This window comes from Amphiprion ocellaris, chromosome 6 (assembly GCF_022539595.1).
Source record: "Amphiprion ocellaris isolate individual 3 ecotype Okinawa chromosome 6, ASM2253959v1, whole genome shotgun sequence".
NCBI lineage: Eukaryota > Metazoa > Chordata > Actinopteri > Pomacentridae > Amphiprion > Amphiprion ocellaris.
Window position 1 is genome coordinate 16529963 of NC_072771.1, and position 121201 is coordinate 16651163.

General features: G+C 38.4%; 6 protein-coding genes across 14 annotated transcripts; 4 read left to right on the forward strand and 2 right to left on the reverse strand.

Moving 5' to 3' along the window:
* Positions 1–23024: 23024 nt before the first annotated feature.
* On the reverse strand, positions 23025–23896 carry LOC111571064 (progonadoliberin-1). Its single transcript, XM_023274125.3, has 4 exons — positions 23642–23896; positions 23410–23548; positions 23223–23321; positions 23025–23114 (listed from the first exon to the last, which is right to left on the reverse strand). Exons 1-4 carry the CDS (start codon positions 23650–23652, stop codon positions 23067–23069), a joined length of 297 nt encoding a protein of 98 aa, XP_023129893.1. The 5' UTR covers positions 23653–23896; the 3' UTR covers positions 23025–23066.
* A 101-nt stretch (positions 23897–23997) lies between these two features.
* Positions 23998–29593, reverse strand: kctd9a (potassium channel tetramerization domain containing 9a). The gene is made up of 12 exons (XM_023274122.3): positions 29411–29593; positions 28986–29107; positions 28435–28478; positions 28236–28332; positions 28061–28119; positions 27842–27970; positions 27642–27709; positions 27452–27547; positions 27216–27365; positions 26685–26790; positions 26470–26603; positions 23998–25603 (listed from the first exon to the last, which is right to left on the reverse strand). The coding sequence occupies exons 1-12, from the start codon at positions 29456–29458 to the stop codon at positions 25487–25489; spliced, it is 1170 nt and encodes a 389-aa protein (XP_023129890.1). The 5' UTR covers positions 29459–29593; the 3' UTR covers positions 23998–25486.
* A 304-nt stretch (positions 29594–29897) lies between these two features.
* Positions 29898–32916, forward strand: ankrd39 (ankyrin repeat domain 39). Of its 2 annotated transcripts, XM_023274132.3 has the most exons (4): positions 29898–30237; positions 30440–30543; positions 31449–31652; positions 31757–32916. In XM_023274132.3, the coding sequence occupies exons 1-4, from the start codon at positions 30147–30149 to the stop codon at positions 31901–31903; spliced, it is 546 nt and encodes a 181-aa protein (XP_023129900.1). In that variant the 5' UTR covers positions 29898–30146; the 3' UTR covers positions 31904–32916. The 2 variants fall into 2 exon arrangements, with proteins under 2 accessions (XP_023129900.1, XP_054867434.1); XM_055011459.1 differs by lacking the exon at positions 29898–30237 and having other exon boundaries at positions 30250–30543.
* A 13664-nt stretch (positions 32917–46580) lies between these two features.
* On the forward strand, positions 46581–75181 carry fgfr1a (fibroblast growth factor receptor 1a). 5 transcript variants are annotated; one of them, XM_023274126.3, is made up of 18 exons: positions 46581–47209; positions 51483–51663; positions 59209–59451; positions 60117–60206; positions 60908–61080; positions 62988–63111; positions 64060–64250; positions 65083–65233; positions 69453–69649; positions 70034–70179; positions 70426–70547; positions 71056–71166; positions 71900–72090; positions 72250–72372; positions 72457–72527; positions 72634–72771; positions 73544–73649; positions 73748–75181. In XM_023274126.3, exons 2-18 carry the CDS (start codon positions 51510–51512, stop codon positions 73922–73924), a joined length of 2508 nt encoding a protein of 835 aa, XP_023129894.1. In that variant the 5' UTR covers positions 46581–47209; positions 51483–51509; the 3' UTR covers positions 73925–75181. The 5 variants fall into 5 exon arrangements, with proteins under 5 accessions (XP_023129894.1, XP_023129898.1, XP_054867432.1 ...); XM_023274130.3 differs by having other exon boundaries at positions 69453–69643; XM_055011457.1 differs by having other exon boundaries at positions 46581–47204.
* A 12626-nt stretch (positions 75182–87807) lies between these two features.
* lgi3 (leucine-rich repeat LGI family, member 3) lies at positions 87808–95650 on the forward strand. Of its 3 annotated transcripts, none has more exons than XM_023274118.3 (10): positions 87808–87871; positions 87976–88531; positions 89383–89454; positions 90067–90138; positions 91820–91891; positions 91987–92058; positions 92280–92449; positions 92538–92702; positions 92796–92886; positions 93993–95650. In XM_023274118.3, the coding sequence occupies exons 2-10, from the start codon at positions 88329–88331 to the stop codon at positions 94720–94722; spliced, it is 1647 nt and encodes a 548-aa protein (XP_023129886.1). In that variant the 5' UTR covers positions 87808–87871; positions 87976–88328; the 3' UTR covers positions 94723–95650. The 3 variants fall into 3 exon arrangements, with proteins under 3 accessions (XP_023129886.1, XP_035805811.1, XP_035805810.1); XM_035949918.2 differs by having other exon boundaries at positions 87834–87871; positions 88207–88531; XM_035949917.2 differs by lacking the exon at positions 87808–87871 and having other exon boundaries at positions 87932–88531.
* A 392-nt stretch (positions 95651–96042) lies between these two features.
* On the forward strand, positions 96043–103796 carry chmp7 (charged multivesicular body protein 7). Of its 2 annotated transcripts, XM_023274124.3 has the most exons (11): positions 96043–96598; positions 96674–96845; positions 99421–99606; positions 99703–99836; positions 101296–101344; positions 101442–101561; positions 101642–101740; positions 101836–101893; positions 102809–103024; positions 103106–103205; positions 103386–103796. In XM_023274124.3, exons 1-10 carry the CDS (start codon positions 96342–96344, stop codon positions 103159–103161), a joined length of 1347 nt encoding a protein of 448 aa, XP_023129892.1. In that variant the 5' UTR covers positions 96043–96341; the 3' UTR covers positions 103162–103205; positions 103386–103796. The 2 variants fall into 2 exon arrangements, with proteins under 2 accessions (XP_023129892.1, XP_023129891.1); XM_023274123.3 differs by having other exon boundaries at positions 103106–103796.
* The last annotated feature ends 17405 nt before the right edge of the window (positions 103797–121201 follow it).

A 121201-nucleotide genomic window follows, 5' to 3' on the forward strand; every position in this document is an offset into this window, starting at 1 on the left:
TTTATGTGAATAACCCAAACATATTTTGTAGTGTTTATGACACTATCCATAACACTTAAACGAGCTGCATACAATTTGCAATTCTCCCCCACTTTGTAACCTGACCAAATACGTTCACACAGGAATGTAATATTCTAATGTAGCACACCACAGTCAAGTGACACACTGAAGGTAATGTCTCCATAAGGAAGGCAACACATCTGTCATTTGTCACGGAGTTTGTCTGCTCAGCTGACCTCAGGTCAAATAGTGAGGAGAGAACAGTCTGTCATGTCCTTGTTGTAGGCCCTGCCCGCACTGTGTGCATACTGTGGGGTCTATGGGACACTTCCATGAGAAAACATGTACATTTGAAATACAAATAGAAAAAAAAACCACAACAATACTACCACTGGGTGAAGTTTTGACCTGTGAGTGGGTCTTTAGTCACTGTAACTGTAGGTTGGACCGTCAAATTCTGAACTGTCCAGTTGTCACTGCAAACCCAACTCAGTGCTAGAAACAGTCACAAATTTCTCGCACCATAAAAAACGATTTAATGTCAGTGAAGAAACCCAAATGTCAAATTTGACACAAGAGACAACTTAGTCTTTCGCCTCCGAGGTCTTTTCCATAAAGGTCGTATATGTGAAAATCGGTTTTTTTGTGTGTGTTTTGTATGCCTTGATAACTTAAATAACTTAAATAGTAAAATAAAAGCTTTAAAGGTATTAGCATGTTTATTAAGCCATTCCTCTAACCTGGCCTCAATTACATGGCCTCTCTGTGAGGGAGACTGAGGTGTGGAGAATTAAGAAGATGACCAGAAGTTCAACATCTTACATCTATCTTGAAAGGGTGGAGAGGGAAAGAAAAGAATATAAAAATATAGAGGGTGAAGAGATAAAATAAAAAAACAAGAATAAAAATGATGCGAAGGTAAAGGAAAGAATATAAAACTGAAAACTGAAGACAAAAGAATATTATTCTTTTTTTATTTATTGAATTATATTTATGTAGAACCAATTCACAACATATGATATCTTAAGGCACTTCACGTAGTAAAGTGAACACCTTACATAGTTGTACAGAAAATCCCAACAAATCCTGTTTCCTTAGGATTCCCTTTGAGCAAGCACTTGGCGACAGTGGGGAGGAAAAAACTCCCTGTTAACAGGAAGAAAACTCCAGCAGAACCAGGCTCAGGGAGGGTGGCCATCTGCCTCGACCAGTTGGGGGGAGGGTAAAGGGGAGAGAGAACAGGACAGCAGATAGAAAACAAAGAAACAATGCAGAGGTTGGTGAGAACAGTAACAGCAGATCCCAAAAGTGTAGCTCTCCAGCCAGAGATACCTGCAGAAGGACAAAACACAAAATGCAAGAAACAAGACGACACAAAGCCAGTGACATGCACTTGTTGCATATAAATGTATGGAGAGAGAGAGAGAGAGAGAGAGAGAGAGGGGAGAGGAGAGGAGAGGAGAGGAGAGGAGAGGAGAGGAGAGGAGAGGAGCTGAACTATAACTTTTATCAAAGAGTAAAGTTTTAGGCATTATATCAAAAGTAAAGCATGTGTCTGCCTTCTGAACACAATCTGGGAGCTGACTACACGTGTCAGCTTTTCAGCATCACTCTGAGACAGGATGTTATTGATCTTGGCCAAAATAGCAAAGTGAAAGAAGGCCATTCTAGAGACTTGTTTTATGTGTGAGATAAAGGACACATCGGGGAGGGGGGTGATCCTCCCTCAAAAAAAAACATAAGTGGAAGAAGAGGCAAATTAAACAATAAGGGGACAGAAAAATATAAAAGGCAGACAAGAAAAGGAAATAAATGTAAAGAACATAAAACAAGGTTGACCAGGTAACAAAGAATTAAAAAAGAACATAAAAATAACAGGTGGAGAAAAAAATATGAGAATAATAAGAATAAAAAGGGCAGAGAGGTATAGTGAAAAAAGATATAAAAGGGTGGAGAGGTACACAATATACAAAAAACAAAACTGGAATAAAACAATAAAGAACCTAAAAATAACAAGAGTGGAGAGGTAAAGAACAGAAAAATAACATGAGTGGAGAGGTAAACAACACACAAAAACAGTATGGAGAGAAAAAAGAATAAAAGATTAAACAGGATGGAGTAGAAAGCAAATGAGAGCAAAAAGGGTGGTTAAGTAAAGAAGAAAAGAGAGGAGAACTTGAAAATGATGGAGAGGTAGAGAAAAAAGACTATAAAATGGTGGACAGGTAAAGTACAAAAGAACAAAAAAGGACGGAGAAGTAAAGCAAATAAGAACAAGAAAAGCACTCAGAGAACGCAGTACTCCGCCAAGGCTGCTCTATCGACATATCATTTCAAAGAAGACAAGAATAAAATGGTGGAGAGGTAAAGTAGATAAAAAAAGAATATAAGAGGGTGAAGAGGCAAGAAAATAAGAATAACAAAGGTGGACAGGGAAAGAAAAAGTCACAAAAAGAGTGGAGGGGTAAACAAAAGAATAAAGGAACAAAAACTGATAGTGGAGAGGCAAAGAACATAAGAATATCAATGGTGGAGAGGTAAAGTATAAAAGAATACAAAAGTATACAAAAATATTAAGAATAAAAAGGGCAGAGAGGTACAGTGAAAAAAGATATAAAAGGGTGGAAAGGTACATAAAGAATAAAAAATTAAAAGAGTGGCGAGGTAAAGAACATACACAGATCAAACCTGGTAAAGAAAAAAAATTAAACTCTATGGAGGAAAGGTAAAGAACACTGAAAAACAAAGGTGAAAAAATAAAGAACCTAAAAATAACAAGAGTGGAGAAGAAAAGAACATGAGAATAACAACGGTGGAGAAGAAAAAAAACATACAATTTAACAGTTGACGGAATAAGAAGAATAAAAAGGCAGTGGGTTATTGGAAAGAAAAAGGGATTTAAAGGTTGGAGATTTAAAAAACACAAATAATAAGGGAGGAAAGGTAAAGGAAAGACTTCAGTAATAAACCAGCTGGAAATGGAAAGGAAGTATATGACAACAAAAAGGATGGAGAGGGAAAAACGACAATAAAAAGAGTGGAGAAGGAAAGAACCTAAGAATTACAAGAGCAGAGAGGTAAACAAGCGACTAAAGAATTAAAAGGGTGGAGGGGTAAAATAAAGAAAAAGTGAATAAAATGGATGAAAAAGTAAAGAACTAAAATAAACAAGGGTGAAAAGAGAGAGAACATAAAAGTAACACAAGTGGTGGAAAAAGAACATAAAAATAACATGAGATAAACAAACATTCAAAATATTTTGAATAAAAAGGGCAAAGAGGTACAGTAAAAAGTAAGATATAAAATAGAGATGTGTATAAAGAATCATATAAACTAAAAGTGTGGAGAGGTAAAGAACATGATAATAACAAAACTGTAGAGGAAAAGAAAATTAAAAACCTAAGGGTGGAACAGTAAAGCCGAAGTGGTTGAGAGGGAAAAAATGTGCATTAAAAGAGTGGAGAGGTAAAGAACAGACAAAAACAGTGTGGAAAGAAAAAGTAAAGAATAAAAGATTAAACAGGGTGGAGTAAAAGGTACATGAGAACAAAAAGGGTGGATAAGTAAAAAATAAACGGGCAGAGAGACAAAAAACAGAAGAATAAAAATGGTGGAGAGGTAAAGTAGAGAAAAAAGAATACAAAAGGGTAGAGAAATAAAGAAAATTAGAACAAAGATGGAGAGGGAAAGAAAAAGTAATAAAAGGGTGGAGAGGTAAATAAAACAATAGAAACAGGGGATGGAGAGGGAAAGACATATAAAAGACAGACAAGTAAAGGAAATAAAGGTAAAGAATATAAAACAAGGTTGAAGAGGTAATGTAAAGAATAAAAAAGGTAGAAAGGAAGAATAGAAAAATAACAAGTGTCCAAAAAAAATACATAAACAAGAATAAAAAGGGCAGAGAGGTATAGCGAAAAAAGATATAAAAGGGTGGAGAGGTAAACAACATACAAACAACAAAAGTGGAAAGGAAAAAAAAATTAAAAACCTTAGGGTGGAAAGGTAAAGAACACTGAAAAACAAAAGTGAAAAAATAAAGAACCTGAAAATAACAAGAGTGGAAAGGAAAAGAACATAAGAATAACAACGAAAAAACAGAACAGTTGACGAGATAAGAATAAAAAAGGCAGTGGGGTATAGGAAAGAAACAGGAATTTAAAGGTTGGAGACGTAAAAAACACAAATAAATAATAAGAGAGGAGAGGTGAAGGAAAGGCTTCAGTAATAAAAAAAGCTAAAGATGGAAAGAAAGTATATGACAACAACAAGGGTGGAGAGAAAAAATGACAATAGAAAGAGTGGAGAAGGAAAGAACATAAGAATTACAAGGGCAGAGTGTTACAGTAGAGACTAAAAAAATAAAAAGGGTAGAGGGGTAAAGTAAACAAAAAGAGAATAAAATGGATGAAGAGGTAAAGAACTGAGATAAAGGTGGAGTTGCAAAATACATAAGAAAAACAAGGGTGGAGAAAAACAAAAACATACAAAATAAGTATCAAGAGGAGAGGTGCAGTAAAAAAGTAAGATATGAAATAGAGGAGATGTATATAAAGAATCATATAAATCAAAAGTGTGGAGAGGTAAAGAACATGATAATAACAAAACTGGAGAGGAAAAGAAAATTAAAAACCTAAAGGTGGAAAAGCAAGAAGCCTAAGAATAACAAGTGTGGAGAAAAAAAACACAATAAAGACAGTGGACAGAATATGAGTATAAAAACAGAGGCAGCGAAGAATGAAGATTTAAAAGTTGGGGAAGTGGAGCGGCAAAGGACAGCTTTTAGTAATAAAAGCTGGAAATGGACAGAAAGGAGATCAAAAAGGGTTGAGAGGAAAAAAAGAATTAAAAGAGTGGAGAGGCGAAGAACATGAAAACAACATGGATGGAGAGGTAAAGAACACACGAAAACAGCATGGAGAGAAAAACAAAAGAATAAAAGAGTGTGTAGAGGTAACGAACATAAAATAAAAAAGGTTGTAGTGGTAATGTAAAAATGAAAGAAAATGTGAGAGGGAAAAAACTAAAAATAAGAGTGGAAAGTAAAGAATAACAGGCAAGTGAAGGTAAAGTAAAGAATGGACCAAAAAAAAGAAACAGTGAGGATGACTAAAATTCTAAGAATTAGAAAGGGCACAGAGATAAAGGAAAAACAGAGTAATGGTTTAGTTGGAAAGAAAAAAGGTGGAGATGGAATCAAGATAAACAGCAGAGGAAAAAACAAGAAAAACAAGAGTAGAGAGAAAGAACAAGAATGAAAAGGGTGGACAGGCAAAAAGAGGAATAACATAAAAAGCAGTGGAAATGTAAAGAAAAGCTGGTGATTGAATGAAAGGATATGGAAACAAAAAATACAACAACGCTAAAGGGATGACAAGATTATGAAGAGTGGAGAAGGAAAGAAAAGTACACAAGCAAAATGCAAGAGAATAAAAAGAGTGAAATAAAGAAAGAATATGGGGGAGATGTAAAAGAAAATAATGTAAAATGAATAAAGGTGGAAAAGTAAAGAGGGGTGGGGTGGAAAAGAACAAAACTATAAAAAAGGGTTGAGATGAAAAGTATAAAAACAAAAAAAGGCTTCAAAAGTTTGGAAAGGGAGAACATAAAAGTAGCACAAGAGGAGGACAAAGAACATAAAAACAACATGGTTGGAGAGAAAAACGAACATACAAAACAATAAGATTAAAAAGTGCAGAGAGGTATTGTAAAAAAATCAGATATAAAATAGAGGAGACGTATATAAAGAATCATATAAACAAAAAGGTTGGAGAGATAAAGAACATGATAATAACAAGATTGGCGAGGAAAAGAAATTGAAAAACCTAAGGGTGGAAAAGTAAGAAGCCATAGAATAACAAGTTTAGAGAAGAAAAAAACAGTGAGAGAGTGCGAAGAATAAAAACGAAGAGTTAGTAAAGAATGAAGGATTTAAAAGTAAGAGAAGTAAGAGAAGTAAGAAAACACATAATACATGTGGAGCGGCAAAGGAAAAATTTTAGAAATAAAAAGCTGGAAATGGAAAGAAAGTATATAAGATCAAAATCTATTGACTAAGATCTATCTAAAATCAAGATCTATTGATTTTAATTAACTTTTGTTTTATCTTATTGTATTTTATGTACAGCGTCTTTGAGTTATTGGAAAAGCGCTTTATAAATAAAATTTATTATTATTATTATTATTATTATTATTATTATTATTATTATTATTATTATTATTATTATTATAATAAAAAGGGTTGAGAGGAAAAAATGAGAATTAAAAGAGTGGAGAGGTGAAGAACATGAAAATAACATGGGTGGAGAGGTAAAGAACAAATGAAAACAGCGTGGAGAGAAAAAGAAAAGAATAAAAGATTAAACAGGGTGGACAAGAAAGTAAATGAGAACAAAAAGGGTGGATAAGTAAAGAAGAATAAAAATGGTGGAGAGGTAAAGTAGAGAAAAAAGAATATTAAAGGGTAGAGAAATAAAGAAAATAAGAACAAAAATGGAGAGGGAAAGAAAGTAATAAAAAGGGTGGAGAGGTCAATGAAACAATAGAAACAGAGGATGGAGAGAGAAAGACATAAAAAACAGACAAGCAAAGGAAATAAAGGTAAAGAATATAAAACAAGGTTGAAGAGGTAACGTAAAGAATAAAAAAGGTAGAAAGAGAACAGAAAAATAACACGGGGACAAAAATATAGAAAAATATTAAGAATAAAAAGGGCAGAGAGGTATTGTGAAAAAAGATATAAAAGGGTGGAGAGGTAAAGAACATACAAATAACAAAAGTGGAAAGGAAAAACAATTTAAAACCTTAGGATGGAAAGGTAAAGAACATACAAATAACAAAAGTGGAAAGCGAAAAAAGTAAACCTTAGGGTGGAAAGGAAAAGAACACAATAAAATAGTTGACGGGATAAGAAGAATAAAAAGGCAGTGGGGTATTGGAAAGAAAAAGGGATTTAAAGGTTGGAGATGTAAAAAAAAACACAAATAATAAGAGAGGAGAAGTAAAGGAAAGATTTCAGGAATAAAAAAGCTGGAAATGGAAAGAAAGTATATGACAGCAAAAAGGGGGGAGAGGGGAAAAATGACAATAAAAAGAGTGGAGAAGGAAAGAACCTAAGAATTACAAGAGCAGAGAGGTAAAGTAGAGACTAAAAAAAATAAAAAGAGTAGAGGGGTAAAGTAAAGAAAAAGAGAATAAAACAGATGAAGAGGTAAAGAACTGAGATAAACAAAGGTGGAAAGAAGGAGAACATAAAAGTAGCACAAGTGGTGGGAAAAGAACAAACATAACATGGAGAGAAAAAAGAACATACAAAATAACAGAAATAAAAAAGGCAGAGATGTACAGCAAAAAACTAAGACAGAAAATAGAGGAGAGGTATATAAAGAATCATATAAACGAAAAGTGTGGAGAGGTAAAGAATATGATAATAACAAAACTGGAGAGGAAAAGAAAATTAAAAGCCTAAGGGTTGAAAAGCAAAGAAAGTATATACGAATAAAAAGGGAAACAAAAGAGAATTAAAATAGTTGAGAGGTAAAAAATATAAAAATAACATGGGTGGAGAGGTAAAGGACACAAAAACAGCATGGAGAGAAAAAGAAAAGCATGAAAGATTAAACAGGGTGGAGTAGAAAGTAAATGAGAACAAAAAGGGTGGATAAGTAAAGAATAAAAGAGTGGAGAGGCAAAGAACATAAGAATACACAAGGGTGGAGAGATAAGAAAATAAGAATAAGGGTGGAGAAAAAAACAACATAATATACCACAGTGGAGAGAAAAAGAACATACAAAACAAGAATAAAAAGGTCAGAAAGGTGTGGGATAAAAGTAAGCTATAAAATAGAGGATATGTATATAAAGAATCATAAAAACAAAAAGGGTGGAGATACCATAGTTGAGAGAAAAAGAACATAAGTTGGAAAAGCAAAAAACACAAAAATACATGTGAAGCAGTAAAGGAAACATTTTAGTCATAAAAAGCTGGAAATTGACAGAAAGTATATGAGAGTAAAACAGGTGGAGAGGTAAAGAGCATAAAAATAACAAGTGTGGAGAGGTACAGAAAAAAGCACAGAGTAAAAGGAGAGAACCTAAGTATATAATGAGTGTAAAAGTAACATAAGAATACCAAGGGTGGACATGAAAACAATATAACAATAAAAAAAAAAAAAAAAACAGGGAGGGATAGGAAAAAATAAAATTTAAAGGAGGGAGAAGTAAAGAATTCAAGCAACAAACTGTTGGAGATGTGAAGACCAGAAGAATAAAATGGGTAGAGAAGAAAAGTAGAGAAAAAAAGAACAATAAAGTGCAGAGAGGTAAAGAACAGAAAAAACAGGTGGAAAGAGGGACAACATAAGGATCTAACAGTAATGTGAAAAGGTGAAAGGTGAGGAGGAATAAAAATGAAAAATAAGGGTGGAAAAGTAAAGAATAACAGCCAAGCGAAGGTAAAGTAAAGAATAAAATAATAAAATTCATAAGAATTTGAGAGAGCAGAAAGATAAAGGAAAAACTGAATAAGGGTTTAACTGGAAAAAAAGGATGGAGAAGTAACAAACATAAGATAAACATCAGCAGAGAGGAAAAAACAAGAATAACAAGGGTAGAGTGGTAAAAAAAGCAAGAATAAAAAGGTGAGAAAGAAAAAGAACAGGAATAAAAAGGGTGGAGAGGTGAAGGAAAGAATAACATAGAAATGGATGGAAATGTACAGAGAGAAAATGGAGCAAAGGGGAAAAAACAACATTAACAGGAGTGGAGAGAGAAAGAAAAGTACTCAAGAACAAAAGGGGTGGAGGGGTACAACAGAGAAAAATAAAATTAGATAGGAAAAGTAAAGATTTTAAATATATAAAGTGTAAAGATGTAATGAACAGAAGAATAACAAGGGTGAAGAGGAAAAGGACAATTAAGAAAGAGGAAAAAAACATAAGAATAATAAATGTGGCAATGTAGAGGTTAAGAGTTATGGTAGAAAATATAAGAATTAAAAGGGTGGAGAAGTAAAGGAAATAACATTTTAAAAATTAAAGAATTTAAGATGAAAAGGATGAATAGGAAAGTATAAGACAAAAACGGTGGGGCGGTTGATAACACAAGATAAACAATAATGGAAAGGGAAAGAAAAGAAAAATTAGAATAACAAGGACACAAACACAAAAGTAAAGGAAGGTAGAGATGAAAAGTTCACAATAAAATTAGAGAAAAGGGTGGATAGGAAAGTGTATGATGACAGAAAAGGTGGAGAGGTATAGAACACGACAATAAAAACGGTGGAGATGAAAGGAAAGAATAAAAGAGAAAACAGGTGGAGAAAGAAAATAAAGAAAAATGAATAGAAAAGGCAGACAGGTAAAGTGTGCAGATATACAGGATGGAGAGGTAAAAACATAAAGGGAAGAGAGAAAAAACACAATTTAGGAAGGTAAGTGAATAACAACAAAAACAGTGGGGAGGTCCAAAACATAAAAAACAAAAGTGGAGAGGAACAGAAAAGAACAACAGATGCGGAGAGGTAAAGAACACAAGAGTAAGAACATTACTAGAACAAAAGTCATTTTCAAAAGGCACAGATATAGAAAAGAAAGATTTGAAAAGATGGAGGATAAAGGAAAGAATTGTTTCTTTAAAAAGAGTAAAACGAGTAAAGAAAGAGTGGAGAGGTAAAGAACAATAGAAAAACAAGGATAAGGAGGTAAACATAACAAAAATGATATAGAGGAAATGCGAAGAATTCAATAAATAAAAGGGTGGACAGGCTAAGGAAAGAAAATGAGATTTTACACACAAACATAAAAATAACAAATATGGAGGGGTAATGAAAAGAATGAGAATTTTCAAAAGGAGGGTGGAGAAAAAGAAGAAAAAGAAGAGTGTAAAGAAGAAAAAATAGGAATAAAAGGATATAGTGGTAAAGAATGTAAGAATAAAAAGGGTGAAGAGACAAAAGAAAAAACTTAGCAAGTGGAAATGGGGCTAGGGTTAGGGTATGAATAGTTCAAGAAAAACAACCGAAAACAACAGAAAAATAAAACAGGGGAAATGTAAAGTATAAAAGAAATAAGGGAGGACAAGGAGAGGAAAAAAACTGTCATTAACAGAGAGAAAAAAACGTGCACAGGTAAAGAATACAAAACAGTTGGAGGGTGGAGAGAAAAAGAACATAAAAACAAGAGATTTGGAGATTTTAGGAAGATTAAAATAACAGAACTAGAAAGGGCAAAGAGATAAAGGAAAGACAAAGAATGAAAAAAGGTGGAGATGAAAATAAAAGAAGAATGAAAATAGTGGCAAGGTACGGTAAAAATGTAAGATTTAAAAGGGTAAAGATGTAAAGAATAGAAGAATAAAAAGGAGTGGATAAGGAAAGAAAAGAAGAAGAATAAGAATGTAGAGGTAAAGTTAAATATATCAAATTAAATATATACACTACCAGTCAAAAGTTTGGACACGCTTTCTCATTCAATACTGATGTCTTCAATATTAATCTACAATGTACAAAGATAATTAAATAAAAAGCATTCAATGAGATGGTGTGTCCAAACTTCTGGCAGGTAGAATATACAAGGGAAAGAAACTGAATCTAAAAACAATGTAGAGGTAGAGAAAATTATGTGAGAAAAAAGGATGGAGAGGTGAAGAACATTTGACCAACAAGAGAGGAGAGCTTAAGAACAGTACAGTAACAGGTGGAGATGAAAAAATAAACATAAAATTAGAAAAAAAAGGGGCAGAGAGGTAAAGGAATTTAAGATTAAAAGGGGTGGAGAGGGAAAATGTTAAGTAAAGAAGGAGGTGGACACGGAAACATAAGAATATAAAGAGTAGCTAAATGGAACTTAGGCTCAAAACATTCAAGTGTGGAGAGGTAAGGAACATAGAATTAAAAAGTGTGGAGAGAAAAAGAACCTAAAAATAACAAGGGTGAAGGTGTAACAAACACAACAACAGCAAGGGGCAAGAAAACTGAAGAATAAAATTAGAAAAAAGGGTACATAGGGAAAGTAAAGAATTTAAAAATTAAATGCATGAATAAGACGACAAAAATGGTGGGGCGGTTAGCAACACAAGAATGAAGAAGAAGACAAGAATGTAAAGGAAAATAAAATAAAAATTAGAATAACAAGGATGGACACAGAAAATAAGTAAAGGAGAGTGGAGATGAAAAGTTAACAAAAAAATTCGAGAAAAGGGTGGATAGGAAAGTGTATGACGACAGAAAAGGTGGAGAGGTATAGAACACGACAAATAAAAGAGAAAACAGGTGGAGAAAGAAAATAAAGAAAAAAGAATAGAAAAGGTAGAAGAAAACAGAGTGGAGAAGAAAGGATTAGAGAGTGTGTAGAGGCACAGCAAATAAGAGTGATAAAAATAAGTGGAGATAAAAATGTAAGAATTAGAATGGGCAGAGAGATAAAGAAAAGCTATGTAATTTCAAAAAGGTGCAGATGTAAAGAAAAGTACCATCATGGGTCCGTTTCACAAAGCAGGTTCAACAAACAAGAATATGACAACAAAAAGAGAGACTAAAAGAATAAAAAGGGCAGAGGGGTAAAGAAAAAAGGATAAAATTGGTGAAGAGGTAAAGAACTAAAATTAACAATGGTGGAGATGTAAAAAACATAAGAACAACAAGGGTGGAGAAAAACAACATATATAATAACAAGAATAAAAATGGTAGAGAGGTGTAGTAAAAAGGTAAGCGATAAAATAGGAAACGTATATAAAGAATCATATCAACGAAAAGGGTGGAGAGGTAAAGAACATGATAAAATGAAAGAGGAAAGGAATATTTAAAACCTAAGAGTGGGAAAACTAAAGAGCCTCACAATAACAAGTGTGGAAAAGACAAAAACACAGAATAAGAACAGTGGAGAGAGTATGAGAATAAAAAGGAAGAGGTAGCAAAGAATAAAGGATTTGAAAGTTGAAGAAGTGAAAAAACACCAATAATACATGTGGAGCGGCAAAGGAAAGACTTGATAATAGTAATAAAAAGCTGGAAATGGAAAGAAAGTATAAGACATCGAAAGGGCTGAAAAGAAAAAATGAGAACTAAAAGAGTTGAGAGGTAAAGAACATAAAAATAACATTGGTGGAGAGGGAAAGAAAAAGTAATAAAAGGGTGGAGAGGTAAATAAAACAATAGGAACAGGGGATGGAGAGGGAAAGACAAATACAAAAGACAGACAAGTAAAGGAAATAAAGGTAAAGATATGAAACAAGGTTGAAGAGGTAACAAAGACTAAAAAGGTAGAAAGGAAGAACATAAAAATAACGCAAGTGGACAAAAAAATATAAAAATATTAAGATCAAAAAAGGACAGAGATGTACAGTGAAAAAAGGAATGAAAGGGTAGAGAGGTAAAGAACATACAAATACAACTGGAAAAGAAAAAGAACCTAAAAATAACAAGAGTGAAGAGGAAAAGAACATAAGAACAACAAGAGTGGAGAAGGAAAAAACACAATAAAACAGTTGATAAGAAGATGGATAGAAGATGGAAACTGAGGATGGAGAGGGAAAGACAAATATAAAAAAACAAATAAAGGAAATAAAGGTAAAGAACATAAAACAAGGCTGAAGAAGAAATGTAAAGAATAAAAAAGGTAGAAAGGAAGAATATAAAAATAACACAGGTGGAATAAAAATACAAAAATATTGAGAATAAATAAGGCAGAGAGGTATAGTGACAAAAGATACAAAAGGGTGTGGAGATAAAGAAGACACAAATATGAAACTGGAAAGGAAAAAAAAACCTTAGTTTGGAAAGATAAAGAAAACTGAAAAACAAAGGTGAAAAAATAAAGAACTTAAAAATAACAAGAGTGGAGAGGAAAAGAACATAAGAACAACGGTAGAAAAGAAAAAAGAAAAAAACAATAAAACAGTTGACAGGATAAGAAGAATAAAAAGGCAGTGGGGTATAGGAAAGAAAAGGGGATTTAAAGGTCGGAGATGTAAATAAAGCAAATAATGCAAAGGAGAAAGGAAGGAAACAAGATTATAAAGGGTAGAGATAGAAAGAAAGGTACACAAGAACGAAAAAGGTGGAGAGGTAAAAGAAAAGATTGTCACAATGAATAAAGGTGGAGAGGTAAAGAATATAAAACTAATAAGAGTGTAAGAATAAAAAGGTAGTGAGGTATAGGAAAGAAAAGGGGATTTAAAGGTCGGAGATGTTAAAAAAAACAAATAATGCAAAGGAGAAAGGAAGGAAACAAGATTATAAAGGGTAGAGATAGAAAGAAAGGTACACAAGAACGAAAAAGGTGGAGAGGTAAAAGAAAAGATTGTCACAATGAATAAAGGTGGAGAGGTAAAGAATATAAAACTAATAAGAGTGTAAGAATAAAAAGGCAGTGGGGTATAGGAAAGAAAAGGGGATTTAAAGGTTGAAGACACAAAAAACACAAATAATAAGAGAGGAGAGGTAAAGGAAAGACATCAGTAATAAAAACGCTGGAAATGGAAAGAAAGTATATGGCAACAAAAAAAGGTGGAGAAAGAAAAAATTACAATAAAAACAGTGGAGAGATAAAGAACATAAGAATTACAAGACAGGTAGAGAGTAAAAGAATAAAAAGGGTAGAGGGGTAAAGAAAAAGAATAAAATGGATGAAGAGGGAAAGAACTGAAATAAGCAAAGGTGGAGATGTAAAAAACTGAAAAAAACAAGGGTGGAGGAAAAATAACATAAAATACCATAGTGGAGACAAAAGACCATACAAAATAACAAGAAAAGGACACAGAGGTGTAGGAAAGAAGTAAGATATGAAATAGAGGAGACGTATATAAAGAATCATATAATTGAAAAGGGTGGAGAGGTAAAGAACATGACAACAACAAAACTGGAGAGGAAAAGAAAACTAAAAACCTAAAGGTGGAAAAGTAAGAAGCCTAAGAATAACAAGTGTGGAGAAGAAAAAAAACAATAAGAACAGTGGAGAGAGCATTAGAATAAAAAGGCAGAGCTAGTAAAGAATAAAAGACTTAAAAATTGAAGAAGTAAAAGAAGTATTACATGAATAGAAAGGCAGTGTATAGGAAATAGGGATTTAAATTTACAGCGAAGCGGGGAAAAAACAAGAAAAACAAGGCTAGAGAGAAAAAGAACAGGAATATAAGTGGTGGACAGGTAAAGGAAAGAATAACATAAAAAGGGATGGAAATGTAAAGGTGGCGATTGAAAGTATATGAAAACAAAAAATACAATAATGCAAAAGGGAAATAATATAATACAAGATTATAAAGAGTGGAGAGAGAAAGAAAAGTACACAAGCAAAATGCAAAAGAGTGAAATAAAGGAAGAAAAAGGGGAGATGTAAAAGAAAAGGATGTAACAATGAATAAAGGTGGCGGGGTAAAGAGGGTTGAGATGAAAAGCAAAGAATAAAAGATTAAAGAGGGTGGAGTAGAAAGTAAATGAGAACAAAAAGGGTGGATAAGTAAAGAATAAAAGAGTGGAGAGACAAAGAACAAGAATAAAAATGGTGGAGAGGTACAACAGAGAAAAAAGAATATAAAAGGGTGGAGAGGTAAGAAAATAAGAATAACAAAGGTGGTCAGGGAAGGAAAAAAATCACAAAAGGACAAGAAAGGTAAACAAAAGAATAAAGGACCAAAAAGAGATGGTGGAGAGGCAAAGACCATGAGACAAATTTGAAAGACAGATAAGTAAAGGAAATAAAGGTAAAGAACATAAACCAAGGTTGAAGATGTAATGTAAAGAATAAAAAGGTAGCAAGTAAAAAACAAAAATAACACAGGTGGACAAAAACACATGAAAAAATAAGAATAAAAAGGGCAGAGAGGAATAGTGAAAAGATGAAAGGTGAGGAGGAATAAAAATGAAAAATAAGGGTGGAAAAGTAAAGAATAACAGGCAAGCGAAGGTAAAGAATAAAATAATAAAATTCATAAGAATTTGAGAGAGCAGAAAGATAAAGGAAAAACTGAATAAGGGTTTAACTGGAAAAAAAGGATGGAGAAGTAACAAACAAAAGATAAACATCAGCAGAGAGGAAAAAACAAGAATAACAAGGGTAGAGTGGTAAAAAAAAGCAAGAATAAAAAGGTGAGAAAGAAAAAGAACAGGAATAAAAAGGGTGGAGAGGTGAAGGAAAGAATAACAGAAATGGATGGAAATGTACAGAGAGAAAATGGAGCAAAGGGGAAAAAACAACATTAACAGGAGTGGAGAGAGAAAGAAAAGCACTCAAGAACAAAAGGGGTGGAGAAAAATAAAATTAGATAGGAAAAGTAAAGATTTTAAATATATAAAGTGTAAAGATGTAATGAACAGAAGAATAACAAGGGTGAAGAGGAAAAGGACAATTAAGAAAGAGGAAAAAACATAAGAATAATAAATGTGGCAATGTAGAGGTTAAGAGTTATGGTAGAAAATATAAGAATTAAAAGGGTGGAGAAGTAAAGGAAATAATATTTTAAAAATTAAAGAATTTAAGATGAAAAGGATGAATAGGAAAGTATAAGACAACAAAAATGGTGGGGCGGTTGATAACACAAGATAAACAATAATGGAAAGGAAAAGAAAAATTAGAATAACAAGGACACAAACACAAAATAAGTAAAGGAGGGTAGAGATGAAAAGTTCACAATAAAATTAGAGAAAAGGGTGGATAGGAAAGTGTATGACGACAGAAAAGGTGGAGAGGTATAGAACACGACAATAAAAACGGTGGAGATGAAAGGAAAGAATACAAGAAAAAACAGGTGGAGAAAGAAAATAAAGAAAAATGAATAGAAAAGGCAGACAGGTAAAGTGTGCAGATATACAGGATGGAGAGGTAAAAACATAAAGGGAAGAGAGAAAAAACACAATTTAGGAAGGTAAGTGAATAACAACAAAAACAGTGGGGAGGTCCAAAACATAAAAAACAAAAGTGGAGAGGAACAGAAAAGAACAACAGATGTGGAGAGGTAAAGAACACAAGAGTAAGAACATTACTAGAACAAAAGTCATTTTCAAAAGGCACAGATATAGAAAAGAAAGATTTGAAAAGATGGAGGATAAAGGAAAGAATTGTTTCTTTAAAAAGAGTAAAACGAGTAAAGAAAGAGTGGAGAGGTAAAGAACAATAGAAAAACAAGGATAAGGAGGTAAACATAACAAAAATGATATAGAGGAAATGCGAAGAATTCAATAAATAAAAGGGTGGACAGGCTAAGGAAAGAAAATGAGATTTTACACACAAACATAAAAATAACAAATATGGAGGGGTAATGAAAAGAATGAGAATTTTCAAAAGGAGGGTGGAGAAAAAGAAGAAAAAGAAGAGTGTAAAGAAGAAAAAATAGGAATAAAAGGATATAGAGGTAAAGAATGTAAGAATAAAAAGGGTGAAGAGACAAAGGAAAAAACTTAGCAAGTGGAAATGGTAAGAAAAGTATATAAGAACAAAAACAAAAGGGTGCTGGAAGAAAGAACGTAAGATAAACAAGAGTAAGGAGGAATAGTTCAAGAAAAACAACCGAAAACAACAGAAAAATAAAACAGGGGAAATGTAAAGTATAAAAGAAATAAGGGAGGACAAGGAGAGGAAAAAAAACTGTCAACACAGAGAAAAAAACGTGCACAGGTAAAGAATACAAAACAGTTGGAGGGTGGAGAGAAAAAGAACATAAAAACAAGAGATTTGGAGATTTTAGGAAGATTAAAATAACAGAATTAGAAAGGGCAAAGAGATAAAGGAAAGACAAAGAATGAAAAAAGGTGGAGATGAAAATAAAAGAAGAATGAAAATAGTGGCGAGGTACGGTAAAAATCTAAGATTTAAAAGGGTAAAGATGTAAAGAATAGAAGAATAAAAGGGGTGGATAAGGAAAGAAAAGAAGAAGAATAAGGATGCAGAGGTAAAGTTAAATATATCAAATTAAATATATACACTACCATGAATGTAAAACTAGAGATGCTGGAGAGGTAAAGAACACAGAAACAACAAGGGTGGAGGTAAAGGAACCTAAGAACAAAAGAAAAAAGTGTTGAGAGTGAAAGAATAAAAAATAAAAACAAGGTGATAAGGAAAAGAATATTAGAACAACAATGGTTCAGAAGTAAGGGGCATATGAATATAAAAATAGCTGGAAGTAAGGAAACAGGATGGAGAGAAAAAGAAAAAAGAATAAAAAGAATGGAGAGGGACGGAATGAATGGAAACAAAAACAGTGAATAGGGAAAAAAACTGAATAGGGAAAAGAAGTAAATAACATAAGAATAACACAGGTGGAGAGGAACCAAATGTAAGAATAAAAATGGTAGAGAGGTAAAGACCATAAGAATAAAAAGGGTGAGGGGTAGAGAACATAAAAACAACAACAGTGGAGAGGAAATGCGAAAAATGTGAAGAGTGACAAGCTTAAGGAAAGAATATTAAAATAAAAAGAAAGGGCAGAGAGGTAAAGAACATAAGAACAAAAAGGGAATAAAATGGTGCTTCCAAAAATAAAAAATATAAGGTAAATAATCTATGTTTAAAAAGTTTGGAGAGGTAAAGATTTTAAGAATAAGAAAAAGAGTGGAGAGGTAAAGCAAACATAACAAAAAAGGATGAAAAAAGGGTGGTGAGGTCAAGAATTTAAGAATAGAAAAGGGTCAAGAGGTGAGGCTGTGTCCAGATATCACTGCAACTGCTTCAAGGCAGTGCATTTATGCTTGCTTTTATCTTTAGCTTATTTTCACTAAGTCACAGGATGCTCTGAGTGATGCTGAGAAGAAAATGTTCCAGAACAGCTCTGGTCATGTGAACAAGTTTACAAGGTGGGGACGAGCTTCATAGCTAAACTGATGGATTATGTAATTCTCATGGTGACAGTTTGTATTTTTTTAATGAAAAGCCATGGGTTAATAAATCTATCCGCATTGCTCTTAACGCGCGCAACACTTCCTACAACTCAGTCCTTATCATTGGCTGTCTGGACAAATACAAAGTGTCACCATTCAGACTGAAATGAGCAGTAAAGGATGCCAAGTGGAGATACAATGATAAAGCGAAATCACAATTTCAACGAGTGACCACAGAAGGAAGATAACAGAGGTAAAAGTCAAAGGGTGAAGGAGGGAGATGAAGGAAAAGAGAGGAAAATAAGAAAATGTCTCTCATCTGTTTTCCAGTGGAGCCACTCCAACAGCAGAAGAGTCGTGTTCCTTTCAGTCATCCTCTAACTTCTACATGAGGCTCCCGAAAGGCAGAAACATGCATGAGGTGGTTATGCTAAAAGGAAACAAATAAAATAAATAAATACATATAGACATATATTGGAGAATCTTTAAGCAGTAGCTAAATTTTAGTATTTATCTGATCATGTGCCAGTGTCAGCCAAAAGGCTAATCTTCAACTTGGTCAGATGTTGGATACACAACTGAAACAATGCAACATTAGTAGAGGAGAGCACAAAACAAAAAAGGGGGAAAAAAAGCATAAAGCGATAATCCTGACAAAAGTTTTAGGTTTCCAGCAAACAGTTCCAGTTGTAGTTTTCATAGGCAAATTGAGTCATTTCATCTCAAATCATCAGGGGTCGTCTGCTCGGCCATCTCTGACTAGCTTGAAACTTTTTTACTGTAAACTATGGCTATTTAAAATGGTATCTGTGGAAATTTAGATTGACATATAAAGTATTTAGTTTTTTTTTTGTTTTTTTTTTTTTAAAGAAACTCTGTACCAACTTTGAGTACATTTTTTGCACATTAAATATTAAGGCTTTGTTTGAATCACAATGTATCAACAACTATTAAAGACAAAAGCCTGAAATTTTACCTGCTATTTCTGATTGTGCCACTGATTCAAAATGTACAATATTACAATAACAGGAGATCAAAGAATCTCTGATTAAGGATGAGCTAAAACACAAAAAACTGAAGCCTTAATGATAGGTCCCATGTCTGAGTACACATAAAATAAATTGATAATGCAGATGTCAACTAGTAATATTTTAAGTGGGTAGATACACAATTTTAATTTTTTTTAATTTCACACATAACATAAAAGTTATTGAGGAAAGTTTTTGAAATATCAATCTAAAATTTGTAAAATATCTTTAAAATATTGGTATTTTATTCCACAAAAAAAAAAAATCAGAAAAATTAGAGATGAGCGGAATTGTTGAGCAGGAATTGTTTTTCTTCTCCAAAACAGCAACAACTTTGAGTCCAACAAATTTCTGTGAGGGTATACCACAGCCTTCTTTCTGTATTTTAGAGATTTAAAAATATCACATAACAAGTAAAAGTTCTGTATTCATTTAGAGGAAACTGCATTACGAGCAAAATGTAGACCAAAGTATGAAAAGTAAAAGTACTCACAATGCCTGCAGAAGGTCTCTGTCATTGTTGTATTATCATATATATTGTTATTACTGATGTTGGAACACCAATCATTTTAACATTGTTGTTGCTGTTCAAGTAGCAGCCAATTTCATTGCTTTTTGTTAACCAGTTAATCAATTGTACCACATATGATACTTAATATCGTTTAAATGTATACAAATAAAACAGTACATTTCCTTTCAATTACAGTGTAGTAGAAGCAAAACATAGCAGACAAACTTAATGTACCTTTCAATTACAGTACAGTACTTTAAACAACTTTGCACCACTGAAGTTATCTTTCAAAACAAAACACTGCACGTAATAAATAACCTACAGTTTTTCAACAGATTGACTTTTAACACCATTAAAAAAATAATGTAAGTCTGTTGGTACCTAAATCTGAGTAAAGTACACACTACTTTCACACATGTACTGGATGTAAATATAAATTTCAGCTACTTGTACTTAATGTTTTCTTTGCATGACACTTTAAAATGTGAAACATTCACTAATCATCTGTATGAACATTAGTTTAGAGAAAAACAAGATTTCTTTCCTTTGGTCAAACTCAAGACAAAATATCAAGAAATTAAACAATAAGTTCAGTTGTTTCAATGTTTGTATGGTCAAATGCAGAAAATCTTACCTTGCTTCTTCTTCTGTGTCTGTTCTCCATGTCTGCTGAACAAACAGGTTGGAACCTATGAAGAGACAGACGACTGTTCAGTGGTTGATTGTAAACTTCCACCGAAGATGAGTGTTTCAAGGTCCAGTCTCTGAGTTAAAGTGAGTGATCTGTGAAGTGGCTACTGCTTCTAAAAAGTAAAAGTTAGTTCTAGAATTTACATCACAATCATCACAGTGAGGCTCCATATAAAGCTTGAAAATTTATCTCTGACTCCACATAAACTACCACTCAAACGTTTGGGGTCAGCCAGACAATTTCTGTTTTCCATGAAAACTCACAGTTTTATTCATGTGCTAACATAATTTCACAAGGGATTTCTAATCATCAATTAGCCTTTCAACACTATTAGCTAACACAATGTACCATTAGAACACAGGAGTGATGGTTGCTGGAAATGGGCCTCTGTACCCCATATAGATATTCCATTAAAAATTGGCCGTTTCCAGCTAGATTGGTCATTTACCACAGTCACAATGTCTAGACTGGATTTCTGATTAATTCGATGCGATCTTCACTGAAAAAAAATGTTTTTCTTACAAAAATAAGGCCATTTCTAAGTGACTCCAAACTTTTGAATGGTAGCGTACATACAATACTTATATACTGTATACTTATTTGTATTTCATCAGTTGTATTCAACAGTCTCATCATTTCTGAAAACTAACATACTGTATACTTATTTGTATTTTATCATTTGTATTCAACAGTCTCATCATTTCTGAAAACTAACAAGAATATGTGTCTTACATTGCTCTCTGCCAATGGCGCCTGGTAGAAGATGCCACATATAATCAATTTCGACTCGCACATTGCTACTTTGTAGTTAAATATAAAAATATTTAATTCAAACATGAAATAAAGCAGAAAATCACAGTCATCATCAAAGCATATTTGGACATATGGTTATCTGCACTGGTGATTTTAGTGTATTACAAAACATGTAACAGACCATGTTTGTGCACTGAAAATACTGTTGGAAGTGAGCAACCCATTGTTGCAGCAACAGTTAATCGTTAAGGAGCAAATACGGGTATTTACCTGGTTGTAAACCTGCTGTAAAGATCTGAAGAAATGCTTTACCTTGGACAGCTTGAACAGCATATCCAGAAAGCACCTTAGTCAGGCATCCTCACAAAGCCGTCTGTCTCTTGAAGTCTCTGCTAGTCTGGAAATAATGCAGAGGGTCATCTTCTCTTTCCTACAGTGTTTAAAGTGGGACATTGGGCGTCCCTCCGTGTTGTAGAGGCTCTGGACGTCTGTGTAACTACTGGTCAAATCACGGTGGTTAGTTTGAGTGACCGTTACAACAATATGTCCTCCTGTGGTCGTCCACCTGCTCTGCAAAATTGACTGTTCACTAAAAATACTAGGTCAACAAAAATTGTTTCCTTACTTTCTGTGACAAGTAACTTCAGAAGCTGCTCACGCTGAATCTGTCCCGTTGTTTTAAAACGCCAGCACAGAAAGCCGAGAAAGACGTTAGCATGACTGCCTTCAGCTAGCTAGGCCTTTCCGGTTTACCAGCTCCTGCCTCCCCTTTAGGATAGTGAGGTCAGGTTGATCTAGGACGAGCTATTTCAATTCTCAACCGACGTTCTTCGCTGAAAACAATCTTGTAAGAGAGAGCTTACTGAGTTAGGGTTGGGCCTGTCAGTCTCCTCGTACACTATCACGTAGTTAAAATGGCGTCCGAAGAGTTGCGTTCTGACCGCAGCGGTTGCTCCCCTGGTGCGATAAAATAAACGTCATTTTAGGTCAGAGTTGAGGACGCTGATTGGTTAGATTATATGTCATATCATATCTTGAATCAGCAATTGGCTAAATTGATATACAAACCCGCCTTCTGTGGACGATTTTGCCAACGTCCAGAGTTGAACTTGAGACACACAGACAAGTGGAGGGAAGATATGAGAAAAGCACGTATTTTGTGCTTTGTATGTAGGATTTTTCACACATATTACTGCGTAAATTTGTGTATTTTCCATTATTGCTATTGTTTTCAAGGAGGACAGGATTGGTATTTAATAAGCAAGGCTTGTGCTTAATGCTAATCTTGAGTCCAGGGCACTGAAAATGAAAACGAAGGACTAGAGTATTACTGTAATCATCAATGAGGATCTAAATTTCAAAGGCCCAAAGTATTATGTATGAGCCTCTGAGTGGTCCGGGCCCAAATATATAAGAGATATGTTTACTGAAGCTTGTTAGTGGAGCCCAAAATTCAGAACAGACAAGATGTAATAGTGTTTAGTCATTATGCTGCTGGACTCAGTACGCCTGAGAACTTGGACTTGCCTCAGCTGTAGCCATTTTTAAAATATGAAGATGCCTTTGAATTATTCCTTTTTGTTTATAAAATCTGGTGGAAATTACTTGTATTTTTACTCACTTCATTTGTTTTGTTTTATCTTTCAGATTATTTTTCTTTTTCGCGTCTCTTTCCTGTCTGTTCTGTTTTTGTCACTTAGTTTGAATTATTCTGTAAAACGTGTGAACTTTATTCATTTTGTCTGTACTGGTTTTGTTTTTGGTGGTGGTTGTGGTTATTAATTGTAATATTTTACTCCGTTGTGGATTTTATTTTTCTACCTTTACCTGTAAAAACATTTTGAATAACCGCTGTGTAAGATAAGGCGATGAATAAATAAACCCTCTTGCTTGCTTCTGTGGTTCATTCTGTATTCACATCGCTCACATCTGCTAACATCATCACCTGTGAGTCTCGACCAAACTCAGCCACAAGTAATTCTGGTTTCGAATTATACACCAGATACAGCAATATGGATATTTTCTTGTTTAGTGACAGTATTACTTATGCAAATGTGCTGTATGCCATCAGGAATTTTGAAAATGCTGGGAATGTAAATATTTAGAGAACTACAATTAAGGCATAAAAAAAAAAACCAAGACATTCCAAAGACATTTAGTGAAAGTGGAAAACCTTCACTGAAGTAAGAATGCGGTGCATTTGTGCATGTCATGGAATAATCACAACAATCATGACATGCTAATACAATAATTTATTGTAGAATCCAATATTCATCATTTTTTGTATGTTCGGTGTCCATTTTCCTTGTTGGTTACACTCCCCTAAAAAACACAAGATTAAATCAGTGAGAATCAACTCTGGCCCTCTGACAGTAATGACAGTATGCATTAAGAAAAATAAACACAAAGTAATAAATGAGCAAAACTTACAAGAAGCCCTTTCATTCGAAAAAATTTGGCAAAAGGTGACTCCTCTGTACAACCAAAAGCACTGAAGGGTGCGTCCATGTGTGGAAAACCTTCAGCTATCTGTTGAAGGAAAAAGAACATCACAATGAACATGTGGAAAACCAAAGAGGAGCAGACAAGATTTACAGAAAGTGAGAGAAATGCTTACGTTGCACAGTGTGTCAGAAAAGCTGTCCAGTTCCCTCTTCCCTCCTGGGCTCAGTCCATACGACCAGTGCTGACAGCTGCCCGGCAGCAAAACTGTCCCCACAAGCAGCAGCCACAGTGCCAGGGTTTTTGCAGCCATTCTGAGGAAAAAATCATAGCTTCAGATTGCACACACAACATATTTATGATCTATTTTTTTCTTTAGGTTAACCCCAAACAGCAGTACTTTTTACCTCCTGTGCATAAGGCGGGGAACTTCTCAGATTTATTCTCGTCTGCTGTCCTCTGTGAATCCTGCTGCATTCTATTTTCTGAGGTTTATATAAGCCTATGCCGCTTCATTTCCTCCACCACTTCACTACAGGGGGCCACAAAGTGGGATTAAGCAACACTTGGCAACACTGGAAACCCACAGAGCTGTTTAAAAGCTTACAGCTGGTGTGTGACTTCTACAAAGCAACTAGCTGCACAGTGTTCTACAAAATATCAGCCACTTTCAGCTACTTCCAGTCATATTCTGTCTGATGCATTCTAAATGTACATTCGTTCATAACAGAGGCACAAAATGAAAAAAAATGATGACAAAGTCTTTTTCTACTTCTTCATAGCAGTTTATTTATAACAGTCATTTATGGAAACATATTTCCATGGTCGAGTGCAATAATCATAGACAGGGACAGCTACACCGCTCCCTGTCTCAAACACAAATCAACCTCTGCCCCATATTGCAATCAGTGAGATGTATTAAAATAAATAATCATAGCTCCTCATTGATTTTCACACTCAATGTGAAATACACAATATGATTGCCTTCATCGTTCATTCTCACAGGCTGAGTACCTACTATTTAACTGAGTGAATGCTATTGCATCGGAGCAGCTTTGAGCTACAGCCAGAGAAATTTCACCAGTCAAAGACAAGCATAGCTCTTCACACATGCAAACATACACTGTCTAATAGAAACCGAAGAGACATCCTTTACAAAACAGCTGACAACACCTGCCTACTCTAACAACTACTTTCTTGGGGAAATTTTGGAAGCACTGGATTTGATTTACATAGGACTACAAGCACCAAACAGTTTTGGTGAAAGGGTATACCATGTTACAAGTGAACATATACTTGTGCAAATAGGTTCAAAGCATGATTATGGGATATACATAGATACACAGAGCATGTTTTTTTTTCCAGGAAATCCCACTTTAACAACATCAACACATAAAAAATGGCTTTCTGGCTGGATTATTTCCTTATAATGGGAATCTGCAGAATAACATACATAAACGTTACAGTAAGCCGTGCCACATTCAAATGCATGCAACTGTGGATCACTCACACACCAGATTAATAAAAGAGGTAGATTCACAAACAAAGGATAGCTTAAGAAAGCAATATTTTAAAGTAGGAAAGGAGAAACCTCACAGCTCAAAATCACGTATTGCATAACCAAGCTGTGTTTAAAACTAGCCCGTCGCATAGTTTATGGTGCACTAACAGCACTTTTAGCCTTTTAGACTGTGCTATCATATGGCTTTGGCTTGCATTGCTTTCTTTATAGTGTTATATCCAGCAAAATTAAGTTTCATATTTAACGAGGAATATATATTGACACAGTTATAGGTAAGTAACCACTTCTGTTTCTGCTACAGCAGCAACTAGTGAAGCTCAATGCTCCGAGCTTCACTGCTCACAGGTAATCTGATTTTGACTCCTATTAACATGTCAAGTAACATGACGTAAATCTAAATTATGCAAAACATAAAACAAGTATGGATTGGATCCAAATACATCTATACACACGAGTAACGTTTCTTTGTTTTGGTGATATATGCAGCTGAACATTTAAAAACATCCTACCATACAAACACACATAGACAACCCTGGGTAAATTCTAGTGCAAGATATTTAAAGCTAACATAATATTGGTGGAATGCCAGGGATGTGCATACAAACACCTGCACCGCATACAGGTAAAGAGAGATTGAAAGAAGAGGAATATACTGTACGAGAGGCTGGAGGAAAAGAGCAAAAAAAGAAGCCAGTTGTGGCCCACGCTGGATGTGCAGGTGTGTGTTGAGTTATCTGACACTCTGTGACATGTGCAGAGGGGTCAGCATCTCTTCAAAAATGGCTCCTTTCACATTGGAGCCTCTCAGGTTGGCTTCTTGTAGATCACAGCCGGACAGGTCACAGTTCTGGACAGGATGATTAAACGGGTTAGCCGAAAAGCCTCCAATGTAACAGGACCGTTGCACCGTTAACGTTATGTGGAAGCAGGTTGGAAAGCATTAATATCATTTCATCCCTGTCAAAGAATTATGTCAGGCAATAGCTCACAATTCTTATTACCAAATACCTTTAAACCCAAAACTCCACCAACAGATTTTATAGGAACATGTTGTTTAAAAAAAGAAAAATCACCAAAATGACACCATTTATCAATAGATTGTATGGCTAGTATAGCTACTACTTGATGAGTAGTCATTTTAATTTATAAAGTATCTGAAAAATATGACAAACGACTATCAAATGGAATATCTTTGGGGTTTAGACTTGGTTGGACAAAACAAGCAATTAAAGTGAAATTACAGTGGACTGTCGTTTTACTTGCATTACTTGTTTTGTCCAACCAACAGTCTAAACCCCAAAGATATTCAGTAAACAGTCTTAAAAACAAAGAAAACGCTAATAAATTTGATATACTGATAATCACACACCAGAGCTTTGGAAAGCTAGTCCTCTTCTTCAAACATAAGGCAAAGTACACCCAAACTTTATTTACTGCATCCACTGCATTAACTGCTTATATATTTACAGGAAGATACAAATTTGGTTTAGCATAAAATCTGGGTCCTGGATCAGGATACAGCCACTGGATACAGCCACTATAGCAAAACTACATGCAAAATACATAGTATATTAACACTAACTTACAATGGAATTTTAATCATATTTACAATGTTTCATTATTTTTGGCCATGGAGTGTTGTATAAATCTGCCATCTGAGTCAACTTTAATAAGTGGTTTTGTAGATAATCCCTTCTGAAGGCCTTAACTTACCTCAAGATCCGTCCCTGCTAAAGTGGCTCCCCGCAGGTTGCAGTTCTTCAGCTTTGCGTTTTTGAGAGTGGCCACACGCAGGTTGATACCGGTCATCTGGCTTCCTTCCATGTCAACTCCTTTCAGATTTGCACCTGATAACAGAAATATTGTGTTAAAATGGGAACATAAATGCGGGACCATATGTTCTTTGATGACGAACTGTGACAGACTACCTTCCAGGTTGGCCTTCAGTCCAGATGGATCTTCAAAATTGCATCCTTTGAGAGAAGCCCCTTCGGCATTGGAACACAGCATCTTCACCCCTTGTAAGTTGGCACCCTTTAAACAACAAAAGTATTCACAATATACTTGGGTTCATACTGAGCTGCGTCCAACAAAAATGTCTGTAAAGTTTCCAGCCTGTGGAAACATAGTGTGCTTGTTGTTTTTCAATAAAGTGAATGTGAGAGGAGGTGTGTGCCATTGGCAAACATGTTAAAGAACAGAATGGCCCTTCCTCCAGCAACTGAGGGGGTAGCAGGTGTGAAGTGACCAAAAATTATAAGCCAAGTCCATTGTTCACTAACAGGAAAGTCAACAATTAAAACACAAAAATTAGCAAACTTTGAAGAAAGAAACATTTGCTACCCCACAGAGAGACAATTTTAAGTGCGTTCTTCACTTACCACGTGTCTGCTGATACTGAATATGCAACTAACACATTAATTGCCACCAAGGACAGAGTTTCACAGTTTCACACTTACATCCAGGTTGGCTCCAGAAAGATCAGCCCGCTCCAGATTGGAGCAGCACAGGTTGGCGTGTGTCAGATTACAGCGGCTGAGATTTGCCATCTTGAAATTGATATAACGCAGGTCGAGTCGGGACAGATCAGCACCACTGAAATTAAGTCCCTAAAACATTAAGAGTCATAATGTCAAATATTAGCCTGATATAGTGCCCTGATGAGGAGAAGTAACACATTTTCACTCAGCTATACCTGACAGCGGAGCTCTGACTTGGTTGGTGTTGCCAAAAGAAAGCGAACAAACTCTTTGCGGGAAATTGGAGAGTGGTCCTCAGGGGGCTGTGAGTTCTGTTTTGGAGGCAATCATTTGGTAAGTCACAATGCATTCAAAGGAGTGATTACTTTTTTATGTAAACAATTAATCTTCCATATTTCATGCTACCTTGATTGCTACTTCCAGCTGTTCGGCAAGCTGCTCAATTCCAAAGAACCGAGCCTCCTCAAGGACACCTAGAAGACATTTGTCACGATGACACCAATATCCACTCATTTATTCAAGATGGTGCTGAGAATTTTATTTCATAGCCCTCGTCATAGTGGCTTAGGTAGATTTCATCATTTAGGCCTCTTCAAAAAGCTTACCCCGTATATTAATGCCTTCATTGATAATGAGCTGACCGTGTCTCAAGTAGTTGAGAATAGGCTCAAAGTATTCAGGGCTGCGGTCAATCAGGTAAGCTCCATGCTCGTCCTGCTTGTTTCCCCACACATCTGAGGTAAACACAGAGGGCGATAAATCCCATTAAAGATGCCTCACATATACCAAAAATGAAATGCTCATTGATCAATTATTCCTAGTACCTTTCTCCCGGAACATGTGGGCAAGCATGCTCTCTGGCTCTTTGCTGACCAGGGTGCTCCTGAACACAAAACACAGACATTCAGCAAATAGGAAACAGACAAAAATGAACAGTATAGGAAAAATCATTTGAAATGTGATTACTGCTTGTGAAAACAGTGTTTAAACCATAGATACCTGGTGGTGGTGAAGAGACGCCCACCAATATTAAGAGTTAGCCAGTCTGTGTGTGCTCCGTGCGGATCAGATGTAGCCTTGGCTTCATTCTGAGGATCTGTGATCATAACGAAAGGAAACAAAAGAAAGTTGCTGAAACCATGTGGACACTTTTAATGACGGTGGATGAGACTCCTGCAGACGACATGATAGCACTCACCAATAAATGGATCTCCTTCAGACACATACAGCACATCGTCATCTCTGTTAAAAGCAGACAGACAGATGAAACACACAATGAGGCGTCCATTATTGATTGAGCAACATACAGACAGATGACCAGTTAAAGGAAAAACCAACATAAAGTGTCTTTGTAAGATGCTAGGTCACTATGAGGCCCCGGAACAGCTAGCGTGCCTTGACATTAATTCTTCAAGTCTCTGGAACTCCATCCTCATTTGGTGTTTAATCAGCATGTAGGTCTACAATTTCCCACAGGTGTTAAATTGGGCTGGGATCTTATGCCTTTGATTCACATCAATTTCATGCTCATTAAAGCATTCAGTGATCTCGTGTGCCCCATAGATGAGAGTATTGTCATCCTTTGTACTGTTTTGAAGTGACCCTTCCCCCTGAGGGTACAACCATGGCAGTAAAATGCCCCCCACAGCAAAACAAAACCACCAGATATCCTGAATGTGGGGTTGAAGGGTTCAGGTTTTACCTTTAATTTGTCACCTGTCTGAATTTGTTGTCATCCAACGAGCTTACCTGATGAGAGCAATGTCATCTATGAGACCGCCCTTTCCATTGTATAAACAGGAGGCTTTGATTCCCAACTTATTGCTAGCTACAGATAGTAGGTCGGACAAGGTCCCGTAAACTGCTACAACCTAAAAAGAAAAGACAAAAATCGACGAGTTGTTGGGGATTTTACACAAAATAAGTCCCTCCAGTCTCATACAAGGTTAATGAGTCGCAGCTGGCAATGTAAACAGAGGTTAATGTAACAGTTTAAGAAAGGGAGGAATGCCAGAAAAGCTAACAGAAACCACGACTTTACATAACTACGTTGAAACACGAAGCAGCTTCAGTGTGAGGTTAGCGTCAGTTATCCAGTTATCACCAACACCTCTGTTCGGTGGAAAAAGCCAGTCATTCTGCGGCCCGAGCTGCCTCACTGAGTTTTCACCCACCTTGCCATTTTTTGATGTCCCGTTAACAAATAAGGTGACTCTTCTCATTCTTTATGCGCTTTGGTTATAAGAACTTTGTTTTAATTTTTCAAAAAATAACGTAGCTTTTCACCAGCTAACTACTTGGTCGCCGAAACAAATGAGGTTAGTTAGCTAGCTGCATCAGACAACAACACGGGACAAAAAGTTGCATTCACATACATCGGGAAAAGATGGTATTATGGAGTGAATAATGTCAGTCATAGCGGCGATTGATAACCTGTAAGTTTTTAGTGATACGTAGATATAAACAGTTGAGTTAGTTATATCACTACAATAGTGCATATTTTATAATTACTACGCCACCATAGCACAAAGTTAAGTGTTACTGTTTATTTGTCTTAACGAATGCTGGAAGACAATCCAAACAAATCAGAGTACCCTTGAAGGCATCATTTCTTTGCTGCGCTGTAATTGGTCAGCGAGTTTAGACGTAAGCACGTTGCTTACGTCTGGGGGTCCGGTGTCAACGCTTAGCCAACCTCAAGTTTTTCGTGATTTTCTTCTGAAAAACAGCCGCTGACTGCGTTTTTTGAGCTTGAATATGAATTCTAAGATGACATATCTTCTAGCCTCGTCTTGAATGAAGCATTTATTGGGTCACTGAGTTATTATTTGAGCTCGTTGTTTGGAAGCTAGTCCTGTTAGTGAGGGTATAGCAGCACAAAGTTGTCGAGCACCGTTGCCATTTAACACAATGTCTGACAGACAGCAGTGCTCGTGTTGCTCCCATCCAGTCTCCTCTCCCAGCGTTTGCCAGACGCTGAATGAAATGGACTTTGAACGAGGTTTGCATTCATGTGTCAGCCATGCGGTGCCCGAGTTAAATAGTGGTAACGACAGAGAGAGAATAGGGTTAATGCTAAATGTCAGTGTTTTATCTCATGGAATGTGTTGCATCTACCATAAAGTGGCATGGACAAACCACGTATTTTATCTCTGATTTGATGGATTTGTCAGTCCTGTGTTCTGTATCACCCCTCTGTGCAGGTATCTGGTCTGCTGCAATGGATGGAGACTTGGAGAGAGTAAAATCCTTGGTCCAGAAGGGGACAGACGTTAACCTCAGAGATTCAGCAGGATACACAGCTCTTGTGAGTTTGCTGTGTGGACAAGGGCTGAACAACTAATGGATTTGTCATCAAAATCACAGTTTGAAACAATACAATCAGCAAATTGCAAAGACTTGTCATTTAAGATACATGTTTACAGTGCGTCTGATCCAAGGTTTAAACTGACATGTAGGTGGTTTTCTAAATTCATACTGTCGTCCTGGTGTGTCATGTGGTAATACCCCCGTCACATGTTTTAAATCTACACCGATCAGCCACAACATTATGACCACTGACAGGTGAAGTGAATAACATCGATCATCTTGTTGTAATGCAACGTTCTGCTGGGAAACCTTGAGTCCTGACATTCATGTGGATGTGTCACATGTGCCACCCATCTAAACATTGTAGGTCAAGAAAGCCCCCGACCTCCACAGAAACAGCGCTCCTTGATGTCAGTTGCCACCCTCAGCAAGACAATGCACCCCAACACACCACAAAAACTCCTTGAGAACCTGGGGAACATGACAGAACTAAGGTGTTCACCTGGGTACTACACTACCCAGATCCAAATCTTCTTGAGCATCTGTGGGATGTCCCAGGATAAGCCTGATCTAGGTAGGTCCCACCCTGCAACCCACAGGACCCACAGAATTCACTGCCACCATGCCATACTGCCATAGGACATCCTCAGAGGTCCTGTGTTCATGCCCCACTGGGTCAGAGGAGTTTTAGCAGCATAAAGCGGACCAACACAATATTAGGCAGGTGGTCATAATGTTTTCCTGATCGGTGTATTACACAGTGAATATTGAACTGTTCTCTGAAAATATCATCAATCAAACTCACAATTAGATATTTTCCCTCATTCATTCAGCTCTAGTATGGTCTGCTCATGTTTCTAATTTTAGCATTCATTATCACTGTTTTCATGTTTTTTTTTGTAGCACTATGGCAGTCGCAGTGGTCATCTTGCTGTATGCAGATTTCTTCTTGAGAATGGTGCCTGTGCATCTCCACAGACACCAGGAGGTGCCACACCCCTCCACCGATCAGCTTACTGCGGTCATCTGGACGTAGTTCGACTCCTTCTGCAGCACAGAGCTGATCCAGCGCTGTGTGACGACGACGGTGCATCCCCTTTACATAAGGTACGCAATGCCCAGCAGTAACATAATTAAACCATTTCACAGAGACGGTTTGATGATCATTTAACCGGAGTCTGTATTTGTTGCTCTGCTAAACACTCGAGCAGGCTGCAGAACAGGGGCATGAAGAGGTGTGTCAGCTGCTTCTTGAGCGATGTCCAGCACTCTGCAGCCAGGTGAACAAGAGGATGCAGCTTCCCTACCAGCTGGCACAGCAGGGAGGCCTACAGGAGCTCTTAAAACCCCCTCGATGATGACAGACACACTGCAATAGGGGCATGCTGTGTTTCTAAGATCACAAAAATGACACACACTGAAAAGATGCTAGGTGATGTCTGTTTAAGTCAGGATTACACTCATCTTGACCTGGATTCACCACATGGGGGCAGGAAGAGCCACTAAATGTAACAAAGTAAACATGACGTTGCTTTTTCTGGCTTCATTTGATTAACACCATCATGTTTTAGTTTTCCAGTATACCGCTTTTGTAATAATTACATCTCGTAAGCTACAGAAAAGTGTAGTTTTTGATACTGCTGTCACATAACACCAGTGTGCAACAGCTGTCAATGCTGCGCTCCTGTTAGGGAACAAATGACTAATAATTTAGATAAATGAGTCAGTGATGGAAACTCTTCGCACATCTACCTTTGTGTTATGGGAAGGTACAAATGAGATGTTGGAATTGGGTGCTGACTGTTGACAAGCGATAAAGAAGTGGACAGATGTGACTAATCAGCAGGAACAATCACATGAATGTTTTCACCTCATCATGTGATGTGACTGAATACTCAGGTATTGATAATTTGAAGGTGTACTAGACTTAAATGTGAATTTGTTGATAATTTCATTGTGGTAAAATTCCTTTAATACAAGAGTAGAGCGTGCATACGATTTAACTACTGACACAGGCAGACAGGGACAGCATTTGAGTTTAAAAGGCTGATGTTTCTCTGAAATGGTTGCACTCAAAGGCACTATGTGAAGAATTTGAAATAAGCTGACATTAAAAGAGCAGGAAGCAAAAACAATAATGCCATCACAATGCTGTGAAAGACGCAATCATGACATATAAATTTTGCACAAAGTGCAACATTTTGAGTCAGAAAGCTCCTAGTGCATCTTAGAAGCTCTGTTTAAGTGGTGCAGGGTGATGGGTTGGAGGCACATACTGAATTTATGCCCTGCACTGCAGCATTAATGGTTGTTTTCTCTGAACATGTGATATGTTTGATACGACAGTTTGTATTAAAGCTGGAGGCCAGCATCTTACTGGTGGTGGGTTATTTGTTAAACTCAATCAAATTGACATCAATTAGCCACAACATTTAACCACTGACAGGTGAATAAAATCAATCATCTTGTTATAATTCGGTGTTCTGCTGAAAAACACTGAGTCCTGACATTTATGTGGATGTTACTTTATTATGTACCGTCCTCCTAAACTATTTCAGACCAAGCACACCCCACATGCTAATCGACCTACACTACAGGTGGTTTAATGTTGTGGCAGACCAGTGTGTGTGAAATGGTCCTTTAAACCTCTGACAGTAGGGGGAGCTATTGCCCTAGAGGAAACATGCATTCTTTTCCAGCGCACTATGTGAATTAGATGGCAGCCAGCACAGTGACCTCATTGGATCCTCCCAGCATGCTGTTGGAAAACTAAACAGCGTAACTGTTAGAGAGACAAGCATCAGTGTGAGTGTTCCAGCTGATAGCTGCTGATAGACATCATGGATGAACACCGGTCTCCTGCCAGTTTATGTTTATGCAACCATACTGGGTTATTCACTGTGCTTTAATGAAACTATCAATCACTGAAACACTCCACAAGATTCTTGATTTTTTTTCTTCTAAACTGAGGATGGAAATTGTTAACACACTGATCTCCTTAGACTTGTTTTTAAATTTGACCTTGACTTCATGAACACACATTTTGCTTGTGACCTAGTGCTAGCGGCGTGTCTCATCTGCTTCTGTTGCACCAGTTTTATGTCAGTGAGTGTTTTTGCAAATATGTGGGATCTACTGTTTCTGGTGAAAAGCATTTACGCTCTTGTATGCTGAGAGCAGATGCTGATGGTTGATAGCCTTTGTATTTTTTTGTGAAGTAATTCAAACCACACATGTCCAACAGGCTGGAAACTCTTAGTTTCACTGTCACATTGTTTTTATAGGCCTATCTAAAGAATACTGTTGTCTTGGAATATTTTTTTTCAACTTTTATTTACAGCAGTAGCAGCTATTACCTTTAATCTTGTCACTCTTGCTGCAGAGACTCGCCAATTCTTAAGTCATTAAAGTCAAGGCACATGACTAATGCCTGTTTAAGCTGTGTTTATATGCAAAGGGAACAAAGAATGGATGCCTGGAGGTGAATAACGTATGTTGATATTTCCTTATCGAGTGAAACAGATGGAAATACTTTAACTATTGTCTCACACACTTACTCAAAGCATGTTCAATAAGTAACACACGCACATACAAGGGGCAGATACCCTCTTCCTTTCAGCCTTCCACAGATGTGTACTGCACTTCTTCTATGTTCCAGCCGTCCTCACAAATATGAACCCGCGACAGAAACGTCTCGCTGCAGTCTGAGGAACTTTCATTGGGTCCACTGGTGGGTGGTGTTTCCAAACTACCTTCAAACCACATCCATGCCGTGGCTGGAGGGGTGCCAGGCCACATCTGGAGCTCATTGCAGCTGACGCCACACAGCACAAGGAGATGGGGTGTTTGGGGGGTAGATGGAGTGGGGATGGGGGGTATTTCGGCTCAGAGAACTAAGCCAAGAGAGCTGTTTATGCTCAGTGACAAGTCCCTGCTTCCACACAGCTGAGGAGCTGTAACTGGGATCACCCTTTTTGATTGCCACATGTCGGTGATTGCAGAGGTTTGCTCAGCTTCTTTTGTCGCCGTCTTCTAAGTGGCATGAAAAAGAAAAGGCGCATTATGCTATTTGAACGAGACCAGTAATTTTGACCATCAGACCCGCCCACAGAAACCCTGTGATTGTTCCCTTGCCAGGTTCTATGTAACGGAATCAAAGTTGATGTCTTAGATTTGCTCACAGCGAGTGAGGTAATGAAAACCCTCTGTGTCACTCGGTAAAACTGGAGGAATGTTCAAGGGCCTCACTCTTTTTTTGATAATTTTTCATGAACTGGTTTGAATTTGAGGGCTACTTTGCCCCTTTATGTGGAAACAATCAATCTGGAAATGAACAACTTTGTTAGAAAAGACCCTTTTCTACACTTTTTTTCCCTTTTTGTCGCTCTCTAAAGCAACTGTGCAACCTATCTCGGTTTTATTGTTACAAATGCTACAGTGAGAGATATGTAGAAGGACAAGATGTAATTTTTATGTCTGGCTTTTAGGGCTTTCATGTAATGTGAGGACTTAGGAAGGACTCCACAAGATGAGGAATTTGGACTACAGCTCTGTTTAGCGAGGTTTATTTGGAAAGCAATGAAACTTCCTGGCCCTGGAACCCACTTCCACCATAATGAGCACAAGTTAAACCAGGACTGGATGTTATTTTCCTCAGAAATAGACGGTGGTCTGTGTGCCATGCTTGTGTGGAGGATTTGAAGTCAGCACTTGAGACTTTATTTTAAACAGCGCTTTAGTCTGGGAGTGAATGATGAGAACAGTTTGTCCTTTGTGTACTTCTACAGATTGTGAATTTAATTAAAGCAGTAAAATTAGGACTTTCTGTGGGTAGAAAAAGAAAGCGTAAATACAACATAAATATAGTGTATTTAATCATGCCATTTCCTCTGTTTTGATTTTATTTCAACCCCTGTTTTCACAGATAAAAAGGCTCATCTGGTCCTTATCTTTTCTGTGTCCACCTGCACTAAACTAAAGCCATCCTCCAGCCTCCCAGCTGCCCTGGCAGAGCCGGACCTGTCTGAGCTTTCCTGAAGTAATCAGGTAAATGGCTGGCAGATGGGCACACATTAAGAAGTGGAATACCAGACTCTGGCATGGAGGAGCGCTCCATGTCGTCTGCGTCAGGGAGGCAGGGGTGTGGGTGCTGGGTGCAGGGGGTGTGTGTAATCAAATATATGGGAGCTGCTCCTCAGAGATGCTGCATAATCCAATTTGGGTCCACTCCCACTTCAAAGACGCATCTTGTCTGCTGCTTGATGTGATGTTGCAGATCTTGCGCTCCCACTCTCCAGGTCAGAGGGTGATGAGATCCATGAGTCCAGAGGCTGCAGCTCAGCTCCTCCAGACAATCAGCACTGTGGCTTTATGGGAAATGTCGGGGTTGTCAGGTGATCCAGCCAAATACAAATGGGACTGCCTGATACACATTGAACTGGTTTTCATATTTTTATCTGCAAGGCAGTTTTTGGAAATGGTAGTCTTGGACTAAATGCAACTCACACATCTGTTCAATGTCAACATGTCCCAAAGAGAAATCATAATCATGCAAAAGTTTGTACGTGTAATTATGCTCAGTGAACATGTTGTGACTGTTATTGTGGGTAAATCTGAGGGGGAAGGTTTATTTTCCCAGAAGGTTTTATTCAGACTTTGGAATGGATGGTTAAGTTTCATTTTATTGATTATGGAGATGTAATCTCCTCAAAAGCATGGCCAAAGAAACAACCCATAAGCTGTTCCATATGAGTCAGAGGACAATTAATGGAGCTTTTGCGATCATATATCTTGGTCCCATCAAAGCAGACTGTTGTTTGAAATCGTACTGTAATGTATCTTCTGCCAAATCTGCAATCTGCAAGTCTAGTGTGTATATACACTCCTTGGTCAGTGCATTTGAGCATTTACAGTGTGTTGCTCGTGTGCACAGGTTGGTTTGTTGTCGGTGTAGTGGAATTTTTAATTTGGATGCCTATTTTTCATGTATTCTGTGTATTGTTGTAGTTTAGGCTGATGGCTTGGGAATTGATTGTTGTTTATTAAATTCACAAGTTAAAGAGAGTATATCTCTCAGCAAAGGCACAGACTTCAGGTGGGACACAGGGATATGCCTCCCTCAAGATTTACCAGCCCCCAATAAAAACATGAAAGATGCAGAAAACCTTTATCTTGAAAAAAAAAAACTAACTGATAAAAACACTAACCTTAGTAGGACACAACAATTCCTCTCATAGGGGCAATTATTTGTTCTTTTTCTTCAGCACTGCTCCTTTTTTTATTATGATAAACGTGACTATAAATGATATATTCACCATAAATTGACATAGAAAAGACACAGAAATACACCAGAATGCAGGAAATGATGTGTTTCAAGCTCACAGACCTCCAGCATGATGTGTCCCTTCCAGTATTCAAATGAAATCTACACCCATATTTCTTAGGCCTGTATTCATTAACAGCATGTGGTCAATAATGCATGAGGATTTTAAATGCTCCTTGAGACGAAATAAACCAAATCAGTCAGCTAATGTCATTCTTTCAGCGCCTCTGTAATAAAACACTTGCAGTATTTTCAGGTTCAGATATACTAATGTGGGTTTGTGCTCCATTAACTCCACCATTACTGGCTTTCCAACATATTTTTGTCATTAGGCTCTACTGTTTTTTTCACTATTAAAGCAAACAAACATACAAAAAACAATTCAGAATTATTCTCATTATTCTGTATATGTCACATAAGACCGAACAACAGTTTTAATTTGGCTTTTTTTTCCCACCATGACATCATACACAATCAGCTAATTGATGCTGAGCATTAACCCTTTAGGTCTAGACTGTTTTTTGAAACTTCCACCTGAAAAACATCCAAAAAATTCATTCAGTAACAGCTGCAACACTGAGAGGCCAAAGCAACTTTGGGCTCTATGGATAAGAGACACTTGGGAGAATTTTGGAATTTGATATTGTCACCAGTTCAGAGTGAGATTTGAAAAACTGTAGCAAACATTTATATTGTTGTCCAAACAAAAACTGCACCAAACAGAGTGAACATTCTTTTAACGGTGAGTCACTAAACACTGATGTTATTGAACCCTTTTGATAAACTTTCAACTGCAACAATAGGAAATCTGATGCAATAGAAATGAAGCACAACAACTGTTACATCCGTTTTTCTCTTTCAGTTACAAAGCAGCCTCTTAAGTGAATAAGTCATGATTGCCCAACTTTAAAAACTAGAACCAGTTGTGTTTTTATGACAGATGTGGCCTGATTCTGATGCAGCTTTCTCTGTCATGGAAGTTACACACATCATCAATATATACTTCATGTTGTGAAGTACAATGGAGGAAATTAAAGTATCTTTACTTCAATATACACTATATTACTGTTCAAAAGTTTGGGGTCACCCAGACAATTTTCCATAAAAACTCAGATTTTTATTCATGTTCTAACATAATTGCACAAGGGTTTTCTAATCATCAATTAACCTTTCAACACCATTAGCTAACACAATGTAGCATTAGAACACGGGAATGATGTATGCTGGAAATGTTCCTCTGTACCCCCAAAGAAACAAAGGCCCATTAAGTCAAGTCAAGTCAAGAAGTCAAGAATCTTTATTGTCATTATGAAAATAGTTTTCACCAGTCACGTAACGAAATTTGTTGGTAGTTAAAAGCCAGCATTAAAAGATGTGGACAGTAAAACATGGAGTGTATTAAAAAAATAGTAAAAATATATTAAAAGTTAGAAAATCTATATGCAACAGACTGATTAAAGTGCAGCAGGTGCAGTTTCAGTTCCATCTTCCATCATTAAACAGCTGATTCCATTAAAAATCAATCGTTTCCAGCTAGAATAGTCATTTCCCACATGAACAAGGTCTAGATTGTACTTCTGATAAATTCAGTGTTATCTTCCTTAAAAAAAAACGATTTTCTTTCAAAAATAGGGACATTTCTAAGTGATCCCAAACTTTTGAATGATAGTGTACCCAATATTTACATTTTATCCAAATGTATATTTACATTTCAGAGGAAAGTATAACACTTTTTTGTTTACTACATTCATCTGCCTGCAATTGTAACTCGTTCTTAAAAGTTTAAATCAGAAAGTATATGACAATCTCATAAAACCTACGTAACTCTCAATTAAGAAGTTGACAATAGCTCCACCTCGATCAATTAAAGCTTTACTAATACATGAATGTGACAGTAACATTAATCAAATCTCATATACACAGCAACATTTTCTCCAATACGACTGCTTTTCTTTTTTTATTTCAACATTTTTCTTGTAATACTTTTATTTTGTTAAAATACTCCTATGAACATTATGCATGTCAGTGTAGCGTTGCTGCTTTTACTGAGATAAAGAATCTGAATCTTTCAATATCTTCCACTACTGGTGAAGTAAAAAGAAGGAATGAAGAAAAAACAGATGAACTGAATTAGTCAGATTTATTTACACAAAGACCAGATCCTGCAGAGCCTCTTTTTTTTATACAAATCAGACCGGACAGACTCTAAATTGCCTTCATACTTCAAGAAAATGTTGGTTATGTAGAAGAGCAGAAGCAAATGAGTGCATTTAGAGGAGGCCAATCAGTCACAACTAAAGCGGTGGAGCTGGCACCTCATTCATTCAGAACTCCTCTACGATATTAAACCACAAAATACTCACAATGGCGGTGACAATACTCTCATTCAGCGTGAATGAGCAGGGAACGCAACACCGAGCTGCACGTGTAATTGAACAAGATGGTTATGCTGATGAACTAAGACTCATAGAGGCACGCCGCTCCTCTGTCAGCAGGTGCGCGGCACACACTGGCCCATTCATATGCGCATTCCTGTCTCTCTGCTCGCAGCCCAGCAGGTTCCTCCCGGCCACTCAGGACAGGGGCTGACACACACAAAGGGTCTTCAATCTGCCTCAGACAACAGCCAACATAAAGGCCCGGAAAGCAACAACAGCATTATGTCAAAGAGCTGGCTGGGGGTGGTGAGCAGAGCTTGGGGGGCCCTGTGTAGAACAGGGGCGCCGCTGATGGATGGATGAGGGCCGGACGCAGGCAGTGCAGTGGAAGGCCTCACTGAGGTTTTTGTGCATAAAGGAGGATATTTGTACTTGCCCGGTAACAATGGAATGCAAACACAAAAAGCGAGGATAATAAACCACCACTTTGGGGCAATGAAGAAGCTGCTAGGGAAATCATCATGCAAAGCGACGATATTGTTCACTCTGAGGATTGCATGACTGCGTGTTTGCTCTCATGCCAATGTGTGGCTTAGCCTGCCTTCAGTTTGCTTTTGCATAAGGTATTCCTGACTTTAACAGTGTCCGGCACATTTCCTTACGCTGAAAGGAAATGAGGAGTGATCAGAAATGCCCCACCTCACCTTGAAACAGACTGTGTTCAACCTGAGCTTTTGTCAGCTGTCAACCGACTCTAAAGCCTACATGGACCTGGCCCTATCTCACATAATGACTCATTTACATTATCTGTTCCTTTGAAAACAGGATCGCAGCATTTCCTCACAGGCAAAGAAAATAAAAATAACTGGACTGTGTAATTATTAATAAAAAAAATCATAAACTTTATGCCTTCATTTTATAGCCTTTCTGTTTAGTCTGGTTGGCAAGCTGCTTCAGCTACCACGGTATGTACACATCCCAGAGTCAGGTTAATGATTGATGAGCCTTTTTTCAAGGAAGCTCCACATAAGATGAGCTTTTATTCTCTCATGTGGAGTAGTGAACCATTATAGAAACAGTTTGTCTAAAAACAAGCATCTTTTATTACTCTGCAATTACCTTCTTTATTTTCTCTCATCTGTTTTGCACAAATTTTACCACCCTGAGCTGCCTCTGCTCAGACCGGAGTCCAGATTTCCAGAGGTTCTGACATCCCACTCGTCTCCTATCATGCGTGGAAAACAATAAACAACCGAATGAATTAACAATCACCATATGTTGTGAGTTCTGCCAGGACTTTCAAGTCCTGCGCAGAACAGTTTTTTTTTAAATATTATTAACAGCTTTGTGTACATCTCAAGGGAATTCTTCATCAGTGACACAAAAAGAAAAAGAAACATCTATAAAATATATGGTTCCAAACTGCTGTTGCATCAAAGATCTTCTCAGTCGTGTGTGGATACTTAAATCCTAAGATGTGGCTGATGGCGGCACATGCACCTCCAACTCTCACTGTTAGTGACTCTAATAAACATGCTCGGTTTTTCTCTGGTATGAATGCGGTTGTCAGACGCACACTCCGTCTGCTACATCGTCAGCTGCTCTGTTTGAAGTTGAAAGTTAATTTGGGCTCAAAGTGTGTTTGACAAAGAGACAGTTTAGAAATGTTAAAACTAAGAGTGTCTTGTTTGGCATCAAAGTTAGTCGCTGTTATTTACAGGAAGAGCTGACATTCTGGGAGATATATGTGTTTATTTCTTGCCAAGAGTTTAATTAGAAGATGGATGGTGGTGGAGGAAATATTCAAAACCTATACTTAAGATAAAATACCAATACAGCAAATTAAAAGTACTCCATTTGAAGTAAAAGTTAGGTATGAAAAGTCCTTAAAATTACTGGTTCAGTCTCACTGACACTGAAGAAGCTATTATACACGGCATTAAGAGATTATGAATAGTAAAGCATCAGTACTTCAAAATTTCAAGTACAATATTTAAACCGGAGTAAATATACTTAGTTACTGTCCACCACTGTTCAGAGGGGAAAGCTCTGTTTGGTGCGAACATTAATGCCAGTTTTATTTAATGTCATTTAATGAAGTAGTATTCCAGGCTTCCTCACATTGTGGTATAATTTTACATTTAGACTGATTTAAGCAGTAAACAGAGGTTTTTGAGCAAATGGATGAGACTAAAGACTTCTTAAAGGGCTGGTGAAGCTCTATCAGGTAAATAGGATGTCATCTGCATAGAGGTGAATGTTGTGGTGAAAATGTTTAGCTTGTGTACCTGTAATAGAAATGTTCTACTAAATGACAGCTGCAAGGGATTCAATGACAATAAAAAACAGTAATGGAAAGTGTGGACATGGTTGTTTTGTGCTTTGAGAGGTGGGATTATTAGTTCTAATGCAGTTGGTGAGTTGTAAAAATCCCCTATATCCAAATTTCTTGTTGGCTTTTTCTACATCTAATGATGTAATCGTGGAGTCAAAGTGGTTGGATGATGTGGTTGAATAGATGGTGCATATTGATGAATGAATGTCTGTCTTTAATGAATCCTGCTTTGTCTGAATGGATTCTGTTTCTAATCTGTTGGCTACTGCTAACTACTAATTATGTTTTTGGTCACAGTTGATAAGGCTTATAGATCTTGAAGTGAGCCTTCATACTTATAATACCGGCACAGAAGTGATATCAGTGTTCTCAGCCCATTCTACAAGAAAATTCATAAATCTAATTCCAAAATGTTGAATTTTTCTTGAAAAAAACCTAAAACATAACACTTATCCAATCTGCCACTACACTCCTGCACTGTAAAAAAGAATGGTTTTTAATGCTTATTAGCTGTGATGTTTTGGACAATTTACTGTTATTGTGTTTTAATAAATAACAGATAAGAACTTGTAAAATTACAGAAAAAATGTCATAATTTACATGTCAACCAGATAAGAAGCAAACCTAAACTGTAAATAACATCCTCACTAAAAAAATTGTGTTTTTATGAGGGGGAATTCATTACTTTACAACATTTGACCGTAAAATTACACTATTTTTCACTACATTTGAATCAGCCAAAAATATAGCTATTTCACAGATATTTGCTTATATTTGAAAAAAGAAAAATATATATTTATATATATTGACTATTGAAAAATGGTACATAATTTGAAAACATTTTAACATCAAGTCCCTGTGTTTTTTCTTACCAATGACAATTTGCTTATGTATATATATATATATATATATATATATATATATATATATATATATATATATATATATATATATATATATATATATATATATATATATATATATATATATATATATATATATATATATATATATATATATGTTTTTTACATTGTACAACAGTGTCATTATTGACAGTTTTTAAAAAGTAGTGCAGCTTTTTTGATTCCACATATTGTTCTTCTTTACGACCACCGTTTAGTTACAGATCCAGATGCATTATACTAGTAACTGCAGCCAAGGCTACTAAAAATTGCGAAGCTCACTTCTTTTTAATGTCATCTCCCAGATTTTTTCAAACTTTTCTAACCCAAATGATACTGAAGTCTAATAAATCGCCTCAACTGCTGCCCTTGAGGCAGTTCATCAGACTTCATGCAGATCCCCGTGGAGACACAAACCCTGCATACAACTGCTGCACATATGGATTAGTACTCCTCAAATCCTATGAACAGACTTTGATGTGTAAAATCAATCACAGAGTCTCCCTTTAAGAAAAGTTATTGAAACTGAAAATAGTGTAACAGGACTTTAATACATACAGCTAAAAACTGCAGATTGCTGTAAAGCGTATCTAAATACTCTCCTTTAACTGAGTGACTGAGCATTGAAAAGACTCATAACATAAGATATGTGTGTTTTCCAGTTTGTCATTCTATATACAGTGTTGCTTATTTACATATACTAAAAAGTCATTGTTGTGATCTCTTCTTGTACTTTCAGTTCACTAACATTTGTATTGTAGGTGGAACCGCACCAATGAAGAAGTCACATCCTATAACAGGCTGCCAACATCCTCCTGTGTTTGCTGATAGTAGATCAATTTGGAGCCTGTGTTACAGTCAATATACCTGCAATCAGACAATGTTTGCTTTCTCAGAAGAGAACAGGCAGTAAAATTATGTAGCTTCTGGAAATGCAGAGCAGAAGTATTTTCATATGAGGCTGTTTGTCTGGATATAGGACACTCCAGTGCTGACCGGAAAAGCAGACTTTGGTTGTCAAATAAAGCCCAGCTAATAAGAAAGTCACGGTATTTTAGAAATGTTCTTAACCCCACGCAAGGTTAACGTTGCATGGAAGATAAAAGGCCAACACATGTTGAAACACAGCAATTTCCTTTGCCATCTCTCACTTTAATCTAACTAAGAAGCTGGGCTTCATGTGTCTCTGCAGCTTCAGTCGTCAATCATTTGTCAGTCGTGACATGAAATCAAAGACCATATGAGCTCCTCAGATATGAACTATGTGTTTGATCAGGCACAGCAAAACTTTGTATTTGTGCTGAGCAGGCAGACACATTAGAAATTCTAATGCTCTTTGAAATTCTGCCAAAGCATATGATCCATATGCTGGCACAGTAAAGCTGTTTTATAGGCAGCCTTGAACAAGAAGTTGATGAAAGTGTTTAGTTTCTGTCAATGAATTAGTATTCAAGTCCATATATTCGGTCACAAAACATCTCTACTCTGGTTAACGTTTGTCTGTCAGTGATTCTGACTGAACTGGTTCGTAAAACTTCAACAGAAGTAACCTGGCTGCCTTAAAAAGTTCAGTTAATTCAATACAATGCTTAGTTGAGACAACTTTAATTATTACGCTTGTACAACCCCATATTACAGATCAGTTCAACAAACTACTGAGTGTTATTACAACTACAGATATGAATAGAAGCTTGTCAGTTTTATTCTCCATTCTATGTTGCTTCAATTAGGAATTAGGATTGTACAACCTGAAATTTCCTTGTTGGTATGACAAAAAAAGGACTTGTTGATTCAACTTCAAATATGAGTTGATGGAAGTATCTATGCAAACAACTAAAAGCTCCTAACTTGCCTAATATAACTCTAGATTTTAAGGAACTGATGTTGGAAATTATTTTAAGTTGCATGTTTATTTTTACAGTATGGCAGATGGTTGAGCAGAGGTGTCAAATATGCGGCCCGTGGGCCAAAACCAGCCCTCCAGAGGGTCCAGTCTGGCCCCTGGGACGGTTTTGTAAAGAGTGAAATGTACAGAGAAGACTAATTAACTGCAGATTGTAAATTATTAAAACTATAAATTTAAAATAATTTCTAGACAAGTTGTTTTGATCATAAAGTAAAATACTACATTGCTCATTGTTCTTTAGTGGCTTTGTGTCTCATTTTTGTAATATTTTGTCTTGTTTTTGTTGTTTTTTTGTCTTTTTTGTCTGACTTTCGTTGTTTGTCTCATGTTTTTGTCATTTCTGTTTACTTTTTGTCTTATTTTTCTCATTTTGTGTTCCGCTTCATTCATTGATTTGTGTATGGTTTTGTGTTTTTCTGTCTCGCTTGTGTCGTTTGTGTAATTTTTTGGGCTCGTTTTTGTCATTTGTCCATTTTTTGGCACTTTGTAACATTTTTGCCTAATTTTTTTTTGATCTCTTCTGTTTTGTTTTGTGTCATTTGTCTCATTCTTTGGTCATTTTGTTCTGGTTGTTGTCATTTTGTGTCTCATTTTTGTAATATTCTGTCTTGTTTTTTGTTGTTTTTTGTCTTTTGTTATGTTTTGTGCCTTTTTGTAGACGCTGTGATCTGGAAGTTGTAATGTGCAAATGAGAAACTGAAGCTTATTATTGCTGAAACTGAATTCATTTTTCTGAAGAAACTTCAGGTTGTTCATAATGTTTTGTTCATTAAATGTGGACTTTTTAAGAACATACTTTTTTGCACGAAAACTAAGGAAAAATTTACAGTTGTCATGATTTATGGGTTAATATGCTGTAATTTAACTGGTCACTGGAGATCATTCTGGGCTGAATGTGGCCCTTGAATTAAAATGAGTTTGACACCCCTGTGTTAGAGGATAATTTTAAAATGTGTTTGGTAGTGCTGATGTGTCTAATGAATGTTTTTTTTGCAGGCCTAGTGTCTTTTGTTGTGACCAGGACGGTGTTTGTGGTGACTTTGTCCTGTTTGTGTCCACTGTGGTGGTTAAAATGTAACCTAGGAGGACTGTAACTATCTATAGTAAGAGCACCAGACTACGTGTGGTGAATGTCTCGGGTCGCAGGATGCATAGAGCGGCGTGGAGAGTCGGCGGACTCAGCTGGAGAGAGGAGCTGTGGATGGCAGGGGGAGCAGTCCCGCGTCAAGCTGGAGAGGAACAGACCGAGTTTAGGCGATTGGACCTTCAAAATAAAACACGCACTCTCTATACTGTTAAAAACTTTCATTCATACATTTTGTCTGCACATTTACATGTATCAATCTTTATATTGTTCTTTATCTTATCACTTATATTATCTACATCTTATTTGTGCATTCTGTTAATACTGCATCATAAAGTATACACCCACAGTGCATATACTATATACAATAGACATTTTGGATTTATTTTTATTTACATATCTTGCATACTTACATGCAGAGTATATATTGTACATGTCTTAGCACATTCATACACTCCTTCAAGCACTTTTACTGCATCTCCTGCACTTCTGGTTAGAAGATAAACTGCATTTTCAGTACTTGTACCCTGTGGTACACAATGAAGCGTAACCGAGTCTAATCTAATGAAGTGAAACATCTATTTTTTTATTATCTACATCAATGGAAAAACACTAAAGAGCAATAAATAAACTCCTGCGTTAACTGAAATAAAAAATGAGACAAAAAATGTGCTTTTGTGATCGTTTAAAACTCACAGAGAAAAAAACAATTTTTCTATTTTTATCAACCACCATTTCCGTCTTCCCTTTAATATATTATAAAAATATTTCTCCTTTAATCTTGTCTAGTGTTTTATATCTAAAAAATGTTTATTGTTTACAGGTGCATCAATTAAGTGCTAAAGCATACAAATGCAAATAAATAAAAAAAATACAAAAATATATGAATATAGAATGTCGTGCTAAAAATAAATGGGGGAACTAATCACTACTCTAGACAACAATAATATTTTTATTTCAGTTCAGTAGAGTTACACAGCCAGTTTGTGCTCCCTGATATGATGTAGATATACAAGTTATTCTCGTTCCTGTGTTGTGTATTACAGCAGCAGACAGGAAGTGGTGTGTGTGCTCAGTGGTTTTCTTGACGGTGGTCCGGAGGATGCGCACTCTGAGATTTCAGGGGGAAGGTTTGTAGCTGCTCGGACTCTCGTTGTTTAACAGCATTTCTCCGCCAGGAATGGTGAAAAAATACTTTCTAGGATTGACTTTAAGTGGTTCTCTTTGGTGAAAAACAGAGCTCTGAACGACATTTCATTTTCGGACATTTTGTTAGAGCGAGTTGAACAACTTTAGGACTCAGTTTTCGGACGCGAGGAGACAAAAATTTCATCGCCAAGTGAAGCGTTTTTGGGATAAAGGGACTCTGCCGCAAACTGGCGCAGAGGCTGCACTCACGTACTAACTTCGGACCTGTTTAGCTAGGTAGGATTAAAAAACAAGCTGGGAGGTTAAAGTGAAAACTTAACGTTTTCAACTCTGTTTAAGAAGTTATTTTCTCCCTTCTGTTGGTTTTTCGGGCTTTTCTGAGGGGGGACGAAACACTCTTTTTCTCGTGTCGCGCAAGTTCGGCTAAAATATGCGCAAACCTGTTAGCTAAACGTGGACAGCTTCGTTAACGGGACGCCGAAGTCTGGATTTAACTGTTTTCGACAAGTTTTCCTGCATCCAGTCTTGAGCTCGGGAGTCTTCCTTATCTGACCGACACTGGCTGATCCACAGCTCCCCGCCAGTAAGGTGAGCTTTTTATTCCTCCTCTGTGATTTAGCTTCATCTGGTTGTTAGCTGCTGTTTGCCCTGATCTCATGCTGTCGAGGAGCAAAAACAAGAACATTTACCAACTGTGGTTTCCAAAGTGGGTAGCAGCTATTTAGTGACATTCAGCCTTTAGGAAATACTTCTCTGCTGTGCATCAGTTAAATGGGAAAACCCTCTTTTCGTACACATGTTGCTTTCTCTCCTGGTTTATTGTTTAGTAGCTCCCCAGTCTAATCTGTGTTTGGGAATAAAACGGCAAGCATAAGGTTTAAAATGTTTCCTGGAGCTCGTATCAGGTACCTTTTAGTGAGATTAGATAATTTAATTTCTTAAAAACTGCACATGATGCCCTTCAACCAGTGGCTTTACTGAACTTGTTCATTTAATATTTGCATTAATCCCATCAGTCTGCTATAAATGCTCATTTCTCTGACCCATTTAGGTCACAGGCTCTAACATCCAACCCAGCAAAGTTCACTGCACAACATTTTCTCTTTCTTTCTTTCTTTCTCTTTAAATCATGGGGTATATTAATTATTGAGAAATGCTGTGATGCCACATCTAAAAATTCTCTGCGGACGGCCATCATTACTACATCTGTCATGGTCTGGAAGGGCCCAGCCTAATGTTATGTAAAGCTCTAAAATGTTATGTTACAGAGGCAGAGGGAGAAGATGGATGGTTTAGGAAAGCAGCATGTCCGCAGGGAGTTCACCAGAGGAAAAAAGTTTTTTCCTGAACCATATAATGGGAAGTGAGGAATACTTCTGTCCTTTAATTTACCAAAGCTGCTCCTCTGTATTTTATCTTAATCTGTTAAGAAATGTAGTGTGGAAATAAGGGTTTCCTTGACACCAGTAGACAAGTTTTGTAATGTAGTTGTTTTCTAGGGGTTTAGGGAAAAAATGCAGGATGTTATAGGCTGATTCTAAACATATTCTTTGCAGGTTTTTTGACAGAATAATGTAAACACACATGCTGAGAAGTGGCGGAGAGGGATTAAGTGTGGAACCAAATGGCAGCGTGTCAGATGGCTTGACATTAATTGTCTTTACATTTGAGTGTAATCTGGTGTCACCTGATCTGCTGGCGGAGGCACGCTGATGGTGAGCCACCAATTCAGATTGTGTGGCTGCAAAGAAGAAAAAAAACAACAAGTGTGTGTTTTTGTGAAAACAGTAGCCTTAGGGAATGGTCTGATGCTCTTCTGTCCACTGAACTGCAGCCATGAGCAGACTGGCCTGTTGCTGGCTGGAAGTGCAGACTGGACTGGGAAGGGGGGGACTACAGAATTTGGGAGCTGAGGAATTTTATGCATGGGTGGCAGTGAACAGTAATTATGGTGCAGGCCGTGTTATGGGTTCGGCCTGTAACCTTTGTCTTTGTATAATGAGGGAAGCTAAATGTGTCTTGCATGTTCTAATGTGTTTAGTCGATCCCCTTTTAGTTTGGCCAACTTTCCGGAGAATGCTTTAATTTCTTAAAAGCATAGAAAAATACTGGGAATACTTCTTTCTACTGCAGAAAAATGTACAGTGAAGATGTTTTATCTAGGATATTTATTTCCTGAGTTGTCAATGTTTATAAGCTAAGGATTGTTCTGTAATTTATAGGATTTTTGCCAGAAAATGTACTAAAAGTAAAAAGACAGTTGAGCACTAAAAGGAGTAACGTCAAAATGTAATTATGGGCGGGTGAAGCTTGACTTTTAAAAAACATATTGCAAAGCAAATCGCAATATCCATCTGAAAAATTGCAATTAGATATTTTTCCCTGATCGCTCAGCTCTAGTGTAGACTTTCCTTTTAGGCCTCACACAATCCAAATAAAGCTGGATATAAATAAGAAGCATTTTATACACTTTTATCCTACCTGGCCCAGTGGAAGAGTTTTAAATGCTCAATGGAAACAGTGCAGGACTAAAGTATGTGAGAGCTCCCTGGGATGAGACGTGTGTGTAATTTTTTTTCCTTTAATCCTTTGTGTCATTACTGTAAATCAGAGTGTGTCTTCTCAAATTTTATATATTGTTTTTAAAAAGGAGGAAAACAAAGAAAGATGTGTTTTTGTCCATCTGAGACTTCATTAAATACACAAAGAAATGAGTCTTGATTTATCAATGTAAGTAGAAAAATAACTAAATATTTGAGCTTGATGTATTACATATATTTGACGTTCATATTTTTGATACCAGTACATCGCCTGCTATATGTATTTTAAAATACCTAATGTATTATTTCTACCCTCTTTAAGATTCCTCAGATTTGGTGTGAGCAAGTGCTGAATCTCAATATTGTGAGTCACAATAATAGTGGGGAGGGTTATTTTAGCTTTTCATTTCCACTGAAAAAAATGCATATATTTAAAAATCATTCTGTGATTTTTTTTTCCTGCAGTTTGCACCAAACAAGCATGTTCCCCGTTGTCAGGAGAATCTGATTTGTAGACTCGGGCATCTCTAGAATGCTTTTTAATTGTCAATTTACACACATAATGTACAACGAAATTAAAGAATCTCTGGCACAGTGTTTCATTTGCATTGATCTGTTGCTACAGATTTGACATTTTTATCAAAAAAAAAATTGCAGTTCCTGTGACTCGGTCATTGCACTGAGCTATTTTGCTATTTCCGTAGTGTTTGAATTTATTGTTCAGGCCTAGTTTGAGTTTTGCAAAATAAAAAAAAAAACTGGAGCGTTATATTTTGCTGTTGATTAATGAGCTAAAAAAAATGGCAGGTAGGTACATCACTTTGACATTACAGTATTTACAATATTAGCTAAAAATAACAGATTTTGGTTACATGAGTCAGCCTCAGTTAGCTCCCACATTCACTAGGAGCATGCCCTGGATGTGGATAGTAAGACCTAAAGTATGTTTTACTCGTGCTCCCAGGGGAGTGGATGATGACAAAATGTCCCGTCATACTCTGAAGAAGCTACTTCCTCCGCTTTCAAATATTCACGGTTGTTGTAGTGACGAGGGCCCAGGGAACGTGTTCGGCTGCTCTTTGCGGTTCCTTCTGTCTGGCAGCAGAAGCACTTTGTTGGAGGCTTCCCAAACACTGACTCACAGCTTACAGAGCAGAGATGACCAAGCTTCTTTATCCCCCTTGGACCCCCCTGACCCAGCTCAGCTGCTGGAACACTAGACCATTCTTGGAAAGTGAAGTTGAATTGGTTTTGAGGGGAACACAATGACTGTTTCAGTGAGGAACACTCGTACAAGCGATTACCTCCTAAAGGAAACCACAGCTGCATCTGTGCAGAACAGTATGTGAAAATGTTAACCAAGCTGGGCTTTCTTTGACCGATGTGAGCCTGTTGTTGTTTTACAGAATGGACTTTGATATTATGGATCAATTTGTAAATGAATTGATTTTTAAAGGCTTCCATGATTAGCCTGTGATATCAGGTATGAATTTCTTTGACACTTGTTGACAACTCATAGGAGCAAATGGTTGCAGGGGGGTCAATTTGGGTTTGGGAACCAAAACCAACTGTTAGGTGATAGATCTCTCAGCGTGGAAATGATGGCCTGGCAGTCTCTCTCCTCAAGGGTGTCACATAACGGCCTGTAGTTTTTTTTTTTGTCTCTAACAGATTCTTTAAGGGGGGTTCTGGGCAAGTGCTAATCTCTGTGGCCAGATGCTGCAGAGGTGATGATTCAAGCAGATGTGCATGTGAGGGTCACCCACTCCCCATTTTGGAGGGTACTGCATGAACAGAAAAAATAAGACTTGATGTGACAGTGACAGAGTATGATGGCAGTGTGAAATAGTTCAATAGTTACTTTGAAGTTTTGGAAACAAAACAATTCATTCCTAAGAACTGAGCAGGACATATCCGCTATTTGTTTGTTTAAGCTATCACAGTGGGCCCGGTGCTCTGCATTTTCTTATCAGTGTTTTGTACAAACAGCCTGAATACTTAGGTACCTACCTTGAACCTTGTAGACATACAGAATATGTTCTTCTTTTTGGTGGGTAAAGAATTTCCTTGTCAACAAAAATACTGATTGCAATCAGTAAAAACTGTCTTTATTACAGAGAGTTTATTTCACCAATTAGTTTCAGTTTTCGGCCCAGTTTAAGTTTTGCAGATCAAAGTGTGGTTTAGTCAAAGCAAATGTTTCTTTCTATCTAAAAAGATTATATCCTGAATTGATTCTGACTTATGTTTTCCTTGTTGATAACTGACTTGTAAAGGAATGAAGCTTGCTGATCTGTTTTTGTTGTTTACATGTTTTGTAGTTGTGCCCTGTGAATGACCCGCTGCTGATGCCCCAAAGATCTGAATGGAGTTCCAGTCGCAGAAAAGCCAACAGTTGTAGCTCCCTCAGCAGGATGCTGATGAGGCCAAGTAAACTTCTGTTTCTGGTTTTATTCGCCCAAGTTTTAAGGACCCAGTGCCGGCCTGCCAGCACAGATGAAGGTAAGATGGCTTGATAACTTAAAGCTACTAAGACTCCATTTGTAGAGTGCTTTTTTTAACCCCAGTTCTGGTTGCAGTATTATGAAATATCATATAACTGTTTGAACTTATAAACGTATTAGGTCTGACTTATCTTGACTCTTTGCCTTGAGAAACAGTCCATTGATAAGCAAAGCTTTGTTCTGTGTACAGGAATGTAATCCTAACACACTCCAGACTTTGGTGAAGTCTGTCTTTGTAGCGTCAGTCCTCCCTCACCACCCCCATTTGCCTGAGTCTGAAGTTGTTTGAGTGCACTTTAGTGCGTCAGATGTGGCACAACTGTGTTTCTGACTTTCAATTACACCTTCTCTTTTTTCCTGGCTAATTAAACTAATTCATACTCCTGAACTTGTTAGAAATGGATTTACAACAAATATTTTTGACAGAACCGAGTGTATTGTCATTTTCTTGTTTTTAAACTGGACAACGTTATCAGACTTTCTGTAAAGAATTTATCCCGGTCTGGCTGTAACACAAGTTCAGTTCTGAAAAGAGGAAAGAGGCACTGAAATCAAATCCTTAAAAATGTGTTTCTTGGATACAGTCCAGCAGTGTAATAGCTGCCTGGATTTGTGGGTAGATGGGTTTGGATGTTTACACTCAGCAGTCGGAAGTGGAAAGCAGCAAAAGAATATGATAAAGCCAAGCATTATAATTGAAGTAATTAAGCAAGAGGGTCTCTCTTGGGCTTTAAACCCTAAAATAAACTTGATGCGACTGTGTTGAAGCCAACAGTGGGACAGGGAGGAGTAAATGACTCCCATCTGTAGCCCAAGGGCAGCTACCTAGCAGTCCCTGCTTCTCTCCTCCTTTGTAATGAAAAGGTATTTGTTGTCACTGAGAGAGGAGTTAACTGCCAGGGAACTATAAATTAGCCTGTTTTTGAAAAAAAGAAAAGAAGATGCAACTTTAAACCCTTCCTTATCCTCAAGGATAGGCTTTCTGAGGAGAATGTTTGTCTTCTAAGGTGAGCCATAAATTTCCACCTGGGTGGGGGAAGTCTGATGCATTTACACTCCACCCAGTTCTTGATCACCAAATGGCCAGGTACTATCTATGCGCCTCCGTGCTTTTCCTCCAGCTCCCCCACCGACTTTTGCTTGGGAATGCTTCACTTTCCCCCCGCTTCCCTGCTGGGTGACGGATGGCTTCAGCTGTCGACAAACAATCACAGCAGAGGCATTTGGTTGCATTCCTTTTGTCTTGGGTGGAGAAACAAAATAGTTATATGGAAATGGTCTTGTTTTATGCAAGCCTCATTGTTTGTCTTGGTTTTTTTTTTCTTGCATGTTGTTCACATAAGAAAAGAATATTCTGTGAACAAATTAAGTTCATTGTTTTTCTTCATGGGCAGCCATTCAAATAATTAAATCCCCTTAAACTTTTCTGCAGTGAGATCATTCAGAGAAACTCCACTGTGTTTTTGGCTGAACATCATCTTAATCTCTGTATATTTTTTTCTAACAGTGAAATGTCAAGAAGTTATTTATATGTTATTCTTGGTGGATTTCTTTGCTTCGATGCCCTGCTGTCAGTCACGGTGGAGGAGCTGCTGACCCTTCAATGGAGGGCTCTTAAAATCTGGAGCTGCCACAGTTCTGAGAAAGACTTTCCAGACAGAAATGGAGGCCCAGAGGAGCATAGTCCTGCTGACTCGAGAGTAGGAGTAAATTGTTGTTATTGTGTGAACACAAGTTGCGTTGCATTAGTCTTTTCAGGTCTTCTGTAGAGACCTCGGTCTACAGTTAAACTCCTGAACAGCATGAAAAGGTTTATTTGTCTTGTGTTTCTTATTTATATTCAGCCACTCTTTAGCTAGTGAACAATAAAAAAATCAACATTTGATAAGAAATAAGACAGACGGAGAACAAAGCATTATTTAATGGTTTGGATGTCGTCAATGAAATGAGCATGAATACAGCTGTGTTGTTATTGGACTATACTGACACTTAAAAAGTGTTATCATGAAAACAGCATCAGTCTATTACTAGCTTCCTTCTGGTTTCTGTGGTCACTATGTTTTTGTTGAAGACAAACACCATATAATTTATTTTCTGTTTCTGCAGTCAGAACTGAACAAAGATAAAATATTTATTTAATAGCAGCCTATAAATGTTGCATGCCTATGGTGATAAAATCATTATTTTATCTTTTCAGCTTATCCTGAAAAAAATCGCATCACATAATCACATTTAAAGTGGTATGTGGAATTATTGGGCAACTAAATTACAGAAGTATTTTTTCCAAATTAATTTTTAGAGTTAGTGTAACAAATAAGTAACACAAAATGATCAATAAATAACATTGTTGACCTTTCAAAAGTATTCAGTGGTTAATACAGTAACCAACCTTTTCAAGAACTACCCTAAACCTTCCATCTGTGGAGTCTGTCAGTTTCTCCATGTGTTGATGATCAACATTGGCTGAAACAGCACCTGTAGCCTCCCAAATGCTGTTCAGAAAGGTGTGATGTTCTCCTTTTGTGTAAATCTCATCTTTTCTAAAAGGCTCAGAAGTTCTGAATCCGATTTAATCAGGTGTGGAAATGGACCAGGTCTTTATTATGAGGCCTGGTTAGTCGAGCATTGGAGTTGTTGGATGCATCTGATAGAGCGTTGTCCTGAGTCCTTACTGTATCACTGGTTGAAGAAAGCGTCTACAAGAAACGGGCAGTGGCCTCAGGAGTTGATTTTCAGTCCATCTTCAACCAGAGAAGAACCAACCCGCACCTGTACCCCTCATGCACCTTGCCAGACTGACTCAAAGTCACTTTCATTTTATCTGTCCCAAAATCTTATAGAAAATCTCTCATGGTCTGATGTTGACGCTCCAGTTTGTGAATCTTATTTGCTGGGGATTGTGCTTCAGTCTTGTTTACCTTGTCTTGGCTCTGAGCACTTGACACTTGGTACTTGTGGACACTCCAGGTAGGTTGCAGTTAAGGAATATGGTGATACTGCAGGACAATGACTTCCTGACGGCTTCACGCTTAATTTTTATTCAGTGTTTTACAGTTAATTTTAGCTTTTTCGCCTACAAGGGCTTCTCTGAAACCTCGATCATTTGTTACTAAATATCTGATTGTTCTGTGGTCGCAATTCAATAATTTAGCCATTTCAAGAGTATCGTGTCTTTTTAAACGACAATTTACAATTTTTGACATTGCAGTGTCAGTTCAATTAGTTTTTTCGTCGAAGTTACTTAAGGTAATGAAACTGCCTAATAATCACGCACACCTTAATTAAAGGTAATAATCACTTTAGGGCACACTAGAAATAGTGCAGTGCAGAGTTGAAATAATGCTTTATTAGTGCATCTTGTACACAGTTAGAAATAGTAAGTAGGATTTCAGTTTATACTCAAAGAGCAAAAACAATTGGACAATGGTAAAAATCATGATAGAGTTTCCAGTAAAGTCAGGGGATCAGTACCTTGTTCAGCAAGTTTATTCCACATACCAAAGACAAAAGGCAGTGACATGACGTTTACAGTTCTCGCTGTCCCTAATAATTGATGCAAAGGATGAATACAACAAAACAGCCCGGAAGGCCAGTGATGCATGTATTGTTTGAGTGTAATGGGCTTCTCATGTATTTAGCGACATGTCTCTGCAAGCCATTTTTATTGGAATTTCTCAAACTATGTAAACCTTTGACCGAGGCAGATCCACAGTATACGAAACGGGGATAAAAACAACATTCATGTAGTTCTTAAAGAGTTCCTGCTTTTATTGTGTTTGTGCGTTAAAAACATAGTGTAAAAGTAGCTGAACTCATCTGAATAACACTGGAACAACTTTGCTGCGTGCAGCAGCCCTTGTAGCTCCCAAGTGTTAATCTATGCTGATTGTCAGTGGCTCATTTAAGAATGAAAAGCTCCTCCACTGGAGTGCTTTAAGGAGGGACACTTGCTCTGTGAAATTTTGGGGCTTGCTAATGGGCATTGTCCTATTCTTTTTCTTCCTGCCAGCGCTGCCCTTTGTCTGTTATCAGTCCTCTCTGCACGTCACCCACCCCTTCACTCTGGTGTGGTCAAATCAGGAAACTTGCCATAGCCATTTTTCTCTGTGTGCCACTGCAGAGTCTCGACTACCCTGACTTTCCTGCATTCAACCATCACTCCAGTGAGGGCAGGAAATCCCAGAAGTCATTCACGCGGCATATTGCTTCCTATGGTGTAGTCAGAGAAAGTTCCATAGACTGGCGCCAACCCTTCCTTTTAGTTGGTCTTGCATTTACAGACTAGTGAGCTTTTCCTATTTGTTTTTAAAACCTCTCGCTTTATTCTTGTCCTCCAAAATTCCTTTCATGATTTATGTAATTAGGCTGATTATAAATGATGTCAATCAATTTTTCCAGATGGTTGAAAAAAGTCACGAGAGACCATTCCAGGTGGGTTGCTTTCTGAAACTGTGGGCCTCAGTCCATTTTAATCCAATCATAGTTGCAGGAAGCTTAACTGAGATGAAACATCCTCAGATTCAAAGGAAGTGTGAAAACTTGGCACTGACCTCCCCGTGAAGAGCTGAAAATAAATTTACTGCAAGTGATATAACTGTGTAGCTATTTTTTAGGATGACATTTATACACCGACTTTGCCAGAAAGATGTTGGCTGTAACTTTTTTTAGAGAATGATTGGGTTGCTTTGGCTGCATTGTGTTAAATCTTACTCCAGTTTTAAGAAGGTTGTCACAAAAGCACAAATGGTCTTGTCTGTGGTCTAGAATAAAGCAACTAGTGCAGTTTACAGCCTTTATGGGTGTTTTATGATGTCTGGAGTGAGATTAACAGCTGTGATGTTGACAGTCTTATCAGTGGCATCCCTATTTAGAGGGCAGGGACAAAAAGATACTGGGCAGCCTCCACACGCAGCACAAAGACCTTGTTCTAAGGCTGTGCCCAGGTTAGATAGCTGTAGGCCGTCACTAACAGCATGTCCCCATTTACCTAGTGAAATTTGTACATGCGTCTTTTTCTCGGTTTTAAAAACAGCATTTTTGTTACACCAAAGTGATCCCAAGAGTGTGTAAGTCTGAAAACACTGGCCGTGTGTTTAAGTGTGTACAGGGACAACAGAGCCCTTGAAGGTAGCAGCTGTGTGCCATAGTGTCAGTAAAGTTAAAAAAAACTTTTTGTTGCCTCTAGCTTACATGGCAGCATTCATTTTAACAGCCAGTATAGCTGAATACACAGTAGAACTGTTGGCAATAACAAGAATTTATGTGGATTCTGTCATGATGTTGAGATTAGAAAAGCTGTGATTTAACACTGCAGCATCTTTGGAATGACAGCTGACAAACATGTAACGTTTATGGGCCGCAGTTGATCACTGTTTGTTACATTTTAATTTGTGTGAAAAGCAGAAAAGTATAGAAATAACAATAAGTATTGTGAATTTGGCTGCGTTAGAAACAACACCGATGGATGAAGTGAGCAGGAAGACACTGAGCGGAGGTGTAATGGACGGGACACTCAGCACTCTCTGTGATTGTAGGACACAGGAAAGGTTTGTGTGGCATAAGATACTGTCAGCAAGATGCATTATATGACACAGGTGCTATTAAAGACATGTATTTGTTGGTTTTATTGGATAATGTCCCAACAATGAAATAACTTGGTCAGCTGATCTGTGAGTCCAGTTCCTCATCAGATGTATGTTGTCATGTAACCTTGTTGTGTGCTTAGTGAAAACGGGGCAAATCATAGGAGGGATCGTTATTTTCATGTCATTGTGTCACTATAGACAAAACTCTCTACAAAAAAGCATGTAAACAATAATATGAAGGCAAATGGTTCTCACATGAAAACTTCATTTATAAATTTAGATTTCTTTACGTAGACGTGGTCTAAATGCCACTTCTGCTTTCCCCCATTTGGTTTTGTTTTTGAGGAGAAAGTTGATCCTACCCCCTGGCCCCTTTTCCTGCTGGGATTAAGGGCCTGTCAGACATATGTGATCCAGGAAATACCTTTACTAGGCCCAAGTGGGGTCACCATAGCAACTGGCACTAGAACCTGCCACTGCAGGCCCTGTCTCGCTCGCTCCTGTGCACATGCTCACTAGCGTGCTCTCCCTGCTCCCTCTTCCCCTTTATTGTTTGGAGTCCTTTGTTGTGATGGTGGGAGGGATTAGTCAGGTTTGCTGATGTTGTCCTGAAGTCCTTCTGTATAGATGTGCTTCCTGTTGTGATCAAAACGAAACGCTTTTCTAAAAACACAGTGTGCTTTGAGACTTGCTCAGAATAATTCATCTTGAGGTAGTGTTCACCATTTGATATTTGATTATCTTAAACAGTTTGTTTTTGTGCTGAGGAGCTACATAGGAAATTGGGGGCAGAAAAACAAGTGAAAGTAGTCAGACGTTGCATTATAGTTCCGCCTCAGAGGGCTGTGAAGGTGCTGCCTGGCAGAAACAACAGCACTATGTCAATTAGAAGCACAGTGATTAATCAATTAATGAAATAGTTGATATAAAACTACAGCCATTTTGATAATCATTTAAGTAGCTTTTAAAGAAAAAAAAAACAGACAATGTGTGTCCATCATTTACAGGAGTGTTACTTCTGTTCTTTGCATGTTTTATATCATGAGTTTCTGTATGTTTTGAATTGCTGGTTGAACTATTAATACTTGAATATCACCTTGGGCTTTCAGGAAATTCACAGATTTCGCCGTTTTGTGTCAGTTTATGAAATAATAATTATCAAGAAAATCATGAGCAGAAGCAATTATTTAATGCTGAGAATAATCATTAATTGCATTGCTTATGTCCACAAAATTAGGATGCTAATTTACTTAATCAGAACTGTGTACCTTGTGTACCTTTTGGCATCAAAGTGTCACCCTAAAGCAAGAATGTCCAGCAAGTTGGCCAGTGACAATCTTTACCTTTTGTAACTGGACAAACAACACCACAGTGATGGACAACGTGTCAGTGTAATCAGGTTACTCCCTCCCCCTTGCCGACTATGTAGTCATTTAGAACAGGGGGGCTCAGGTGTCTTTCTTCGTAACACCTCCCCTCTCCTCATCCCTCTAATTGAATTTCACCTTCCTCTCCCAAGTAGCTTCTTGCCTGCCCGACGATGGGGCCTTAACTAATTTGGGATGCGATTTAATTTGGAGGAGAGGTCAGGCAGGTGGGAGGAAATCGAGGAATGACTTTTCTCATGTCTTTAAGACTCCGTTTTGTGATCGAAGTACTTTTTACATGTGTTTACAGATACAGTCCTGTTCTATGTGAGACCACTATGAACATTTTAGGCCCATCAGTGCAGATTTTTTTTATTTTAAGATATGGTAATTTGTTTTTCAGTTGAAATAAACCTAGTGGTTATCTTATTGTGAAGAACTTGCAGTGTATTTCCTAGTGTACACCAAATATACAAACTCTTTCATGTGTTCATGGAGTCTTATTTATGTGTTTGTAAGTGTTTAATGCTTCCGAGTGGTAAATAGTCCATTTGAGCCTTTAAGTAAAACCATGTTGTGCTTCTTTTGTAGTCTCTGTGGAAACGCAGGCAGAGCTGTTCACCCTCTATCTTGGGGATCATCTGGATCTGAGTTGCTCTGCCAAGGACTCCCCCCATGCTGTCAACTGGACCAAAGACCATGTGGCTGTAGTGGATGGAGAACACACACGCATCCGCAGTGGCCAGCTGGAGATCGAGGCTGTGGAGCTGACGGACTCTGGTCTGTACGCCTGCACCACCTTTGGCAACCACAGCGTCTTCTTCAATGTCACAGGTAAAGTCCTAGAAGCAGTGAAGATACAGCCTTTGTAGCTAATTTGTATTTGCACAGTTTGAGTCAATAAGAACATCGTTAGCAGATTTTTTTGTGTCGACTAATTAAAGAGGCATTATAGAGATTTGAGCCCTTCTTCACTGTCTCTTGTGTAGCGGTTTGCTTTTTGAGTCTGTCGAGCTCAGAGGAGACACAGAGCAACACAGCCGGGTTTAGTTCACAATGAACAGCAGATATTACTGTCCCAATATTAAATCTGCATATGTGAACTCTATGTTTGCTCATAAATCACTCCTTGAGTTTACGCTACAGTTCTTTAAATACATCACTTTTAGATGATTTTACAAACCGCAATATTACCACAGTGCAACAAATTCACTTCAAATCATCACCTGATCCCTTAAGCTTAAATTGTAGCATGCAAAATGAGCATATTGCATCCAGTTAGTACAGTCTGCATAGCTCTCAATGTACATATTGACCCTTGTATTCATTGTTCATAAATCCTCCCCCAAACTTTATACAGAAATGTTACCACTTGGCTCCAAATGTGTATTTTGTTTTTCTTATTTTCATATATCCTAACATTGTGGCATCACTGACAAAATACTGTGTGGATCAGTACAAATGGGAGTGTGTTGTCACTATTACTTTCTGTTCACTAGTTGATACATTGGCCTCATCTGAGGATGATGATGAAGATGAGGAGTCTTCATCGGAGGAAGCTAAACTGTTGGGCAGTCAAAAACTGCTGCGTAAGTATGCTAATGTCTTCACATTACTAATGCTGCTGCAACAAATGGTCATTACTGACTAACCTTGAGTCACAGGATTATGAGTAACTGTTGTGAATGGTCACATATTTAAGAGGTTTATAATTAAATTTTGGGCCTGCAGTGTGTGTGGGTCACAGGTGGATGAATGATTTCACTCTGAATCAGAGGGTTTTTGCTACCTCAGTGACAGCTTTTACACAAGGAATGTCCCTGTGGTGACTAATCGTGGTTAACCTTAGATGTCCTCCAATTTGTCTATAGAGCAATTAGGTAACTCTGGCTTTATCATCGGGCTACTGCTGCCCGCTCTGCCCACAAAGAATCCAGCAGCCAGCAAGCATTCTGACCATGAGTTTGTGCCCTGATGGAATTTTGAATGAAATCTACTTAACATGACTTAACTGAGGCAGTTTTGAAACCACAACATCTGGAAAAAAAGTGATTTTATTTAAAGAAACAAAGTCCTTACCCATCTACTGCTGCCAAGCCCTGTGACTATAATTAGAAAAACAGGGTGAACATGATTGTGTAATGTCTGTTATAGAAGGAGATTCAAGGGGGTTAAAAAGAGTATCAAGCCTTAGTTTTATATAGTTTTACAAAATATATACATTGTTTTTGCACTTGCATCAAACATATTGTGTTCTGCCACCTGATTTTTTTTTATATCTGTTTTTTAGCAATGGCCCCACAATGGGCTCATCCAGAAAAAATGGAGAAAAAGCTTCACGCTGTTCCAGCCAGTAAGACTGTGAAGTTTCGATGCCAAGCCAGCGGCAATCCAACTCCCACTCTGAAGTGGTACAAGAATGGGAAGGAGTTCAAGAGAGACCATCGCATTGGAGGCTTCAAGGTTAATAATTAAAACTTTTGGAAATTCCTTGCCCCGCCTTCTTCTCATGAACACTACACCATCCTGAGCATTTCTTATTGAATCACTTCACACTCATTCACAGTGAGTGGAGATGTGCCAGTGATCTCATCTTCACATTAGATCAACACCCCCTCCCCTGGAGTAAGAAACACTTTCTTCAAGTAAAAAAAGGAGAGGCAGGTTTCACATTTGACCTGAGAAACAATGCAAGATGAAACTCTATGCCACAAAAAGGAACGTCGTGGCATAGTAATACCTCCGGGTGGGCAATCCTACCCCTCCGTTTGGAAGAAGGATAACATTGGCTGTCCTCATTCTAGCTATCAGTGTGTCGTATTACCTGTAATTACATCCATGCTGTAAATTTATCATTAGACCTTCTGTATTTATGATGTGTGGTGCGGTTGCTCTATTGGCAGCGTCTTCCCATTTCCAGACAGGCTATATTCAAGTGTAATGATAACTGCTGGCAAACAGTTAAGGTGATAATAGTTGATTAGACAGTTAACTGCTGTCTCTAGATTTACTCAACAGAGGTGTGGCAGGTGAGGGGTGTGGACCGGATCTGTTGTCTACTACTTTACTATTTCCTGTCAGTTTCACTGTGATCCCTTAGAGATTATCATAATTAATCTCTTTTTAGGATTTGTTCTAAGCTTTAAAGACATGAATTATTTTCTTTTTGGCAAAAGGAAGACTTAAAAACCATCGTCACTGTATTTATCCACAACCTTATCAGCCAACATATGAAATGTGCATTTGGTATTAGGTAGCTTTACATATTGTCCTGAATAATGAGTTTTCTGTGAATAGGTGCATTCAGTGGCAGCTCCCCACAGGTGTAGTGTGTATGAGCTGAGAAGAAGAAACAACCCTCCTCCTTCCCCACATCTGCTCGTCCCATCAAGGTGTGGGCCAGTCCAGCCTTGTCTCGTGCTTCCCCAGCCCATCTCCCTCCCCAGCTGGGACATATTTAGGAGTTTCCTCTCAGCTGCCTGCTGCCCTCGTCCCCCCTCAGTTCTCCACCCAGCCAGGCAGCACACTTAACCATCTGGCTGCTGTTTTTTCAGTCAAGGTGCAAAGGTCCGCATCAGCGGTCGGGGACGTCTCTCATCCCTCCCACACTCTTGCTTTTATGGCTGTGCTTCTATTGTTCATATCGTCTGCATGGAGACGTGCAGGAGGGAGAGAATAATGTGGACCACATGTATATGAAGCCAAGCACAACACATCTGGCAGTAGGCAGCTGGACTCCCTCATCACGTTTTTAGCTAAATGAGGGAAACCGTATGGCTCAGTCTGTGCATATGCATGTTTGATGTTGCCATTGCCTTAGAGGTTTGTTGGCTAATCACACACTGCCGGTCTTGGCAGATTTATGGAAGAAAAATTATAACATGTCTTGGAAAAAAGCGGCAGACATCAGTTGGTGCTAATAAGAAAGGTTGGGGCAGATATATATAAAACATGTACCCATTTTGCTGTTGCCTTTGTTAGGTAGGTTTAAAGCATTGGTTAGCTTCACAGAAAGAGGGTTAGTGTGTTATCACCACACACATCATAAACCTTATTAACAAATGCTTTAAAACAAACAAAACTTGATTAATTAGATTTCCAATTGGGAGAAAGCAGATGGAGAAAAACAATCATAAGTTAATTGAAAGTTTCTTTTGTTAAATTTAATTGTTGCCTCATTTACAGTTAAAACTGTTTGGATATTGTAAAATAATATTATTTATTTTCACCATTTATGTGGTGGACAGGAATTAAACCTGACCTGCTGGGAGAGCTTTGTTTTTTAGTTAGGAACTCTTCTTCATATTTTAGTTTTTTGATATCATGTATTATTGTATACCAACCACTGTAACCTTTTTGTCCACTCTTAGGTCCGTGACCATGTATGGACCATCATCATGGAATCTGTAGTTCCCTCTGACAAGGGAAACTACACCTGTGTGGTGGAAAACCAGTATGGCAGCATTAATCACACCTACCAGCTAGATGTTGTCGGTAAGAAGCAACTATAATTATGTTGTTAATGGTATGTACCTGACCAGGAGCTGTTGGTCACCTGTTGAATATTCATAGGCCTTTTCTATTATGCTGAACCAGTTTCACAAAATGTCTCAATTAAAGATATCTGAAAATTCAATCAAATGAGATCCTTAACCTAAAGGCACACAGTTATAGTCTCAAAGCCTTGGGTTAGGTGGGTGGTCCCTTTGCCACCTTTTTTGATAAACTGCGTCTGTTTACTTGTGGCATGAATGGTGGATCCATATAGAGGAGAGAAGTGATTACTCCTCTAGGGCCTGCCCTGTGACTTGCTCGTACGCCATTGGTCTTATAAATCACTCGGCAACTTCCTCTTTTGCTGCGGTCCCCTGGGCTTCGCCTGACCTCAGTAGATTTCTAGAGCCTGATGAGCACTGAGATTGTTTCAGTGAGGGGAAACTACTGTCACAACTGCTTACTAAGTCCCCACGGATGGCTGGGTTAGAAAAGCCTCGACAGTTGACATCCTGCCAGATTCTTGGCTTGTAAGTTTACTTTGGAGAGTTATTAGTCGTCAAAATGGAGCCACAAGAACATTGCATTTCAGAGTTACGGTGTAAGATAAGACACTTAACTTTCTTGCCCATCTATCATGGACAATTCTTAACAACTCCACAAGCAGTGTGAAGCTGGGGAACTGGCTGCTTTAAGCCTTTACTGTTGTCTGTGACTGGAATTGCAGCCTGAAATTATACTGTATCAGTTCAAATAATATAGACGACATTGTTTGCCATCTGCCCTGGTCATTTCCAGGAACAAAGACTGCAGTGACTCAGGTTTTATTTGGATTTTGTTTGAATATCAGTCATGCGTGTGCACTTTTAAATATATTGGACATTTGTTTGTCATTGATGTTGAGCGTTTGCTTCACTGCTCACTAAATGTCTTTCGGTTGTGTTGCAGAACGCTCTCCCCACAGGCCGATCCTGCAGGCTGGCCTACCAGCTAATCGCACGGCAGTGGTTGGCAGTGACGTAGAGTTTGAGTGCAAGGTGTTCAGCGACCCTCAGCCTCATATTCAATGGCTGAAGCATATTGAGGTGAATGGTAGCCGTGTTGGTCCTGACGGTTTGCCGTATGTCCGCGTCCTCAAGGTAGGAGCTTAGCCAGATGAGTACTGTGGCCACTAGTTAACTCTGCACATGTTGCTAAACTGGTTTAAATGTTTTTAGAATGCTATAGAATGAATTGAAAGCAGGAGATTTTAGTATGAAGAGATTTTTTATCTGTTTGCTTTCCTGAATTGCAATTTTTGTTCAAGAGCCTATATTATGCAATTTTTAGGTTTTGCTTTTCCGTTAAAGTGTTATATAATTGTACAAGGTCTACAAATTTATAGAACCCAAAGCCCACATCGACGGGCATAATTCTCTCCTCCAGAGAACACTGCTCCTTACCTGCCTGAAACACTTTGCTTGAGGTCTTTCTTCTGGTGCTTATCTATGTCACAATGTAACACAACATTTGCATAATGCCTGCCTGCCTAGCGCTGGCTACGTTGGTACAGACTCTGGCAAAGAATGAGCAACTTCATCGCAACCTGCCAGTATTTCCTTGCAAAGGTGTACCACTCTCTATTATTAGATCTTGGATTATAGTCCATAACCAAACATGACAGAACAGGCTGGGCTTTTTGGGAGGGGGTGTTTCAGACAGGGTGAGAAGAGGTGCTGCTCCAATCTACAGTATTATTATAAATACAGTGGAAAATAGTTTTTGGACGCATGCAACCATTCTGGTGAAAAAATAAACTCTGAACCTGCAAATATGCATAATATGGGATCTTTAAATGGTCAGTGCTGCCTGTGAAAAGAGTTCTTGGTGTGTCCCTTGCTATTTTAACTGTGATATAACCCACACAACCCATCAAAGATCCTGTGTTTTGTTTTTTTGTCTGTTATGCACATAACTTGTTTTTATTTCCAGCATTCTGGGGTCAATAGCTCGGATGCTCAGGTGCTGACCCTCTACAATGTGACGGAGGAAGAGAGCGGAGAATATATATGTAAAGTGTCCAATTATATAGGAGAGGCCAATCAGTCAGCCTGGCTGACTGTCACCAAATATGAGTCCTCAGGTAACCACCACGCAGCAGTACAGGGACGACACAGTGGAGGCGCTTCTAGGACCACCTGGAAAATCTAGAGCCGTATAACTCGAGACAACCTCAGCTGTTTCTCTCCTCCCTCCCTCCTTCTCTCCCTCCGTTTCTCCCTCCCTCTCTCCTCATTGCTCCTGACTGTAAATGACGCTATGGAAAATTCCCAGCAGAACAGTTGAAAGTGTTTAGTCTCAGGTTTATGTTGGACCTGTTCTCATTCCTGCCCCATGCCTGTGCTGTGCCCTCCTAATAAGGGCCTCTCTTGCCATCTTCTATTACTCCCGCTCCCTTGCCCTTCAAACTCTGTACACGGCTCACAAACTCGCTCTACTTTTTTCCGGCTGTCATCCTCTGCTTACCTGTGTTTCACAGACATCCTGTTGTTTGTCTAATGCTCACATAGTTTGTGTGATGGAGAGTTTGAGTGTGCCCTGTTCTGCTGTGGAGTTTTCCATGCCCATCTCTTGCATGCAGAGATGAAACTGAGGTATTTGATGTGGTGATGGTGTGACCCAATGTGGGGCTCAGCAGTACAGACTCAACCTAACCATATTTTCCACTAACAGATACTGGAGGCTCTTCCTGACAGAGTCCTCTGCAGGGGCTCTCGGTGGTACTTTTTGGGCAGATGGTGTCGGATTGAGGAGGAGAACGCTCCTCCATCCCCTTTCTCTTTCAGAATGCTTTACTCATGGTCCCCTTTCCCTCTTGGGCCTCTTGTTGGGTCTGCTTCCTTTGTTATTTTCTAGACCGCTGGCCTTAACACCACGGACAAGGAAATGGAAGTCCTTCAACTGAGAAATGTGTCTTTTGATGACGCTGGGGAGTATACCTGCTTGGCGGGCAATTCTATCGGGTTCTCTCATCACTCTGCATGGTTGACCGTTTTTGAAGGTATCAGTGGTTCTGTCTCTCTCCTATGTTTCCAATATTTCCAACCAAAGCCTGGCTCTTCATCTTCACATTTGACAGAAAGGATTCTTGCTTGATTCCATTTCTGGTTAAAAATGTGAGTGGAAGCCAGGGCACATTACAAGTACTAAAACTCCCCCTCTGTCTGAGCTCAGCATGACTCCAACTCCATCTAAACTCTCTAGATGGTATGAGCCATGCTCTGCTGTTTCTTAAATGAAATCAGTTAATGCCAAACAGCCCACAAACTGTCTGCTCTTTGGTCTACCATGACAAATAAATGAACTTATAAAAAACAGGCCAGGGGTATCTTAAAAACAAGAGCACACACAAGTATACTTCATGACCTTCAGCCAGGTAGGACCTCGCATTTATAGAAGGGTTGTTTGGCAGCTCTGATCAGATTTCACTTTGAACTGTCTCTTTCTTTCTCCTCTTTAATTGGTGTTTGCATTTGATTTGGTGTTGAGCTGATTTTCTTTGACAAGCACTACGAATGACATGTATTGCTGATGTCATTTCCTGCTGTGAGCACAGCGGCTGGCTTTGATAATTGGCTCGCTGTAGTGGATGTGTCTCATTCCTGAGGATTGGAATGGGCTTTTGTCCAATTATCAAGCTGCTTGTCAGTCATCCTCTTCACACAAGTGTAGCTCACTTGTGTTGCTGGTGTTGGTTAGGGGTGTAACGATACACTTCAGTTGGTATGGCATCCTTGGTTTGGGATGTTCAACATTGCAGGGCTTCCGGCACAAATGATTTATATCTGATATTCTCCTGCTAATATTAAGCAAAAAAAGTTATTTTTTTCAGTGGTAACACTTAATATAGTTGGAGATTTCTTATAGGTCTAAATGTGCATCTAAAGATTACATGGAGGAGGGAGGGAGTATGCAGCATTTTAGTCAACAAGTACATGGGCAACTAGAATAACTCTATGCAGAATTTATTTGGATTATATGTATTATTTATATACTATTGTACACTACCAGTCAAAAGTTTAGACACATCTTCTCATTCCATCCATCCATTATCTATACACCGCTTAATCCTCACTAGGGTCGTGGGGGGGGGGCTGGAGCCTATCCCAGCTGACTCGGGTGAAGGCAGGGGACACCCGAGACAGGTCGCCAGTCTGTCGCAGGGCCACATACAAAGACAAACAAGCACTCTCACATTCACACCTACGGGCAATTTAGAGTAATCAATTAACCTCAGCATATTTTTGGACTGTGGGAGGAAGCCGGAGTACCCGGAGAAAACCCACGCATGCACAGGGAGAACATGCAAACTCCATGCAGAAAGATCCGGGGAAAGCCAGGACGCAAACCAGGGATCTTCTCGCTGCAAGGCGAAAGTGCTAACCACTACACCACTGTGCAGCCCAGATCTTCTCATTCAATGGTTTTAATTTATTTGTATTATTTTCTACATTGTAGATTAATACTGAAGATTAGCACTGTTTTGTTTACAACATAATTCCATATGTATTCTTTTATAGTTTCGATGTCTTCAGTATTAATCACAATGTATAAAATAATTCAATAAAAACCACTGAAGGAGAAGGTGTGTCCAAACTTCTGACTGGTAGGGTATAAGTCTTGATCAACTGAATTTACATTTTAAAAAAGTTAAGGTGGCATATGCTATTTCAGAAGTGTTTTTAGCAGTACGCCAGACTTCAATGCAGGAGCTGATTTCTTTTAAATGCATTTTTCTACAATTGATTCTGTATAATTTTTTAAAACCCAAAATAAAGAAAAGGTCTAATATAATTAACTGCATCATTATTAACCTTAATGTGATTTAAAGCCAGAGGCAGACTACTGCGATACACATTCAGAACTGGCATTTCTTGCTGTGTTTCCATAATGTATTCTTGTAGATATTTTGAAGTATCACAAAAACAAAGAAATTAATAGAAACTGCAACATTCCAAAAAAATTTTGCATGATATTTTTTTTTTAAAATGTTTTCTTTAGAGTTCATGCACATAATGGGAGGTGGAAACACCTTTTTTTCGAAAGGCCTGATACAGCGAACATTTATCTCACATGACTATTTAGCTGTTTCCACTTCTTCTGCCGTTGTTGCCCCTTAACTGCCTAAACATGGCCGGTACCATCTGACATGAACAATAATTACAAGTTTCTCAATTAAGCAAAGCCCGAAACTTTATTTTTGTGTCAAAGATGGCAAAGTGTTTTTTTATTAGTCAAGGTTTTTCAGCAGATCTTGTGAGGATACTATTCAACCTTGTTTAAATTACCCAAAGCAGTTAATGGAAACGGCCTTAACCCACTTTTAAAAATAATTATTTTTATGTTGTATTATTTTCAAAGTTGCCCTCAAATTCTCTTTACACTTACATGGAAACATGGCTTCTGAGATCCAGCTCCTGTGCACAAATCTACATCCCAAACCAAAGGATGAGCAAAACATTTTTTTTACTAAAATGTGGAATCAATTACACCCCTACTACTGGTACAAATAAACATTGGTGTTTTCACTGAAGGGGAGGAAAAAAACAAGCTCTGAATTGGAGCATTTGCTCACATTTATTTTTCTTTTGTTGCATTTTAGCACACAAATATGTTGTCTACTTTAAGAAGCATTGTATTACCAGCACCAACACACAAAACCCGTTGAAAATTGTATTACAAGTGACGTCAAAGTTGAATATTGTATTGATTAAGTCAAGCAGTTAAACTACTACACTGAGCTCATGCTTTGTGGTATGCTGCTTTAGACCTACAAATAGACATGAAATGTGATTTAGACTATTTGATGAAGTAGAAATTATGTGCAGTGTTGAAATGTTGTGTGTGAAGTATTGATATTCTGTGTAAAAGTCAGATCCTTTGAGGACTGTTCACTTCTATATACCCATTAACTAGGCACAGTAACAAATATTTGTGTTTATATTAGGGATTATCTGAGTAAATTTGGGAATTTGTGTTTGTCCCAACCATTTCTTGCCTCACCTGCACCTGTGGTAAGTTTGACTGCACTATGAATCAAGAGACTATATGACCACTTCTCACACTGACACAGTGTTTTAAGTGCAGTCATCTGTTTGGGGAGTTTGCGTCCCATATGAGTTGGTGTCAAAGGCTCTGACTTTTAGACATGGCAGTGTGTGCGTGTGTCTGGGTGGGCCATTTGTTCTGTTGGTGTTGTCGAGTACTTGTGTGATTGGGTGTGTTTGGTGTACTTGGGTATGTTCAGACAGTTCATTCATGACAGCTGATCCTACCCCCTGTCACCCTGCCCCCCTATCTAGCTGTCGCTCACTACCCTCCAGCCAGCCACACCTACTTGGAGGTGGTCATCTACTGTGTGGGCTTCTTTTTCATTGCCGTCATGATTGCCATCGCAATCATCGTCAAGATCCGCACGTCCTCAAAGAAGAGTGACTTCAACAGTCAACTGGCCGTCCACAAACTGGCCAAAAGCATCCCCCTGCGCAGACAGGTAACAGAAAGTAGATAGGGGGTTTGGAACATCTTTATTACCTTTCATCTGCCATTTCTTCATATATGTATAGAGTTAATATCTTTCATAATGTTTACATTTTATTTGACTCATTTGCACAGTTTCACAGCAGTTTTTATTGATTTTATTGCAACAAAGCATGCATTCACTGAGCTTTCAGGTTCATTGTAGATCCTTGAGGTCTGGTTCATCAGGTAAGTACATGTATTGAAGGAGGCTAAGACTCCTTGGGCTTGGTACAACATGTCCAGAACACACCAGCTTTACATGGTCCTATATAGGAACTGAAACTCTGGCACTATTGGCTAAATTATTTTCTGCTACTGATGTCCACTATGAGAGGAGTAATGTCAGTGTTTCTTGCCTCAGGTGTCTGTGGACTCGAGCTCCTCCATCCACTCTGGAGTGATGCTGGTCCGTCCCTCCCGACTGTCTTCCAGCGGCTCTCCCATGCTGTCAGGAGTGTCTGAGTATGAACTGCCTCAGGATCCCCGCTGGGAGCTTCCTCGGGACAGGTGTGTATTGGACAAAAAAGGAACATCTTAAAATCAAAAAAACTTCTGAAAGGAAATTTCCCAGATCAAATAGTTGATGTACTAAGAGAAGAAGCAGCTTCACAAGTGTTTTTACCTGAATAGCTGATGTTGAAAGCTGCATCAGAACAATGTGTGAATGAAATTTAAAGTTTCTCACACTGATAATACAGATTTTAAGTTTAACTGGATTTACTGATAACATCTCCCACGTCTTCTCCTTCTCAGACTTGTTCTTGGGAAGCCACTGGGTGAAGGATGCTTCGGTCAGGTGGTGATGGGGGAGGCGCTCGGTCTCGACAAAGAGAAGCCAAACCGCGTGACCAAGGTTGCAGTCAAAATGTTGAAATGTAAGTTAACTTTTCTTCTTAAATATCAGGTTCAGTCTGTTTTGGTGGATTGATACAGAAACTAATGAGATAAGCAGAAATAAGTTAGTATTTTGCAGGGAAGAAAGTTCTTTAGTGTACAGGAATACATTTTAAAAGAATTCTCAAGTCCAAACTCTAGAATGAGATTCAGACACCTAGACTGGGATGAGCCGATACTAAGAGGCGTCTGCCATTGGATCCCAGCCATTGTACAAATGGGGGAGAGGAGTAAAAATTTATGAGACATCCCATATAAAAGTGTTCATTAAACAGTGCAGAGGAGTGAAGATGTAGGGATGGTAACATTTATTGTCTCCTACCTTAAGTGCCTTTCCTCGGGGAGCATTCTACAAACCCCAGCCAACTCCTTAAGAGTTGCTATATTGTATATACTTTGCAGGATGATTATTGAGTGACCTTTTTGGCCTTTTCACCAACAGAACTCAGACTAATTACCCTAATATGATTTGTTTCTCCTCCTTTACAGCTGATGCCACAGAGAAAGACCTGTCAGACCTGATTTCAGAGATGGAGATGATGAAGATCATTGGGAAGCACAAGAACATCATTAATCTGCTGGGAGCCTGCACACAGGATGGTAGGACCAGACAGACGGAGGGCCTGCTACTGACCTGCCCCGCTCTGCTCAGACAAACACACACAGACACGCACACACTGTTGTCCCACACTTTGAGAGATGTGTAGAAAAGCATGCATAAATGATTCTGACACCCGCTTCCGAATTTGCGGTTTGAATCGACCACAGCTGCTGTCATTTCTCTCCAATCATCCCTGACAAAAAGTAAAGGAAACTGACCTCTAATGACCCTGCAGTACACATCACGCTGTTGCCTTCACACTACAAGACAAGGCTCTTTGTTCATTTCACTTTATGTACTGTTCCAGCATTAAATTGTATTTTAAGTAAGAAAATCTCATTTATATTTTGATACGAATGTATTTATAACACCTGCCCGTTAATGCAGGTTGTTATGTTAATGTTAATTTACTTGTGTGTCAGTGATCTAAAACTATAAAACTATAAATTTTACATCCAGGTGGTTTTTGAGGATATTGTGACCTTTGCATTTGTGACCATCACGCATAGATTTTTAAGTATTGCCCTTAGTAGATGTTCTTAGACAATATTCTTAGTGCTGCCTTCACTGCTGTTCTGTAAGGTAATTGCAATCATTTTGTAGTATTTTGATACATGACCCCTTCTAATGGGGATGGTGTTATTTATTAGAAGTTAATTTGTATACTGACAGTGTACAGCATGAACCATATACCATTTGACTTATTCTTGTATGTCTTCTGATTATTTGTAGGTCCTCTATATGTGATAGTTGAATATGCCTCCAAGGGCAACTTGCGGGAATACCTACGAGCTCGACGCCCACCGGGAATGGAGTACTGCTACAACCCAGACCAGGTTCCTGTGGAGAACATGTCCATCAAAGACCTGGTGTCCTGTGCTTACCAAGTGGCCCGAGGCATGGAGTATTTGGCCTCCAAAAAGGTAACCACAGAGTACAAGCAGCTGCTCTCACCCTTTTATAATTTATAGTCAGATAGAAAAATACATGAGTTTGAAAATAAATATTCTAACAGATTTGTACTTCAATGATTGATTCGAAAAGCTTGTGTTCAGTTCAAGTTATTTTTTATTTTTTTGCAGTGCATCCACAGAGATCTTGCCGCTCGCAATGTTTTAGTAACAGAGGACAATGTGATGAAAATAGCTGACTTCGGCCTGGCAAGAGACATCCACCACATTGATTACTATAAGAAGACCACCAATGTAAGTACTCTCAGTATTTGATACATGTTCTCCACAAATGAAAATCTCATAGATCGCATAGTCACATTCATACATTTCCCACAGGGTCGTTTACCAGTCAAATGGATGGCTCCTGAGGCTCTGTTTGACCGGGTATACACGCACCAAAGTGATGTGTGAGTATCACATGGCATTACTTTACCAATTCAGTCTTGACGGAATGTGAGGGAAACGTTTAGTCGTGCAGAAAGTCTCGACACTCCCCTCTGTTTCTATCTGCAGCTGGTCGTTTGGGGTGCTGCTCTGGGAGATCTTCACCCTGGGAGGCTCTCCATACCCCGGCGTCCCTGTGGAAGAGCTGTTCAAGCTGCTTAAGGAAGGCCACCGTATGGACAAGCCCTCAACATGCACTCATGAACTGTAAGGATACCGTATGTGTGTGTATATATATTAAATGTTAAAATACTGCCAGATGCATTGTAGCTGCTTTTAATAAGTTACTTAAAATAGTGTCTTCTTTTAATAAAAATTTGTGACTTTTCTCTACTAATACCAATGATTGTCTGAAATTACAAGCTTTTTCTATATTCTAGCACATAAACTCAATAAAGCTCTGTGATTTTCTGTTAATGATCTTGATTGATCTCCAAACTTGTTCTGAAGCAGATTACATTAATAGCAGAAATACTGACGGCTGTGTCTTGTGATGGACTTTTTATAAAAGAGAATATTTATATTGATAGTTGGTAAATTGACTTTAGTATGAAGGTATGAAGGTGTTTGCCTCTTGTGTGTACAAAACCCGTTTTTGTATGATTCTTTACAAACCCATCTTGAAAGCTCAAGTCTCGTGTCTCATGCTTGAACTACACAGTTGGCATTAATTATATTACCCATGTTGTTGTGTATCTGAAAAATTCCAGGTGCTTAGCAACGTCGTAATGTTCTCTGACATTGTTTGTGTGATGACCAATGAAATGAAATGCTCAAAGGTTGAGTTAGCTCCAGCTGGAACATAATGTTCAGCTTTGTTTTTAGACTGTCACCTACCAGCTCCAGCTAAAGATCTGGGCTTTGAAAACTCCTTGCAAGAATTTTAACATTCATTTAACGTGTTTGATGTTTGAGAAACTAAAACCAAGAATCAGGAGGAAGGACAAACCTGACTAATTTCGAATCATGATCTCTGCAGATATATGATGATGAGGGACTGCTGGCATGCTGTTCCCTCTCAGAGACCCACTTTCAAACAGCTGGTAGAAGACCTAGATCGCTGTCTGGCCATGACATCCAACCAGGTCAGTCTTCCTCTCCTTAGCATGCAGACAAACAGCAGATATGTCTGTTCTACAAGTAAAAAGCAGACCTGATTGTTTTTCTCCTCTTGTGCCTACAGGAGTATTTGGAGCTCTCAGTGCCTCTGGACCAATATTCTCCCAGCTACCCGGACACCCGCAGCTCCACCTGCTCCTCCGGCGAGGACTCTGTTTTCTCCCACGATGCTGGAGCGGAGGAGCCCTGCTTGCCAAAGTTCCCTCCCCACTCCAATGGGGCAGCCATTAAGAAACGCTGATACCTCATCTTCATTCAGACAAACATTGACATTTCCTCCGCTCCCTGCCTCATGGGGTTGGACTTCTCCCCACATTCCCAGAGATGAAGCTAAAAAACACTGGTGCTCTGTGAGAAAGGAGCTTGGAGACACCTTGTAGAACTTGTTGGATCACGTGGACTGATGATTGCAGCCGTTTTCCGGTTCTTGGCGGTGACGATGTTTATGGGGCACTTTGTATTAAACGGGAGTGGCAGTTTGTCACAGTGTCAGAAAACAGCAGACTCCCACTTTTCTCTCCACTGTGGGCTTCCCAAAGGCAGGCCAGGAGAATCTAAGGACTGACTAGGATTCTGTCAGTTTTTGTAGGTTTCGTTTTGTTTCTTCCTCCGCGGTCATTTCATCAGTAGTGAAGGACGGCGTTCTGCTTTTCTGACCAAATCTAAGAGACATGCAGCACCATGGTCCACTGCATTATTCGCTATCTTGTAAATACAGTTAGAAAATTATAAATATGAATATATATTTACAGTGTACTCTTATTTTTATTACCATAATTGATTTATTTTGTTTTGTACAAGGATTCTTTTGTTTGATCCATTTTGAATATAGTCCTGGGGGGCAGTTGTTACATGAAGGTATTTTAAAATTGCTGAGGATTACATGGCCAGTTTTTTTTTGTTTTTGCTATACCACAGCTTTGATTCCCCTAAATTTACTTCATAATCATCAATGGATATATATATATATATATATATATATATATATATATATATATATATATATATATATATATATATATATATATATATATATATAGGGTTTTCTATTTTTTTAAACTGCAAGTGCTTTCCATGACACAACCTTTCAAAATAGTGTAACTCAGTGTTTGGGGTTTCTCTCCAGCAGAAACAGATAGATTTAGGAAAATGCTTGTTGTATGTCTGTCTGTATGCGTGTGTGTATGCCGAGTGTGTGTGTGTGTGTGTGGGGAAACTGGTCTCATTCAAAATCATTCATTTAACTTCAAGGATGGTCGCAACTGTAAATATCCCTGGTTGTTCGCCATGCTTGTTAAAATCCAGAGTAATCTGCTTCAGTCAACATCATGCACTTCCACTGTGCATGCCTTCCATGTGATGAACTTAACTTCTACTGTAAATGCTTTAACAGAGGTTACATTTGCTGCCATATAACTTCTGATGAAGGGTTGCGGAACACGTATGTCATCGTAAAAAAAGGATTACATTAAATAAAATGCTATTGATAAACAAACTAGCCTGAGCTTTCAGAGTCTGAACTCAACTCCATAAACCGGTCCATAAATAACCAGATTTTCATGTTTGTGATATAAATTATATTCACAGAGATGAAATGATGGCTACTTCAATCTCCCACCCATTTAACACGGGTTGCTGGGGTCTGATTAGATATGATAATGTGCTGCTGACATCAGAAGAAATGTTGGCGAGTGCAGAGAGCCACAGCCGGCAGTAAACATGTAATTTATGACTGGGTGAATGGCTTGGCAAGTGCTGGTAGCTACACTTCCATCCATCAGCTGCACCAACCTTGATGCCTGTGTCTGGCTCTGGCTTCCTGCCATTGGCTGATGCATCACCTGGATTGCAGTCTCCACGCAACAGGCTAAAATCAGCCACGCAGCGCCACTCGCTCTCGACCCTTTTTAAAAGTCAGCTCTTACAGCTCGGGTCAATGCAGTTAGCCTTCACTGCATACTGTATTACAGGGGGAGAGCGGTTTATTCGCTAATGGATAACACATCCTTGTTACTTTCCTGCCAATAGTTATATGAATTTAAGCTGCTGGGATTTGTAAATTAAAACCAAAATAGTGTGTGCTTAACAGTACGTGTCACAGCCTTCAAGGAGGTCTGTTTTACTGCGAATGGCCCCCTTTGGATTTCCACGCACACTTCCAGGAGTCAAACAAACATATGACCTTATTGTTTTGGGGGAAAAATATCACTCACGCCTGGAAACGGGGAGTAATAAAAAGTATCATCTGTGTGCCGTGGTTGAGGTGATGATGAAGAGCTCTATTTAAGAATAGAAAGGACAGATGAGGCCTTGCTTTATAACCTGCTAATGGTGCAGAGCGAGGAGCAGAGGTGCCATTAGGTGGAGGGTATTATCACTTCTGACAGATGGCACAGGAAGAGTTTGGTAGAGCAAAGTTCAGCAGTTATCGTCCAGTATAGCAACGGTTAAACCGTCGGTGCTGATAGCTGTGATTTCAGTGTGTGTCTATAATTTAGCTGCGATGAGGACACACAGGGGAAGGTTATTGTTGGCTGTTATGACTGGGGAACGTGACAGTATCTAATTAAATGGTTTCTAATCACAGAGATGAAAGAAGAGGCTGCTATGTCCTGTTTTTGTCTTCTCAGAGAAATTACTGTCTGGTGACTGATTGGGGAATGCAAATTGATTTGGGAATACTGGAATTTCAGCCATCCAAGCATTACCCAGCTGTAACTGGTATGTTACAGCTCCAGCAACACTTATTGCTCAGTTTTGGTTTTCCTAATATAGCGCCTCCCGTTATACCAGCTGCTGGTACTTTTTATTGAATATGGAAAAGGAAAAAGAAATCATTAAATCTAGACTAATGCCCTTAATTGCAGGATGCAAAATGCACGTTTAGAGAATCTTTGCTCTTAAATGGACCATCAGAGGTGGATCATGATGTGGTATTAGATGAAATGTTATATCATTTGTTTAAAAGAAGCAATGGTCCAAAATGGGCCACTAAAACACTGTTGCTACAACAAAGTCAAGGAACTGTGGTTGGAAATTTGAAAACGTTATCTGACATCCAGTGGCAGAGCCAGACAACTTTTGTAAGTGGCATGGTTGAGAGCTTTACTCTGACTAGTGTGACACAGAAACTATTTGTTCATTTTCTTTTACTATGACAAATATCTCTATGGCAACTAGTCGTTTTTACTGATCCTTTACTTTCATCATTATGCCGGTATTACTGCCATGTGGCAGAGCTCCATGAAAACTTAAATATAGTATTTTTTTCCACATAACCTTCAGCTGATTTAAGAAGTACCTGTCACTAGTAAAACAAATGGAACAGTTGTTCCATGTTATGTGTTGTTGCTGTTACAGTTTAAGTTACATTACTGTCTGACCTAGCTGTGACCACCACTTATTTCAACCCCCTGCCTACAATATTAACAGACATTTATTTTTGGTGATTTTTTTTTTTTAGTTTCCCAGTTTCCCAAAAACTGCTATTTTTTTTGTAATTACATTAATGTTGGTTAATTCTACATAAGCAGTTAAATGAATGAGGAATTAGGCAAAGAAACAAGGAAACACTGACTTAAACCCGCTGGTATTTTTCATTCAACTCACACATATTTTAGATAGACCTGACCAATGAACTGTTGTCTAACAAGATGGAGTAGTGTTTTTTGTTTGTTTGTTTTTGTTCTTCTTTATATATTTTTATATATATACATACATATATATATATATATATATATATATATATATATATATATATATATATATATATATATATATATATATATATATATATATATATATATATATATAAAAATAAATAATTTAAGTTATACATTAAAGCTAAAACTATAAATTTAAAAAATATTCATTAAACGGTTACGGTTGTCCAGATGTGTGTATTTAATGTTAATTAGCAAATTACGGCTAACAAATGAAGCAAAGAGGACGAACGTTATTAATGTAGCTATTATTAGCATCACCCGGCTTGTAAAGCGCGTTATTCCCTCCGCCATATTTGCCGCCAGTTGTTACGTCAGAAAGTAACAAACTTTTGTGATGATTGTCGATGCTCTAATGAAGAAAATACCAAAACCAAGCAAAGGGGAATAACATTTCTCAGGTAGGAGTGATTGAGTTATTTAAGAGCTGAATTTGATATATAAAACTAAGTAATCTTTGTCTAAGCTAGCACGAATGTATGAAAGTGGCTGCTGATATTATGCTAAGTTAAGCTAACTTTAGCTAACTATTAATTATATGTCAATGGTAAGTATGTTAGCATGCTAATGTTGGCATTTGGCTATGTAAGGATAGCCCCACGTATCTGCTAGCATACAGTAGCTCATTAGCCTCGTTTAAATCGCTCTCTAATGAGTTGTTACAGAAGTTCAAATGAAATATGAAATAGCTGGAGTAAATTTTTACTTGCGAAATATTAATAATTTTACAATTTGTGCTGCTATTTTTAAACAGACTTTCAGACTTTATCTCATGTTTGGCTGAATTTGTTAAATATTTGCGTTAAACATCCCCTCTGGTGAAGTTTTTACTTTTTTGACATGTCTGTATGGTGTTTTTTTATATGCTACAAGACACATTATGAGGAAAATACACGGTTTCCAGTTCAGATAAGTACGGATTACTCCAGTGTTATAACTTTTAACTGTGTCTGAGCAGAGCATTGATGGTTGGAGGATGTCAGATCAACTGATGCAGGGGTAGCGTAGATCTGCATATTTTAGAGGTGTGGCGTTACATCTGAGCCATTTTAAGGCTGGAGGGGGTTATTTTAAATATGTAGAGGGACTTTAACAGCAGGGTGCAAACTACATTGAAGCCAGGTCAGCTTGGCTACCCTTTATAAAACAACCTCTCTTGAAAACATGATCTGTGAACATTTAAGAAGGGTCTCTAAAATGTTTATAGTATGCTGTTTTTGCCTACATTTCTGCCTCTTCACCACTGTGGGCCCTGCATCAAATTAGGCTTGCTGATGTTAGATTAATACACGTGGGTGATTAATCACTGATTCACTGTAGTAAAGATACCATCACGCATGCTGTTCTTGCCATTCCCATCAAAGCATGCTGGGGCAATATCATTAACTTTGCTCACTTTAACCAAAAGATCAGAAAGATCCCACTCAGTCTGTGCACTGAATCACCATTATTCATCTCTCTGTTTTCCTGTCAGCACACATTTATGCCAAATAGAAAACAGGGCAGCTCACTGGCAAATTTAGCATTTACCCAAAAATCTATGCCAGCAGACTGAAGAGCAACCACAGCCTGAGGAGCCTTCTGTCAGCACATATCAAAATAATACATAAAAGACAAATGGAGTGCTTTTTAAATGTTGAACCTGTTTCAGACCACAAAAATGTGAATGATCCCAAAAGTCATGATAGAGTTTGCACAGTGGGCAGCATTGTCCAGTTAAGAGAAATTATAGACCCTGTGAGCATGACATTTTGTGAATATAAATCACAAAATAATTAACATATCATCTGCAACGTGCAATTTTTCAGTCAGTAATGTGAGCAAGATGAGCCTTGTGTGTTTCTTTGGTGGCCTGTGAGATGAGCTACTTTCTGTTCGTGTTTACCAGAGATGAGTTGATTTATTCCAGTTTGGAATTATCATCTGCAGGTGGAGAGGAAAGCCTGATCCTCACCATTTATCTCCACCTTCTGTTTCCTGTCAGTGCTGACAGATGACCTGCCCTTCAACTCTCTGCCACCCTTGTGGAGGAGACACATCGTCAATCAGATCATTTCTCTGCTCAGGAGAGAGGGTCCTGGGACGCTGATGCCCGCAGTGATAATGGTAGTGGTGATGGTGTGTATGTGTGTTTGTTTCTGCTTACTTGAGCCTCCAGGAAACACAGAGCGGTGACATCAGCCTGCTGTCGTGTACCTCTGTCTCTTCACAAATTAACGGATTATTTATGGGAGCAGAGGAGGAGAATTTAGTGCAGAGGACCTGCCACTACACGTGAAAAGACTTGGAGAAGGGTTGCAGTACTGAACCCATGAATATCATTCTGGCCAGCGTCCATGTGCAAGGTGAAGGAGACATGTCTCTTGTCCCGACATTACTCCCCATGCCAAGAACATAAAAAAGAGACCTCAGACACTTCAGACATTATGTGTGTGGGTAACCACAGCAGACGGGCTTAACTCCAGTGCACCACAGATTTCAGATGATTTCAACATAGAGGGGGAACTTTAATTTTCAGTTGTTTGCTCACTGTGACATATTCTCCACCCACATGAACAATAGTTCAGATGATGTACGGCTGTTTTGGGTCTGAATGTGCCTGCTGTGGTTTTGGGTGTAGTTTTCCAAATACTTTCAATGATGTAAATATTTTGTTGACGGATATCGAAATATTGGTACTGAACCTTTTGTTGGCCTCCTGAAGTAGAAATGACAGCCGAATACTGTCAGTGTCCTCTCCTCGTGTGTGCTCTTTGGTTGTTGATGTGTCTGACTCCTCTGAGGGCCCGGGCCCCTGCTTGTGAGGAGTCTGTCTTTATGACAGGTCCCCGGTGCCCTGGCTGCTCTGTGGGACAGACATGACAGGAGGGGTGAGCCTGGGGCACACCCCGTCACTCACTGTATGTCTCACTGTTGTCTTTTCCCACATCACAAAAAACAGAAGCAAATAAGTTCATTGGGAAGTATCTATTTCATGCATGGTAGCTCTTTACAGAACTTTAGATTACAGTTTTATTTTAAAAAAAAATGAAAAAGAGCTTTATGTTCAAAAGGGGTTTATGAATACATTTTACTGTAAGAATGTTTCAGTATTTGGGGTTTCTATTTTGTAGCTATGCAGCAACTTACTAGTACTACCAGGTAAACAAAGCAGGAAAAATGGAGAAAAAAGTGTACTGATATAATTAATTATTGATTATTAATTTTAAAATGATGACACATTTACAACAATGTTATCCTTAAAAAGTATTAAATGTGGAATACTTCATACAATAATTAATACAAACTTTATTTAAGTTTTTTTGAGCAATATACAGTGTAAAGATTACAGCGGGAAGCTTTTTTTTTTTTAAATCAAATTGCACTTAATTTACACTACACTATAATTATATTGAAGCATGACTAATGTGCAAGGTAACATTCTAATCACATTGTAAATTCGTGGCATGCTGGGTGTAAAATAATGCTAGCCCCTGTTTACTGCTTTTTGTCTGTAATTTTAGAGGAGTTGATTTATTCAGATACAAAACGACCTATGCAGAACACAGTTGGCTAAATATTCACCAAACAAACAAAAAAATTTGATCCAACATGAAACGTGGATAATTACAGTTGCCGGGTATGGAGGCTGTAAAGTAAAGCAGTCTCTTGTTCACCCGTTTTTCAAGGCAGTTTCAAAGAATTCGGTATGTGGACTGCAGCCTTTTAGAAATAAAAACAAAACAACCAATAAGATTATTTACAGTGTCATTCTGTTGTATGGATCTGCTTTTAATAGAGTACTTGCCGGTTCCTAGTGGTACTTAAATCGAGCTGCAGAGGATGAAAAGAAGACTATGGGCCACAAGGGGATAAATATTGGGCATGACAGAAGTAAGCACACGTAAATTATACTCTAAGTGTATTTATAAATACTGGGCAGCTATGTAGTGCAGTTATGGGAAATGGCCGGGTTTTTCATGAAAGGAATTTTCGGCAGCGTCTAAAGAGGTTTCAGCCAGCACCAAAATAACAAGAAAGGAAATTAAAATTTTCTCTTTTTTAATTTTAAAACCTTGTTCACTTCTTAAAGGGGGTTTCTTTTACCAATGAAAAATACACATCTGTGTTTATCAGATGTCCAGAAATGGCAGGTACATGCATAGATTTCTAAACAAGGTAACACAGACTTGCCTTTACTTTACATGAACTGATCTTACTGTTGTGCACAGTCCCCTCCCTGAAAGGCCCATTCTGAGACAGGAAAAATCCTGCTTGGCGGGGAAATGATGTTAGCTTTTAATTTATGTGAAATTAAAGAGTAAAAAAAGTTCAACACTTTACAGCTCAAATACTTTATTGTTACTGTGTAACCTAAAGTACATATTGTATTCTCATGAACAGTCACTGTCCTCTGGCACTTTATAATATGCATTTTTGTTCCTGCTTCTTAAAGTAAAATAACACTGTGAATTGCCACATTACAAAGTGTTCCCCAGTGTAATTTCTCCCCCTCTCAACACAAATTTGTTACCCACTTATTCCCTGTACTTTTTCCTTGTCACAACCAGCTCAGAAAGTATTTCGTTGTATTTCATTTACTCTAATTTGCAGCTGTAATCTACTTTACCCAATAAAGTCTGCAAAAGTGCCACAGACCAGACTGATGGCAAGAAATTCTGAGGCAAAAGTGTCTGCAGTGTGCATGTATTTGCTATGATTTGTAGAATGAGTATTTATGGCGTCTGGAGGCACGGGTGTGGTCAGGTAAATGAGATGGGTGAGGGTGTTTGTTTGGTGTTGAGCTGGCAGGAGGGTGGAGAGGGGGTAGTGGTAGTGGTAGCTGCCTGACAAGGTGTGTGTTGGCGTCCATACAAAAACTGACGCCTGCAGGCATGGCCCCGCCTCTTTCCCACCAGATCGACTTTCTTCAGCACAGGAATGAGACACAGACACCTCCTCCAGGCTGAGACATATAATCTGGGCCTGTCAGGGCCTTTATCAAACAGGATCAACTAGTGTGCTGGGCCTTTCTCCACCGTCCCCACAGGCAGCAGGATACCTGCACGCGCATTCCTTCGACACATCCCTGTCCCAAGAGGCGTATCACTTGTCTTTTATGGCAGCTCAGCTCGGCGGAGGGGGGAGGGCTGGGGTACAGTTGCTCCTCTGCATTGTCCCGGCTGAAAACTAAGATAGCAACGTAGCCTTCATTTTGGAGGATTTTCCTGATCCCCTGGGTCTCCAAATGTCAGATCGCTGATCGACATAGAATCCCTGTTTTAGAAGAAAACAGATTGTGGTGCGTTTTCACTGCAGAGATAATGACAATGTGACGTGCTGATTGTGAGGGATTACTTCAGAAAGCCTCTTATAGCCCCTTGAGAATACTGCAGCCCACCTGAGGGAGCCCTCCTTGGCTCAGTTGTTTCAGCTCGAAGCCCCTCTGCTGCACTGTGAGTGACCAGATAAGAGAGGGTATGAATCAAAGCAGCAGCGTCACTGTGCACAGGACTTTAATCATATCACTTGCCCCTGAGCCATATGTCTTTGTACTCTCTTTAATTGAATTGAGCCTGGGATGAGATTGGCTGACATACCTTCCAGTGACTGAGCCGCACTTTAAGAGCGAGGGAAGGAATTAGAGCAATTTGGGATGGTTGTTTTCTTGGCATGTGTGGCATAAAATCCTAAAGGCATCCTACTTCCTGCCTTTGCCCTGCAGTTTCATTTCACAGGCTTCATTGCTGCGAACACGCTAGTCCAAGGCCTTGACCTTTAATGTCTAATGTGGAATTATTGTGAATTTTATTAGCATGTTTGCAACCCCAGGATTGCCTGTTAAAGACGGACTCATCAAACCTGATAGATTTGTGCTCAGCAAGGCTTGTTGTGACAAACACTTACCTTATTGAATTCATGGTCACATGTGAATACATTAGTTGCTCCTGACTCACCAGGTCTGACGTCAGCTTGTCCTCAGACTTGTCCAACTGAATTATTGGTATCTATCGGCCAGTGGCCTCACAAAGACACATGAAGATTAAGTCATTGATTGAATGTCTCAGAATCACCTGTTTATTCGTGACCTTGTCCACCTCTGTTAATCACTTTGTGTAAAGAACTGCAGACACGCTGCACTCAAGTCTCCAACAGTGCTGTATCTACAGTAAAAAAACACCACAACGTGTGCGTACATGTCCGACTGAAGTCTGAACACCTTTGTGAGCCCATCGCCTGCAGCAGCTGGGACTTTCCCTGAAAAGGACTGAGGTGAAACAAATTTCGTCTTTCTTCCTAATTTGTTTTCCCTGCTTCCTGTGCAGCCAGAAGGCCAAACCGTGAAAACCAAACACAAATGGAAACAGACTGACAGAGAGGTCTTTTCAGGCTGCTTGGCTTAGAATCAAAATGGGATGTGGGTTTGAAACGGAAGAGAACGAAGTCACTGTTAAATGCAGCTGTGACGTAGAGGTGAAGTTGTCCAAACAGGGTTGATACCTGGCGAGGGCTGGCCGACGAAGAGGTGAAAAGCTCTACATTTTAGAGTTCATACGTGGCAGACATTGGAGTATATGGAGCCGGTGAGAGCCTGGCAGACAGGAGCGCTTGTAATGTTTGATGACTCATTTTTGCCAAACTCAGCATGGCCAAGTGCTGCTTCTAATGTGGAGCTCTCAGAGCAAGTAGTAACTTGGCTGAACTTTCCTTTATCACTTGAAGGGTTGATATGAAACGAGGCACTTCAAGAAGCACAGCTGCTCATTCTATACAGTTTCTGACCGAGAAATGTGCGTAGACTGCACTGCTTGTAGAAATTCAGTGAAACTCACAGGTTGTTTGTCTAAAGCTCGTTGTTTGGTTGTCTTGTACACAAATGTATTGTTTTGGTACACTGTCACCATTCTCATTTTGTTTTTTGTTTTTTTAGTTATAACAGGCAGCTGTTTCTTTCCAAAAAATAAAAAATAAGCTGGTTAGAAGCTAGCCCATGAGCATAGTTGGAGCATTTAAAAGCTGCAGCATTGATTTGTATTGATTAGAGACCAAAACCAGAGCTAAAAGAGAATGAATCGCCTGGTGGACAGAAGCATCACTCTATTAATGATAATGTTGCTCTATAGCTGCTGGATGTAAGCGGTAAAACTTTGCTAAGAAGTTTAGCAGTGCGTCCTAAACCGTGCTGATGTGTCGGAGTTTTGTTCAGAACTTTTTTTCTGGCTCTAGTAGCCGAAAAGTCAGAAAAGTGACAATAAACTTAACTAGAATGATAGATTAAAAAGTTAAACTTAAGTATATTAATGGAAGAGTTTGGGGAAATTAGCACATCTGCTCTCATGTCTGTGCATTAAATATAGAGCCAGATGCAGCAGGCAGAGATCCACCTACCAGCATACTATTTAAAGCATGAACATATTTGACACTTATGAGGACAGCTTTATGCTAAGCTAAGTTAACAGACTGCCGTTAACTCATCTAAATCTTGGCAAGAAAGCAATGGAGTGTCTAACCATTGCTTCAAGGGTTAACCATTTAAAATGCAAAGCAATTGTTTGTGATTACATAAGCGATTTATTTCACAGGACGAATTTTCCAAAACAGTATTTTAAAGCGAGGCTTGTGATTTAGTAAGTATACTTGTATAGAGAGCATTTTGTGGCTTAATCTCAGCAACATTTGAGATTCCACTGCCTCACACGGTGTATGTTAGGGTTTCCAGCTGCCGTTTTCATGCTCCCTTTTCTATGCCATGCAATTATGCTGGTTCCCACCGGAGGTTTGGATTGGGTGGAGCTCTGCAGAGACTAAGCCCAGGCATTAACTGTTGCTCACTGAGCATAATTTACGTGAATCCACAAATACAGTTAGCACAAAAAAAACTAAGATGCATGCAAATATGCTGCACCAAAGCACAAAGAAAATAAACCTTAAAAATAGCTGCTGTATGGGAATTTACATTCCCCAACTGGATAAAGTACAAAGTGTCACCACCCATCATTTTGAAACCTGTTCATATGGGAATCTGTACGACTATGTTACAGAGAGGCCTACCAGATTTGAGGGAGACAGATTTCTGTTCAAAAACACTGGATCCTTTGGAAGCCACTTACTGATAAGCATCCATCTGTCCCAAGGCAAAGAAAACATCTAACAGATTTCAAATGCAGCCCCTTAAGACATTCAAGGGTTTCCTTCTTTCATCCATCTAGATAATATTTTTATTTCATTTCATAGCTTACAGCAGGCATACATCAAAGAGCAAGGGACTGTGACAAAATGAAAGAAAGAATATTTTAGTAAAAACAAAATCAGTATTTGAAAAATTACATGTTGCCTTTAGAGGTATGGGTTTTAAAATCAGTACACAAAGCTGCTACTGTAGAACAGATGCTTCAGAGCACAAGCTGCATGTCTGGGTAGTGAACATTGTGCTGAGACTTGGACAGACAGTACATTTCAGGGTTTCTTTGCTTGTGACAACAGAGTTGTTGTGCAGGAAAGCTGGTAATGCCTGGCACTGAGGCTACAGCCCTGATACTGGCCATTCAGCTGCTCGCTGTGCTGTCCAGGGCCCTAAAATGATTTTATTTTATGGACAACAGCGCACTCTGGTGTCATGAATCAGTACTGACCGAGAGTGACTCCAGAGAATTGTTTTCATAACTTTGTTAGTAACACCTGATTATCTTATAAATATTGTTACTGAAATTTCTCTTGATAATAAAACTCAGATGTATGTTGGATTGCCTTAAAAGAAAAACTAACTGATTTGTTTTTGTAGTTTCATAGCGATGGCCTTTTACAGAATGTTGGACTTTTATACATGGTGCATTTTCATATGAGGGAGTAACTGCATATATGCATATTTTTAATTAAATCAAAATGTAATATTTTATGATGTAAAATTTTGTTATTGACACAGTACGTAGTAGCAGGTAAGAAATGGAAGCATGTCTAGTAACAGAAATGAACAAATGTATTATTTAAAGGGACTTCCAAAAAGATATAGTGACTGTCTTTAAGATCTAAGGACTAAAGTCAAAGATTAAGTGTTAGAATGAAAGAATTTGGTCAAACACCAGAATACTTAGCAATATCCATATATCAATCCATCTAAAACTGACATCACATCAGCTGACAGGTATTGGTGTTAATTGTGTCATTGTGAAACAAATCTGTGACATTTCTTTTAATCTGAATTAATTAGATCTATCAACTCATGAGTTAATCTGGCTGAATATTTTGAGAAAAAGCGTCAGACATGTACCAGTTCTAGATTATCATATTGGTTTTTTTTAAAATCCCCATTAGCTGCTGTGTCACAGCACTTACTCCTTCTGAACTCCATGTAAAATTATATAAAGTGAGAATATAAATCAACACCATGTCAGTGTAACATGCTAACAATAACAAATCAGAATGCAACATAAACAGCTGGGATCTTTCTGGGTAGAGTTTGCATGTTCTACCTGTGTGTTTTCTCCAGGTTCTCCGGCTTCCTCCCACAGTCCAAAAACATGCTGAAGTTAATTGGTAATTCAAAATTTCCATAGGTGTGACTGTGAGTGTACTTGGTTGTTTGTTCTCTAAGTGTAGCCCTGTGATAGACTGGTAATCTGTCCAGGGTGTCCCCTGCCTTCACCCTTAGTCAGCTGGGATAGACTCCAGTCCCCCTGTGACCCTAATGAGGATTAAGCGGTGTGTAGATGATGGATGGATGAATGGATGGATGGATGGATGGATGGACATTCTTTTGGTTTTATAGGAGTGGCATCGTGGTGCAGTGGTTTGCATTGTCACCTCACACTTCTGGTTTTGACCCTGCTGGTTAATCTTTCTGTGCACAGTTTACATGGTCTCCTTGTGCCTGTATGCAGTTTGATGATTCTGAATTGATTGCAGGTGTGAGTGTGTGTGGTTGTCTGTCTCTTGGTGTTAATTTACTGCCAACCTGTCCCGGGTGTATCCTGCCTCTCGCCCAGTGTCAGCTGGAATAGGCTCCTGTCCACTGTGACCCTCTACAAGATAAAGTGAGTACAGTTAATGGATGGGTAGATGCTGGTCTCATTTTTGATCAGAGAAAGCTGGATGTCAGAAGCCATTACTTTGACTTCTGGAAACTTGTGAGCACAGTCTCTACTTAGGGCGGGCATTGTGTGACCAAATGATTTATTTTTTACTGGTAAAACATGCACATTGTGCAGTATAATGTGTTCATTTTGTCTTCACCATAGCTGGTGGTTCTTATTCTTCTGGAGTGAACTGTGTGTACCTTAATGCTTTAAAAAAATCTCAGCACTGGTTGCTGTTTAGAAACTGCCAGAATAAAAACAGCCTCCCACACACGTAACCACTGACACATGAATGCATGCACACACATTTTCCCTGCATTCTCGATGCCTCCTTTTCTACTCCTTTGACTGCAGCAGCTTGACAGGACTTCACAGCTGATAACAGAAGACACAGACTGCTGGCACTGAACTGATGTGAGTCTCCCCTACACCCTCATTCCCTCTCTCACTGCTGCTGTTGTTTTAAGATTTTTCTGCATGTGCAATAGTAAATAATTCATTGTCAGCGCTGCCTACAGGTCCTAGTGGGGAGAAAGCAGCCTCGCTCATCATTCCTGCAGTGTGCTTTCTGGCAGCAGCTCCTGACAGGGACACAGAAGAAAGATTGCTCAGATCCAAGGAAGCTGCAGAGCACCCACGCCCACCAAGGATACACAGGACTACCCTTACTCCCCCTCCTCCCTCCCTGCTCTCTCTCTCACCCATATGCTTTCTCTCTCTCACACTATCCCTCTCAACTCTGCGTTCAGCTGAATCACAACTGCTGGGGGTGTAGGCAGGCTGACCATCGCCTCTCAACAAGCCGCTCATCACTGAGGAGAAACTTCAAGAAGCTCGCTCGCACAGCTTCCCTTTTTTCTCCTGCCCAAGGATGTTGGAGCTCGAACCAAGATGGACGAGATTGGTCTGCCTGACAGTTTTATGTCTTTGTCTCTGCCTGCCGAGGGAATCAAACGCCAGGAGAGCTCCCAAGATACCTCGCTGTCCTGCAACCTGCTCCTGCACCAAAGACAGTGCCTTCTGCGTGGACACTAAGGCCATCCCCAAGAGCTTCCCCCCTGGAATCATTTCTCTGTGAGTCCAAAATTCATGTGTGCCTTCCACTCACCAAAAGCATCTTTTCATAACCTGTGTGAAGTCTTGGCAGAAAGCAGGCTGGTACAGATGGCTACATCACTGATGTCACCCTCCATTATGTAATGATGCATGAAACCCCTGCTTGTCCTGTAATTACTTAAAAGTGGCTACAGCCTTGGTTGAGGTTTTCTTGATGCAGCGTGTCTTTGCTTAGGCAGCATTACATAATAAAAATACTGTCCCTTTACGGTGCCAAATGCAAGTGAACTGAGGGAGCACAGCAGTAAAATCCTGCGAGCTCCAGGGAGGACTACTAACAATAGATTGCCTATCTGACTGCAGGAGACCTGCTTCTCCTCTGAGAGATTTGATCTTGAAGAGAGTGCAGTGATATGCTCAATAAATGGAGCACAAATAATGAAGAGGAAGGCTTAACAGTTGAGTGGGGCAAGGTTATGCATTGCTGAGAAGGTTACAAGGTACTCCCTTTCATCTGATATTGACCCCCATTGCCTTAGAGTTGAATATTGAGTTGAAACAGTTAAGGGAATTCAAGAGCACAGGCTGGGGGAAGGTGTCCTCATTTTACAACATAAGGAGTAAAGAAGTGAAGAAGAAAGTTATCTGGCCTAGATTCTAAAAGATGTAGCCCCCTCTGAAGTTCAAACTGCAAGGACAGATGTAGCTTGAGAGAAGATGGGGTTTAGATGGAGTAAAAATGACATATTTAATGTTGAGACATTCTCCATCATGAAACATGATGTCATGCCTTGGCACTGCCTTTTTAAACTGTCTCCTGACATAAAGATGACACATTTAATGATAACTTTTGTTGTTTGTCTGAACAGAACGATGGTGAACGCAGCCTTCACTACAATCCCAGAAGGAGCTTTCTCACACCTTCACCTGCTGCAGTTCCTGTGAGTTCTCCAACCCACATCAGAGCATTATTACATCTGTAAAACATCAATAACCTTTGATTTCGTCTCACAAGAAGTTCTCTAGTAGTTCACTATACCTTGTCCTTGAAAAACACAGTTGCAACACTTTACATTACAGGTATGTTTATAAACAGTATGTAGACATCTTTTGTTTTGCAGTGACAATGAAAGCACTTCAGCTACTAGTACTAGAAATGAATGGTTATTGAAAACAGTGGTGACATAGCAGTAATAAGGGTAAAGTGGCTCTGTATCAGTGTCATTGCCAATGACTGACTCCCTTCAGTTCGGCTCTGCCACACAAAGGGCCATTTATCTCCTCAGATGCAATCATGAGAGTGTGTTCATGTGCCTGTGTGTGTTTGTGTGTATTTCTGCATGTGTTTGTGTCAATTGTATTCTTTTCTTCTTTACAGTTAGCATTATATACTGTGAATGTTTTACGTGAACACCGTTATGATTGTACGTCATTCACTTAATGTTTTAGGTGCATAAAATAGCAACTTGTTGCTTAGATGTTTTCCTATAGCTTTAGTTGGACATGCATATCGTTATCGAGATGATTCAACCAATATTTTCTCCTTTCTACAGGCTGTTGAACTCCAACACACTCACTATGATTGCTGATGATGCTTTTGCTGGTCTGTCTCATCTGCAATATCTGTGAGTAATTAGATTTGTGTTACTAATTATAAAATATTACTACTTTTAAATGATTGTTGGCTGAGTTTAGTCTTTAAGAGGGATTTAATTTTTAAAATTAATGTGAAAATGTGTTACTGTGTACGCACTGACGAAAAGTCTACATTTTCCTCAACATATAAGATAAGATAATCCTTTATTGTGCCCCACACCAGGAGAAATTCACATTGTTACAGCAGCAACAAACATACACTACCAGTCAAAAGTTGGGACACACCTTCTCATTCAGTGTTTTTTATTTCATTATTTTATACATTGTAGGTTAATACTGAAGACATCAAAGCTATAAAAGAATACATATGGAACTATGTTGTAAACAAAAAAGTGTTGAATGTAGAAAACAATACAATAATACAGTAATGTACAGCAATATAGCCAGACGATGTGATTTTACAACAAATTAAATTACATCAGATTCAACATTTAATAGACCCAAGTTTTGAGACAAAAAAATGCAGTTAAAGCATCTAACCAGAAGTGCAAAAGAAGCAGTAAAGTCCATTATATACAAATAACACATTGTGACTCTTACTGAAAGTTAAATACAGAAGCATTAAAATGCACCATTGCTTTGTTCAGTTTTTTCACCTACTTTGCTCTTATACTTGTATGTCAATTGTGACTAATGTTGGTAAGCTTTAGGTACATATGTCTACATAGCTGGCATTACTGAGTCAGTATGCTGGCTATTGCTTATTTGTACTACTGTTACATTATGTTTTACCATCATGTTACATAAACCCACATTAGAGCACAGTTCTGAGCTATTTTTACTCTGTCAGGTGCTGCATTGTGAATGATTCATTACAATAAGTCCTGGAAGGTTTCATTCTCTGTGAATCCTGCACAGGAAGATTTCAGGGGTGAACTCTGCAGTATTGCAAAGAAAGCCAAAAGTGAAGCTGAAAATAAATTCTTCTCGGGCAGTGAGCACTTTGCCTCTGCAGTGTGATAGAGCTGAATATGCCGTCCTGTGAATTGATGGGCTTTAGAAAGTAGTTAGCTGATGGCTTGGAGGGTGCAGCTTTCCATGATGGCCGTGCCTCAGGCTGCTCGCTGTGTGGCTTTGGCTGCAGCCCAGCCACCAGGCCTCTGCATCACTGCCGCTACCCGCTGTGAATGCTAATAAAGTCATATTTTCATATCCAGCCCCCTCTAGAGAGTCTGCACATGGTGTATGTCCTCAGCTATTGATAGACAAAACAAAGACAGAACAGGATCAAATGATGCTGACACGCAGACTTTTGTAATACTTGCTGCACTCAGCGTATCATGTTTATCAGGTACAACAAAGACAGGAATTGACCTTTTACCATTAAGAGTAATTTAATGTTTTTCTTTTCAGTTAAGACACTTAGTGTAACAGTCAACAGGATCTATCAAGTGCAAAATAAAAATAAAACATATGAATGTGTATTTTTACATCTTTATCTGTTGTCATGTTTGACTGATTCCTCAAAATAGACAGGCTAGCACCATTAGACTGAAGCAGACCCTGATATATCAGTAACTATTGCATCTCTCTGTCCTGCTGTACTCTGACAACACAGTGTCTCCTCCAACATGGATGACTTTCTGTAATTCTGGCTGGATTTCAGAGGTTGCCACAGCACTGTGACATAGCAATCTGTTCTCTTCTTAGGTTCATTGAGAATAACGACATCCAGGCTCTGTCAAAGTATACATTCAGAGGACTCAAATCTCTTACTCATCTGTGAGTATTTTGTTGCTGATAACATGACAAAAATGTCAAAGAATTACAATTTCAATTACAGGCTGTACATCATGACATACCTGCAATTTTTTCAGATCTCTGTCAAACAACAACCTGCAGCAACTGCCTAGAGATCTCTTCAAACATCTAGACATCCTGACTGATCTGTAAGTACGCCTACACTGAAATCAAAACAGTGTCTTGACCGCCCCAGAGGTTTGAACCAGCAATCTGTCACCACAAAGCAATGGTTTGCTCAGGTTCCCTGAGGGTTTAGTGGTCTGACAGTTCTACAGACTGTCTAGCTGTAGCATGTGGTTTGTTTCTAATTCAGTCCTCGCTCAAATCATGCTGATGGACTTTTTTTCCTTTTTTACTTGTTACTCAGAGACCTGCGTGGAAACTCTTTTCGCTGTGACTGTAAAATTAAGTGGCTGGTAGACTGGATGGAGAAAACCAACACTTCTGTTCCTGCCATCTATTGTGCCAGCCCCTTTGAATTCCAGGGACGCAGGATCCATGACCTCGCACCGCGAGACTTCAACTGCATCAGCGCAGGTTTCACCTCAATCCATGTTTGAGTGACCATTTTGCAAAACCTCATTCAGTTCCTAGTTTGTAAATACTGTCACTGTTCTTCCTATAGATTTTGCCGTGTACGAAACTTTCCCTTTCCACTCTGTGTCAGTGGAGTCTTATGAGTTCAACGGAGATCAGTTTGTGGCCTTTGCTCAGCCTGATTCAGGCTTCTGCACTCTGTACATATGGGATCATGTGGAGATGGTCTTCAGGAGGTACCACAACATTACCTGTAAGTTGCTGATGGAGAAAGCATAAAAAATATATAATACCATGTTAGGGAATGAATGCCAATGTTTTTGACTTACGCGTGTCTCTCTTGTAGCTCGTTCTGCTGTTTACTGCAAACCAGTGGTGATAAACAACACACTTTACATGGTTGTGGCCCAACTTTTTGGTGGATCTCATATATACAAGTAAGGCTTATAGTGTGAAATTATGCACAGCTAGTGACATACTAATTTTCTCATTTGTATTAAAAGAAACATGACATAAAGGAACAACTCATTTGCTTAAGAAGATTATTAGCAATTATGTGTGTCAGGTAAATGTGAAGCGGGAGCCAGCAAACGATAAGAATAGCTTAGAAAAAGACTGAGAACAGGAAGAAACAGCTGGAACACCCCTTACCTAAATCTATCCACCAGATGGAGCAGTGGTCAGATAAGTAGAGTAACATAAGAGCATAGAGTGGCAGCACCTAAGGTACCACAGAGTCAGGTTTGCCGTGAATAATAGTGAATGCTCGGCAGTGTGAGCTACAGTTTGTCACAAAGTAAATTCTGCTGTTTGAAAACCAAGCAGAGTTCCCACCAGCAGCTGTGTTTGACAGGAATAGCTACATCTTTACCCCTGGAAAATGAAGCTTCTCCCCAGGTCACAGTATGAGGGTCGAGGCAAGTCATGACATACGCATCAACCTATTAAAGTTTGTGTTAAAATATTTTCGCTCCATAACCTAAAATTTCAGGCTAATGAAATAAACAACAGAGGGATTCCTGTGGAAGCTTCAGTCTCCTTAATAACTTATTTTAATCGCTTTGGACAGAGCCAGAGTGGGTAGCACTGTCCCCTCACAGAGGTAATAGAAAGTCCTTGGTTTAAATCTCCAGGTTGGCTGGGCCTTTATGTGTGAGTCAACATGCTCTCCCTGTGCCTGCTTGGGTTTTCTCTGGGTGCTCCTGCTTAGTCCCACTGGCCCAAAACACACCTGATCGGTTAATTCATGATTCTAAATTTGACATTAGCATGTTGCCCCTGTAATAGACTGGTGGCCTCTCCTGGGTGTACCCTGCCTCTCACCCAATGCCTGCTGAGACAGACTTGATTTACAGGATAGAGCAGGTACACATAATGGATGGACAGAGCCAGACTTGCTGCTTTCTCCCTGTTTCCAGTGTTTCTGCTGTGCTAAACAGCTGGCAGCATGGATCAACCTATTCTAATTCTTAATAGAACTTTTTTTTTGTTGAAATGTATTACTGTAATTGGGAATGCACTAACAGTCTTTCTCTTTCCACAGGTGGGAGGAGGACCCACAGCGCTTTGTAAAGATTCAAGACATCGACACCAGTCGGGTGAGGAAGCCCAACTTCGTAGAGACCTTCCAGCTGGATGGAGAGTGGTACTTCGTAGTAGCAGACAGTTCCAAGGCAGGCTCTACCAGCATTTATCGTTGGAACAGTAATGGTTTCTACTCTCACCAGTCCCTCCATCCTTGGCATCGAGACACCCACGTTGAGTTCCTGGATGTTGGGGGAAAGCCTCACCTCATCCTCTCCAGTGCCTCTCAACCGCCGGTGGTTTACCAATGGAACCGAAACCAGAAGCAGTTTGCTTTCTTCTCCCAGATCACAGAGCTAGCCGACGTGCAGATGGTCAAGCACTTCTGGGTGAGGAAGGTTCTTTACCTTTGCCTCACGCGCTTCATCGGTGACTCCAAGATTCTCCGCTGGGAGGGGCAGCGTTTTGTAGAGATCCAGACTCTCCCCTCTCGGGGCTCAATGGCAGTGTATCCCTTCACGGTGGGCCTCCGCCAGTACCTCATTCTTGGAAGTGATTTCTCCTTCTCCAGAGTCTACCTGTGGGACGACCTCACTCAGCGCTTTCAGCCCTTCCAGGAGCTCAACATGAGAGCCCCAAGGGCGTTCAGTTTGGTATCCGTCGACAACAAGGACATGCTGCTGGCCGCCAGCTTCAAAGGCAACACCCTGGCCTACCAGCACTTGGTGGTGGATCTCAGTGCCAAGTAGACCTGTTAGGTACCGTCACAGCAACAGGATACGTTTCTGAATACATCAAATGTGCCAAATAAGTCAAAGACTGCAAAATGTTTAAGCCATGTAATTAAGTCTGCTGGGTTCTCTGATGTTTTAAGCGAGGCAACTAATTAAATGATTGTTTAATCTATTTTTATGCACTATCCCTTAATATCTGAATGAAATATTGTGTTATTAACATGCCAACACAAATGTCAAGTCACTGCTGCACAGCCAAATTATGGCTAGGGCGATGTCGTTTTTGGATTATCGTGTTGTATATTGTACTTTACTAATGTGAAAATGATATGCATGTGCCTCTACTCAATTATTCACCAGATGAGACTGGATATTGTATAAATGAGAGTAAAACTATGGAGGTTTTGTAAGGTATACTATGTTGTTAGTCTGAGTAGCATTTTGCATGACACTGTATAACGATATAAAACAAGCTTACACTGCAGTACTTTAAATCCTGATTAGCTTTATATATATGAGATATCCTTGAAGCGGTTTTGGATTTAATGTTTGTTTTGCAACAACAATACAGGATCAGAGCTGGAATGAGGCATGAATAAACTAAACAAATTAACTGGAAAATATGAGCACACCAAAGCGTTGCTCTTTTTTTTCTTATCTTGGTGTAATTATAGTTTTCGACGATATTCCTTGATTTTGCAATGTTGGAAATATTCCTCCCTTTATGATTTTTTGGTGGGACATACTGTAACTCATGTCTTGTATAAAATTTGGGGATTTATGGGAACAATAACAAAATCAGAGAATGTACATTAAAGTTATAAAAAAAAGTTCGGATCCTATCCCGATTTGTGTTTTGTTGTAGTTGTTGCTGTGTACACCTCCACTTGGAGGAGTGGGTGGATCTAGGGTCTAATTAAATCCTGCTTATGGCCCCTAAAAATCCTGTGTGCTATGTCTTATGTGGTTACAGTAAATTTTTTAAAGACCATGATAATCCTAAAACAAAATTCTCTCTTATATTTTAATTTTTGAAGCATAATTTGAACCACGTTTGCTGGTATAATCTGGGTAAAATACATAAATTGATCTGTTCGTATGTAAAGCAGCTTTTACACAGTTTTATAACTCGAAAATCTTATTAGAAATACTTAACAGTGAGAAGAAAAGGCCAAACCGCGAATATGCGCATAAAGAGCGCAAACATGATTGTGGTGAGCAGATTTGCTTGTTTTGCTCACCGATGTGTCTGCAAAGGGTGGAGTTAACATATCCCCACACTGGAGCTGATATCCCCGCCTTTCCGCGCGGCATGAATGTAACGCATCCGACCCTCAGTGTGTTTGTTGATGATGTAGACGTTAGCTCGTGTTAGCACGGATCGTTTAACGTGAAGTGGGGCTTTGCTGTGGCGGCTGGCGGGGACATGTGAGCTACAGCTGCAGTTTACCGTTAACACAACACATCCGAACATTAAACATTACGTGGCGACATTAGCTTCTTTTCGGAGGCTCATCCTGAGTGTATGTTGCAAACTAACCCAACGTTACCTCGGTTTTAAGCTAGCTGTCTTCTTCTCAAAACGAGCAGGTCGATAACCGCGTTTAGCAGAAGTTTATAGCCAGGCAGCAGACATGACCAGTGAGGTGAGCCTGCCAGCTGAGTGGGACGACGACGAGAGGATGAATTTCCTGTTCTCCGACTTCAAGGAGAACCGAGATGTCAACACGACGGACTGGGACAGCAAGATGGACTTCTGGACGGCTCTGATCCTGAAGAGCTGTAGGGACCGAGGCTCCGTGTGCGTCAACCTGCAGGACCTGAACCAGACCTTCAGGAGGCAGGATCGATCCCCGCTGGGTCTGCCCACCGTGCTGCAGTCCATGGCCAGGTAGGTGTCACTGTGTCCTCTCAGGAGCTGCCGGTCATGGCCTGGTTACACTGGCTGTGTTTTACCTGCTTCCAGGTGTGGGAAGATCCAGAGGGAGTCAGAGTTTGCTGCCAACGTGGACTGTGGCTGGTTGTCCTGGGGAGTGGGCCTGCTACTGGTGAAACCCCTCAAGTGGACCTTCTCCACTCTGCTGGGCAGCAGCCGGGTGCCTCTGGAGGAGTCTTTTGTTGTCATCGAGCTGGTCAAGGTTTGTCATGTTGGTGTCATTCAGATGCACCACAATATACAGGGTGTCCCTAAAGTTTGAACACATAAGGAAGTCTCATTAACTAAAGAAGAAAGAGTTGAACTGGTACTTCTCAGTAGACATGAAGGATGGACTAATCAAAAGACGATTCCACTTGGCTTTTCTGTGGTGGCAAAGTTGGTTAAAAAGTTTCAAAAAATGGACAGTGTCATGGACAAACTCCATTCTGGACGACCAAATCTATCAGACGAAACTAAAGAATTGGTCATGGCTAAAATTCATGCTAGTACCAAAAAATCACTTCCCTAACCCTAACCCTCTACCATGAGCCCTAAAGCTAGTGTCAACCCTAAAACTATAACTGCAACTACAAATATGGCTTTATCTAATGAAGGAAGAATTGAACCTGTACTTCTCAGTGGACGTGAAGGATGGACATATCGAAAGATAGGGTTAGGTTTGCGAAAGTTATCTCAATGAAAACCCCCACTTCGTCCGACGACTAGGCAGTTTGGTATGGGGAGTCAAAGGCAAGGCACGGGCAGGTGCATGTTATCAGGATCTACCTGGTTATACATTACACTCTGGATTGTTTTTTCCGTCTTATGACGTCCAGTCATTCCCTTTCCGGGAGTTTAAGATTAGGGTTAGATTTTAAGATTAAAGTTGGATTTAGGGGTTGAGGTTAGGGTTGCAGACAGGGTTAGGATTAAGTTTTTAGGGTTAAAGTTAGCTTTCAGGGCTAATGGTCGATCTTAGGGTTAGATTTTAAAGTTAGGTTTAGGATTAGGGGTTGAGGTTAGGGTTGTAGGCAGGGCTGGGCTTCAGTTTAAGGGTTAAGGTTAGCTTTAGGGTTAATGGTTAAGGTTAGGATTAGATTTTTAGGCTAGGTTTAGAATTAAGGTTAAAGTATGATTTAGGGGTTGAAGTGAGGGTTCTAGACAGGACTGGGCTTCAGTTTTAGGGTTAAGGTTAGCTTTAGATTTTGTGGTTGAGGGCTAGGGTTATGGAAATGATTTTTTGGTTCTAGCATGAATTTTAGCCATGACCAATTCTTTAGTTTTGGCTGATACATTTGGTCATCCAGAACGGAGTTTGTCCATGACACTGCCTGTTTCTTGAAACTTTTTAACCACCTTCGCCACCGTGGAAAAGCCAAGTGGAATCCTCCTTGGATGACGTGCGTTAAAGTCATCTGCTATCTTTCCATATGTCCATCCTTCACATCCACTGAGAAGTACCAGTTCAACTCTTTCTTCTTTCGACAAAGCTGTATTTAATCTGTGGAGGCAAAAAATCTATAGTTAATAAGATTCCCTATGTGTCCAGACTTTAGGGACACCCTGTATTATAATCACTATACTTACACCTTCATAGTTTTTGTTTTGTTTACTTTACTTCTAATGACTTCAGTAAGAGGCTGTGTAAGATATCTGCCTTTAAATGTCCTCTAATGTACCTCCAGATTTTACTGCATTAGACATCTTGTACAACAGTCTGTCACAAATTAATGAGCAGTCTGGGATATAAAGTACATTTAGGCCAAAACTTGAACATAAGCCAAGGTAATTTATTTGGCAGCTGGCCTTGATACTCAACCAGAGGTGTTTGTATCAGCAGCTCTATTCATACATAGCGTGTCGGATAATTCATAGCTTTGGGGCTGATGTGGAAAGGTTGGTACATGGAGCGACCCCTGGACCCATCTAGTGTCCTTAGTCAAGACACTGAACCACAAGCTGCTCCTGATATCATGGCAGCTCAGCCACCTTTAGTGTGTGAGAGTGAAAAAGAAACAAAGATTTTAAGAGTCGCTATATAGGTGCGGTCCTTGTACCATGGATTGTGGACTCTGTCTGGGTCTGATCAAGTAATTAGTTTAAACTCAAAGTCACAGTTTCAAACACAGTAATTAGCACATTGCAAAGGATACAACTTGCAATATAAATTATGTTATTCACACTTGTTGATTGTATTTCATGTCATAACGCTCCACCACATGTTTAAAATCCCTCTCTGGTCATTGATTTAACCCCTAAGGACTCATCTCTGTATCAAGGTTTATCCATGAAAGTACTTCCTGCCTGTCTTTATATAGCTCAGATGTAACTGTCCTGTTGCTTCCTCTGTAATTTGCAGTTCTATGAAGTCCTTGCTTTATTTAGCTAAAGCACACCAGCTCACCTATGACTCTGGTCAAACGGTGTAAAACTACCTGTATTATTGGGGGTAGTTCAATAATTTATGATGTGTCTTCCTGTATGAAAAAAAGATTTTATGGACATGTTAACTAAGCTAAAAAAGTTATCTTCACCAGAGGGGTCTTTAAATTTATTACACAGTAAATATTACACTGAAGCAAGACCTTCTAAAGCTATATTGCAAATATAATTAGATGTTTTTCCCAAATCATTCAGCGCTCCTACTGTGCCGCCACAGATATTATCCGTTTGGTTCAACTTACAGCCATATGAAAGTCTCTTCTTTTCTCATCTCTAATATTTCAACAGAACAATAGAGGACATTTTGGCAGCTGCTTGATACAAACGTTATTTTTTGGGGGGCTGTTTTCCAGGAGAAAGCAGCAGAATTACTCAGGGCCTACCACAGCAGTGAATTTTCAAACTGCTCCATCGTGTCATTTCAAGAGCTCTGTTCGTTCTCGTCCGACGTCTGTGCCGATGAGAGCACCCTGTGCATGGCTCTGCTGCAGCTGCAGAGGGACAAACAGGTGACGGTTTCATTACACGAAGGAGAGAAGGTAATGCATGACCTGCTGCCAGCCATTCAACACACTGTTCATTCAGCATCTTCAGTGGCATCTTCAGGTGTTTGTCCTCGTGTGTTTTCTCTACAGATTGTTAAGTTTTGTCAGCCTGGACAGGAGCGCGTGTCTCCTGTTAGTGATGTGGATGTCGGGATCTACCAGCTGCAGCGCAGTGAGAAACTGCTCGGAGAGAGGGTGCAGAAACTGAGCCTGGAGGCTAACAAGTACGCAACTCAAACATCAACTTTCACGTGGATTGTTTAGTACTGAATGATGAAGGGTGCTCAGTAACAGTGCGCACAAATCAAGTGTGGATTCATCATCGTCACACAGTACTAGTGATGCGTGATATCGGCATCATTATCAGTATCTGCCAGTAAAGACTTTAAAATCAGATATCAGCATTGACCCAAAATTAATATCTAAGGCAGGGGTGACAAACGTGCGGCCTGCGGGCCAAAACCAGCCTGCCACAGGGTCCACTCTGTCCATCCCGATGGTGGACTTTGTAAAGTGTAAAAATTACAAAGACATTAACTGCAAATTTTAAATTTGTAAAACCGTAAATTTAAAATAATTTCTCGATCATGACAAGTTGTTTTGATCAGAAAGTAAAATACTAAATTGCTCATTGTTTGTCGTTTTGTGTCTCATTTTCGTAATACTTTGTCTTGTTTTTGTTGTTTTTTGTCTTTTTTGTCTGACTTTTGTCATTTGTCTCATGTTTTTGTTTTGTGTTTGTCGTTTTGTGTCTTTTTGTCACTTTGTAACTTTTTTGTCTAATTTTTTGTCCTTTTTGTTTTGTTTCGAGTCGTTTGTCTGACTTTTGTCATTTGTCTCATTTTGTATCATTTTTGGAATATTTTGTCGAATTTTTGGTCTTGTTTTTGTCGCTTTGTGTCTCGTTTTTGTCATTTTGTGTCTCAATTTTATAATATTTTGTCTTGTTTTTGTTGTTTTTTGGGGTTTTTTTGTCTGACTTTTGCTGTTTTGATCATAAAGTAAAGTCACTTCCAGATACCTGTGACTAAATGTTTTGCTCCTTTGTAGACACACTGTGATCTGTAAGTTGTAATGTGTAAATGATAAACTGAGGCATAATGTTGTTAAAATTGCACTTATTTTTCTTAAGAAATTTTAGGTTGTTCATGATGTTTTGTAAAAAGATAATTCCTTAAATGTGAACATTTTCAGAATGCACTGTTTTGCTCTAAAACAAAGGAAAAATGAGGAGTTGTTGTTATTTATAGGTTAATATGCTGTGATTTTACTGGTCCGGCCCACTTGAGCTCAAATTGGGTTGAATGTAGCTCCTGAACTAAAATATGTTTGACACCCCAGATCTCTGGGATGATAACGCTTGTCATCCTAAAGGTTTACAGTTTTGTTTGAAAATATTACATTGAAATAGATATGGTATGTTTTATTTGTAAAAGTAATTTTCCATTTTTTTGTGCATATGTACATTAAATAGCATAGTATTTGATGTTACGACAAAAATACATCCCTTGACTGTACCATTACTGCCGATGGTGACATTTTCAGTATTTGTTTAGGGCAGGATTACATTCTGAGTTAACTGGTGCTGTGTGTGTCTAACGTGATCCAACCAGGGTCTGGACTGCACAGCACTCAAACACAATCTGATTGTTGCTGAAATTACTTTACATTATCTCCTTGCAGGTGCAAAGAGGAAGCGAGGGTTCTGCTGCGAGAAGGGAAGAAATCACAGGTTATCATCAATGTTGTACTATATGAACCTGCTTTAGTATTTTCTAAAGTGTCACAGTCATCACTCTAGTTGGTTAAATTCACTGTGTGTCCCAAAGGCTCTGAGGTGTTTGAGAGGTCGCAAGAGGGTAGAAAGGAGAGCCGACAACTTGTTTGCCAAAGTGGAGTCCATCAGGGAAATCCTGGACCGAATAGCTCAGTCACAGACTGATAAGATGGTAAGACCCACAATATCAGTTTGTTACAGTTGTCTGTAACAAAGTCTGTTGTCAACAAGTGCGTGCTGAACACTGTGCAGGTTATGCAAGCATATCAGGCTGGAGTGGCTGCCCTGAGACTCTCTCTGAAAGATGTGACTGTGGAACGTGCCGAGAGTCTCGTGGATCAAATCCAAGAGGTACAGCTTTATTTTAAGACAGTCATTTATGTAATTTATTATTATTGAATTTTACAATGAGACATCTTAATGTGTCTTTTCTATTTCATAAACAGCTGTGTGACACTCAAGATGAGGTGAACGAGGCTCTGTCCACTGGTGTGACTGCTGCAGGTTTGTTATTTTGTTGGTATCATATATTTAATATACAGGAGGTCCTCAGTTTACGACGTCCTCAACTTATGGCATTTCGTTGTTATGTCAGAACTGGTTACATGGAACTAGTTGACTATAGGAGCTATAAGATGGCTTTGTTTACATTCCCCTTTTGTACGCCATCTTGGATTATGCTACATTCACTAACTTTTTGCTCTTCATTATGGCTCCAAAGCATAAGTCAGACTCTTCTGATGGCAGTGCTTCAAAGAAAAGGAAAGCCATCTCCATGGAAGTGAAATTAGATACAATAAAACGCTCGGAACACTGGCGAACATCGGTCAAGTTGCAAAAACAGTCCAACAAATTGTAGCGACCCTCTGTGATGAGTGAGTGAGACTTTATCTGGTTCTCTGGTCATTTATTGAATCTTCTCACAGGCTACTGTGGGCCATAGCAAAGCCAGAGTAACTACTGAAACACCATAACTTAGCTCCAGAGTTAGCTGCCTTACCAGCTCTATCTCGCTGGACACACACCAGCGTGGAGCAACACACACACTCTACTGCTGACTCTCAGCCAATCAGAGGTGAGCTCACTAAACATGGCATGTTCACTGACATTAGGTAAATCTGGTACTGAACAAGAAACAGTGAAACCTGAACATCAACAACAATATCAGTCCGTCACAATGTTCTATCTTCTTGTAAAATGATTCATACATGTATAAAAGTCGTTGGTATTCCTGACTTTTCCAAAGAACCGATCGCTATCGTGATGCACCTAACGGCTTTGTTTACGTTTTTGCCGGAGTTCCGACTTAAGCGAAAATCAACTTACATCAATTTGTAAGTACAGAACTCTGACGTAAGTCGAGGACCCCCTGTACTTCATATTAGAATATCCAAGAGCTCTAAGTGTGTTTTTCTGTAGATGAAGATGTGGATGAGTTGGAGGACGAACTGAAATCTTTGCTGGAGGAGTCAAAGCCAGATTCCATCTCAGGTTTACCTGCAGTCCCAACAAAAGGTCTGCAGCCCTCCGGTGAGCCCTTCCTCAGCTCTCTGCCTGACGCCCCTCGCAGCCATCTGAATATCACCGCTGAGCAGCTGGAGGAGGAGTTAAATAAGTTAACTCTAACCGATTCAGGTTTGTACTTTCTCCATTTCTTTCTTTGGTGGACTGTAGTCTACGTATTTAGAAATAACATTCGATCAACTCTCTGTTTAGGTTCTCAAAAGAAGAAAGTTACGTCGCCGGCCAAGAGATTAGAACCCGCACAGTGAAGACATGGCAACATATCAAGACAAACTATCTCTTAAAAATGAATGTGAGTTAAAAAAAAGAAAAATACTAGATTGTGAAATAGTAACCGAGGAGTTGTGAAATCAATACCAGGTTGAAAACAAGGCACTTTCCTTCATTTAATAATAACGGTAATAAAAAAAGAATTCCTTTACTGTGGAGGCATGCCAAAAAGGACTTTTAAAAAATCTTTTCTCCTTCCTAGATGAACCCGCTTTTTACCTTGAAAGTTTTCAGATCTGCTCATCATCAGGATCTGAAGGTTCTCAGGTCAGAAGTGAAGATTTTAACCCCTTGAATTATGCTCTTTGATATGTCACCACCAGAGATGCTTTTAATTTCGTGCTATTTTTTGACAAGAGTAAGAGAACTAGTGTATTTGTGGTTTATCGTGTGTTTGTAATGTTTGTAGATGTCCCTCGTTGACAGTCCTGTAACGTGTATTAAGTGGCCTTCTGAACTGTAAATATTAAGTTAAACTAAGGAGAATGCTATGCCAAATGATTTATTACAACTAAGTATAGTCTCACTGCAACATACCTGTGAGGACTGACAAGCCTACCTTAAGTGAGTTTAACCAAATATGTTTCTCAAAATAAAGTTTATTTTAATCATTTGTTGGTAGCGTGTTTGCTCGTCACTTTCAGAGCAGAGATCGACACTCTCCTTGGTTTACTACACTGTCCGTGTACGGATCTGGTAATTGGATTTTCCTTTCTGAAACGGGTATTGAAGAACAAAAAACGAGTGGTTATTTGATTTTCTTTTTAAAATACAAAAATTTAAATTGAAATACAAGGCGTTTTTCCTTTTCATGATCAAAAAGGGATATACGATTTTTTTTTTAAAAAATGCTTTGATTTTCGTTTTATATTTAGAATAACAAGAAAGTAAAATCAGTAAGAGACAGAAACAAAAAAAGGTCATTTTTTTCATTTTCTGAGACCGGAAGTGGTCATCAGCAAGTGTGGAGCCAAACAGAGTACTGTGCATAGACTGTATATACATTTTTTTCGTGAGTTTTCATGGTCAAAATGAGAAATCAGGTGGCCGATCTTAAAATAAATCAATATTGATTTTTTTTATAGAGCGTTAAAGTTTTGCGAAGCCAGGGGGCGGGACTACTTGATTGACAGTCCGGTCTGGAATGATTGACAGGTCCTATGGAGGAGGCTGCAGAGACACTGCTCTCCTCCTTTGGATTAATTCTGATATAATAACTGTTGGTTTATTTATCGGTGCAGCAGCAGAACATTTTCCACAGACAGTTTTCCTGCCCGTTGGCTTGTTTTAACCAGTTTTCTACCTTCGGCTGATTCTACCAGCAGACACTGAAAGGACTCTGATAGTTCGGTAAGTAAATGTTTATTGTCGTATCGGTGCCGCTTTTAATGCACTTTATATGCAGCTTTAGTGTCAGATGTAATGTGTGCCATGCACTCCAGATGTTGGTGGAGTTTGTTTCAGTGTGTGTTGATCAGAGAAGAAAGTTAGCATAGTAAATATTAGCTTTAATGTTAGCCATGCTAACCGAGCTAGCTGCTCAGTCGTAGTCTGATTAAAGCTAACGTAGCATCAAGCTCATGTGTTGAGTTTCATGTAAACAGCTGAAGTGTGTTGTGTTCCTGTAATGTGGTTCATTACGTTCATAAAATTGTGGCTGGTTGACATTAATGTAACGTTCAGGAAACTTGAATGTGATTAAAACAGTAACGTTAATGTTCTAGTTGTCAGTAATCAGCTTTAATTTGACACTAAAACAGACTGATAGTTTTAAATGACATCAGTTTCATTAATTTGTTGAAAATTGTCTCATTTGTTGTTGTGATGTTGCTGCTGATTCATTAAAAGCAGATGATCCATGTTGAAGATACGTTTAGTTCTAGTATCAGAAGTAAAAGAAGGAAAATGGAAGTTTAGTTCTAGTACATCAAAGATTTCAGGATTAAAATAACTAAATAAGTCTTTATGCCTCAAACTTTATTTTTACAATACAGAAATAATGAAATCACAGATAATCAAAATATAAATAGCAGAGAAAACCTGAGAGAGTAATTTCCTGAAAAGCCTGTGAAGGAAAAGCGGCTTTTTTTTTTATCCTGAAAGATCAGAATCACCTCCAACATATGCATCTGACAGCATCAAGTCAACCAGAAAGAAAAGAAAAAAGAAAATGACTTCTTTCTAAACACATCTGTTCCGCTGCTCACAGTCTGCTGCTGCTCACATTCTTCACATTTATTGTCCACTTTTAAAAGTTCAGCAGACAGGTGCTCTGCTTTGGAGTGTGACGATGTCGTCGGTGATGTGGAGAGCGAAGTTTCCATTTCACCCACAGCGTGCTTTATGGCAGCCGGGTCAGACTTGATGTTTGAAATACTGACCGACAGCTCAGATTTAACTGTCTGTAGTTCCGTTTTCGCTAGCATGTTGCTCTAAAAACGTCAGAGTATAGCATGTCGTCCAAAAACGTCATCGTATAGCATCTCGCTCTAAAAACGTCATAGTATAGCATGTCGCTCTAAAAACGTGATAGTATAGCATGTCGCTCTAAAAACGTCATAGTATAGCCTTTGGTCCAAAAAACGTAATCGTATAGCATCTCGCTCTAAAAACGTCATAGTATAGCATGTCGCTCTAAAAACGTCATAGTATAGCATGTCGCTCTAAAAACGTGATAGTATAGCATGTCGCTCTAAAAACGTCATAGTATAGCCTTTGGTCCAAAAAACGTAATCGTATAGCATCTCGCTCTAAAAACGTCATAGTATAGCATGTCGCTCTAAAAACGTCATAGTATAGCATGTCGTCCAAAGAAGATCATAGTATAGCATGTCGCTCTTGAAACGTCACAGTATAGCATGCCGCTCTAAAAACGTCAGAGTATAGCATGTCGCTCTAAAATCGTCATAGTATAGCATGTCTTTCTAAAAACGTCATCGTATAGCATGTCGCTCTAAAAACGTCATAGTATAGCATGTCGTCCAAAGAACATCATAGTATAGCATGTCGCTCTTAAAACATCATAGTATAGCATGTCGCTCTAAAAACGTCATAGTATAGCCTTTGGTCCAAAAAACGTCATAGTATAGCATGTTGCTCTAAAAACGTCGTAGAATAGCATGTCGCTCTAAAAATGTCATAGTATAGCATGTCGCTCTAAAAACATCATAGTATAGCATGTCGCTCAAAAAACATAGTATAGCATGTCGTCCAATGAACATCATAGTATAGCATGTCGCTCTTAAAACGTCATTGTATAGCATGTCGCTCTAAAAACGTCATAGCATGTTGCTCTAAAAACGTCATAGTATAGCATGTCGCTCTAAAAACATAGTATAGCATGTCGTCCAATGAACATCATAGTATAGCATGTCGCTCTTAAAACGTCATTGTATAGCATGTCGCTCTAAAAACGTCATAGCATGTCGCTCCAAAAACATCATAGTATAGCATGTCGCTCTAAAAACGTCATACTATAGCATGTCGATCTAAAAACGTCATAGGATAGCATGTCGTTCAAAAAACGTCATCCTATAGCCTGTTGCTTTTGAAACGTCACAGTATAGCATGTCGCTCTAAAAACATCGGAGTATAGCATGTCGCTCTACAAACGTCATTGTATAGCATGTCACTCTAAAAATGTCATAGTATAGCATGTCACTCTAAAAACGTCATAGTATAGCATGTCGCCCAAAAAACGTCATAGTATAGCATGTCGTCCAAAAAACATCATCGTATAGCATGTCGCCCAAAAAACGTCATAGTATAGCATGTTGCTCTAAAAACGTCATCGTATAGCATGTCGCTCTTAAAACGTCATAGTATAGCATGTTGCTCTAAAAACGTCATAGTATAGCATGTCACTCTAAAAACATCATAGTATAGCATGTCGCTCTTTCAGCGTCTTTGAGTTTTTGGAAAAGCGCTTTATAAATAAAATTTATTATTATTATTAAAAACGTCATAGTATAGCCTTTGGTCCAAAAAATGTCATAGTAGAGCATGTCACTCTAAAAACGTCATTGTATAGCATGTCATCCAAAAACGTCATCGTATAGCATGTCACTCTAAAAACATCATAGTATAGCATGTCGCCGAAAAAACGTCATAGTATAACATGTCGCTCTAAAAATGTTACAGTGTAGCATGTCGCTCTAAAAATGTCGTAGTATAGCCTTTGGTCCAAAAAAACGTCATAGTATAGCATGTCGCCCAAAAAACGTCATAGTATAGCATGTCGTCCAAAAAACATCATCGTATAGCATGACGCTCTTGAAACGTTATAGTATAGCATGTCGCTCTAACAACGTCATAGTATAGCATGTTGCTCTAAAAACGTCATAGTATAGCATGTCACTCTAAAAACATCATAGTATAGCATGTCGCTCTAAAAACGTCATAGTATAGCCTTTGGTCCAAAAAATGTCATAGTAGAGCATGTCACTCTAAAAACGTCATTGTATAGCATGTCATCCAAAAACGTCATCGTATAGCATGTCACTCTAAAAACATCATAGTATAGCATGTCGCCGAAAAAACGTCATAGTATAACATGTCGCTCTAAAAATGTTACAGTGTAGCATGTCGCTCTAAAAATGTCGTAGTATAGCCTTTGGTCCAAAAAAACGTCATAGTATAGCATGTCGCCCAAAAAACGTCATAGTATAGCATGTCGTCCAAAAAACATCATCGTATAGCATGACGCTCTTGAAACGTTATAGTATAGCATGTCGCTCTAACAACGTCAGAGTATAGCATGTTGCTCTAAAAACGTCATTGTATAGCATGTCGCTCTAAAAACGTTATTGTATAGCATGTCATCCAAAAACGTCATCGTATAGCATGTCACTCTAAAAACGTCATTGTATAGCATGTCGCTCTAAAAATGTCATAGTATAGCATGTCACTCTAAAAACGTCATAGTATAGCATGTCACCCAAAAATCGTCATAGTATAGCATGTCGTCCAAAAAACATCATCGTATAGCATGTCGCTCTTGAAACGTCATAGTATAGCATGTTGCTCTAAAAACGTCATCGTATAGCATGTCGCTCTTAAAACGTCATAGTATAGCATATTGCTTTAAAAACGTCATAGTATAGCCTTTGGTCCAAAAAATGTCATAGTAGAGCATGTTGCTCTAAAAACGTCATAGTATAGCATGTCACTCTAAAAACGTCATAGTATAGCATGTCGCCCAAAAAACGTCATAGTATAGCATGTCGTCCAAAAAACGTCATCGTATAGCATGTCGCTCTAAAAACGTCATAGTATAGCATGTCACTCTAAAAACGTCGTAGTATAGCATGTCGCTCTAAAAACATCATAGTATAGCATGTCGCTCTAAAAACGTCATAGTATAGCCTTTGGTCCAAAAAATGTCATAGTATAGCATGTCGCCAAAAAAACATCATAGTATAGCATGTCGTCCAAAAAACATCATCGTATAGCATGTCGCTCTTGAAACGTCATAGTATAGCATGTTGCTCTAAAAACGTCATAGTATAGCATGTCGCTCTTAAAATGTCGTAGTATAGCATGTCGCTCTAAAAACATCATAGTATAGCATGTCGCTCTAAAAACGTCATAGTATAGCCTTTGGTCCAAAAAACGTCATAGTAGAGCATGTCGCTCTAAAAACGTCATTGTATAGCATGTCATCCAAAAACATCATAGTATAGCATGTCGCCGAAAAAACGTCATAGTATAACATGTCGCTCTAAAAATGTTACAGTGTAGCATGTCGCTCTAAAAATGTCGTAGTATAGCCTTTGGTCCAAAAAAACGTCATAGTATAGCATGTCGCCCAAAAAACGTCATAGTATAGCATGTCGTCCAAAAAACATCATCGTATAGCATGACGCTCTTGAAACGTTATAGTATAGCATGTCGCTCTAACAACGTCAGAGTATAGCATGTTGCTCTAAAAACGTCATTGTATAGCATGTCGTCCAAAAAAAGTTATAGTATACTATGTCGCTCTGAAAGCTTCATAGTATAGCATGTCGCTCAAAAAACATCATACTATAGCCTGTCGCTCTAAAAACATCATAATATAGCATGTTGCTCTAAAAAAGTCATCGTAAAGCATGTCGTCCAAAAAACATCATAGTATAGCATGTGGCTCAAAAAACGTCATAGTATAGCCTTTAGTCCACAAAACGTTGTCCTGGCTGTCTGAAGTAGGTGAGGAGCAACACAAAAACAGTCCAAACGCTGGTTTCCAGAGGGTTAGAGTATTCATTTGAAAGAGTAAGTTTACAACAACACATGTGAGGGGGTTAAAAGCAAATGGGTGTTAGTAAAATAAAAACAAATAAACAGAACTAAAAGTGAACTTCATGTTGACATTGATGGGCATTACAATCAGGAATAAAGTAAAAGATAATCAATACGAAAAAAAACTTCCTGTTCACCTCTTAAAACCCAAAAACACACTGCAGTAGCACCCTAAACTAAAACTACCAATGGGTTCCCTGTTTTCCTTTGTGAACAATTCAAAGGTCCCTCTCTATCTCCCCACACATCCACCAACCACTGGAACACATCTCCAAAGTTCTGCCGGGCCAGCTCAGCTTCCCCTCAGAAGAAGTGCTGCCACCTGCCAGATGAAGGAGCCTTTTGAGAGGCAGCTGGCATCGTGATTGGACTGCACTTTGGTCTGTTCCAATCCACCTTCAGCTCCAGAGACGGCAGGCGGGACGAGTCAACGGAGGCTGGGTGGACGAAGGCATGCAGCTGAGTACAATCCAGAAAACAACAGAGGAGGAGTGCAGCAGCCCAGTATAGCCTTCGGTATGAAAAAACACCATCATATACATCGTATGTTGTACAAATAACAAGTCAAAGGAAAGAGACATACATTGTAGAATTGTAGTAATTGTGGGCTGACTGATTTACTGATTATCAGTATTTTATTTTTTACTGATTTACGGTAATAAATCAATTTAAAAATGGCGCTACTTTGGCTCTGAACCTTTATCTACCTGTGGTCGCTCTGTCTTCTGGAGTGATTTGATTGGTTATGCATCACGAATAAAGCTCCTTTAACTTAACATCTGTAAACAAAAAAACGTATCAACAAAGTTTTCTGTTAAAGTTTGTGTTCTTCTAAGTTTAACTCCAAGATTTTAAATACTTTCATTTACTGCAAATGAATATCGACTCCAAATGTGTCACTAATAATCATTATCAGCCTTAAAAACCCACAAAACACCCCTCAATACTCGGCCACACTTAGTACAGTCCGGTTCCCCCTTCTATAAGTCTGCTTGGAATCTTCCACTTCCTGTTTGTCAAAGTGGCCTTCTACCTGGACAGGTTTTGTTGGAGCTCATGCAACAAACATTTTGGGTAACTGCACTTTAATATGGATGGATGACACTGAATTAGAGTCTGTTTTCATGAGACTGAGTTAAGATGTGTAGCTCTGTCGTTAAATAGGAAATTATTTCTCAGAATTCACAGAGAAAAGTCTGAAATGTTTGCTAGGTTAGCGTCCCACATGTTCTTTGGCTCAGCTAAAGCTAACTCTCTCCAACTTCTGGATCTCTTGAGTTGCTTGTTGTTAAAATATCTTGCTCTAGGTGCTGAAGCTCAGAAAGTCTGAGAGGTTTGTTCAAAATAAGCTCATTCTCAAGTCTTATCTGAACTGTGTCCTCTTTTGTTTGAACTTTCCCTAAACTTAGGAGTTAATGAAAGAGCAGCACATCCAGACTCAGTCTCATTTATGTAGAGATTAAACTTCAGTGTCATTCATTGATGTTAAAGTGCAGTTTTTCAAATGTTTGTTCCACATGCTCCCGACCAAACCAGTCCAGGTGGACGATGATGTGAAGAGAAAGCTCCAGAGGATGAATATCACACATTTACGTTGGAAATAAATGTCCTTTAATTAGACATTGTCATGCAAAAGTCGGATTTCCCTTTAATGATGTTCAAATCTTTGTTGAGTGTTTTGTTGATGTTGGTTTCTAAATGTTTTCTGACACTCGGCCCCAAAGATTAAAACCTGATTTTTCAACATGTTGTAAAAATGTGCCATATGATGAAATAATGTAAAGAGGGCCGTGAAAAACACTCCAGAAAGGTTTTCTTTGAAAAAAAAATCATCATGAATTTTGGCGCAAAAATACGCCATAGTATACTATGTCGAAAAAAAATTGCGATTTTTCAATATGTTGTTAAAACATGCCTTATGATGAAATAATGTAAAGTGGGCCGTGAAAACACTCCAGAAAGGTTTTCTTTGAAAAAAATCATCATGAATTTTGGCACAAAAACACACCATAGTATACTATGTCGAAAAAAAATTGCGATTTTTCAATATGTTGTTAAAACATGCCTTATGATGAAATAATGTAAAGTGGGCCGTGAAAACACTCCAGAAAGGTTTTCTTTAAAAAAAAAATTATCATGAATTTTGGCGCAAAAACACACCACAGTATACGATGTCGAAAAAAAAAGAGATTTTTTTCACGTTGTAAAAACGTGCCATATGATGAAATAATGTAAAGCGATCTGTGAAAAACACTCCAGAAAGGTTTTCTTTAAAAAAAAAAAAAACATCATGAATTTTGGCGCAAAAATACGCCATAGTATACTATGTCGAAAAAAAATATGATTTTTCAACATTTTGTAAAAACGTGCCATATGATGAAATAATGTAGAGGAGGCCGTGAAAAACACTCCAGAAAGGTTTTCTTTGAAAAAAATCATCATGAATTTTGGCGCAAAAACACACCATAGTATACGATTTCGAAAAAAAAAGAGATTTTTTCACGTTGTAAAAACGTGCCATATGATGAAATAATGTAAAGTGATCTGTGAAAAACACTCCAGAAAGGTTTTCTTTAAAAAAAAAAAAATCATCATGAATTTTGGCGCAAAAATACGCCATAGTATACTATGTCGAAAAAAAATATGATTTTTCAACATTTTGTAAAAACGTGCCATATGATGAAATAATGTAAAGGAGGCCATGAAAAACACTCCAGAAAGGTTTTCTTTTTAAAAAAAATCATCATGAATTTTGGCACAAAAATATGCCATAGTATACTATGTCGAAAAAAAATCTGATTTTTCAACATGTTGTAAAAACATGCCATATGATGAAATAATGTAGAGGAGGCCGTGAAAAACACTCCAGAAAGGTTTTCTTTGAAAAAAAAATCATCATGAATTTTGGCGCAAAAAAACGCCATAGTATACTATGTCGGAAAAAAAATGAGATTTTTTAACATGTTGTAAAAACATGCCATATGATGAAATAATGTAGAGGAGGCCGTGAAAAACACTCCAGAAAGGTTTTCTTTGAAAAAAATCATCATGAATTTTGGCGCAAAAACACACCATAGTATACGATGTCGAAAAAAAAAGAGATTTTTTCACGTTGTAAAAACGTGCCATATGATGAAATAATGTAAAGTGATCTGTGAAAAACACTCCAGAAAGGTTTTCTTTAAAAAAAAAAAAATCATCATGAATTTTGGCGCAAAAATACGCCATAGTATACTATGTCGAAAAAAAATATGATTTTTCAACATTTTGTAAAAACGTGCCATATGATGAAATAATGTAAAGGAGGCCATGAAAAACACTCCAGAAAGGTTTTCTTTTTAAAAAAAATCATCATGAATTTTGGCACAAAAATATGCCATAGTATACTATGTCGAAAAAAAATCTGATTTTTCAACATGTTGTAAAAACATGCCATATGATGAAATAATGTAGAGGAGGCCGTGAAAAACACTCCAGAAAGGTTTTCTTTGAAAAAAATCATCATGAATTTTGGCGCAAAAAACCGCCATAGTATAGTACGTCGCTCAAAAAACATAGTATAGCATGTTGTCCAAAAGACGTCATAGTATAACATGCCGCTCTAAAAACGTCATAGTATAGCATGTCATCCAAAAACCATCATAGTATAGCATGTCGCTCTAAAAACGTCATAGTATAGCATGTCGCTCTAAAAACGTCATAGTATAGCCTTTAGTCCACAAAACGTTGTTTTATCCCGGCTGTCTGAAGTAGGTGAGGAGCAACACAAAAACAGTCCAAACGCTGGTTTCCAGAGGGTTAGAGTATTTATTTGAAAGAGGAAGTTTACAACAACACATGTGAGGGGGTTAAAAGCAAATGGGTGTTAGTAAAATAAAAACAAATAAACAGAACTAAAAGTGAACTTCATGTTGACATTGATGGGCATTACAATCAGGAATAAAGTAAAAGATAATCAATACGAAAAAAAAACTCTTCCTGTTCACCTCTTAAAACCCAAAAACACACCGCAGTAGCACCCTAAACTAAAACTACCAATGGGTTTCCTGTTTTCCTTTGTGAACAATTCAAAGGTCCCTCTCTATCTCCCCACACATCCACCAACCACTGGAACACATCTCCAAAGTTCTGCCGGGCCAGCTCAGCTTCCCCTCAGAAGAAGTGCTGCCACCTGCCAGATGAAGGAGCCTTTTGAGAGGCAGCTGGCATCGTGATTGGACTGCACTTTGGTCTGTTCCAATCCACCTTCAGCTCCAGAGACGGCAGGCGGGACGAGTCAACGGAGGCCGGGTGGACGAAGGCATGCAGCTGAGTACAATCCAGAAAACAACAGAGGAGGAGTGCAGCGGCCCAGTATAGCCTTCGGTATGAAAAAACACCATCATATACATCGTATGTTGTACAAATAACAAGTCAAAGGAAAGAGACATACATTGTCGAATTGTAGTAATTGTGGGCTGACTGATTTACTGATTATCAGTATTTTATTTTTTACTGATTTATGGTAATAAATCAATTTAAAAATGGCGCTACTTTGGCTCTGAACCTTTATCTACCTGTGGTCGCTCTGTCTTCAATCAACAAAGTTTTCTGTTAAAGTTTGTGTTCTTCTAAGTTTAACTCCAAGATTTTAAATACTTTCATTTACTGCAAATGAATATCGACTCCAAATGTGTCACTAATAATCATTATCAGCCTTAAAAACCCACAAAACACCCCTCGATACTCGGCCACACTTAGTACAGTCCGGTTCCCCCTTCTATAAATCTGCTTGGAATCTTCCACTTCCTGTTTGTCAAAGTGGCCTTCTACCTGGACAGGTTTTGTTGGAGCTCATGCAACAAACATTTTGGGTAACTGCACTTTAATATGGATGGATGACACTGAATTAGAGTCTGTTTTAATGAGACTGAGTTAAGATGTGTAGCTCTGTCATTAAATAAGAAATTATTTCTCAGAATTCACAGAGAAAAGTCTGAAATGTTTGCTAGGTTAGCGTCCCACATGTTCTTTGGCTCAGCTAAAGCTAACTCTCTCCAACTTCTGGATCTCTTGAGTTGCTTGTTGTTAAAATATCTTGCTAGAGGTGCTGAAGCTCAGAAAGTCTGAGATGTTTGTTCAAAATAAGCTCATTCTCAAGTCTTATCTGAACTGTGTCCTCTTTTGTTTGAACTTTTCCCTAAACTTAGGAGTTAATGAAAGAGCAGCACATCCAGACTCAGTCTCATTTATGTAGAGATTAAACTTCAGTGTCATTCATTGATGTTAAAGTGCAGTTTTTCAAATGTTTGTTCCACATGCTCCCGACCAAACCAGTCCAGGTGGAAGACGATGTGAAGAGAAAGCCTCAGAGGATGAATATCACACATTTACGTTGGAAATAAATGTCCTTTAATTAGACATTGTCATGCAAAAGTTGGATTTCCCTTTAATGATGTTCAAATCTTTGTTTTGTTGATGTTGGTTTCTAAATGTTTTTTGACACTCGGCCCCAAAGATTAAAACCTTCTACGGCTCACAAGCTGCAACAATTCACACATTATCAACTATCTTTCTGACTAAACTAAGACGAAAAGTGAAAAACTGTCTGATTCCTGCATAATGAATGTAAATCTTTTTGGTTTTTATGGCAGTATACTGAATATGTTTGGGTTTCACATTTTATAAACCAAAACAAGAAATGAATTACTGGAGAAAACAACAGATTAACGGACAAAGAAAATGTGCTTTCCAACATATATGGCTGAATTACTCCAACATTACAAGATACATACAATTTTAATTCAATTTTATTTATGTAACGCCAATTACAGGTCAAATTGTCTCAAGACACTTTATTTTTATATTTTTTTTTGTCATTTAAAATGTGACAAAGTAAGAAATTTAAAGCTCTTGACTAATTCAATTTATTATTTGGTTTTTAAGAGACTAATGGACAATTAAAATAACTTTCTCCACTAAAACTAATAAACATGAGGTCAAATAGAAGAAAGAGTTTTAAATACTGCAGTCCCACGATGACAAGAATAAAGTTTGTCAACAAAAACTAAATCTACTGGTGGATTCCATGAAAGTCCTAATAAATGATAATAAAGTGTGATACTAAAGATTTGTGGTGCTAAAAATGTCAAAGTAAAGATATCAAGTTGAACATCTGGATGGAGGTTGATAAAAGCTGACCTCCCTTCACTTCTCTGGAGCCGACTCCATGGATTTTATGGATGGTGGTTAAAGACCTGCTCTTCTAGTCGTCTTCCTTCTAGTCGCTGTAAAAAGTCAGTCCATCCTGGCCGACTTCAACACCTCTTCATGACAACTTGTCCTGCCTCGGACCTCGTGGAAACTCCAGAAACTCGGGATAACCTGTCGAGACTCGAAGAACTCGTGGAGACTCGAAGAACTCGTCGGGCGGGGGAAGGTGTGGTGGGTGGTGGGGGAGTAGAGGGGGGAGGCCGCCACCCACCTCCCTGCCTACTCTCCGCCCTGACTCCACCCAGACTCCACCTTGGCTCCACCCATGTGGTGACTTCACAAACTACGATGTCAAAGGGACGACGAAATTATTTCTTTTCATCTGATCTGTAGCTCAGTGAGTTAAGGATTTACCTATGGAGCTGCAGGTCGCTGGTTCAAGACCAGACACTTCTTAAATTTTCTCCAAATTCTGACAAAGACAAACAAAGAAAAAGGCCTGTGGCGAGTCTTGAACCTGCGACCTTCCAGTTGGTAGTCCTCTTCTTATCCCCCTGAGCTACTCGCTCAGATACTAATTTTCCTTTTTTTTGCGCATTTATCATCTATTTTTTGTCGTCTTCGAGTTTTTTTTTTAACTCGAGTCTTGTTTCGACCGTTTTTCTCAGGAGGTTGGACTTCAGCCTTTGTTCTGGAGGGTTGAACCCTCAGTTCCAAGACTTTCCAAAGCCTCCAGACCTCCCGAGTCCTCAGGACCTGAGCTTTCACACAGTCTGAGGGCTGAAATTTTCTAAGTCCCACAGTAGTTCTCTGTTAGATTTAACTTTCAGACAGTCCAAGGACTGATATCTTCGAAGTTCCTGAGTAGTTCTCTGTTAGTTTGAACCTTTCCACAGCTCGAGGTCTGAAATCCTGAAAGTTTCTCAGTACTTCTCTGTTAGTTTGAACATTTCAACAGTCTGAGGACTGAAAACCTAAAAGTTCTTGAGTAGTTCTCTGTTAGTTTGAACCTTTCGACAGTCTGAGGACTGAAATCTTAAAAGTTTCTCAGTACTTCTCTGTTAGTTTGAACTTTCTGGTTAACAGAAGCCTTAAAACTTGTGACCATGAGTCTTGATTTCACATTTAGACCATTCATCTGAGTTCTTCTCAGACCTTCACCTGTGGGTTTTTTAGAAATCCTGAACAAACATTGATTCTCTTCACTGAACAGTAAAGTTTGTGGAGATCAGAAGGTAACATTAGTTTGATCAATGCCTTCAACTACTAGTAGACTTTATCTGGAAAGCAGTTTTCTGAAATGAGTTCTTAGTAAATCTGTCCACAATCAAAGCAAGAACATAGAAAAGAGGAAACATTTGAAGAAACAACTTGATGTTTTCATTTCAGGCGAGAAAACACTTTCAGACCTTCATCTGTTTTTGCTCATTTGATCATTTGTTTCTTCTGTTTAATTTGATCTTCTAAAGTCTAAATGGTGTCTTTTCAAATGTTTTGTCTTTAGTTTGATTCTTCTTAAATGTTTAGTTTTGCTCTTTTCTCACCTTTTATTCTTTTCTAATATCTTATTTGATTTCCAAATGTTTTATGTTTTTAATGTTTGTTGTTTTTTCAAATGTTTTATCGGCTTGTTTGAATTTTTTTTTCTTTTCCAATATTTAATTTTTCGATTAACTCTTTAAGGTTTTTCTTTTTCAATGTTTTACCACCTTTTAATGTTTAATTTTCTCTTTAAATGCTTCATTGTATTTTCTGTTTAATTCCTATTTGAAGTTTTATTGTCTTTAAGATGTAATTTTCTAATTAAACATTTAATTTTTTAATTAAATGTTTTGTCTTTTTAAAGGTTTTATAATCTAATTAAATGTTTTGTATTTTTTTTAAAGGTTTAACATTCTTCTTGTTTAATTGTATTTTTTAAATGTTTAACATTCTTCTTGTTTAATTGTATTTTTTAAATGTTTAATTTTTGGAAATATTTTATCTGTAATTTTTAATATTTGTATTTTAAAAATTTTGTTTAATTTCATAATGACATGTATTGTATCTTGTTTAATTATGTAATTCAATATTTTGTCTGTTTAATATAGTTAAACATTATATACAATTAAATGATATTAAACAGACAAAATATTGAATTACATAATTAAACAAAATACAATACATGTCATTATGAAATTAAACAAAATTTTTAAAATACAAATATTAAAAATTACAGATAAAATATTTCCAAAAATTAAACATTTAAAAAATACAATTAAACAAGAAGAATGTTAAACATTTAAAAAATACAATTAAACAAGAAGAATGTTAAACCTTTAAAAAATACTTTTTTATAATAAAACTTTTTAAAAGTTTTATTTTATTAATTTTTTTCCTTTGATTTAATTGCTTTTTTTCGTGTAATTTATTTCTTTAATTTTCTTTTTCTGTCAAGATTTTAACCCCAACCTTAAAAATGAAATAAACCCTTAAATCACAATGAAAATACTTCTGTTGTCACAATCATGAGTTAGTCAATTATTCAGTTTATCAATTCAACTTTATTTGTTTAGCACCTTTTACACAGATGACCAGCAAAACTGCTAAAATTATGATTAAAACTCAAAAACATTAAAAAAAAAAAAGATTTAACATGGTTATAAAATATGTTGTGTCCAGGGGATGGAGGGAGTTTATTGAAGTCTTCTTGGGCTCACATGGGAAATCATTTAAAATATAAACTTGATATTCAGTACAAGGAAACTGCAGAGCGACAGAAGAACCAACAATATCTCCTGTTTTCTCCTTTAATGAGTCGACTCTTCTTGTGCTTTCAGACCAAAGAACTACAGACTCTTCACAACCTGCTCAAACTCTTGGTACAGGACCTCACCACACAGGTCAAGAAGGTTTCTGTCTCATTTCTACTCTGAAGCTCACCTTCTCCTGCTCAAACTGCTGACAAATGTTTCTGCTGCTCTAAAGTCTGCTCTCCAGAACTTCCTAAAAACTCTCAAAGTCTCTTCTGCTGCAGGCTGCTTTGTAGAACTGTTGCAGAAAACCTCACTAAACCACATGGAGGGGCCTCAAGATAGTCGTCCAAATGAAACCATACAAAAACCAAACTAGCACAACCCAAACACTAAAGTCTCCTGCAGCCTACCAGAGAACCTCTGAGAACAGAGAATTAGGACAGGAACTCTTACCTTCTGGACAACCAATGTTGGTTCACAAACAAGAACACAGAATGTGTCTGACCAAAAACCTCTAAAGACTCACTACAGCCAAGATAAGGACACAACTCAGCTGTACAAAATCCACTAATCACTGCACACATTAGCACCATGTGCTAGATGTGGCTAAAGAACCACATTTACCAAGACAACTATCCAGTACAAAGCCCTAAAACACACCAAGAAACACATTAAAGACGATTTTACTGCTGGAAGCTGCAAGTCAACGTCTAAAGAACATACTAAAGCAATGGAGCCAAACCCGGTTCAGTGGTGGAGAGAAGCAGAGGAAATGTTTGTCTGCAGCTAAATAAAGCAGGAAGACACTGAGCTGCTCAGGTGTTCCTGATAACACTGAGCTGCTCAGGTGTTCCTGATAACACCAAGCAGCCACCTGGACAGCCAATAGGAACACAGCTTCCTGGAAGTCCAGAGGGTTGGGTTAATGAAGGAAATTTAGTTTAAAGTTGAGGCAGAAAGTTAACAAAGAAAGTTGAAAACCACCTTCTGATACCTGAACTCTGAGTTTTCACACAAAGAACGCCTGAACATGTCAAACTGGTTTCATAGTAGAACCATCATTGTAAAAACGTCATAGTATGGTGTGTTGCTCAAAAAACATTATGACCCGGCTGTCTAGGGTCCCCGAGGAGCAACACAAAAACAGGACAAACGCTGGTTTCCAGGGGGTTAGGTGGCTATTTATTTGAAAGAGTAAGTTTACAACAACACAACGTGAGCAGAAAAATCACAAAGTCTGTCTTTAGGTCAGCTGAAAATATTAGTTTTTGTCTTTTTTATTGACCAAACTTTTCAGGAAGTAGATGAATAATTAAAGCTCTCATGTAGAAGTCCAACTTATTTTGGATCCTTGTGGAGAGTTTAATCTTAGAGCTTGTAAAGCTGTTGAGTTTTTAAGAGCCACATGGATTGTTTTGACATTAAATAACCGAGTCCTGAAATAAAATTACAGTTGTGGATTTCTGTCATTTAGTCTGGACTAAACAAATAACAGCAGCATAAATCTCAAACGTCATTATGAGGAGTCCGGATTGAGGTTTCTCACTTGATAATGATCAAAACATGAAATTTAGGTCGATTTAAAGGAATAGTCCACCTTAAATCTTTGAATGTTGACCTAAAAGGTTGGTTTCAGGAAGTATTCCACCTACAAGGTCCTCAAACATCCACCTTAAAGGAACATTCCACCAAAAATCCTTGGACATGGACCTAAAATGTTGCTTTAACCCAGTATTCCATCCAAAACCCTCAAAGAGACCTGAGCGGCTGGTTAAAAGGAATATTCCACCTAAAACCCCAAATATAGACCCGAAAGGGTGGTTTAGAAAAAATCCTTCAATGTAGACCAAAAAAGTTAGTATGGAGGAATATTCCACCTGAAATGTAGACCTGAGAAGTTGGTTCGGAAGAATATACCATCCTAAACATCCTTAAATGTAGACTAAAAGATGGTTTGGAAGGAAATTCCACCTAAAATCCTCCAATGTAGACCTAAAAGGTGAGTTTAATGGTATATTCCACCTGAAATTAACTACTGTAGACCTTGGAGGTTGGTCTGATGGTATATTCCACCCAACATCCTTGAACATAAACTTAAAAAGTTCGTTCAAAGGAACACTCCACCTAAAATCCTTCAATGTAGACCAAAAAATCTTGGTGTAAATGAGTATTCCACCTTAAATGTAGACCTAAAGGATGGTTTGGAGTAATAATCTACTCTAAAATCTTCCAGTGTAGACCTAAAAGGTTTATCTGATGGTATATTCTACCCAACATCCTGGAACATTTACCTAAAAGGCTGGTTTAATGGTATATTCCCAGAAGAACCCTTGAACATCAGGCTTAATGGTATATTCCACCCAAAATACTTGTACATATACCAAGAAGTCAGTATAAAGGAAATGTAGACCTAAAAGGATTGTTTAAAGGAATATTTAAATGATTATTTTCATTATTTAATAATCTGTTATCAGTCAGAACCCTGGCAAACTTATTTTCTTCAGTTTTTTTAGTGGAAGTCACAAATAAAGGAGCTCTTGGTTTTTCCCGGCGTTACTGAGTGAAAAGTTGCTGTTTCAACACAGACATGTTCACATGCATCCACAAACCTCTCAGCACTCAAACACCCACAGACAGGAGGCCGGCTGGACCGAGGCTCGGCGGCGTCCTCAGACCCACGAGTCGGGGAGTCGCTGAACTTGTTGGTCCGGTTTGAAGGCCTCCGTGTGGTCCAGTAGAAGTCCATGTAGTCGGTGTTGGCTTTGAACCGCAGCGACTGGCCGCCATCAGGTGGACCGGCTCGTCCTCGTAG

Bases quoted from the DNA above. Each gene is read 5' to 3' on its own strand.
- fgfr1a (XM_023274126.3), top strand. From the start codon at position 51,510: ATGCCCCAAAGATCTGAATGGAGTTCCAGTCGCAGAAAAGCCAACAGT. The intron at 72,091-72,249 runs GTAACCACAGAG...ATTTTTTTGCAG, and splicing joins AGTATTTGGCCTCCAAAAAG to TGCATCCACAGAGATCTTGC. The intron at 72,772-73,543 runs GTAAGGATACCG...TGATCTCTGCAG, and splicing joins TCAACATGCACTCATGAACT to ATATATGATGATGAGGGACT.
- lgi3 (XM_023274118.3), top strand. From the start codon at position 88,329: ATGTTGGAGCTCGAACCAAGATGGACGAGATTGGTCTGCCTGACAGTT. The intron at 92,450-92,537 runs GTTTCACCTCAA...TTCTTCCTATAG, and splicing joins CTTCAACTGCATCAGCGCAG to ATTTTGCCGTGTACGAAACT. The intron at 92,703-92,795 runs GTAAGTTGCTGA...TCTCTCTTGTAG, and splicing joins GAGGTACCACAACATTACCT to CTCGTTCTGCTGTTTACTGC.
- LOC111571064 (XM_023274125.3), bottom strand. The intron at 23,322-23,409 runs GTAAGCATTTCT...TTCCTTCAACAG, and splicing joins TTTCTGACACACTGTGCAAC to ATAGCTGAAGGTTTTCCACA. The intron at 23,115-23,222 runs GTAAGTTTTGCT...TGTGTTTTTTAG, and splicing joins TTCGAATGAAAGGGCTTCTT to GGGAGTGTAACCAACAAGGA.
- kctd9a (XM_023274122.3), bottom strand. From the start codon at position 29,458: ATGAGAAGAGTCACCTTATTTGTTAACGGGACATCAAAAAATGGCAAG. The intron at 29,108-29,410 runs GTGGGTGAAAAC...TTTTCTTTTTAG, and splicing joins GGACATCAAAAAATGGCAAG to GTTGTAGCAGTTTACGGGAC. The intron at 27,971-28,060 runs GTACTAGGAATA...TGTTTACCTCAG, and splicing joins CCACATGTTCCGGGAGAAAG to ATGTGTGGGGAAACAAGCAG.
- ankrd39 (XM_055011459.1), top strand. From the start codon at position 30,316: ATGTCAGTGTTTTATCTCATGGAATGTGTTGCATCTACCATAAAGTGG. The intron at 30,544-31,448 runs GTGAGTTTGCTG...TTTTTTTTGTAG, and splicing joins CAGCAGGATACACAGCTCTT to CACTATGGCAGTCGCAGTGG. The intron at 31,653-31,756 runs GTACGCAATGCC...ACACTCGAGCAG, and splicing joins GTGCATCCCCTTTACATAAG to GCTGCAGAACAGGGGCATGA.
- chmp7 (XM_023274123.3), top strand. From the start codon at position 96,342: ATGACCAGTGAGGTGAGCCTGCCAGCTGAGTGGGACGACGACGAGAGG. The intron at 96,599-96,673 runs GTAGGTGTCACT...ACCTGCTTCCAG, and splicing joins GTGCTGCAGTCCATGGCCAG to GTGTGGGAAGATCCAGAGGG. The intron at 96,846-99,420 runs GTTTGTCATGTT...GCTGTTTTCCAG, and splicing joins TTGTCATCGAGCTGGTCAAG to GAGAAAGCAGCAGAATTACT.